The 144179-nt window shown below is 43.9% G+C and overlaps 2 long non-coding RNA genes across 4 annotated transcripts; one reads left to right on the forward strand and one right to left on the reverse strand.

Annotated features, from left to right (window-relative positions):
- Nucleotides 1-6130: 6130 nt before the first annotated feature.
- On the reverse strand, nt 6131-66045 carry LOC115086214. 2 transcript variants are annotated; one of them, XR_003855159.1, is made up of 5 exons: nt 65929-66045; nt 61559-61661; nt 9604-9649; nt 7469-7611; nt 6131-7306 (listed from the first exon to the last, which is right to left on the reverse strand). It is a non-coding gene; the product is annotated as an uncharacterized LOC115086214 (long non-coding RNA). The 2 variants fall into 2 exon arrangements; XR_003855160.1 differs by having other exon boundaries at nt 65621-65993.
- Nucleotides 57130-106882, forward strand: LOC115086215. 2 transcript variants are annotated; one of them, XR_003855162.1, is made up of 5 exons: nt 57130-57334; nt 70267-70359; nt 104579-104635; nt 104748-104912; nt 106277-106882. It is a non-coding gene; the product is annotated as an uncharacterized LOC115086215 (long non-coding RNA). The 2 variants fall into 2 exon arrangements; XR_003855161.1 differs by lacking the exon at nt 57130-57334 and adding an exon at nt 65242-65372.
- The last annotated feature ends 37297 nt before the right edge of the window (nt 106883-144179 follow it).

Raw genomic sequence — 144179 nt, forward strand, 5'->3', positions numbered from 1 at the left:
GCACTCGACAGCTAACTCAGCTAAGAAAGATCACTGCTAGACAGTCAGACACTGCTGCAAAATTTAAGAACTATAAGTAGTATAAGCTTTTGTTTCAGTTTTTCTAAATGGTACTTATAGATCTGTAGTAGGTACTTTACTTTCTTTAATGTAAACCAAGTTTAAAACAGCAATAGTAAATAGGTGAGAAAACTGTGACCAGGTTGCAAGTTTGTGTTTTAAATTTTTTATTTCCCCCTAAAGTAACTTAAAGTAAAATGAAATAAAGTACTTCGTTTTACTTTATGCTACTTTAGTGAAAAAAAAGGTTTAACACGGAAACTGGCGACCTGGTCACAGTTTTCTCACTATTTTGCATTCCACTTCCCTCCCCCATTCAAGTACAGGTACAGACATTGCAACAATTAGAAATTTCTAGTGTGCCCTAAGTCGAAATTAAGAAAACTGGGGAATTACCTGACCCGTCACCCCCTCCCCTCCCCCATATACCAGCCAGTGAATGAATGGTGTACTGTGGGGGGGGTCATGATAGATGAGACAGCCCCCTTGCATTAAGGTGTGACCTTCTTAAGAGTCGGCTGTCCTAAATCACATACTTTATTTCATCTTCTTTTTTATTTTATCATGGTAGAATGGATCCTGAACGTGAAAGAGAATCCCCACTGTCCTCTTCGAAGGTGGCAGCACAGAAGAGGACTCCTCGGTCCAGGAAGCTCCAATTCACCAAGGCAGATGTGGACCTCCTGGCCCGGCTCATCCTCCTGCATGAGAGGAATCTCTACACCCCCAGGCTGCAGGCCAAACCTGCAAAGGGAGACTGTAGCCTCAGCCTCTCTCCAGGAGGAGTTTTTCCAGTGGGCCTCTTACCCTCATGAAATCAAAGATCTCAAAAAGAAAGGTGAGAGATAATAATGTTGTCCATATTATTTATTATTGTTTATATATTTGTATTTGAAAATGTAATAGAGTAATAATTGTACTAGAATAAAGTAAGTTATATAAAGTTATAAGTATAGTAGTAATATATTAAAATATATTTTGGAAGAATAGAAGTACTAGTAGCACCACACTAAAAAAGAAGCAGTTATCTGTTATAAATTTTGCACAAATAATGCTTGCGATAGGAGAAGGGGGCGTGTTAGGGTAATTTCCAAGATAGCACAATGTGTGATATTACGCCCGCATAGGTATTTTATCGCAATGTGCGTTACAGAGAGAGAGAGTGAGTGAGAGCCTGTGTAGAAACTCTTAGAAAAACAGAACTACATTATTTTTTATACCACTTTAAGAGTAATTCGGGGTGAGGTTTGGGTTTAGGGGCCACTTTAAGTTTAAGATGCACAGTGAGACATACAAACAGCACAGCTACCTTTTGTGAAGATTGAATGTGCTTTTGAGGAATGGAAGGAGAAAGAAGAGGAGATTTGTAGTGTACCATCATATTCTGTCTACCTTGATGCCAGCTAGGTAGAGACTGAAACTCCTTTATTTTCTCCTTCCAATCCTTCAAATCACGTAATATCTATCTAGATAGATATATCCCTCCACTCTCCCCCTTCCTCTCTCTCCCCTGTTATGGACTCCTCATTTTCCTAAAACCCTCTAATTTAGTAAACTAACTGTATTGTATGATTGTGTGTTTAATTAAATATACAGACTTTGTTATTGGAATATTAACACTAATATTCCAATATTTGCTTATTTATTTGACACTAGCTGTACCCGGCCATGAGTTGCCGTGGCTCAGTCTGGTTTAATTTCATAATGCGCATTAGCTCTGCTCCGGCCGTCCCAACTCCCTCCCCCCCTTCCCCGGCGGTGGACGACTGGCTCGGCGACTCTTTTACCCTTTCCTCCTCCTGTGTGTAACTGTATGGCAGTCCCTACTCCCTCCCCTCTTGCCCAGCGGCGGAGGAACAGGCTGAGCCATTTCTCGGAGCGCGTTGCCGTGGCTCAGTCTGGTTTAATTTCATAATGCGCATTAGCTCTGCTCCAGCCATCCCAACTCCCTCCCCCCCTTCCCCGGCGGTGGACGGACTGGCTCGGCGACTCTTTTACCCTTTCCTCCTCCTGTGTGTAACTGTCCGGCAGTCCCTACTCCCTCCCCCCTTCCCTGGCGGTGGACGGACTGGCTCGGCAACTCTTTTACCCTTTCCTCCTCATGTGTGTAACTGTCTGGCAGTCCCTATGCCCTCCTCCCTTCCCCAGCGGTGGAGGAACGGGCTGAACCGTTTCTCAGAGCGGCGACTCGTCTGCCCTTTCCTCCTCCCCTCTGTGACACCCAGCACGTAGCACAAGGCTCTATGCTCCGCACACGGGCGGCCGTCCCAACTCCCTTCCCCCCTTCCCCGGCAGTGGACGGACTGGTTCGGTGACTCTGCTACCCTTTCCTCCTCCTGTGTGTAACTGTCGGGCAGTCCCTACTCCCTCCCCCCTTCCCCAGCAGCGGAGGAACGGGCTGAGCCATTTCTCGGAACGGCGACTCGCCTGCCCTTTCCTCCTCCCCTCTGTGACACCCAGCACGTAGCGCAGAGCTCAATGGTCTGCACATGCGCGGTAGAGCTGCTCTCTACTGCGCATTTGCAATTCGTCGGTCAGAGCCCATTTATATTGTAGATAGCGTGTGTTGCTTTAACGTCCAACAGATGGCACTGTTTTTCCAAAAAAACATTTTTTACCTGTCACAGGTGAGACATCTATATAATATAGGTATATAAAAACATGCGCAAAATCGAATGCAACATTGTGTCAAAATTTCAAAGCAATCGGTGAAGAACTTTCGGAGATTTAAGATTTTGAACAAATGAACATTTACATTTTTATTTATATAGATATATGTATTGTTCTTTGTCTCATGTTTACATTTTTTTTTTTCACATTTCCTTACAGGGCAGGACGAGGTGGCAGGAGGCAGCAGCACTGCCAGCACCAGCACCAGACAGCCGGCGCTGCCAGCCCAAGACACAGGCACCAGCCCTCCCGTACTTCCCACAGGATCTCCTCCATGTAGTTGAGGAGTACAGATTGTTCTACTCCAGGAGATTCTGTGGGAAGTATGGGAGTTAAGGGTGGATGTCAGGGTGTTGGAGAGGAGGGTAGCAACCGAGGAGGAAACCTCTCAGGAGCAGAGGGCATTGGTATCTAAGGAGGAGGAGATGCCAGTGCCCTCTGCTCCAGAGCTGAATCCTCCTGGGACGCAACGCTCTTCTCCAACACCCTGAAGTCTCTGTGGTACCCCAGGCCACAGCTTGTAAATTTGTATGTAATTTGTTACATTTTTTTAAAATAAATTTTATTTTGTGAAATGAAAAATTTGTTTCTTTTTGCAATTTTAGAAATATTAGGAGACTGAGAGTTCTAATGTGAAAAACTGCCCTCAGTGTGTTTATGTTCAAGGTGTCTTTCAGTACTATTTATTACTACTAGTAAAAAAAAGTTAAAATTATGAATTAATTACTAAATTAAGTAGTTTGGTACTAATAATAAATATTATTGCTAAATTACAAAGAGCAGATATCTACGTAATAATCCAACATATTTGAGTGTTTTCTAGTATGGCACTCGCTCATACACTTTCATAAAACATTCAGTCAGGTTGAATTAGCACAAGTTGTATACTTGTCAGCAGTAGCGCCAACATCAAGGCTTCAACCATGGTTACTGACCATTCACACATCTTTCAAACTGGCAGATGCAATATTAATGACTGCACTGCACTCAGGCTAGTGCAATGGGTAACACTTCAATGCCAAAAATTGCTGCGTGGCCAAGGCAGCCACTTAAAGCGGCAAATGTAATGCTTGTGATACTAAAGTAGGAGTAAGAAAGCAGAATCATGGAAAAAAAAAGCCTTCAGAAATATACAACTGCTGGGCGTGCAGTTTTTCTTTTTTTATTATTATTTTTGAAGTTCTTTTTTTGTTTTGCATGATTCTGCTTTCTTACTCCTACTTTAGTAATAGTATTGCAACAAACAATACTGGCACTGGCAGAATCACATAAAGCTCCCGGGCAAGCAAGCATTACATTTGTCGCTTTAAATGGGCTCCTTGGACACACAGAAATTTTTGAGATTGAAGTGTTACTACATACACAACACACAGTCCAGGGTGGGTATATTTTAATCTGTGTATGTATATTGTTCCGGTATTGGGATAAAATAGATGCATAGCCACCTCTCCTGGGCGCAGAATGCTAAGAATGCATATTTTATAAGCACACTTTATTGCATCAGCCTGAAATTCTTTCATACTTCATTCACACAATTATTATTTTGTTTTGGAAATGAGTCTGAGACTCATGCCTCGGAGGTGGACGCTGGGGGATAGGAGGCAGAGGAACTCAGCGGGGTCCTGCCTCGCAGCTGGATGCTGGGGAAAGGAGGCAGAGGGACCCAACGGGGTCCTGCCTCGCAGGTGGACGCTGGGGGAAAGGAGGCAGAGGAACGCAGTGGGGACCTGCCTCGGAGGTGGACGCTGGGGGAAAGGAGGCAGAGGAACCCAGCGGGGTCCTGCCTCGCAGGTGGACGCTGGGGGAAAGGAGGCAGAGGAACGCAGTGGGGACCTGCCTCGGAGGTGGACGCTGGGGGAAAGGAGGCAGAGGAACCCAGCGGGGTCCTGTCTCGCAGGTGGATGCTGGGGAAAGGAGGCAGAGGGACCCAGCGGGGACCTGCCTCGGAGGTAGACGCTGGGGAAAAGAAGGCAGAGGGACCCAGCGGGGACCTGTCTTGGAGGTGGATACTGGGGAAAGGAGGCAGAGGAACTCAGCGGGGTCCTGCCTCGGAGGTGGACGCTGGGGGAAAGGAGGCAGAGGAACTCAGCGGGGTCCTGCCTCGCAGGTGGATGCTGGGGAAAGAAGGCAGAGGGACCCAGCGGGGACCTGCCTCGGAGGTAGACGCTGGGGAAAAGAAGGCAGAGGGACCCAGTAGGGTCCTGCCTTGGAGGTGGATACTGGGGAAAGGAGCAGAGGAACCCAGCGGGGTCCTGCCTCGGAGGTGGATACTGGGGAAAGGAGGCAGAGGAACCCAGCGGGGACAAGCCTTGGAGGTGGATGCTGGGGGAAAGGAGGCAGAGGACTTGCCTGCTAGGCTACATCAACTATGCCAAAGCCAGTGGTTCACACTCTGTGACAGCTTCCACTTGACTATGTGGTTCCTCTGCATCTTTTTAACCTCTACCCTCTAGGGTAACTGGCTCAGTCCCCATCAAGTCTAAAACTTTTTATAGCATGTGCAAAGTACACATCGTAGGGTACACAGAGGGATTCCAAAATGAAATTCCAGCACTTAATTTCCTGTTTCCACCCAAAGGGGCCGATGCAATAAAAAGCGCGGAAAGCGGGCGCTGAAAAGGAGGCGCTAGGGTCGCTTGCGTGACCTTAGCGCCTCCTTGCTAACGCGACCCCGCCGCGGCTGCCGGTTATGAAGACCGACGCCGGTAAACTTGGCAACGGTTTTCGTAACCGGCCATCTGCAGAGGTTTTTTTTTGTTTGTTTTTTTTACTTAGGAAAAGAAGTACAGAAAAGCTGTTTTTTCTGTACTTTTCTGTACTTCTTTTACCTGCGCTCAGCTATCAATGCCTGCTCCAGGCAGGCATTAATATCTGAGAGCAAAATGTGCATCTGAGACGCACACTTTTTTTTTTTTGCATGCGGAGTGAATGAGTAATTCCCATGCATTTGAATGTGATTAGCGCTATCTCATTCACTCCGCATCTGATGCGGGTTAAATAGGCGCTAATCCCCCTATTGCATTAGGGGTGGATTAGCACCTATTTAACCCAAGTTGGAGTGCGGGTTATAGAGTGCACTGTATTGCATCGGCCCCAAAGCCTGCTCCCAGGCCCACTCTTTCCAGCACAGGCAACAGTGAAACAGAGTGTATATTTTTACCCGCATGGTAGGGGGGGAAGAGAGGTGAGCAATTTTCTAACCATGCAATCTAGCCATGTTTTAACGCAACTAGATCCTTTTGAATATATTTATTTGCATTTATTAAATTTAATAATAAAATTAAATGAATATGGATATTCAGACACATTTTTTCTAACAGTTCTGGGGAAGACAGAGACAGTGGGAATATGAAAGTTACCTGAAATAACAAAGTTCAAGGCCAAGGCATCTAATTTATTTGATGCTTAAAAATGAATGGTATATGCTTTTGATGCTGAAGACCAGTTTAGACTAAGAATACCAAAACCACAGCATCCGATAATCTCAAGTCAAATTTTTTTATTCTATTAAAGGGAAAAAAAAAAATCAATCACACTCCTGCAGGATTAAAATATTTCTAACATACCAAAGTGGAACAACCACAAATCATGTATAACGAAGTGCAACCCCAGCAGTTTGGAATAATTATAGCGGTTAATGGCTGTGAAAATTGCTGTGGCTGGGAATTGATTTTGTCTTAGTATTTTCCCCTTTGCTGGCATTCACATCTGGAAACCTGTTAGGGCTAGAAGTTCCTTTCAAGTGTAGAGGGAAAGTGATTTTTAATAAAATATTGTTTTACCTTTATCAAAAACTGTAGCATTAATCTTTAAAGACTGCATTTCGAAAATATTGTAAGATATATCTACAAAATATTCAGCGCTAATTACTGCAAAAAAAACCACACTTGCAAGATCAGAAAGCAGAGCCTACATTTTTTTTTATAACTGACTGCAAAAGTCAGATTAAGAGCTACAGCTTGCTTCCAGCTGCTTCCCAGAAACAGAGAGATAAATAGCTCAATTCACTCCTGCTTGGGATTTAGAAAAATTTTCAGGAAAAATGTAGTTGCATAGGGCAAATAAAAATATTTGCATCTTACATTTGGAAGAGGCTGCTGAGAGTCCCCATGTATCTTGTAGAAGTTGAATAAGCCCCTTGTATTCAGATTTTTAGATCGGTGCCTATTTTCCTGCTTGTAATACATTAACGCACACATTTTAAAAGTGTGGCAGGCCCCTGCGTGCATTTTTGAAAGGGCCCGGCCACACACGTAACCCCGATATGCGCAGAAGTGCCGGGGCAGCTAAAAGGACCGGACTGGGGGGGCGTAGTCTGGACGGGCAAGGGGCGGGCTGGGACAGCTCTGGTTCATAGTCAGATTCTCATTTGCCATCTGCTTAGTGCTTAGTCAAAACAGTTCCAGACCAAGATAACTGGTGATTGAGTAAGAATGGGCACAATGCCATCCTGAATAGAAAAGTCATAACAGTGCTGTGCCGTCAGTTCTTATAAGCACTTTTACTTCTTTTAACATCCAGTTGAATGGGTGCATCATACCCAGATGCTGTCCTCTAGCAGACTCTGCAATTCATTCTGAAATAAGCAACATGGAGATGGTGCTCATAATTTAAAAAGAAAGGAAACAATTTTATTAGATATGACTGATATTTGAGTTCCAGATGGAGCCTCTCTCAGGAGATAGCAAAACAAGAAAGAAACACACACACACACACATACTCACACACACAAACCTACCTTAGGAAAGAATGGAGCTATATAGCAGCAACAGCAGAAAGTTGAACCAGATTTGCTATTGAATAAGTAAATGTATTCATCTTGGAGGCTGCCACAAATTGAATATATGCCTGTCAGAAATTTGGCCGAATTACTCTGAAGAACTGGAATTGGGACATAAACAGGGTTTCAATGGCAATCATAAACCTGTTACACAATTAAAATATATGGAAAATTCAGAAGAATACATTTTCATGAATAGAAGATATTTCTTTCTTTTTTTTTGGTGTAAATTATTTTATTGAAATCTTTGTTAAACATTACAATAGTAATAAACTGTAATATAAAGACATTAACAGTGAAATTAACAATAGAACATTATAAAGTTCCATTAAGACTTTGTCCTGTGTTCTTTTATATATATTGTCTTGTTTCGTTTACTTTACTTTTCTTTCCCCCCCAGTGTTGTTAAATATTATTGCCTTCTCCTCTCCATTCATCCTCTCTAGAATTTGGCAGAACTGAGCTACAGAAAATATTTTTTCTCCTAAGCTCGATTATATTTTTGCTTTAATCACTCAAGTTCAGTGGTTCTCAACCTGGCCATCAGGACCCATCCTGTCAATCTAGTTTTAAGGATATCTGCAATTAATATTCACAAGGTATTTTTGCATGTGCTGCCTCCACTGATTGAAAATATCTAACTAATACTCTTTGTGGATATTATGAAAATCAGATTGGTCAGGATGGGGTTTGAGAATTGGGTTGAGAACCATTGGCCACCCCAAAGTTTGTAACCAGTTGATTACCTCATATGTTTCCTCTTTCTCTGCCTTAAAACTGCAAACTCTATAGATTTTTTTCTGTTTTGTCTTTCTCTGCATCCTATCTTTCCTCTGTAGTAAGATAGCTTGTCTGACAGTTCCTTACTTAAAGGAAACCCATGGATATCATGGTTCTTGTTGCCATGGAACTCCTGCCAGTACAGGTAGCTCAGAGTTAAAATCTATTTTTTTGTCTGGTCAAGTCAGGGATCAATTAAACAGAGAGCTTTGTAAGGCTGGAAAGTATTACTCTATTGCCTTTATTATAATCTTCTATCAGCTTTCTACTCTTCCTCTGGTAACAATGATTTTCTAGTGTAACCTACCGGTCTAATAACTATTTGTATAACATTGCATACCAGACAGGAGTGCACACGCCCCATTATCTAGCAGCTGCTTCTACTACTGTTTTGTTATTGGCAAAGGTAGGACCTCAACTGGCCAGCACCATTTTGAAAAATAACAATGCCAGGCCTGGAGCCAGAGGGGGTGCTCTGGGCCTCACTGGACCACCAGGGCTTGATCAGTAAGGACTGGGGAGGTTGGGTGTGGGCAAGCTCTTGTGGGGAGGCGGTTGACTAGAAGGTAAGGTGTTTGGAGAGGTGGCAGGGCTTGCCCTTGGCAACCCAATATTGTTAAAAATTGGTTAGGTTACTTTTGCTGCCTCATGGGGCGATGGATTCCTTGGGCTTCTAGGACCTTTAAAAAGATGGCTGCCATGACATGATCTATACTGAGGGCACCTAAGCCACAGTAGCAAATACTGCAGCTTAGTGAATCCCACTGGGAAAAATACCACAGCTTAGTAAATGATCTCCTAAAGTTGAACCTGAGGCAATGGAGGGTGACATGATTTGTCCAGGGTTACAAACATCAATGGGAAAAAGAAGGGTTTGAAAACCTGGCTTCCTTTGTTCTCAGCCCACTGCTCTAACTACTAGGCTACTCCTTCATGCCAGTTATAATTAAAGCATCAGATAAAAAGAATCAGCACTGCAAGCTAAAATAACTTTGAAAGAAATAAAAACTAAAATTCATAAGCAATGGAATAGAAACAAACTCAAGTGCGACTTTTAGGATAGGAACTAAAAAGAGAGAGAGAGAGAGAAGACATTCTAAATGACACGAGAAAAAAAAAAAAAGAAACACTTGTTTCTGTGAGCGTAGAAATAAGGACCAGCAAATAAGTTGGAAGCAATTCTTTTTTATTGGACTATCTTAATACATCTGCGACTGGCTTTCGAGAGTTACCCTCCCTTTGTCGGTCAGTGAGCCTTAATGATCTGATATGATGGAGAGGATAAGTTATTCCAATAAAAAGGTCTCACCTACCATTTATTTGTTGACACTTATTTCGCATTTACGAGTTGACCAACACCTGTTAAAAGAATGAGGTAGGATGTGAAGGTAGAAGCGGATACTTGTTAAGCAATGTGATTATTTAAAATCAAATAGAAAAAGAATGCATGCAGATTCCATACCACTGAGAAATAATGCAGTGGAATTACACACATGTATTTTACCAGTACTGTTTTACCTTTATATATTATTCAGCAGGTTTTAGAAAAAGCTAAATAGGCATTCTAAAAATGTCAGGCACGTCCCCAGGTTTGCCACATCAGATAGGGAAACTAAGTGAACCTATTAAAATGGAATTTGATACACTATGAAAAGAACCTTTTCATTCTCAGAGAGTCATCCCTAAACAGAGAACAAAGACAGTACGCTTTACTGTTAAATGAGATGCATTGAACTGCCTCATAATCAAACTCGCTGACATGCCTGCCTTATTTGCTTTCCTCCTCTGACTTTTTCAGACTGAGCAGATACTGTATGTTGAAGTCTGGCATTCTAGTAATTTAATCCAATCTTGCTGAAGTATCTTATATCACGTTATCTGACAAAAAGTCATAACATTAGAGATGAAAGACGAAAACAGTCAAATCCAAAGAAGCAAATACGCTTGGTTGCTCAAACTTATATGTTATTGTGTGCTGTGATTTATCAATTCATGCAGTTCCTTTGAATATGTATTTACAGAAACCTCAATCTTTTGTGTGTCAGGGGTGGGGGATAGGCATCAGGGTTGAAGGGTCCAAAACCCACTCTTTTTTTGTGTTAAGGTGAGGGAGGGGAGGTCAGGAGCTGGAATTCCTATGGATTTTTTGTTGGGGCGGTGGGGAGAAGAGCATTTTCAACTGGTTAGCACAGGGGATTGCAGGATGCAGATTATACCCCCATGAAAAAGCCTGTACTCCCTTTAGCATGACCTTTTTAACAAACATGCCCTGCATCTCATTAGTTTAAGAGGTTAATTTTCATAAATTGCTCACTGCTTTTCTTGGGAACCTAGGAGGCAATATTCAGCTGCTGAGTGGCTCGGCTAGTTAGCCAGATAACCATTTCTGTCTAGCTAGCAGGGTATGGTCAGCAGCATGGCGGTGCTGCTGAATACAGCCGGCTATCTTAAAGATAGCCCATTATCTTTAACCAGCTAACTTTAGGACAGCCCTATGGCCCAACAAGAGTTAGCCACATAAGTTAACTAGCTAACTCTGAATATCGGAGTTAGCTGGTTAACTTATGCGGCTAACTTTGCTCCTCCCCAGTACACCTCCTGCCCACCCCCGGATTTCCCCCAATGCCCCTGATTTAACTAGTTACCCAGCAAGAATTTAGCCAGATAAGCACTCATTATACCCAGGTAAGCCATTTAGGGGGTTATTTACTAAAGGTTTATCGCATTCGTTAGGGCCTTATCGTTCACGATAAGGCCCTAACTCACGGGATAAACCACTATTGCAAGTGAAAAGGGCCTTTTCGCATGTGATAGGATATAAATTAGCTGGAGGGGAGGTGGGGAGAGGGAGAAGTCGCTCACGGCACCACTGCCGGCGATAATGTGAGGAACATTATCGCCGACAGTAGTGCGGCGAATAACAACACCTTTTATGGTGTTGCTATTTGTGTGAAAGGCTGCAGCCAGCTGCACCATGGCCGGCGAAATCGCACCGCCATGGTGCAAATGGCTGTGGCCTTTCGCAGGCCCGCCCCCCCGTCCCCTTTTTTACGGGATTCAAAGAATGTTATTTAGACGGATAACTATTGTTATCCATCTAAATGATGTTTGAATATGGACCTCCTTAATTTCAGATGCATAGACTTTGTTACATTTTTGGCCAAATATAGGAGCCTATGGCGGTCATTTACTAAGCTGCATTAGTTTACAACACAGAAAATTCTTTAACATAGCAATAACAAACAGTAATTTAAATACAATGGGGTAGATTTTATAAAACTACGCCCGCGCGTACTTTTGTTCGCACACCAGGCGCAAACAAAAGTACACCGGATTTTATAAGATACGCGCGTAGCCACGTGTATCTTATAAAATCCAGAGTCGGCGCGCACAAGGGGGTGCACATTTGTGCACCTTGCGCGCGCCGAGCCCTGCGCGCGCTGCCCGTTCCCTCCGAGGCCGCTCCGAAATTGGAGCGACCTCAGAGGGAACTTTCCTTCGGCCTCCCCCCACCTTCCCCTCCCTTCCCCTACCTAACCCACCCCCCCAGCCCAATCTACACCCCCCCTACCTTTATCGCAAAGGTTATGCCTGCCCCAGGCAAGCGTAACTCGCGTGCGCTGGCCGGCCGCCGCAGCGCGATTCTCTGGCCCAGGAGCAATTTTGGAGGCCTGGGCCACACCGAAACGCCCCTAGTCCAGAACCACACCCGCGGCCACGCCCCCAGAACACCCCCGAATGATGCGCGCCCCCCGACGCGTCCCAAGGCTTGCGTGCGCCACCGAGCCTATGCAAAATAGGCTTGGCGCGTGCAGGGGGGTTTTGAAAGGGTTACGCGCATAACTTATGCGCGTAACCCTTTTAAAATCTATCCCAATGTGTTATATCCCTCCCCTACAATGTGAATATGGTAATGAGCTGATTATCATGAAAATTCATGCTAATTGTCTCATGACTGGGCAAAACCATGTAAATCAAATAACATGTCTTTCCTCAAAATTAACAAGCCCTGTTATTTGATCGAAAGTTAGCTACAACTCAAGAGCCTAAGCTTGGGAGTTTCAGGATGGTAAAGTAAGTCCCGATGTTCTCGAGCTTAGGCCTTAAAGGAGCCTCAGCAGGATGTAAAAATCAGTGGCGATCTATAGAGACCTCATGAGGCAGCCCAAAGTTCCATATCTCAAATGACATGGAACAAAGGGGGCACTACATTGTACTACCCTAGATCACCAGGAATACTTTTAATTTTGTCAGGGGGACTGAATGGTCCTTGGGTAGCTCAGAGAGTTGGGTGCCTGAGTTTGAGATACCAAGAGAAGAGGTTTTGTAATGGCAACAATGACTAATTTATCACCTTTTTTAGCACAATTGGAAATGTGGTCTACCTTAGGGAACATTTGGAGGGCAGGGAGGAACTATAGGCTACATCACCCCCTTTGAAAGATGGTGGCTCCAGGATGCAGGGCCACCATCATGCATTGTGGAGGAGACTCATCTAAGCCATGGTATTTTCCCCTGCAGTATTTTACCATTGAGGAAAATATCACAACTTAGTAAATGACCCCTTAAATTTTCTAATTTATCTAAATTTAGGACTGCAATTCATTTTCTTAAATTTAGTTGCCATTTTGTAGGTGCTAAAACTTAGGTTCCTAATGACAAAGAGCCATGTGAAGAGCAAAGAAGAACCTCTGGTCAGCAAGTGCCCTGTTAAAGAACAAAGCATGAGGGTCAGGAGGAAATGATCACTTCTGCCTCTTGGAGTGAGAATCCTTTTCCCATAAGGTAGAGGGAACCAAAAGGAGAGGGAACCTCATCGGGGATGCGGGGAGGGGGGGGGGGGGTCATCTTTGCACGTAGGTAAGATGTGTCGGGGGCTGCTATTATTGTCACTTAAGGAGATGCATGTGGGAGGATCTATTCTATTCATTGAAGGGGGTAGGATGAAGGAGAATGGATGCGCCTATTGTGGCTCATGGTAACCAAAAATGGATAATACTTCAACTTAACTACACCACTTGAGGTGTAGTTAAGTTTCAGCTTTAGCCAAAGGGTTACTATATCCGTTTATTACCTTTTTTGTGCTTTAGGCCTAATATTCCTTTACGCAGATATTTAATCCACAGAAACTCACGTTAGTAAATATGCCTCATGATTGGTATCACATGCTGATGTATGAATTTAAATTTTATAGACACCTCCAATGTGCGTTTCCTAGATTGCCTTCAGCACCCCCAGAAATGCATGGAATACATATGCAAAACTCTATGCAACAAAGAAAATTGCCAGCAAAATAAAATGCTAAGTTTTAACCCTAATAATTATTTCAACATGACAAGTTGAATTTTCACGGAGACTAGAACAGATTGAGCATGGTTAAAGCTGCTTTACCATTGGTTGTTGCCACCTCTGCATATGTATTATTGCATTATGCTTTGAGATATTAGAAAAACAGGCATCCAAATAAATGCTGCAAATAAATAAGTTACTTAAATAATTGATATGATATTTATTATTTATTTTATTTATTAAAGGCTTTTATATACCGACTTTCTTGATACAAATCAAATCAACTCAGTTTACATCGAACTAAGCAGTAAATATAACTAACCAATCAACAAGAGATAGTTAAAGGAACATAAAAGTTACATTATAACAAGGATGCCTTAACTGGGAATAGGAAATAAAGAGAGGGTGAACGAATATAAATACTATGTACAAAAGAGGAGGGCAAGGAGTCGACCTCTTAATAGTTACTAAGCGTGAAATGTGGATTATTTGTTTACATAAGTGAGTGATGGAACAATTCTAGATCAGACAATGGGGCTTGTAGTGGGGAAGGCTTGGCTGAACAACCATGATATGACAGTTGCATGACTTTCCTTCAAATCATATTGTATGACAGTTCTACAATTTTGTAATAATGTACACACAACATGCATACAAATAATCTGAAGTACAGTATATTTGTGACCAAATGCAGCACCATCAATTAGAATTTGTATAGATACCAATGTGTTATGGAGTTCCAAAATTAACATTCTGTCACACACAAGAGTAACCAACAGCCACATGTATTTAGCTAATCTATTACTCTGCTATAGTGCAATATTGTACATTGTAAAGAAATAATATTTGAAAAGCAAAAAGTTAAACTACGATGACATGACAGTACATCCACATGAATCATGGAAATTTAGAGGAACATGCCCTAAAGCTTACTTGGGGCATTTAATGTGCACAAATAATAGCATGATATGCATTAGAGATGTGCATTAGATATGCATTAGAGATGTGCAGAAGGAAAAAAATTTCAGTTCGTTCATTTGTTTCAAGGGCACCTCAATTAGCTTCATTAGCTTAAAAACAAAAAAAAGATTTGGTTATTCATTTCAACCACTCCAGATATTACAAAACGCAATGGCAAGGATAATCAGCAACACTCGCAAATCCGACCATATAACCCCCATCCTCAAAGACCTACACTGGTTCCCCATACCATTTAGTATCCTGTTTAAAACCCTCACCATTCTACACAAAGTCATCCACAAACAACTCATCGTGGCTCAGTGAACTTTTACAACTCGCAAAATCCTCCCGCCCCACCAGAACGAACCGCAAAAACACACTACAAGTCCCCCCTCTTATGAAAGCCCGTCTTACAACCACAAGGGACCATGCCCTTTCTATTGCTGGCCCCACACTCTGGAATACCCTTCCTCTCAATCTCCGTCTTGAGCCATCCCCCTTCAAATTCAGAAAAAAGCTTAAGACTTGGCTTTTTCAACAAGCTTTCCCAGATTAATTTCTTTGACCCCTGCCCCCTACACGTTCCTTACCCATTGTTTTCACGCTCTCTCAATCATAAATCCTATGTAGTTACCTATCATATGTAAATATGTAAAAATGTTATAGTTTTGTAATTTATTAGCCTTCTTTCTTCCTCTCTCCGTTCTAGTTGCAACCTTGCTTGGCTTGCTGCTCATGAGCCTTTTAGTTTTTATCTTACAGTTGTCCACCTCCCCCTCCCCTGTTCTTTGCATTTTCCTCCTTTTTGTTGAAATGTAAACCGATATGATGTGTATTTTAATGTCGGTATAGAAAAGCTGTTCAACAAATAAATAAATAAATAAATAAATAAATTGTTTTAGTTTTACAATGAAGTCAATGGGCGAAAATTCTACTGACTTTACTATAAAAGAAAAATGGGCTGAATTTCAGTCCTGGGTCTCAATGCCAAGACCCAGGACTGAACTTAGGCCTAGGCAGGATGCTGAGATGTGGCCAGGGTTGGGTCCCATTGCTGAGGCCTAGGCATGAATCTAATGCTGAAGCCGGGTCTTGTCACTGAGGTCCAGGACTAGGCCCAAGATTCTGTAGACGAGTCCTGGCCAAGGCCAGGTCACATCACCAAGGACCAGGCCTGGGCCTAGGTCTAGGCCTGACACTAGGTCCTGGCCCAACACAGGTCTTGCTGATCGATGCCCAAACCTAGGCCTATAGGTTTGGGTCCAATGCTATAGTCTGGCTGAGGCTGGTTCCTTCACTGAAGCCCAGGTCTGTGACTAGGCCTAGGTCCCATTCCAAGGTCTGAGTTGTGGATGTTTCCCTGTTGCTGAGCCCTAAGTCTGAAACTGATGCCCTGGCCCAGCTGAGGCTGGGTCACAGTTGCTAAGGCCCAGGTCTGGGCCTAGACTTAGGCCTGACCCTAGGGCTCGGCCCAAGGCTGGGGCCCAGTCACTGAGGCCCATTTCTAAGCCTGGCCCAATGTTGGGGCTCATCCTTGTTTGAGCCTTTGCATTAGGCCTAGGCCTTAGCCTTGGGCCTGGCCCTAGACCCAGGACTCAGTGAAAGTACCCAGTGTTGGATCTGGCTCTGGCATTGGGCCCAGGTCTCAACAACAGGACCTATCCTTGACTGGGCCTCCACTTCTGACATTGGCTAGATCTGGGCCTTGAAGACTGGAATCTGGCCTCAACATTGGACCTGGGCCTCAGCCTCAGCAATGGGACATGGCTTCTACCCAAGCCCCAGGGATTGGACCAGGCCAAGGCCTACTCCTGCTGGAAGCCCATTATTCTTTTATGCATAAATACAAAACTTTCTGAAAATTTGGGGGCATTTTCATCTGAGGCTAATTTTTTATTTGTGTTACTCATATGAACCAAAACTGGCCTCATTTGTTGAGATTTGTCCATTCATTCAAAACGAATGTGCATGCCTAATATACATGAATGCCCTAACATGTTTGCAAACTGGTCTGAAAAGACGTTAAAGGTGAATTTTAAAAGCCCAGCATGCACATCAATTGGGGGATGTTCAAATAAGTCGGGCTTGAATGTGCTGAACGTATTTTAAAAAGCACCCAGATACACTTGTAAATGTCGAGGTTCACTTTTCTAAAATATTTCTAAAAAGGGGAGGGCTGGGCATGATCTGAGTGGGGCGTATGTGTTTCGGGCCTGGCCAAGAGATGCGTGCATAAATATTTACGCGGCATGATGCACCGAGGTTCCCCACCGCGTAACTATATTTCTGCTATAGATGATGTGCAAGTCATAAAATTAAAAGGATTGAGCCATTTCAGAGAAGTTTAAAGGTTCTGGGGTGACTGGGGAGAGTGGAGGACTTAGCTATTAACTGGACAAACTGGTTGCTGAACTGGTAAACTAGGACTGGAGTGGGCACACGCCCTTTTTAAAAACCCCCGATTTACATGGTAGAAGAAGGATTTGGTAGCCCATGTGCACATTCACTTAACATTTGGTGCACAATGACCAGGTTATTTTATAACATGCGTGCATATATGCACACAATGTAGAAAATAGCCATGTCCCTGGGCACGAGCCGACGCGTACATCAACTGTGCACCCACGCACCGGTTTAAAAGTTACCATCTTAGTGTGCATGTGCTAAAATCACCATGTACAAATATGTAATTGAAGAAAAGAAAGTTATATGCAAATGTGGCTTTAGTGGATACATGTTAAATTATGTGGTATACTCTCATAAAAATATAAGAATTGCCATACTGGCACAAATCAAGGCCAATCAAACCCAGTATACTGTTTCCAACAGAGTCCAATCCAGGTTATAAGTACCTGACAAGATCCCAAAGGGTAAATAGATCCCATGCTGCTATCGTGCTGTGGCTATTCCCTAAGTCCACTTGGTTAATAACGGTTTATGGATTTCTCCATGAACTTGTCCAAACCTTTTATAAACTCAGGTATGCTAGCTACCTTACCCGCATCCTCCAAAAATGTATGCCAAAGCTTAATTGAGCATTGATTAAAAATAATTTTCCCCAATTTGTTTTGAATGTGCTACTTACTAACTTCATGGAGTGTCCCTTAGTCTATGAGGTTTTTGAAAGAGTAAATAACTGATTTACATTTACGTGTTCTATTCCACTCATCATTTATAGACCTCTATCATAGCCCACTTCTAAACTGAAAAGCTCCAACCTCTTTAGCCTTTCATCAAAGAGGAACCATTCTATCCCCTTTATCATTTTGTTCACCCTTTTCTGTGCCTTTTCCAATGCAACTATATTATTTTTGAGATTCAGCGACTAGAAATGCACACAGTACTCCAGGTATGGCTTCATCATGGAGTGACACAGAGGCATTATTACATTCTCCATTTTAATCTCCAGTCCTTTCCTAATAATTTCTAACATTGTGTTTACTTTTTTGACTGCCACAACACACTGATCAGAGGATTTTAGTATATTGTTCACTATGATGCCCAGATCCTTTTCCTGGGTGTCCAGACTTCCAGTCTTGCAAGGTCCTCCTGCAATTTTTCACAATCCGCTTGTGATTTAACAACTCAGAATAATTTTGTGCCGTCTGCATATCTGATCACCTCATTCATTGTACCTCTTTCCAGATCATTTATAAATATATTAAAAAACACTGACCCAGTACAGATCCCTGAATCACTCCACTGTTTCCCTTCTCCACTAAGAAAATTGACCTTTTAGCCCTACTCTCTGTTTCCAATCTTTTAACCAGTTTGCAATCCACAATAGGGCTGGGCATTGTGTTGTGGATGTGGATGTGGACTACTGGACCAAGGCAGAGCTGGTGCAACCTGCAGGGGGAGCCCTGGAGGTCCCCACCATTGGTTAGTGGAGTCGGATGAGGCAGAGGTCCAGCTGGAGCTTTGCCTATACCAGGCCATGTTTTCTTTAGGTTCAGCCCTTGGGTGCTGGGGCCAGCAAGTTTTAGGTGGGGCCTCTGCAGATGAGCTGAAGATTCCTAATAAGCTGGAACAAATAGACAAAGTCAAAGGCAAGCTTGGGTCAAGGCAAGCAGTGTTAAGAGATGATCAGAAGCATACTGAGGTCAGTGGCAGGCGGAGGCCAAGAATATCCAGTAGTCAGGTAGAGGTTCAGTGGCAGGCAGAGTACAAGCAGAATCTGAGAAGCAGACAAGATCAATACTGGGAAGTCCATCCAAAGGAAGCGCGGATGGATAGGCAGGGTAGGCAGGCAAGGAGCAGATAGCTAGGCAGGCAAAGAGATGGGGAACACTGACAACTGACCAGAGGGACTGAAACAATTAGAAGACAAAGACCACAGAACATAAGAACATAAGAACATAAGAAAATGCCAAACTGGGTCAGACCAAGGGTCCATCAAGCCCAGCATCCTGTTTCCAACAGTGGCCAATCCAGGCCATAAGAACCTGGCAAGTACCCAAAAACTAAGTCTATTCCATGTAACCATTGCTAATGGCAGTGGCTATTCTCTAAGTGAACTTAATAGCAGGTAATGGACTTCTCCTCCAAGAACTTATCCAATCCTTTTTTAAACACAGCTATACTAAACTGCACGAACCACATTCTCTGGCAACAAATTCCAGAGTTTAATTGTGAGTTGAGTAAAAAAGAACTTTCTTCTCCGATTAGTTTTAAAATGTGCCCCATGCTAACTTCATGGAGTGTCCCCTAGTCTTTCTACTATCCGAAAGAGTAAATAACCGATTCACATCTACCCGTTCTAGACCTCTCATGATTTTAAACACCTCTATCATATCCCCCCTCAGTCGTCTCTTCTCCAAGCTGAAAAGTCCTAACCTCTTTAGTCTTTCCTCATAGGGGAGTTGTTCCATTGCCCTTATCATTTTGGTAGCCCTTCTCTGTACCTTCTCCATCGCAATTATATCTTTTTTGAGATGCGGCGACCAGAATTGTACACAGTATTCAAGGTGCGGTCTCACCATGGAGCGATACAGAGGCATTATGACATTTTCCGTTTTAATTCATCATTCCTTTTCTAATAATTCCCAACATTCTGTTTGCTTTTTTGACTGCCGCAGCACACTGAACCGACGATTTCAATGTGTTATCCACTATGACACCTAGATCTCTTTCTTGGGTTGTAGCACCTAATATGGAACCCAACATCGTGTAATTATAGCATGGGTTATTTTTCCCTATATGCATCACCTTGCACTTATCCACATTAAATTTCATCTGCCATTTGGATGCCCAATTTTCCAGTCTCACAAGGTCTTCCTGCAATTTATCACAATCTGCTTGTGATTTAACTACTCTGAACAATTTTGTGTCATCTGCAAATTTGATTATCTCACTCGTCGTATTTCTTTCCAGATCATTTATAAATATATTGAACAGTAAGGGTCCCAATACAGATCCCTGAGGCACTCCACTGTCCACTCCCTTCCACTGAGAAAATTGCCCATTTAATCCTACTCTCTGTTTCCTGTCTTTTAGCCAGTTTGCAATCCACAAAAGGACATCGCCACCTATCCCATGACTTTTACTTTTCCTAGAAGCCTCTCATGAGGAACTTTGTCAAACGCCTTCTGAAAATCCAAGTATACTATATCTACCGGTTCACCTTTATCCACATGTTTATTAACTCCTTCAAAAAAGTGAAGCAGATTTGTGAGGCAAGACTTGCCCTGGGTAAAGCCATGCTGACTTTGTTCCATTAAACCATGTCTTTCTATATGTTCTGTGATTTTGATGTTTAGAACACTTTCCACTATTTTTTCCTGGAAGAAACCCCAAGGACTAGGGAAGACCAGAAACTGAAGATGAGCTGGAACTGAAGACGAGCTGAAACTGACCAAAGGATAATGACGCATAAGACACAGGAACCAGAGTCAGGATGCTGACAACTCACACTACTAAGAAGAAGCAGGCTGACATGTTGCCAAGGCACGTAGCTGTTTGAGGGCTGCCGTTTTATAGGGCAGCATCAATGACTTCATTTTCAGAGATTGCCAGGCTTTTCCACTGCAGTCCCTTTAAAGGTCCAGGAGAATTGCGCATGCATAGGGAGGCCACACTGTGCAGGGGCCATCAGCAATGTCTCAACACATCGGCGGTTGATGAGGAAGTTGGTGGCAGTATCCCACTGCATGTGCTGGCGGTCTCCTTCCACACCTCGGGCTGGGTCAGTAGTAAGAGCAGCGGTCCATGGGCAGGATCACCGAATGCAACACATTGTCTCCTGTCCTGTGACTTTTTAATTTTCTCAGGACTCTTTCATGGAGCACTTTGTCAAATACTTTCTGAAAATCCAAATATACTATATCCACTGACTCACCATTATCCACATGTTTACTAACCCCTTCAAAAAATGTAGCAGACTGGTGAGGCAAGATTTCTCTTGGGTAAATCCAAGCTGGCTGTGTCCCACTAAACCATGTCTTTCTATATGTTCTGTGATTATGTTCTTTAGAATTGTTTCCATGATTTTTCCCACCACTGAAATCAGACTCATCGCTTTATAGTTTCCTGGATCACTCCTGGAGCCCTTTTTAAAGATCATGGTTACATTAACCACCCTCCAATCTTCAGGCACAATGGACGATCCCAACAATAGGTTACAAATTACCATTATAGATCTGCAATTTCATTTTTTAATTCTTTCAGAACTCTTGGGTTTATACCATCTAGTCCGTCATGTACTATTCAGGGCATGTTTGCTATGGCCAAAACTTTAATACCTACTTTGGACCAAGTCTTAATTTTTTAGCATATATCTATCTCCTTCATGTACTATTCGGGGCATGCTTACTGTGGTCAAAAATGTAATACCTACCTCGGACCAGGTGTTAACTTTTTAGTATGTACACTATTTCAAACGCTCAGCTAATTGGATGCATTGGGAATTATTGATGGAGGGGATTTGTCTTAATGGAAGAGAAGTTATGAGAGGCATATAATAGAGAACAGTGGAGAGACAGAGGAGAAAAGAAAAGCAAGAGAGAGAGAGAAGAGGAAGCCAGTGAGGAGAGACACCAACACACATCTGAGGACTTCCAAAAAAAATTTCACAATTATTCAGAAAAGAAAATGAACTTTCAAACCAAAGGTTCACTGATGACAACTGATTTTCAAACATTATTGTACACTGCTCTGTGTAAGAGGTATAATTTATTTTCCCATTTATAAACTGCCTCTTCGCATGGATGTACAAGGTGATGAACAACACATAAACACTTTTAACAATCCTGACAGCAAGGTCGACAAAACATACAATAAAGTTACGTAAAAGCCTTTGAGAAAAGCCAAGTTTTATATTGCTTTCAGAATGTGGAATTATCGTCAGCTAGTCTATATTGTGACTATTTTAAATAAAGGTCCAGCAAATGCCATGATTCTGTTGAAATGTTACACTGCATATGCAAATGTTCTATATCTTGCATGATATCCAATGGTATGAAAGTTTACAAGACACCACTCTACAGATCCCCTTGACAATGTACAAAATGGCATTGAAATCCTTTAACTGCTTTTACGGGTCACTTACTTTACCTGTTCCTATTCATTAACAAAGTCAGGTTGTTGTTTGACATGGCATCTTTTAATCACTTTATTATGTTAGGAAGCTAAGACATTGTCAACAAACCCTGTCAGTAAATTGTGACTGGACCAACACTCAGTCTTTTGTTAATTCTTCCTAAAGACCAATAAGTAAAGAAACAATAGATTCCACAGGGACTGCATCAAACATTGTTATGCAATCCATGAAAAAATATAGCAGTATAATAAATAAGGCTATGTAATTATACGATAATTAAATGATTGCCAAAGGGAGGGGAAGGAAATACATTTCTTGGCACTGGTATTTGCATTTGCTGCTACTGCTGGACTGCAATGTCAGGTTTTGAATGTAAGGCACAATCCTACTGCACACTGACAAACAGCCATCTGTACTCATAAAAAAATAAAAATGACTAAACTGTGTCAGATCAGAGGTCCATGGAGCCTAGCATCCTGTATGACACTAGCAAGCAATGGGTGCATCTTTATCTTCTTCTCATATCCATCTACCAAACTCATATTTCTTTCCACTTTTCTTTTTTTTTTTTTCTAAAAATACTTATATTCCGCTTCTACCAAATGTAAAATTTGTCCAGTATTTTCTCTCTTTTTTGCATCCAGAAGAATTTTTCTTCTCAAGATTTTCTTGAATTTTGTATTTAAAAAACGTACAAAACGTGAGGACCATGGTAGCAGGCACAGTGGCATGAGTGAGCACTACAAGGCACAGACAGGCCGATACAGTACAGTGCGCTCCGGTGGAGCGCACCATTAATCCGCGATTGGATGCGCATTTTGGACGCGCTAATTTTACCCCTTATTCAGTAAGGGGTAATAGCCCCTTATTCAGTAAGGGATAATAGCGCGTCCAAAACGCGCATCCTACCCACCCGAACCTAATAGCACCCGCAACATGCAAATGCATGTTGATGGCCCTATTAGGCCCTATTAGGTATTCTCGCGCGATTCAGAAAGCAAAATGTGCAGCCAAGCCGCACATTTTGCTTTCAGAAATTAGCGCCTACCCAAAGGTAGGCGCTAATTTCTGCCGGCACCGGGAAAGTGCACAGAAAAGCAGTAAAAACTGCTTTTCTGTGCACCCTCCGACTTAATATCAAGTCGGAGGTCCCGAAAGTTAAAAAAAAGTAAAAAAAAAATAAATTTGAAATAGGCCCGCAGCTCGCGGGTTGAAAACCGGATACCCAATTTTGCTGGCGTCCGGTTTCCGAACCCGTGGCTGTCAGCGGGCTCGAGAACCGACGCCGGCAAAATTGAGCATTGGCTGTCAAACCCACTGACAGCCACCGCTCCTGTCCGAAAAGAGGCGCTAGGGACACGCTAGTTGCGCCTGCCTCTTGGCAGACAACAGATGAATCTGATATCAACTGTGTTAGATATTTAGCGAGTATAAAATTTCACAACTAAGTTGCCTAATGCATTTGCATTTCTATAAAATAGAAACTTCCACGCAGATCTCTTGGCTCCACCCCAGGACACCCCTTTTTTTGAGTAGGTAATCGTGCATGAAAAATTGAAAATATGCACAGATTATTGATATTTATATACTAACATACACATGTGTGAAAACTATGTACATGCCTATATGCTACTTTTACATGTGTAACTTCTTTGGAAATTCACTCCTAAGAAAATAATTCAAACGTAGTTTAAGATTCACACACAAGAATTAGTACATTGATACACTAATTCTTTTACACAGAGAAAGCAGGAGGCTATCTCTTAGCCACTGCAGTGCACAAATATGCCATACATTGCAAGACAGACAATATCTCTGTTTGTATCTTTCCTGCAGCCCCTGGCACAATGTCAGCTGTAGTGGTAGTCTTATCTTGATGATGTGTACTGTAAACCTTTCTCAAGGATTATAGACTTTCTCCTGCCACTAGGAGGCACCCCAAGCAGCAGTGAGACACAGTGTAAATGAGTAACTCTAACAGCACACTTTGTGCTATAAATTAAGAGGTTGATATTCAGCTGTGAGCTTTCTGGTAAGTTACCTGGATAAACTTATCTGGCTAACATACTGTAATTTCAGCGGAGCAACTGCACTGCTAAATAAATATCAGACCACAAATTTATCTGGGTAAGTTTATCTGGATAACTTTAGGACTGCCTCCCAGCATGACTAAAGTTATCCAAATAACTTACCCAGATAACTTTGAATATCTGGGTTAGCCGGCAAAGGGGGTCATTTTTCAAATCACGATGGATCGTTATCGCAAGCGTTAGAGCGTTATCGCACATGATAACAACCTTACGCATGTGATAACTACCTCATCGTGAATTGAAAATTAAAATTATGGAAAGGGGAAGAGTTTGGATATAGTTTAGGCGGAGTCAAAGACAGTTAGGGACTTGTAATGCTGCGGGCAATAATGTATCACACATTATCACCTATATTAGCAACAGAAAAAGCTACAGCTATTTCATTGATGCTATGGGAGCAATGGTGTGCAGTGTAGCTGCAACCATGGAAAACACACCACTGCAATGCAGCTGCCTGCTCACTATCACCCCAGCTCCTTTTTTCCTGTGGGCGATCATTTTGCTATTATTATTATTGTAGCAAAATGATAAATCCTCCAGGAAGTTAGCTGGATAAATTCATCTAACCCTGAAATGCCCTTGTAATCTCCCCCCCTGGCTTTATCCAGATGCATTTTTCCAGGCAATGATTTACCTGGGTAAAATGTATCTGGTTAGTGGGATAGGAATTTAAAATTTCAGGTTTATCTGAATAACTCAAAGGTTACCCAGAAAAACCCCTTTGTATACTGACCTGTCTTTTTTTCAAAACTTTAATTTCCCTCTAAGTTTCGAAGCACGGAGCTTCAGAATCTCTGCCTTCTCTCTTTGAGATCCAACAGAGGAATAACGTAACAAAATGGTGACCCTCAAATGCTCATAATTTCACTTTCACCAAAATATGATGAAATAATGACATATAGCTGCCAGCTAGGATAGATTGATTGAAAAAAATGATGATTACTAAAATCCAAAGTCATTCATGGGTATACTAAGAAATCCCAAAATGGAGCACAATGTGAAAAATTATTTTACTTCCCTTGCAAATGTCACTCTTTGAGTTATATTTTCACCCAAACACCATGCTGTGAATTGTATCTATACCCAACACAATGCCATATTTCGAGACAATCTCTGGTTCAGGGATATTCTTTTCCTGCACCTGACATTCAGCTCTAATTCCTCAACAGTGACTCTGATATCAAATTAAAAAACAGCAGGAATTTTTAAAGCATTATGGGAACCATTAAATGTCTGCAATATCATGCAGGATACTCTGATTGCCAATTCAAATCTTTCATTCTTGAAATATTTCATCAGCAAATGCATAATATAAGTCAAGTGTAAGATAATGAGAACAAAAAAATTATTTCCACTTAACCATATTTTTCTTCCATATTATTAAAACTGAGTTACATCATGTTCACTTTTGTTTACCTTTTTCTATGTTTTTTTTTTCAAACAAATGAGAGAAAAAAATTATATTTGTGCAAAAGTTTAGCACCCTGGAGTGAATTGTCTTCAGTTTCAAATGCTCAGACTGGTGCTTAGTGGAAGCTATGTTTGTTGAAAATAGATAGACCAACAATCACAGCTTGAGAGATTAGATGAATCAACCTGACTAAATGTTTCCAAGCAAGTTTAAAAATGGCAGGCAGATGTGACACTTGTTAAAAATGTGTACTCTGCCAATCACAACTCTGTACAGAATTGTGAACATTAGAGATGTGAATCGGAACCGGAATCAATTGGACGGCCAGCGCCATCTTTAAAAATGGCGCGGGCCATCCAGTGCTCCTACCATGTGACAGGGGCCAGCCAATGGCATGGATACCCTGTCACATGGTAAGGGCAAAGGGCCATCGGCGCCATTTTGATTAGTGGCAGCCGACGGCCCGAGAGCGGGAGATGGCTCCCGGGACCCCCACTGGACCACCAGGTACTTTTAAAAAGTTTGGGGGGGGTTCGGGAGGGTGGGGGAAGCTAAGGAAACAGTTTTAAAGGGTCGGGGTGGGTTTAGGGATTGTTTAGGTGTGCCGTTTTTCCCGCCCTCCCCCAAAATGATAAGGGAACCCCAGGAACAAAATTGTGGGGTTCTCTTATCGGGAGCCCCCGATTTCTGACGATTTTGAAAATATCGTCTGATATTTTCAATCGTCCGAAGCCCAAGTCACATCCCTAGCGAACATCATGGTGGGTCACCAATTACATATAGCCATATTAAAGTTGGTATGATATAGAAAAGTGCATTTAAAAGTGCCTTGGATGACTCTCCCACCTTTTCCCTCTGCTCCAAAACAAAAGGAAGTGGCAGATCCTCTCCAAATTTTGTTTTTCTGTGCACCCTCCGACTTAATATCATGGCGATATTAAGTTGGAGGTCCCAAAGAGTAAAAAAAGTTTATAAAAAAAAATTTGAATACGGCCCGCGGCTGTCGGGCCGAAAACCGGACGCTCAATTTTGCCGGCGTCTGGTTTCCGAGCCCGTGGCTGTCAGCGGACTCGAGAACCAACGCCAGCAAAATTGAGCGTCGGCTGTCAAACCCGCGGACAGCCGCCGCTCCGGGCTAAAAGGAGGCGCTATGGACGCGCTAGTGTCCCTAACGCCTCCTTTTGCCCGATTCTACCGCACCACCTTATTTGCATTCTGTATCGCGCACACCGGCAAGTGGCCGGTGCGCGTGCTGGGAGAGCAGGCGTTTGTCCGCTCTCCCGCATTTTTACTGAATCGGCCTGTATATGTGCACACTATTGTAATCCTTATTAGGATTTACCACTCAAGTGAAGAACCATGGAATATCTGTGGACAATGCATTGAAATCCTAAGCTCATTGTGCAGCATCAGTCAAGAAGGTAAGTAGAATGTTATGAATTATTTTGAAAGAAATAGAAAATAAAACTGAGAATATCACACTGCTTCTATATAGATCTATGGCATGATCACATCTTGAGTACCTTATGCAGTTTTGGTCAACCTATTTCAAAATAGATATAGCACAACTTAAAGAAAGGCACCACAAATGATAAAGAGTATGGAACATCTCTCATATGAAAAAAGGCTAAACAGGTTATGGCTCTTCAGCTTGGCGGTAATATATCAAATACAAAACCTGTGTATATAATGTATTTTATCAATTTTTATTTTAACAATATCAAAAAACAGTTCATTAAAAAACGTTTTGTTAATATAACATCATACACAATATATCATACCTACAAATCATTCACTCACCATTCATACTCTTCATAAAGACATTATAGATGACAAATTCCACATATTACAAATTACAGACAATATTAAAACACATTATCTAATTATTCCCCCAAAACTTTTGTTTCGTATTACTTCTTTTTTTTCAATGAGAAGAATTTAATTGAATAAATTAAATAGATATATCTGAAGATAGTGAATTGGAAGGATTACACCACCATGAAAAAAAAGAAGTAATACGAAACAACAGTTTTGGAGAAATAATTAGATAAATAATTAGATAAACTTTACTGCATTATGTAAATAATATACATAAAGAGACATTACCGCACAATGTAAATTAATTTATTTCTGTAAAGATTCTATTATTCATGTCTATTCTTCTCTTCTTCCTTCCCCAGTTTCAACAACCCTGTTATATTGTAACTTTTGCTTCCTCTGCACTTGTTAAAAGAACAAAGTTATTGCACCCCCGTGTTCTTTGTAAACCGGCATGATATGATTGTATCATGAATGCCGGTATAGAAAAGCTTTAAATAAATAAATAAATAAATAAATAAATAAATAAATAAATAATGTGTTTTAATATTGTCTGTAATTTGTAATACGTGGAATTTGTCATCTATAATGTCTTTATGAAGAGTATGAATGGTGAGTGAATGATTTGTAGGTATGATATACTGTGTATGATGTTATATTAACAAAACATTTTTTAATGAACTATTTTTTGATATTGTTAAAATAAAAATTGATAAAATACTATATATACACAGGTTTTGTATTTGATATATTACCTATTGCTAGTATTTCCTGTGTTTAGAAACCCTTGCTGTGTATGTATTTGATCTTCAGCTTGGAGAACAGATGACTGAGAGGAGATATGATAGAAGTTTATAAAATCATAAGGTCATTTTCTCTTTCAATTAGTACCAGAACTAGGACTAAGACTAAGAGAGCCCTTCATTAAATAAATTGGCAGCATATTTTGAATACGTTTAAGAAAGATTTTTTTTTTCAGTCTAAACATAATTAAATTATGGGATTTGTTGCCAGAGGATATGGTCAATGTTAACAGAAAAATAGGTTTAAAAAAGATTTGGACATGTTTCTGGAGGGCGGGTCCATAAACAATTATTAGCTAGCGGGCCGATACAGTAAAGTCCATGGGAGAGCGGGCGAACTCCCGGCGCGCGCACAGGCCACTCTCCTGTGCGCGCGATTCATTATGCAAATTAGGCCCGGCAGTAAAAACAGGCAAAAGGAGGCACTAGGGACATTAGCGCGTCCCTAGCGCCTCCTTTTGGACTGGAGCGGCGGTTGTCAGCGGGTTTGACAGCTGACGCTCAATTTTGTCGGCATCGGTTCTCAAGCCCGCTGATAGTCATGGGTTCGGAAAAAGGACGCCAGCAAAATTGAGCGTCCGGTTTTTGACCTGCGAGCCACAGGCCGACTTCAAATTTTTTTTTATTTTTTTTTTACTTTTGGTAACTTTCGGGACCTCTGACTTAATATCGCCATGATATTAAGTTGGAGGGTGCACAGAAAAGCACTTTTGGGTAGGCGCTAATTTCTGAAGCAAAATGTGCGGCTTGGCTGCACATTTTGTTTTCTGAATCGCGCGGGAATACCTAATAGGGCCATCAACATGCATTTGCATGTTGCGGGCACTATTAGGTTTGGGGGGTTGGCCGTGCGTTTTTGGCCCTTACTGAATAAGGGTAACGCTAGCGCGTCAAAAGCAGCATCCAATAGAGGGTTAACAGTGTGCTCCGTCGGAGTGCACTGTACTGTATCGGCCCGTAGGTTAGCATGAGAATTGCCACCTCTTTGAAGTGAGCAATAGGAAAGGAAACTCCCCATTAGGATCTGCCAAGTTACTTCCAAGTGACTTGGACTGGCCACTGTCAGACACAAGATGCTAAGCTCGATGGGCCACTGGTCTGATCCAGCATGCCACTTCTTATGTTATTCACTGTGGCTAGGTCAACTTCATACTTACCAAAAAAAAAAAAGAGGTCTGCATGGCACAGACTTCTGAAAATCTCACCTTTAACCCAATTGGAACAGTCCTGTCAGTGACCTTACAGTGTAGGTTCATTGGCATTCCCACTTCTTTACTTAACCGTGATTTTGACATTATTTGGTGGCACAATGTGCATTGAAAAATGTTGCATATTCAGATAGGAAACAGAAACAAAAAAGATGAGTGCTGCTGCTTTTCTTCTATGAATCTCTTATTCTTCTCATATGTAATCTATAATTAAATGGTTATGTTGCTTTCCTCACTCAAAAAGTATGAGGTAATTGAAGCAGGTAAAAATAACACTATGAGCTCCATGTCTATCATGCTCAATAGAATCTTTGTTCTGAAGATGGATGTAAATTAGTTAATCACTGAGACCAACTATGAAGGTCAGTCTTAAAGGGAAAAGGTGACAGACATTTGGATGGTGGTGATAACTCTTCTACTTACCTTCGCCTTTGATCACAGATATTTTCTGGCTTTCCGCTTCAGTACCCAAATAGATTAGCTTCTCAAATGAGAAATAATAAAGGTTTTGGAAGCTGATATTAAGGGATTGATGTGGAAGCCAATTCTGCCCAAGAATGAAAGGCTGTGGGCATAAATTAGCTTGACTGTGTTTTCTTTTCTTTTTCTTTTTTTTTTTTATAGCAGAGTTTCTTAAAGGAAAGACAGCCTTGTAAGTTAGTCCGCTAAAAGAAAACCCCAAGCTTGCCTAGGTTTAAAGGGTTTCAGCTTAAGAGATATACATAATGATAGGATAAGACAATTGAACTTGTTATACTGTAACTAATTGTTGTGCTTCCCGGCTGTGCTGGTGCCGCGACCGAGCCTGCTCACCTGGCTCGCCCATCTACCAGCTCCTCTCTCAACCCCAGCACTGTTCGTCCGTGGCATCCACCAGCGTCCCAGGACCATCGGGGCCTTCCACCTCGCAGCGCTCCTCGCACCGGGGATCGGCGTCCTCCTCAGCATCGCCGCCCCCCCCCCCCCAGCACGGGCGCGCGGAGCTCTCCTGACTTTTTTTTTTTAATTCACACTTTATTAAGTTTTCATTAAAGTAATCAATACATCTCACTTTAGAAAAAAAAGATATGTAACATTGAAAAACACACTGGGGCGGATTTTAAGAGCCCTGCTCGCGTAAATCCGCCCGGATTTACGCGAGCAGGGCCCTGCGCGCCGGTGCGCCTATGTTCAATAGGCCTACCGGCGCGCGCAGACCCCGGGACTCGCGTAAGTCCCGGGGTTTTCCAAGGGGGGCGTGTCGGGGCGTGTCGGGGGCCGGGCCCGATCCGTGCGGCGTTTTCGGGGCGGGACGTAGCGTTTCGGGGGTGGGCCCGGGGGCATGGTTATGGCCCGGGGCGGTCTGGGGGCGTGGCCGTGCCCTCCGGACCCGCCCCCAGGTTGCGTCCCGGCGCGCTAGTGGCCCACTGGCGCGCGGGGATTTACGTCTCCCTCCGGGAGGCGTAAATCCCCCGACAAAGGTAAGGGGGGGGTTAGACAGGGCCGGGCGGGTGGGTTAGATAGAGGAAGGGAGGGGAAGGTGAGGGGAGGGCAAAAGAAAGTTCCCTCCAAGGCCGCTCCGATTTCGGAGCGGCCTCGGAGGGAACGGAGGTAGGCTGCGCGGCTCGGCGCGCGCTGGCTATACAGAATCGGTAGCCTTGCGCGCGCCGATCCAGGATTTGCGTGGCTACACGCGTATCTACTAAAATCCAGCGTACTTTTGTTGGCGCCTGATGCGCCAACAAAAGTACGCCAAATCGCACTGTTTGAAATTCTACCCTACTTTCGTTAACATATAAACTTACAACTATGGCAACATTCAAATACATCCTTTCAGCGAGGAAAAATTAAAAGATAAAAGATAAATCTGGGGCCTTCATATATGGGAGATAATAAAGGAAATTTTTAAAGAAAAACTGGCTTAACGACAATCGGTGAACCTTTTTATGACTGTCATGGGACCTGTTTTCTAGGGATAATACCTATTTATCTACCATTCAAAAAGGATTTCAGTTGTTCTGGAGCATTAAATACGAAACTCTTCTTTCCCTCTCACTAAGCATCTACATGAATATTTCAGGATAAATACATAACCTAGATTAATTACTTGTGTTCTTAACCTCAGGAACTCCCTTCTCCTTATTTGGGTAATTCTTGCGAAATCAGGGAATATTTTAACTGTTTTACCGAAAAACACTGTAGGAAAATTCTGAAAATATCTTCTCATTGTTTCATTGAGATGTCTTTTTTAGACACAAATGATACCAACAATACACCATAATGCAATATCTCCGCTTCTGAATTTTCCAAAAATTGTGTCAAGTTTTCCAAAGGATTAATTTGGTTAACTCCATTATTCCTACCCCCTTTGGATAGGAAATAAGCTTTGTTAACCAGAGGAATTTTTGTCTCTTCAAACTTTAAATTTTCCGTGAAATATTTTCTCAAAGTAGTAGCTATCTCCTCTCCAAGGATCTGAGGAAAATTCAAGAATCTTAGATTGAAGGGTCTTGCATAATTTTCTAGTGCTTCCAGCCATTTGGATTGACTTCCTTGATCCTTTATTAACTTTAAATTCACGGCTGGACCTGTTGTAAATTTTGTTCTGTAGAGACCACTCTAGTACTAAGGTCTTTAGTCTGGTTACCTAAATTAAGATTTTGGGTGCTCACTTCAAATTCAAGATTCTGATATTTATGTTCACATTCCTTAACCATCCCCGCAAGGCTGGCAACCAGGTCCCAAAATTTATCCAGTGTTACCACTGCTGGCTTCGGAAGTAGTTGAAACTCACCACCTCCACGGGCTTTTAGTGGATCCAGAGACACCAGCATCTGCAATGCAGAGATCCTCCTCTCCTCGTCCAAAAAAATCCACCAGCGATAACGATGTTACTTCTCCACTAGGAGTTCTTCCTGTGACTGTTTCCAGCACACTGGAGGATAGTTGAGGCTGTAACGCCGTTCCTCCCTCTCCAGTTCCCCCCCCCCCCCGAGAGGAGATGATGTCATCAGAAGGCGCCTGCTCTAACGGGATCTCTCGTAATGCCGGTGGAGCTGGAGATCGACAGTCAGGGGGACTCAGTGTAATCTCCCCATATAGTGTCGGAACTCCCCCTCCAGGCGCCAAAACAGGGTTTGTTCCACCCGTTTCCACTGAAACGGAAGTGAAGGAGGTTATCCGTTGCTGTCCCACAGGCAAGGGGGGCTCCGGGGGATAGGCCCTCACCTTGCCTTTTCTTTTCGGAGGCATAATACTCAAATATTTAACAAAGTTTCACGGAGTGTCCTCTCACATGATCGCTCCCGCCACCATCTTGGCCTCTGCTCTCCTGACTTTAAAGGGCCAAGTGCGGGAAACTCACGGGCAGCGTCCGATTCTGATGTCACCTGAGCCCTGTATAAGTAGCAGGGCTCAGCCACTGGTTCATTGCCTTGGCAATCGGGTCGTACACTCCAGTGTCTCTAGTTTACCTGTTCCAATGTCTCCTGTTCTAGCATCACCTGTTCCAGTGTCTCCTGTTTCAGTGTCTCCAGTTCCAACGTCCTTTGTTCCTTCGTCTCTCCATTCCTGGTAGGACCCTTCAGAATGATCTCACGGTACTGACCTTTGCTTGCTCCTGACCTCATCTGACTGCTGTCTGGAACCGACCTCTGCCTGTCCACTGACCACGTCTGACCGCTGCATGGAACCAACTTCTGCCTGTCTACTGACCATGTCTGATTGCTGCCTGGAACTTGACCTTTGCCTGAATCCCGGACTGACTACAGGTACTGACCCCTGCTTCGGCTGACCATTCTGGACTGATACTCTGGCCTTGATCCTCGCTATCCACTCGGATACTCTATTCTAGCCTTCTGCGACCTCTGGGCATTCTTGCTTGGACATCGACCACGCACCCTTGTTCGTGGTGGGCACTCCCCTGTGCTTCCTCTCTAGGAGACCCTGCGAGGCCCACCTAAGACCAGGAGGTTCGGGTACCCAAGGGCTCAACTTGCGGAAACCCCGGGTTGCTATTGACGAAGCTCCAGCTAGCCTCTGTTTCCTCCTGTGCTCCACCTCCTGGTGGCAGGTGCTCTCTGGGTCCGACCAGAGGGCCGTATCAATCCTGCACCAGGCCAAGGGTCCACCTCCAGCACAACAGGTTGCCAAGGCCATGGACTCGGCGGAGTATCCTGCCTTGCAGGCCATCCCTGGCCTAGCTGCTCATGTCTGAGAACAACAGCAAATCATGGAAGCTTTAGCTTCATCTGTGGGGAGATTACGGTCTCAACTAGAGGATTCTGTTATGGCGAATTCAGGGGGTTTAGCTCAAACCCTGCCCCCACGGGCATCATTGGCTCTCCCTACTCATCCCCATTTTATTGGGGATCCGCACCTCTGCCGAGGCTTCATCAACAAATGTTTTATGCAATTCACACTACAGCCCTTGCTGTTCCCAAGTAAGACCACCAAGATCACCTTCATCTTCTCACGTCTTGAAAGGAAAGCCCTGGCATGGGCTTCCCCACTTTGGGAGCATTCTAATGATTTACTCCACCATCTCTCCCACTTGATTTCCATTTTCAAGCGGACCTTCAAGGAGCCCGGCCGACAGGCGGTTGCGGGTCTCCATTTTCTTCACCTCCGTCAAAGCCCGCATTTGCTCACTGAATTCACGGTAGAATTCAGAACATTAGCCACAGAATTGGGGTAGCAAGAAGACTGCCTACAGGCAATCTATCTAGAGGGCCTGTCTCCTGCCCTCAAGGATGAACTGGCTGCTCCTGAGATTCCCACATCTCTTGAAAACCTGATTTCTCTGGTTGGCAAGATTGACCATCGCCTATGACAGCAACACCAGGAGGTAAAGGTCCTCCGGCCTCCTGCCTTACACCCAGCTGAAGGCCTTACCGGCACCTCCTCCATCACCAGAGGAACCGATGCAGATTAATCATGAGCACTTGTCCCCTGAAGAGTGCCTCCGATGTAAGAAACAAGGCCTTTGCTTATATTGTGGTGGTTCCGGACATCTCCTGCAATCCTGCCTCGTATGTCCGGGAAACTGCAAAGCCTGAGCCCGGCAGGGGTCCCGAGCTTGGGCCCTACTGTTACTGGCCCCTAATTATTACTCCCTGTGTCCCTCTTTAGGGAATCACGCTCCTTTGCCACTACCACAGTCGTGGACACTGGGGCGAGTGGCAATTTTATTCTGGACGATATTGTCACACTACTCCAGATCCCACTTCAACCTCTGGAAGTACCTCTCCGCATCGCATCAAACCTCCCCGGATGCATTACTCATTGCACCGTGGCCTTCCGCCTCACTGTGGGAACCCTCCATGAAGAGGAAATTTCTCTGTTCATCTTGAAGCATTCCACGCATCCGGTAATCCTAGGACTTCCTTGGCTCCAGGTACACGTACCCCACTTCGACTGGTAATCCCTGCAGTTAACTCAGTGAGGCCCCCAGTGCCAGAAGCGCTGTCTGCAACAGGTGTCTCCAGCGGTCACCGTTCTGAACTCTGCAACCCTTTCCGGGTTACCTGCCCCCTATGCTTGTTATGCTGGTAGGCGAGGAGTCGACCCAGCTTACCCCTTCCAGCCATGGTCCGATGCGCTACAATACCCCATGAGCTGCCATGACGTCGAAAAGGCCTACCTCTGCAGACGGGACGCCGTCACAGTGGAAGCCCCGCCCCTGACGTCCTCTAGATGCGCGCAGTGAAGCCAGCCTTATTTTTTAAAAGGATCAGAACGGGAAGGCCGGCCTACTACCATTGATCTCCGCCCCTTCCTGGAGGTATTTAGCCTGCCCTTGTTTGCTAGCTCATTGTGTTAGCAAGGATCGTATTGGATGGAAAGCCTCCGGTCTGAGCTACTCTGCCGCTTCCTTGCTGCCACTGGAAGCTCTTTCTGCCCTTCGGGGTATTTCTCTAACCTGGGTACCTGCTCCTCGGGGACCCTTTACTTTCTTTCAGGTGCATATCTGGGATCAGGTACTCGCTCCTCAAGGGCCTGCTCTCCTGGCTCGGTGCCTGAATTCAACTACTTCTTCCTGCTGGGATCTCCACCTATACAGCTACCAACGTACAGGCGATACAGTACAGTGTAGGGATGTGAATCGTTTTAGGACGATTAAAATTATCGTCCGATAATTTTAATATCGTCTTAAACCGTTATGGAACACAATACAATACAGATTCTAACGATTTATCGTTATAAATCGTTAGAATCGTGAGCCGGCACACTAAAACCCCCTAAAACCCACCCCCGACCCTTTAAATTAAATCCCCCACCCTCCCGAACCCCCCCCAAATAACTTAAATAACCTGCGGGTCCAGCGGCGGTCCGGAACGGCAGCGGTCCGGAACGGGCTCCTGCTCCTGCATCTTGTCGTCTTCGGCCGGCGCCATTTTCCAAAATGGTGCCGAAAAATGGCAGCGGCCATAGACGAAAAAGATTGGACGGCAGGAGGTCCTTCCGGACCCCCGCTGGACTTTTGGCAAGTCTCGTGGGGGTCAGGAGGCCCCCCACAAGCTGGCCAAAAGTTCCTGGAGGTCCAGCGGGGGTCAGGGAGCGATTTCCCGCCGCGAATCGTTTTCGTACGGAAAATGGCGCCGGCAGGAGATCGACTGCAGGAGGTCGTTCAGCGAGGGTTCCGGCGCCTCGCTGAACGACCTCCTGCAGTCGATCTCCTGCCGGCGCCATTTTCCGTACGAAAACGATTCGCGGCGGGAAATCGCTCCCTGACCCCCGCTGGACCTCCAGGAACTTTTGGCCAGCTTGTGGGGGGCCTCCTGACCCCCACGAGACTTGCCAAAAGTCCAGCGGGGGTCCGGAAGGACCTCCTGCCGTCCAATCTTTTTCGTCTATGGCCGCCGCCATTTTTCGGCGCCATTTTGGAAAATGGCGCCGGCCGAAGATGACAAGATGCAGGAGCAGGAGCCCGTTCCGGACCGCTGCCGTTCCGGACCGCCGCTGGACCTGCAGGTTATTTAAGTTATTTGGGGGTGGGGGATTTAATTTAAAGGGTCGGGGGTGGGTTTTAGGGGGTTTTAATGTGCCGGTTTTTCGATTTTTCAATTTTTCGATTTTTTAACGATTTTTCACGATATTTTACCCCCCCAAACGGCAACAATACGATTCCCTCCCCCTCCCAGCCGAAATCGATCGTTAAGACGATCGAGGACACGATTCACATCCCTAGTACAGTGCGCTCTGATGGAGCCCAGTTAACCTGCTCTTGGACGCGTGTTTTCCCTTACCCCTTATTCAGTAAGGGGCGGAAAATGTGCATCCAACCCGCGGCACCTAATAGCGCCCTCAACATGCAAATGCATGTTGATGACCCTATTAGGTATGCCCGCGCGATTCAGTAAGTAAAATGTGCAGCCAAACCGCACATTTTACTTTCAGAAATTAGCGCCTACCCAAAGATAGGCGCTAGTTTCTGCCGGCACCAGGAAAGTGCACAGAAAAGCAGTAAAAACTGCTTTTCTGTGCACCCTCCGACTTAATATCATGGCGATATTAAGTCGGAGGTCCCACAGTATCCTGGGTGCGTGGGCCTAAGGCTTCACGCCACGCTGGTATCTGTCATTTCAAATGTCATTTGAAATGACAGATACCAGGGAGGAGTGGAGAAGAGATGACAGCGGCGAAGCAAAAAAAAAGCGAAAAAACCAAAAGCAAAAAGTAAGTCGCTTCGCCGCTTCACTCTTCCCTCCTCCCGGAGCAGGGCGCGATAAGCAGCCTTGCTCCGGGAGGAGGGAAGCGGCGAAGCGACTTACTTCTTGCTTTTGGTTTGTTTTTTTTGCTTCGCCGCTGTCAGTGTCTCCCCTCCTCCCAGAGCAGGGCGCGAAAAGCAGCCTTGCTCCGGGAGGAGGAGAGACACTGCGGCGAAGCAAAAAAAAAAACCAAAAGCAATTTTGGGGGTTTTTTTCCAAAAGCGACAATTTTGGTTTTTTTCCAAAAGCGACTTACTTTTGGGATCTGTCAAGATCCCAAAAGTAAGTCGCTTTTGGACGCCTGCACAACTTACTTTTTTTTGAAGCCATCAGCAGAAACACGATCGTAGCTCCTCCCGACGAAGACGAAGATGGCCGCCTGCACGGCGGAAAGCGTACAATTGGCCGCTCAAGACGTGGCGTCACATCCCGTGATGCCAAACGTCGTGACGTCACATCTTCAGTGGCCAGGTCTCTGGAAGAGAGCCACTTGGTGACCCGCATGGTTATCTCCTTGTTACAGGAGCTCATTTGGGTGGTGAACCTGGCCAAGAGCAGTCTTCAGCCATCTGTCATTGGAGTATCTGGGTGTTTGGTTTGACACGATGCAAAGCAAAGTTTATCTTTTTGTGGATTGCAAGTTGGTTAAAAGACACGAAACAGAGAGTAGGATAAAATGGTCAGTTTTCACAGTGGATTGTCTCAGGGATCTGTACTTGGACCAGTGCTTTTTAACCTATTTATAAATGATCTGGAAAGGGATAGGACGGGTGAGGTAATCAAATTTGCGGATGACACAATATTATGTAGAGTAGTTAAATCTCAAGTGGATTGTGATGAATTGCGGGAGGACCTTGTGAGACTGGAAGATTGGGCTTCCAAATGGCAGATGAAATTTAACGTGGACAAGTGCAAAATGATGCGTATAGGGAAAAATAACCCAAGCTGTAGTTACACAATGTTAGGTTCCCTCTTAGGAGTTACCACCCAGGAAAGAGATCTAGGTGTCAGAGTGGATAATACATTGAAATCGTCGGCCCAGTGTGCTGTGGCGATCAAAAAAGCAAGCAGTTTTAGCAATTATTAGGAAGGGAATGGAAAATAAAATGGAGGATATCATAATGCCTCTGTATTGTGCCATTGTGAGACTGCACCTTGAAGGTCACCGCATCTCAAAAAGGACATAGTTGAGCTGTAGAATGTGCAGAGAAGGACGACCAAAATGATATGTGGCAAGGAACGGCTAAACTGTTGTGAACCTGCCCACGACGAGCACGGGCAGGCCCGCTACCTTTCATGGCCAGTCGGGCCACTGATGTCCTCGCTAGCGCGGCAGTCTGCCGCCGTCCTCCACGGCACGGAGGTAGCGTTCTTCTCTTGCCCTGCGCGGCAGGGCCGAGCCGCTGGGAGCCTTCCCACGTGGCTGGGACTGCCGCTACCGCTTCTGTTCTCTCCCTCACGACTTGGATCGCTGCTACCACTCCTGGGGTCCTCGGACGGTAGGAAGCCGTCCTTGCTGCTGCCCGGGGTCCTTACCAGGCAGGGAAGCCGTCCCTGCCTGTGCCTGCAGCCTTCCTGCTCTTCCTGCTTCCTCTTCGCAGCATGGAGCCGCTCCTGCAGCCCATACTCGGGCATGCCTCGCCTGCCTCGGCACCTCTTCAGAGTTCCTCTGGGGTCGAGCCGCAGTCCAAGAACTCACAATCCCCTGGAAAGTGGAACCGCTCTCCTAGCACTTCCTAACATAAAGAAGTTAGGGTTGTTAAGTTTGGAGAAGAGACGACTCAGGGGGTATATGATAGATGTCTACAAAATCATGAAAGGACTTGACCAAGTTAATGTAAATCGGTTATTTACTCTCTGACAATCGAAGGACCAGAGAAGACTCCATGAAGTTAGCAAGTAGCTCATTTAAAAGAAATCAAAGAAAATTCTTTTTCACTCAGTGCATAGTTAAGCTCTGGAATTCATTGCCAGGGGATGTGGTTTCAGCAGTTAGTATTACTGAGTTTAAAAAAGGTTAGGATAAGTTCCTAGAGGTTAAATCCATAAACTATTACGGTAATTAATAAGCATTCTGTCTAATGTTTGGGAACTTGCCAGGTACATGTGACCTGGATTGGCCACTGTTGGAAACAGGATACTGGGCTTGATGGACCCTTGGTCTGACCCAGTATGGCATTTCTTATGTTCTTATGTTCTTAATTGCACGCTTTCCCCCGTGCAGGCGGCCATCTTCGTCTTCGTCGGGAGGAGCTACGATCGTGTTTCTGCTGATGGCTTCAAAAAAAAGTAAGTTGTGCAGGCGTCCAAAAGCGACTTACTTTTGGGATCTTGACAGATCCCAAAAGTAAGTCGCTTTTGGAAAAAAAAACAAAATTGTCGCTTTTGGAAAAAAAAAAAAAATTGCTTTTGGTTTTTTTTTTTGCTTCGCCGCAGTGTCTCTCCTCCTCCCGGTGTCTCTCCTCCTCCCGGAGTAAGGCTGCTTTTCGCACCCTGCTCCGGGAGGAGGGGAGACACTGACAGCGGCGAAGCAAAAAAAAAAAACCAAAAGCAAGAAGTAAGTCGCTTCGCCGCTTCCCTCCTCCCGGAGCAAGGCTGCTTTTCGCGCCCTGCTCTGGGAGAAGGGAAGAGTGAAGCGGCGAAGCGACTTACTTTTTGCTTTTGGGTTTTTTTTTGCTTCGCCGTTGCTTCGCCGTTGCAGTCTCCGTGGCAGCCCCAGTCCGGACATCGGAGGGGGGCTGCAACGTTTTTTTCGCTTTTTTTTTTTTTTTTTTGGCTTTGGGAGCAGGAGAGAGGACTGGGGCTGCCACGGAGACCGGCACCCATGATCGCGGCCGGGGCAGGTGAGCGGGGGCTGGGGGAAAGCTTGCCACCTACCCTTACCCCTGCCTCTACCGCAGGGGTCAGGGTAGGCGGTAAGTTTGCAGGTTAAACGTGCGACAAAACGGCAGGGAAAACTAGCGATAGTCGGGGCGCGGGTTACGGGATGCTAGGGAATAGCTAATTCGCTCGTTTGCATGCAATATGCATGCCGTGTGCAGAAGGGGTTGCCCGGGGAATTTAGGACGCGGTAGGAGTAGGTTAAAGGGGATTCGGGATCGCAGGAAGGGCTAACGCGGCCGGAAAGTGAGTAAAAAGCGGCTTAGGAGCAGGGTAAACATGGCCGCACTTTACAGGATAGACCTGCCAGTTTGTTAGCAAACGAAGGGCAAGGCTAAATACCAGGATGTGATGACGTCACTCAGAGGGGACGCCCCCGAGGTTCCCGCCATGACGTGGATAAAGACGTGAGTGGCGTGCGCACCCTAGGAGGCCCTCAGGAAATCATGGCGAACACCGTCGCCGTTGCCGTTGTGGGGACGCCGGAGAGAGCAGCATGAAGATGTGATAGCAGCCATCTTCCCAAGGCTTGAGGAGAGAGAAGAAAGAAAGGTGGGGCACAAAGGTCGAAGCTGTCTGAGACCGATAGATGAAACACATCCATGACTTATCCAGCTAAATTCTAGCTAGCAGGATAAGCATTTTAAATATGTGGATAAGCCATCTAGATGGATAACATTCCTGTTATCTGTCTAAATGGCTTTTGAATATGTATCTTAAAATGTCTCCAGTTCATTTTATTTGTTTGACACAAGTGATTTAAGAGTCAACAAACATGTTGCATTTTCATTGGATTAACAATTTATCTCTGAAAAGCTTTCAAGAGTTATCCTCTTGTCTTCATGTCAGTGATGAAATAATGCAGTTACACAAAAAAAATGTGTTTGGTTCATTTATTGATTTTGTTTCTTTTTGGTGCTTTTTTTGTTTAATTTAATTTGTTTTCTTAGTTTATGTATATAAATGCCATCTTATATGCATAAAATAGAATTATAATCTGAGCCTCCGATATGATGGAAACATGGCGTTTCTTCACGCTATCAAGCTAAGTAAAACCTGCACTATCAAGCTAAGTAAAACCTCTGGAATTTTTGAACAATAGAAGAGAAGCTTTGCATGATGTATATGATACAATTGAACTTCACTATTTGTCTTAATGGTTGCACTGAAGCAAAGACAAATTTTCATTTATGACCTATGATTATACTGTTTGGCGCATTAACTCCTATGCTACTTAGCATTTCAAGATACCCATGTATGAGGTCTATTAAATGAGCATAAAAATGTTTCACCCATGGTATTCACATTCTAGTTGGATTCAGTGTGGTTTATCAGCTCTTACTTCTGTGATCTACTAAACTACTTAAACTACTTAAACTACATAAACTACTAAAATCAATAAATACAAAAGCACATCCCCTATGAACACAGCACTGTACAAATGCACAGATATAACAACATACTTCTAACAGTTGGACCTCAACCTATCAATGTTCTAAGAGTTTTGTTTAGAATTTCTCAATACTCCCTTTCTTTCCACAGCATGCATGTATAAGGGGTGCTGGTCTTCTCTATTGCTGACTTACAAACAGCTTATAGAAGTCTTAAGGCATATGAGCTGGTTAGGCTTAAATATAACTGTGCCTAAAATATTTCATCTTTCTGTGCTGTTATTTATTTTTGATGAATTATAGACACCAATTTCAACAGATCTGTGGGCACACTTGAAAGTAACCCCTGCTGGCAAAAAAAAAAAGCAAATCCCTACTTTATTTTTATGTGCAATGTAACCACTGCAAAGGCCCTGAAGCCATATGTTTTCCTTGATGTTGTGGTTGCAGAATGCTGCTATCCACATTAAAATGGAATGCATTTTACTGACAGAGAATCTGGGGAGACTTTGCTTATAGCTCAAACCACAACCAGAATTTACTTGCACACAACTGGATTTATAATGGACCTCCCTGCTAATGCAGTGAGACAGTATGTGACTATGTGAGGGAGTTTATAGAAAACTCCCTCACACTACCTTAAAGGACCGGGCACAGCAGTTTCGCTCGGTCCTCCTTAACCTTGAGACCCATAGGGAATCCTGGATGAATGGAGGAGCCCATCACCAGAGTATAAGCCCCGAGGGCCTAGAAGAGTTAGAGAGGCCCTCGGGAGCTGATGGAGTCCCTGAATATGCAAAGACTGCTAAGTCTAAGGTTGGTAAAGAGCTCTCTGTTGAAAGACTTTTCTGTTTAAAGACGGTGTGTTACCTGAGGTAATGGTGAACTGTCTAAAGTGTTTATTTTTCCATTTGCACTGCCTGTTTGAAGTACCTGAAGTGAAGGTCTGCTGCCATTTTGTTTTTCCACTGTAAATAAAAGTGCACTTAAGGCACAGCCAGAATCTACTTGTTATTTTCTCTGGCTGTTACCAAGCCACACACTGCTCGAGCTACCACATTATGATAGTAGCAGTGGGATTTCTTGTCTAAGCGGGAATCAGAGGCAAGAACCCACAGCTGCAGCAAGAAAAAAAAAAAACATGCAGAGTTTTCTTCTTTCCTGGGGTCTCTCAGTTACTCCCCCATCTAATGCAACAGACCAAGGGGCTATCCCCACCTGTACATTCACCTTGTTGAATGTAACTTTGTTCTTCCTGTTTTACCTACGGTTTTTTGTTACAGCTCCCTTTTCGATGTAAACCGATCTGATATGGTCCCAACCATGAAGGTCGGTATAGAAAAGTGTTAAATAAATAAATAAATAAATAAATAAATAAAATATTCAGGGGTCAAGGAGTAAGTAAGGGCTGGATAGGCTTCCAGGGTTTTCTTTTTTTTTTTTCCCCCGCTCTCCTATCCCCAAAGAGATACATAATTTGATGGCAGCACAGTAAGGAAGTAACATGGAGCAGGTGATCCAAATCCTTGCTACTGGCCAGCAGCAGTTACAGGGCACCCTGCAAACACAAATTAGCCAGCAGCAGGCGTTGCAAGAGCAGGTGACACAGTAGCATACAGTCCTAATGCAAATAGCCCAAGTGGTGCAAACAGTCATAACCTGTCTGCCTCCAGTAGCACCGACACTCCTGAAGATGCATCCTGGAGAAGACCCAGATAGTTTCTTGAAGAACTTTGAACACACCACAAGACTAGCAGGATGGCCAGAGAATAGGTGGACTACATATCTGGGGAATATACTTACTGGACCGAGTGAAGGCACCTATCAAACAGCTATTCCAGATGGGATGCCCACATACCCTGAAGTTAAGGCCGCTATCCTAGGGAGAGCAAGGCTCACCCCAGAAGCACACTGACAGCGATTTTCACGTGGAACTCTACAAGCTGGAGAGAACCCTAGGAACGTATTCTACTGGCTTAAAGATGCCATCTGGAAGTGGCTGCACCCAGAAGGGAAACTGGAGTGAATATAGCCAATGCGGTGCTGCTGGAACAATTCCAGGGCAGCCTTAATCCACCCATGAGGCAGTGGTTTTGCCAGCACCCGCCTGGCTGCGGGTTTGGCTTGCCGAAAAAAAATCATTACTTTGAAACACCGACTGCGGCACAGACTTTTTTGAACAAAATGGACAAATGAAGCTGAGCTCTTGTGTAGAGCATTCGAGTAGTGCCTTTAATCATGTGGTGCATATACCCCTTTTTTATCTTTTTTTTTTTTTTTTTTCTCGCAGCACCGTCTGTGCCCCAAAGGCAGGGTCTTGGACTGGGGAGAAAGAGAGGGGGGCCTAGCTTAACGGGCGCAGTTTCCAACCAACGGCATCCTCCTTTACAGCAAACCCTCCCCTCATAAAGGACAGACCAGCTGGCTTTGAGCGGCGAGGAAGAGAGAAAAGAAGAAGGAAATAAGAAATACTGACCTTTACGCCACAACATAACCCGTATAACCTAGGAGAGGCTCGTTTCCTTTTCAGGGAAAACTGGGCGGAATCCCTTTATTTATCTCCTCGGACCTCAGTATTTTACCTAGGCAAAAGGCGTGTGATCTTGGCAGGTGAGATATACGATTGGTCGTATCTCTCCTCTTGAGGTTTAGTACCCCTATATATGCCCATGGACTCAGAAAGGGAGCTCTCGCCGCTTTGCTTGATTGGGGGTCTCATCACGTATCTCTAGTGCAGCGGTTCAATTGAGCTCAGCGCACAGAGGAATCCACTTTGAACTGCCAGGGCTGAGGCCCTGTAACTTTCTGGTCTCGCTCTTCGTTTATTGCAGCATGAGACCTTCTGGATCTCTCGGACATTCTCATTAGCTTTCGGTGAAGTGGGGACCCTGGTCACATTAATCGGATCTCCTTACCTCCTTGTTTCCATGGAGGTTTTGAGTTTTCTTCAGGTTCTGGTTTTGGGAAAGGGACAGGAAGGGTTGGGAGGGAGGGGGGTATGGAGGAATGGGAAGAGGGGGGTTCTGGAGGGGGAAGGGAGTACACTATATTTCTTTGTCTCAAAAATCTCAATGTCGGTCAATTCTCTGGTGCTAGTATGCTTGCAATGTTCTTTTTCACTGTGCTTCCATGTGTAACTTCTCACAACTGTATAGTGGCAGTTGGGGAGCGGGATGAGGGGAGGCTAGGCTGGGGGCCTTCCTTCTTCAAATTTTTCGTACTAGCTACATAGACCTCCCTCACATTACTAACAGATAATGCTTAAACTTATATCTTGGAGTGTAAACGGCCTGGGAACCCCAGTGAAAAGAAAAAAAGTCTTGTCCCATCTTAAACGCTTACATGCAGATGTGGCATGCATTCAGGAGACACATCTTACAGCACTCGAGAGCAAAAAGCTCCACAGGGAATGGGTAAGCACATGTCTATATGCCGAGGCGCTGCATCGAAAAGGAGGGGTAGCAATTTTAATCAAATCCACCAATTTACAAGTCTCCAAAACCATTCCAGACCCCGAGGGTCGTTATCTCATTTTACTAGGTGTCTGGAACAACAAGCCAATAACCATATGCACTGTATATGCCCCAAACAAATACACTCACGAGTTCTTTGTGACTTTATGCAATCTACTTCATATACACGCCCAAGGTACATTTTATGTCTTAGGGGACCTTAACTGTGTCCATGATATCTCTCTCGATAAAAGCCCCCCTCAATTGAAACCTTCTGGAAAGCGCAAAAAAGGGGTAGCCTATCTCTGTCAACATTTAGCTCTCCTGGATGTATGGCGAACACTTCACCCTAACGAACGAGATTACACTCACATCTCAAGATTCCATAGCACGCTATATTGATTATATTCTAACCTCCCAACACAATTTTTTGAAGTGGCTTCCGTGTCTATTGAAACTCTAGCTATATCTGATCATACCCCGATCTCTATTCAAATAAAGTCTCAGTCATCCACCCACAAAGCTTGACTGTGGCGTTTTCCCTCTTTTCTCAAAGATGATGTTCATTTTCAAGCTTTTCTAAAGGTCAGATGGAAAGACTATGAAACAAACAACCAACAACACATAGATATGCCTCATCTCTTCTGGGATGCCGCGAAAGTGGTACTCGGGGGGAAATCATTTCCTATGTTCATACTCACAACAAACAGCTAAACAAGTCCATTCTACACTTAGAATCATTGCTCCAGCGAGCGAAGGGAGCACTGCTTCAACAAAATTCAGATAGTAATAGAGCCGAGTTCTATAGCGTGCTAGGCTGTCTGAACACTCTCCTGGATGCCAGAGCTCAATCTTATCTCTGGAAAGGCCAACAATCTTTCTTTAAAATTGGTAACAAACCAAGCCGTTTGCTGGCCAACTTAATGAATGTACAACGGCCGAAGTCCTTTGTAGCCAATCTGAAATCTCCCTCGGGTGGGGTCATCTCCAACGAAACCGAGATAAGCGAAGTCTTCAGACAATTTTATAGTACTCTGTATACATCTGACACACTAGGGGGGGAGGGGGGGAGGAGGAAGTTTTCTTCTGGGATATTGCTATTCCCAAGCTCTCGGCTTCACAACTCGCCGTTTTGAATCGGCCACTCCAGACCTATGAAATCTCGCAGATTTTAACAGCCTCCCACTCGGGCAAATCCCCTGGCCCGGATGGGCTTTCTTATGACTTTCACAAAATTCTCTTACAATACATTGGCACGCCATTGACAAATTACTTTAAGTAAGGGCTTACACAAAAATGTTTCCCTGCTTCTTTTATTGAGGTCCACATCATCGTCCTCCCCAAACCCGGGAAGGATTTATCGTGCCCCTCATCATACCGGCCTATTTCGTTGCTTAATTGCGACCTTAAAATATTAGCTAAGGTCCTTGCTGAGTGGCTGAATGTCCTTCTCCCCCACTTGATCTCACCACATCAAGCAGGTTTTGTCAGAGGATGTAAGCCGAACTCGAACATTATCAAATTGCTCACAGCCATGAATATTTGCCAACATCAAGATATTCTGGCCCTAGTTATTGGATTTGACTCGGAGAAGGCCTTCGACTGTGCAGCATGGCATTATCTCTTCTCAAAGGTTTGGCATTCGGGGCGATTTCCTGCACTACATTTCCCTATTATATAATGTCCCAATATCACGCTTTTTAGCTAACAGTTGCTTATCAGGAGAGGTAAAAATCCAGAGAGGAGTCCGACAGGGGTGCCCTCTGTCCCCCTTATTATACATATTGTCCCTTGACCCTCTTTTATGGAAAATTGATGAGTGAAGAATGGTGAAAGGCTTTGGAGGACCAAAACACATTTTCAAAATAGCCGCCTTTGCGGATTTACTAGTTTTTCTCACTCAATCCCAACCATCGCTTCAGGCAGTACTCGACCTCCAGCACCAATTTGGTCATTTCACAGGCCTTAGGATCAATTGTGATAAATCTGAAGCCCTTGATGACACTGGAACCTTATGCACAAACTGGCAGGGAGTTTCCCCCTCAGGTGGGCGACAGATACCCTAAAATATTTAGGCCTGCTTATTCCAATACGGGTGGGTAGCCTTTACACAGCGAACATAGAGCCCTTATTAGTTTCTATGATGGCCACCCTATGGCGGTGGAAGCCCCCCCCTCCCCCGTCGTTAGTAGGCCACATACAGCTCTTTAAGATGGTTTTGCTGCCAAAGTGGCTATATCTTCTCCAATTGGCGACCCTCTGGATCTCTAAAAGAGACCACCACCAAATCCAACAGGCCTTACGCTCGTTTTTGTGGTGGGGAAAACGGGCCCATTTACTCATGCATGTTCTTATGAGTCCAAAGGAAAGAGGGGGGGGCTTGGGTGCCCGAATATGGTGCTATACAACATAGCATGTAGTATCAGACATGTAAGGGATTGGCTCTTCGCCACATCATTGCTTATCCCGTATAAATACCTTTTGGAATGGTATGGAGTGCCGTCCCTTAATCCCTTGTTACAACTCTCTACCCAGATGATCCCCCACCATATAAAAACACAGGAACTACTGCGTATGTTCAGGAAAGCCTGGCAAATGTTTTATAAGATGGGACATATGCCAAACCCCCTAACCTCGCTCATCACAATCACTGGACATGACTTATTTCTCCCGGGGAGAGGGGGTGGAGTTTTTCATCGATGGAATCAATTAGGTCTTACCTATATATATAATATACATGATAAGGTGACTGGGGCTATACTCCCTTTTCACACACTCCAGCAAAGGTACACACTACCAGCAGCGGACTTTTATACATACCTCCAAGTTACTCATTTTATAAGGTCCACGAAACCTTTCCTAGCAGAGACTCTAGAAGTCCAAAAACTAAGGGACATAGTACAAGTGGGGAAATGAGATAAATCCATCGTTTCTCACTATTACAAAGAGGTGATGGGGTTGTCAGACTTACAGCTCTTAAGCCCACTATATGCTAGATGGACGGTATGGGCTCTCTTCTCATTAACGTTTGCAGATTTTCTGAAATGTTTTAGAGACTTGCCTGTTGTATCAGAAAATGTCCTTTTGCAAGAAACACATTACAAATTTCTATGGCAAAGCTATATTACCCCCAGGGGCAGATTGACCTATCGGGGGATCGGCCTTCCTCCAGTGGGCCGGTCACTCCTGTCACGTGATTTTTTTTTTTTTTTGTATTATAAAGTTTCCAACCAAAGTATTAGGGGGCGCCGCGAGCAGTGGTATCCCAAGGGGAGCCAATGCCCCCGGGCGCAAGGAGGCTCATGCGGCTGCTGAACAGTGACACGTATATAGCAGGCAGATCGGCAGGGCCATCGTGAGGCTCACGTCACCATGGCCCAAAGAAAAAGATCGCGTTTAAACGCACTGATGCTCCTCCTCCTTCCTGCCTGTGCGGCCCGGAAGTAAACGTTGCCGGCGCCGCGGGGGCAGGAAGGAGGAGGAGCATCAGAGCATGCAGAAGAGGAGCAGCGCTTACGGGCTGAGAAGAGGAAGAGGCCCGGTAGCAGGGCCACCGCGGCCTCCCCAATAGCCATGTGGCAGCAGTGACAGTGGCAGCAGAGGAATGAGAGAGGTTCCGAGGTTGCTGGCAAAAGAAAGAGAGGGGGGTCTGCCTTTAATGTGTGCATGTGTATGAATGGGAGTCTGCCTGGGGGTGTATGTGTGTGAATACATAGGTGCCTGCCTGGGGGTCTGTGTGTGTGAGAATGAATGTGTGCATGCCTGGGGGATGGGGAGGGAGTGGTGTGAAAATTAATGGGAGCCTGCCTGGGGGTCAGTGTGTGAGAGTGAGAGCATGAGTGTGTTTGAGAAAATCCAAGGGAGTAAGAGTTTGTGTGTGGAGGGGGAGAGAGTGTCTTAGAGCCTGAGAGTGTGTCAGTGTCAGTGAGAGCGAGAGGTTATGGTGGGTATAAGAGCATGAATGTGTATGTATGTGACAGTGTATGTGTGAGAGAGAATGGACATGTGAGGATGTGTGAGAGAGAGAGGATAACCTCCTAATCCTCAACAATATCAGGGTGACTGGAAATCAAGAGCTCCCACAGAAGGGGACAGCAGGGGCTTTTTAAAATCCTTATTAGTTTTAATTATTGAATGTTATTTGATATATGTGCTGTTTTGAAATATTTTATTAGTGTTTGGGACATTGTAAAAATGTATATGATTTTAATTAATAGAAATTCTGTTTATCAGTAATTTTAAAATATTCTTTTATTATGGTTTTACTATTATAACTGATGCTTTATGTTTCTTGATTTTATTTGTTTTATGAGGAATGGTGGTTCTATTTTTCTATTGTTAATACACGGAGTCGGGCTTCTTGGAGTTTCCATTTCAGTTTTTGTCATTTGTGCTCCTTCATTTTGTATTCTGTATTTGGTGAGAGTTTGTGTTCTGCATGCAAAGACTGAGATGAAGCATTCTTTTAGCATGTGGTTTCTCTGTAGGGATCTGTAGTAGCTTGGCCTGTTCTGTTTTCCTCATAGGAGGTGTATTGATATTTTAGATTCTGGTGTAATATTTGTGGTATTCTTTTTCATAGGTGGGGTTGTTATTCTTTGAGTGTTGGCAAATAGTACTGTGTTGATATGGGAGGACCATACCGAAATATAGGGGTGTGTACATATATATGTAAATTAAATTATATTGTATATGTAATTGGGTACCCATGGGCCAGTATGGAGAAAAATCCCCCGGGCCACTATTTTCCCACAATCCGCCCCTAATTACCCCCATTCGAGCTCACCAAATGAAACTTACGCAGTCTCCCCAATGCCCCAAATGTGCAAGCACTGACAGCAATTATTTTCACTGTTTCTGGGGCTGTGTGCTCATCTCCCAATTTTGGAGACAAGTGTGCCATGCCTGCTCCACCTTTTTGAAGAAGGCCCTGCCACTTAATCCCAATCTCTGGCTTTTTGGCATGGATGATTCAATCCATATGCAGTTGACTACCCCGGAAAGATTATTTGTCTTAAAGGCCGGTTTGGTGGGAAAGCAGATCATTCTGGCCAACTGGCTAAACCCCTGTAGCCCCAGCTATGAACACTGGTTTAAAAAAATGGTGCGTCTTTGCTCCACGGAGCACGCTATTCTTACACCGGCTATGCCAAAGAAATCTGTACACACCTCACTAATCTGGGCTGCCTTCACAGTTTATCTCACTCCTCGCATTGGACACTACAGGGACCCTTGGAGCCAGGACACGACCTCCCATCCCAGAGAGGGAACATCTACTGATCCCATTGGCTGCCTGGCAGGACCCGCAACGGAAGCTACACCATAATAACTCACTAGCACCTACTCTTGGACTTTATTTTTCTATATTCTACAGACCGTAGGGAAGGGTGAAATGGGGGGGAGGGAGGGATGATGGGGGGGGGGGTAATAGACTCAGTTTGTTGTTATTATCGGTTGATATGTTCTGTGCACCCAAAATCTTAATAAATACAGTTTCAAAAAAAGTAAATAAAGACAGTGTGTTACCTGAGGTAAAGTTGAACTGCCTGAAATGTTTGTTCTGTTTGCACTGCCTGTTTGAAATACCTGAAGTGAAGGTCTGCTGCCATTTTGTTTTCCACAGTAAATAAAAGTACACTTAAGCCACAGCCAGAATCTACTTGTTGTTTTCTCTGGCTGTTACCAAGTCACGCACCGCTCGAGCTTCCAGAGATTGTAATATTTTTCTCTTACTCCCCTGCTTTCCCCAAATTATAAAAAAGATAGAGGTTTTTTTTTTGGGGGGGGGGGGTTTGCTAGCTGGCAGGACCTAGAGAGAACAACCATTTTGTCTGACATCACCAACTGGTTTTCCAACTGCCACTATAAGCTTAACATAATATGGATAGAACCCATCTTTCCTCTCGCCCACGTCATCCTTTTTCTATCTCTGTGAATAACACTTTTATCCTCTCAGTTCCCTCAACCCATAACCTTGGGGGTCATCTTTAAATCCACTATCTCCTTTTCCGCATATATCCATAACATTGCTAATATGTAATATTTGTCATTTCTCTCTCTATGTTAAAACAAAAGCAATCGTTTACAAATTTCAAGCAATGTAAATATATTATGGTGGATGATTGTAAATAAATAAATAAAGACCATCAGAATTATGTCACAGACAGCATACATAACTACCTACGCTGTTATGTTTGATTCATAGCAAATTTTAACCACTTGGACTTGATGAATGTGCACTGTCTTGGTATATATATATATGTTTTTGAGAATTTTTCACAATTGCATGTAAAATCTTAGTGGAATCCTTGAAGAAACATAATAGTTGGACTTGAGAAATATATTTAATTACTTAACTTTTATCAAAACTGGTCATCCCCAACACTGGTCCATTGTTTCAAAATAACCTTTTCTTCATCAGGGGTAACAATGATTGTCTAAGTTGTGTAATGGTTACCATATGTGTTTAGAATAACGTCCAGAATAATGTCTCCTAAAGGGACAAAATGTCTCCTGGTTTATATATCTTAAATGCTCTCCAGAGTTCTACTGAGATATCTTGTGAACCACCAGAATTGAGAGCAAAAAAATGTTTTATTTGAAGTGTATGTAAGTAAATAACTATACAACTTTATAGATTTTTTCAATCATCCACTATAATATATTTACATTGCTTGAAATTTGCAAGTGATTACTTTTGTCTTAATGTGTTACTCACTGGATATTTGCCTCTTTCACAACCATTTCTCTCTATATATCATTGCCTATCGGAACATATTACCAAAACCCATATCCACTCTCTTATTGCCCCCTGCTTAGACTACTGAATCTTATCCTCACAAGTCTCCCAATAAACCATCTATTTCTGTGGTATAACACAATGCATTTCTTCAACAACTGAAAGATTTTATTGAAGAACACCACTTGTTAGATAACTATCAGTTTGGTCTAAGCATGGGACTCTGACTTTGCTGCACCACTGAATATGCACAATTATCTTAAAGTTAGCCCTACAGTGCGACCAGAGTTAGCCGCATTGTTTAAGCAGCATAACTTATGTGGCTAACGCTGGCCAAACCTGAAATGCCTCTCGCCTTCCCCCAGACCGCCCCCACTTATGTGGCTAGAATTTATCTGCATACGGCTTTAAATATAGCTGGCTAGACATTTCGGTTATCCATCTAAATGGCTTTTTAATATCAATCCCCCTGTTTTTGAGCCACCTGCTTCCCTTACTTTTGATGTTATTGAGATCCCCATTTTAGTGCAAGCTAAAAATTTGGGGATTATTATTGATTTTGCTATGTTTCTGAAGCCCCAAATTAAGAGGATAACTTTCAAACCAGTACACAAATGCACATGTGTGCATGTTCATCCGCCTGCGCCCAGGGATGCGACTATTTTATAACTTGCACGCATGTATGCACACACGTTATAAAATAGTCTTGCTGTGTGCACATGTGCACCAAATTTTATATGTGGGCATGAGCAAGAGTGTGCAAATGCTGCATCTACAGCGTTAATCAGGGGATTTAAAAAAGGGCACATATCAATGCCATTTCCAGTTGCACTAGGTCATCTCCAATTCACCCAATTAAGAGAGAGGTCTTTCATACCCTCCTAGTTTAGTAGCCTTGACTCCCCCCAGTTAGCCCCAACACTTAAAGCCCCACCGATCTGCCGATTTATCTGTATTTTATAACTTACATGGCATCCATAGCAGAAGTAAAGTATGTGGCAGGGGGCTTTGGCGCGCACCAGATCCCGTAAGTGTTTCCGCGGACATCTCAGCTTCATGCCCCCGAAACGCTCATGCCCCACCCAGACCATGCCCATCCCCCACCACTTTTTGAAAGCATTCAAGATGTGGGTGCTGTGGCATTTATGTGCATATTTGGGCAGCTTTGAAAATTTTCTCGGGGTGCGCAAGCCTGACATACTTACGCATCCCCTAATTAATGCGCTCGTTGGGCTTTTAAAATTCACCTTTAAGAGTGTAATAACGACATGCTTCTTCAAGTTTCGTCTTATTAGACATGTAAAACTGTTTCTCAATAAGGCAGATTTAAAAACTGTTGTGCATGCTCTTCTAATGTCTACAATTGATTACTGTAATTCTTTATATCTTGGCCTTCCTCAGTCTACACTGAGAGCGTTTCAATTAATTTAAAATTCTTCTGCTAGGTTTATTATTGGCTCCAAGTTTCATGAGCATATCACACCTGTATTGATGACGTTTCATTGGTTACTTGTTACTTGCTGCCAGTAGCTGGAAGTTATGAGAGGGAGGAGGCAATGGGAGATGGCGTGAGAGGGAGCGGATGACAGAGAATCCACTGGGAGATGTGAAAAGGATTGGAGGAGGTGAGAGAGAAGGGGTGGGGAGTGAGAGATACAGAGATTGAGTGAGGGGAGGAGGTTAAGAGAGGGCACTAGTTGGAGTACAGGAAGGGTAAGAAGGAGTGATTGACGGAGGGGAACTGCATCACTGCTAATTTGTTTTGGTCATCCTCTGGGCATACTTAGGAACTCTCTGGATTTGGCCTGGAGACTCCGGAATTCTGAACAAATTGCCGGGTCTCCAGGCCAACACCCAATAACTCCGGGTGTCCTGCTGCAGAAGGCCGGAAGAAAAAGGGTCTGGAGCAGCACAGGCTCAATGAAGGAGGAGTGTTAGCACCTGTGCCTCAGGAAAATGATGTGAAAAGCGAGATGAGCAGGAGCGTTGCCCTCCCCTGCAGGAAACAAGAACCTACAGATGCAGGAGGAGGAGCAACAACATTGGGCCGTGAGCTGAAAATAAAACATGGGCAGAGCAGGAGGAGGAGGAAGTGGAGCACATGTCCTGCGGGCCTGGGGAAAGAGGAGACTCTTGTGGCTAATAAGAATTGAGGTGAGAAGAGAGAAGGAGAGTGCATGTGTGTGTGTAAGAGGGAGAAAAGTAAATGAGTGTGTGTCTGTGTCTGTGTGTATTCATTTATGGGCATATGTGGAAAAGGGAGAGCAGTGAGTATGCATGAGGAAGAAAAGTGAGTTTGTGTGTGTGTGTGTGTGTGTAAAACAGGAGTGAATGCATGTATGTGTGTGGAAGGAGAGAAGTGAGTGAGTGTGTATGTATGTGTTTGGAAGCGAGTGAGTGTCTGTGTAAAAGGGAGAGGAGTGAGGGCATGTGTATCTGAGTGCATGTAGGGTTGTGAACCAAGGAGAGATGGGAGAGAAATGAATGAGTATGTGAGAATAAGCATGTATGTGAGTGAGTGAACATGTGAGTGTGCTAATGTGTGAGAAAGTTTGTGAACATGCTGCTATTACCTCCCCCCCCCCCCCCCCTCCCCGACCCTCGACAATCTCAGGGTGACAGAAAATCAAAAGTTCCCAGGTATGCCTCTGGGGTCATTTGAATTTTCAAACTCCAAAATGGGGTCACTTTGGATAAAAGTTTGGGAAGCCCTGGTGTAAGGGGACGCTTATACTGCAGTGACCTACTGAAGAGAAACTGGTAAACTGCCACTTCTGACTCTCCTTGAATAATACACAGCAACACAGGTTGATTATGCCCAAAACTATTCTCATTGCTTCAAACGATGATTAGAAGAAGAGTGTTTTATAGAAGAAAATATACTTTACAGTCTATCCAATGATCTACTGACAGGATGAACTTCTTATCTCCACTTTGTTATGGGCACTGCAAACAGTAGTAGGCTTTCAGCACTTTATCTAGGCTGATGATGTTCAGATACTGATACCTGTAACTGACACAATACACAAAGCCATGCAAACCTGGCATACGGCCCTCTCCTCCATCAGCACCTTGCTATCCAACAATTTTCTCGCTCTCAACACGGCTAAAACAGAACTCATCCTCCTCTCTCCCCCCAACGTCAACCATCCCCTACCAATGAACTCCACTCCCCCCACCAATATCTCCTTCCCCCCTCACATCCGCAGCCTTGGCGTTACACTTGACAATCAGTTCAACTACAAAAAATTCATCAACACCACAATCAAAGACTGCTATTTCAAATTACACACACTCAAAAAACTCAAACCCCTCCTACATCTCAATGACTTTCGCACTATACTCCAAGCCCTTATACTATCTAAAATTGATTACTGCAATGCCTTGCTTCTGGGCCTACCTAAAAACACTTTGCAACCACTGCAACTCCTACAAAATGCTGCTGCCCGCATCCTCACCAACACACACAGAAATGACCATATAACTCCGGTACTCAAACATCTGCATTGGCTGCCCGTGTCAGCTCGTATCACATACAAATCCCTCACCCTAATACACAAATCCCTTCACAATCAAAACATGCATTGGTTCAAAGAAGACTTCACCTTTCATAACAGCAACAGACCCACTAGAAAACAGTATCTTGCCACTCTTCACACCCCGTCTCCCAAACTTACTAAACTGCGCTCTACCAAGGAAAGAGCCTCCTCCCTTGCAGGTCCCTCCCTTTGGAACAAGCTACCCACCTCACTCCGCCAAGAAACCTGCCCCAAAATATTCAAACAGAACCTGAAGACCTGGCTCTTCACCCACTCCTACACCTAACCGCCTGCCTCCCCTCTCCTCCCCTCTCTACCCCTCCTAGCTCAGCTTAATCCCAGGAACCTACAGCATTTCAATCTTGACTTACCCGTTATTTAACCTGTATATAATATGCTTTTCTGCCTCCTTGCAACTTGGCGATGTAATCTCCACTGCCTCCTTGTAAATATGTAATATTATCTATATTATTTTTTAGTTCGCCTCTTCCCTACACCCCTACCCTCCCTAGTTCATTCGTTCACTGTCTCCCCTTTACCCTGCATTCCTTGTTCTTATTGTTACTTGTTCCATGTAAAGCCTGTTGCTAGTTTTGTTCTTTGTAAACCGACGAGATGTTCCCAACGTACGTCGGTATAGAAAAGCCACTAAAATAAATAAATAAATAAATAAATAAATAGTAATAGGAGAAAGGTCAAATCTGATTTACTACAGTGCCTCTTTATGGGTTACCCTCTTTGGAAAGGTGTCATACAATTATTCTGCTATTTATGAAAAAAAAGATTTAGTACAAAAAAATGGACTAGAAAAACAGTGAAAAAGAAATGTTATAAATGATTAACTTTGTTAATGTAGCCCCACCCATACGACCTGTGTAGTGATGGATAGATTTCTAAAGGGAACTGTCCTTGTGACCCAACAAACACATTGAAATAAAACAACACTGCTTTATTATTGAAGGAACCAGGACTATATTAGAAGCTATGCATAAAAGGGTTAAACACCTATACAAGTGCAAACATCCATAATCAGTACAAACAATTGTTGAGTAACATAACATTCTGCACTTAGAATAATCAACCATGGATAGTGTATATCTTTGAATTTACTAGTACCAAGGCCTAGTATACCCTAAGGGCCTGATTTTAAAAAGCATTTACTCGAGTAAAAACCAGGTTTACTGGAGTAAATTCACTTTACTTGAGTAAATGGCTTTTGAAAATTGCTACAATAGTAGCTACATTTACGCATGTAACTCCTTTTGAAAATTACCCCCTTAATTATCAGTGAGCTCACTTTATCTCTCAAGGGTATATCACTATACTAATCACTGGGCCCAGAATTGCTCATGCACAAATACAATTGTCCTCCCCTGCTCCCCTTGGTCCTCCACAGATGTGCACTGCAATGCTTAATATTCTTTAACCCACAAAAGTTAGCTGCCACGTGAAGTGCCTTTGACTTTCTGAAGGTGACAGACAATATTGGAGCACAATGCTGGTTCAGCTGGGATAAGCAAAAGAAGATGCCCGTTCCACCCCTACCATACGGTGATGGGGCCAGGAATTCAAAGGTTAATGTTTAAACAAAGCAGAACTAGATTCACTTGTAATCCATAGGTTTACAGGTGATACAAATGAATAACTATCTTTTAAGTAATGGACGGTGAATGCCACAACAGTGAAATAGCAGCTCAGAAATAAGCATAGAGCCCAGTGCCCAAAGTCTATCCATCTCTGTGTGTGTCAGAAGAATACTCACGCTCCCAAGGACTGCTGGATAGCTTTCTGATCCACACTCCAGGAGCCTTTGTCTCAGCTCTTCTGCTCAGAAATGTAGAAAGCAAGCAACAGTTTCCAGCAGACCACTGGAGGGACTCAGCAATTCCTACTGTAGCTCATCTTATGCTGTCTGCTTGTTTATCTTAGCTGCAGGAGACTCACTACCAGGATCCCTACAGAGCACAGGAATAATAAGGGAGGGCGAGGGGTGCAGTCTGGCCCGGGTGACAACAGAGGAGGGGTGCCATTGCCACCAGCAGGAAAATCCTGTGCAGCACGGAGAAGTGACATGCTGGCGGGGTTTCCACTTCCCACTAGCAAAAGCAAGGTCCTGTGGAAGAGGCCAGTGGAAGAAGAGGCCCAGCAGTGCCACCGGCATTTTCTGGAGCCGGCAGCAGAAGAAGAGGCCTTGGTGTGCAGTCAGCAGCCAAAAAAGCGAGAGACTAGCCCTGTCAAAGTAAGTGACAGTGTGTGAGGGTGTGTGTGTGTGTGTGTATATATATAAGGATGTGTATGTATGAGGGTGTATGAAGGGGTGTGTATGAGGGTGTGTGTGTGTGTGTATGTATGAGACAGTGAGTGTATACAAGAATGAGTGTGTGTGCCTGTGTGTATATGTGTATATATATATATATATATAAAGAGGGTACCTGTGGATAAGTAAGTGTGAGAGGGTGCCTGTGTGCGGGGGTGGGGATGGGGTGAGAGAGAGCAAGCATGAGTGTGTGTGTGTGTGTGTGAGACAGGAATTGTGTATGAGAGATACAGAGGAAGCATGTGTGTGTGTGTCTGTGTATGTGTGAGAGAGACAGAGGAAACGTGTGTGTCTGTCTCTTTCACACACACACTCAAGCTCCCTCTGCCTCTCACCAAGCGTGTATGTGTGTGAGAGATAAAGGGATAATATTTTGTTTGTGTCTCTGTGTGTGTGTGTGTAACCCCAGCTCACGATAATTTCAGGGTGACAGGTATGGAGAGTGGGGATTTTTAAAGTCCTTATTAGTTTTAATTACAAGGTGTTATTTGATGTCTGCTGTTTTGAAATATTTTATCTATGTTTAGGAAATTTTTAAAAATGTGTACAGAAGCCTCTAATTATTTAATATTATTCTATTCATCAGCTGTTTTGAAATGTATATTTTTTAGTTTGGTTTTACTAATCTGATTGATTTATATTTCCTGATTGTATTGTTTTGAGGAATACTGATTTTCTGCTTTTCCATTGTTGTACTGCATACAGAATCTGGCTTGCAGTTTCCAGTTTATGTTTGCATGTGTGCATGTGTGAGAGAGAAAGAGACATAGGAAACATGTGTATGTGTGTGTGTGTGTGTGTTAGTATGTGAGAGAGAGATGGAGGAAACATGTTTGTGTGTGAGAGACACAGAGAAAGTGTGTGTGTCTCTCTCTCACATACACACATGCTCCCTCTGTTTCTCACCAAGCATGCATGTGTGTGTATGAGAGAGAGGGAATATATTTGTGTGTGTGTGTGTGTGTGTACTCCCGTTCTACAATAATCTTAGGATGACATATGGAGAGCGGGGGATTTTTAAAATCTGTATTAGTTTTAATTATTGGATGTTAATTGATGTGTCTGTTTTGAAATATTTTATCGATGTTTAGGAAATTTTAAAATTATATATTGAGGGGTGCCAAAGAAGTATCTGCCCCAGGTGCCAAATACTTTAGGTATGCCTCTGCTGCAGAGATTATCGGATCTCTTTAAACTGAGACAGAGCCAGCCTGCTGCCCTTCTCTGTCTTTTTATCAAAAAGTCTGGGCTCCTTGGAAAAAAATCATGCTCCTCCTCCCATTGGCTCTTAGAGTCATGTGTTCTGAAGTATAGTGCAGTCACATGGTGCAGTGACACAGGTGAAGCAGCCATTGTAGGGTTGCCTCCAGGAATCTCAGCATCATTAATCATTGGCAGCCAGGTTTTGGTTGGAGTCACAGCATCAATAATCATTAGTGTCCCAGCTATTGCTCTTTGACAGGTTCAAAGAGCAAAGTAGGAAAGCACTACACTAATAAAACCCCTGGTTAGTAAGTGGTTCATCCCAATAGACCCATGTGAAGAGAACAATGGTTGGGTCTAGGGTTTAACTAGGCAGAGAGAGAGTTTTCTGTTGCGGATGTGGACCTTTGGACCGAGGTGGAGTTAGTGCAACCTGCAGGGGGGACCCTGCAGGTCCCCACCATTAGCACATTGGCAGGCAGAGCTGGCTGGAGCAGAGGCCCTTCAGGATCTTCACCAATACCAGCCCATATTCCCCCTAGGTTGAGCCCTCGGGTGCCAGGGCCTGTTGGTCTTAGGTGTGGACCTCTGTGAAGATGATGATCCATCGTGATGAAAACATTGCAGGCCAGCGCAGAAAGAAGCGCAGTCAGAGCAAGCAGCAAACAGGGCCGGCAGTGGTCAGACATGGTCAAGTTCAGGCTGTGGTCGGAGGCAGGCAGAGTTTGGAGAGTGTCATGATTCAGGCAGTAGTCAGTGGCAGGTGGTGGCCAAGCAGCATTGAGGTCCAGTCCAAGGGTCAAGCCAGAAATCCAATCGAAGACAGAGTCAGAGCCAGAAGCCCAATCCAAGGGGTTTCACTGCCCTGAGTTCAAACAGGAAAAGACACCCAATAGTATTTTTTTTTTTTAACTTTGATGCTCTATAAAGATTATACTTTACAAAGTTTTCATAATGAAGATTGTTTCCTATATAAAAATATTCTACCTTGAGGAATGATCTACTTATAATATTATCAAGGGGCTTATTTACTAAGGGCCGGATTTTAAGACCAACGCGTGGGTACGCACAAATCTGCGCCCAATTTTATAACATGCGCACGCAGCCATGCACATGTTATAAAATACGGGGTCAGCGGGCGCAAGGGGGTGCACACTTGTGAACCTTGTGCACGCCGAGCCCTAGGGGAGCCCCGACGGTTTTCCCTGTTCCCTCCGAGGCTGCTCCGATTTCAGAGTGGCCTCAGAACGAACTTTCCTTCCACCACCCCCTAACCTTTATTATTTAAGTTGTGCCTGCCTCCGGGCAGGCGTAGGTTGCGCGCTCCGGTCGAGTGGGCCTTTGAGTGGCCACGCCCCCACCCTGCCCTAGATCGCCCAAGCCCCGCCCCTTTTTTCAAGCCCCGGGACATATGCGCATCCCGGGGCTTGCGCATGTCGCCGAGCCTATGCAAAATAGGCTCAGCATGCGTAACTCCCCTGAGCACGTAAATCCAGCCAGATTTATGCGCGCAGGGCTTTTAAAATCTGCCCCTAAAGGTTTTATCCCATTTTCTGTCTATGGGGAAAAGGCTTCGTAAATATGACTCTAAAGATGCCATTTTCTGCATTAAAATTAATTCTGAGTTTGAAGCTCAAACAGGAAAAAGATGATGCAGGTCACAAAAATAAATTAAAATAATGAATGTCTTATGTTCTTGTGTATATTTGCAGTCATGGCCGACTTTGGACATTACAACCGTGTCTATGAACACCATGCAACATGGTGATGGTAATTCTGAAACAGCCGGTATACTGGTAGAGTCTGCATGCACCATATACAGGCAGAGTTTAATGAGTAATTTCAAAGTGAACTCACACATAGACATGCGTGCAAATTTGCATTGAAAATGCTTGGGAAAGTGGCCGAGTACACATACCCATTCACTGACGTGAAGATATACCTCCTCTTCAGAGAGCATGACATGCATATACACAGGCTAATAAACACACATATTTTTCAATATAAAACTGCAACTCCACCCACCCCTCCGAAATGCTTCTCCTCAGTATACATAAAATTATTTGCAAAATCAGGTTATGCGCATACGTTTACGTGCAGTGAGCCCAGGTCAGTTGTAAAGCAGCCCTTTACATGTATAAAACTGGGTTTTATTGTGCAAATATGGCTTTGAAAATGACTCCCCTTTTATGATTATCTGTTAGATGCATGGAGTACCAGGGAGTACTTGAGTTTTATCTGTCTCATTAAGAGACAATGGTGCAGGACCAATTTTTCAAGATCACTGACAGGTTTATAGGTGCTCCAACACATGTGGCATTGTTCTGCTGGGGCAGATTTAGCATCATGCGATTCTTTCCCCATCTTTCAAGTAGAAATTGTTGCCCCCTGTTGCTTAACTAGCAGCACTTCATGAACTTAATATTGTAAAACAATCTTGGGACAGTATAAAGAGGACAATGAAACCTTATAACACACTTCAATCTGCTGCCATTTTAAATAAAGGCAGAGTCCAATTTGACCTCTTTTAAATGGGAAACTCACTTCAGGTTAATACAGTCCTATAGTACCGTAGAAGCTGCTGTTTTCTACTCTGCCTCTTTTCCGGTGTTCCATTCCTTTTCTCTTTTTGTTCTTCGGTTGATCCTGTCCTGTTCTCTTTCCCAATTTCCACCCTTTCCCTAATCCTCCTTCTATGCCTGCTTGTAATGTAATCCCATCACGTTGTCAAAAGAATAATTCATACGTTGAACATGGAGAGCTTTACGGTTGCTTATAATGGTATTAAAGGAACCATAAATACCATAAAATAATTATTTATTAAAAGATTTATCACTGGCCCAAGCTAGGAGAGGAACAATCAAAACATACACATCTATAAAAAAAAAACCCCAATGATGTCATTTCACTTAGCACTTCTGTGCAACCCTAGAAGTCACCTACCTGCTGTTCTGCTGCCAGCGAGTCTTCCCCAGGCTTCCTGTCAGTGATTGGCAGGAAGTTTTATTTCCTTCGGGCTAATTCACTGCAGACCTTTAGTAGTGGGCTTCAAAGAAGAGGAAGAGAGCAGGGGTAAAAAGTAGCAAAGCTGAAGAGGTATTCACATTGCCCTGTGTTTCTGCCATGTGATCGTGGCCAGCAAGTTTAACCCTCTACATGCATGCAAAATACAAATCATTAATTAACCAGTAATAACCAAAAGTCCGTTCTACCATGTACTCTTTCTTGGTTTTATTTTTTCCTACCTGTTGACTTATTTGCTATTTGCCTTTTTAACAAACAGAAGATTGCGTCAGAGTGCTAATGATGCAGACTAACTTAAAGACATTTATTTGGACCTCGTAAAACAGTAAGAAGTCCATGTTTTGAGGACTTGCTTGTGAAATGTAGGTTTCTTTTGTTTTAGGCTGGTGTGCTCTTAGATAAGGGCACTTCGGCCCTTATCTAAGAGCCCTTATCTAAGAGTAACCTGCGATTAGACGCGCATTTTCGACATGCTAGCTTTACCCCTTATTCAGTAAGGGGTAATAGCGCGTCAAAAACGCACATCCAACCCCGCCGAACCTAATAGCGCCTGCAACATGCAAATGCATGTTGATGGTCCTATTAGGTATTCCCGCGAGATTCAGAAAGCAAAATGTGCAGCCAAGCCGCACATTTTACTTTCAGAAATTAGCGCTTACCCAAAGGTAGGCGTTAATTTCTCCGGGCACGGGAAAGTGCACAGAAAAGCAGTAAAAACAGCTTATCTGTGCACCCTCCGACTTAATATCATGTGGATATTAAGTCGGAGGTCCCGAAAGTAAAAAAAAGTAAAAAAAAAAAAAAAATTGAAATCGGCCCACAGCTCGCGGATTGAAAACAGGACGCTCAGTTTTGCCGGCGTCCAGTTTCTGAACCCATGGCTGTCAGCGGGTTTGAGAGCCGACGCCGGAAAAATTGAGCGTTGGCTGTCAAACCCGCTGACAGCTGCCGCTTCTGTCCAAAAAGAGGCGCTAGGGACGCGCTAGTGACCCTAGCGCCTCTTTTTGCTGCGGGCCCTCATTTGAATACAGAATCGCGCGCACAGGAGAGTGGCCTATGCATGCGCCAGGAGAGCGGGCATTCACCCGCTCTCCCGTGACTTTTACTGTATCGGCCCGAAAGAAAGGTAGGAGCTTGGGAATAAAAATACTTTGATGGTCAAGTTGAAGCCTAGCCACTAATGGATGGACTTAGCACCTTGTACAAATGGGACACATTGCCTGCTTTTTTTTAGCAATGGGCTGCATACATTTGTTTTTTCCCTGTTCACCTTTTTCCACTTGTTTCTTCCAACTTCCAACTGCTAAATCTCCAGGCTAATTTAAAAATGAGCCCAAGGGCGCCCATGCACGCATGAGCAAGCAGGGATACACTGGAGTTTTACATCATGCGCACATTTGTACACCTAAAATTTAAAATAACCCTACCGCATGCAAACATGCGCCTAATTTTAAGGGCTTACTTGAGCTAATCTACCTTGCGTATCTTCCATACGACTTTGCAGGCTTTAACGCGCGTATGTATGTTGATTTTAAAACATGCTCGTGGAGGGACCTTCCCAGTTTTTCCAATTAGTCCACCAGTTTGCCCAGTCAATCTCGAGGTCGTCCAGACCCCTCTGGTTCTTCATCCTGCACAACTCCCAGTTGACCCAGACCCCCCCCCCTCACCCTGTCCTGAAAGCCCTAAAATGCGAGATCCACAGACGTGCTCCTCATCTGGAGCAGCAGTAAAGTTACGCAGATAACAAACCGCTGCTCGCTGCGGCCTCAGGTTTTAAAATACGGAGTTTCGCACATAGCAGTTGGCTCTGCCCTGAAATGCCCACGCCGCACCCCTTATTTTTGGTGCATGCACACACCCACGTACGCACATAAATTGTGGCTTTTAAAATCAGCATTGCTCGCATGCGGCCTACATCCGCACCTAAGGTGGGCATTCTTGCACGAGCTACACTTTTAAAATTGACATCTTAGGTTTCACTAGCCTTTTCCTTTTTAGTCCATGTGATTTCACGTACTGGCACACTCCAAGCTTTACAGATACTCCAGCCTGTCTCACACGTGCCAACATTTCCTATGCCATTGTTTGAAGTCTCTCGCTTTTTCAGTGCTGCCTGGTTTCTGGACTGTCACATTCCATTGATTCCAGCGGCAGGCCTACATTTTGACTGTTATGTAAAGTGTAGTGTGACACAACTAATTAGAAAGTAAATAGCCCTAATGTAAAGTTAGATAGACATTTAGTCCATAAAATGGAGAGGTTATACCCTATGCATTTTTCTTAACAGGATACTTTTCATTACAATGTGAGTTGCAAAGCCAGCGCCCAACAAAAGACATCCTGGAGCTACCTGAGAGGAATTATGCCAACTTCTAGTCAACCGTAGGGTTGCCAATTGGCTACATTTTTTCAGAATAGGTTATCCAATCCTGATTTTACCCAATTGCACGCACATGGACTTGGAGTAGTGATTTCTTTAAGAGAAGCAGGACCACAAGTCCATATCTGTATTGGTGGAAAACCAGGAATGGATTAATTTTTTTTTTTTTTTTTTTTTTTTTTTTTAAATAATGGAGTCAGGTGGCAACCCTGGTTAACCTGTTTTATGCAGGGTTAGGGAAGAAGGGCCACAAGATGAAGGAAAATATAATCTGTTGAAAAGGAAATCAAGTCCAAGGAGCTTGGTCTGTCTCTTAACTTTTCAGCTTATGCTGCAGTCCCCACATTATCATTTTGCTGATGAGGGGGATTCATGTCTGTCATCTCACCTGGCAGCACAGCTGTTGTCAACAGCTCCTGCCTATCTCTTCAAATATCCATCAAAAAATATTTGGGATTGGCAGTAACACTTTTCATAGCTGCCTCCTCCTTTTACTGGTTCTCCCAATGATCTAGTCTTGTTTATGCCAGTTTTTTCTATCTCCTAGACTCTGTTCCTCCATTGCTTTCTCATGACCTTTCTACTCAGATTTTCCACTGTTAAAATACTGCACACCTTGCCAGGTCCCAAATGCATTCACATGCATTAGTATTTCACCCCCAAAACACACAAAATACTTATTTTTGCCTGCCTTGCCCTTTACCTCATGTCCAAAAATAAACTGACACAGGATAATTTTTTCTACAGTGAGATGAGCAGTATCTGAAAACAGTACATATCTCATAACCCAAATAGGCCCAGCCCTTCTCTTTCCGGACCTGTCTTTTCATCTCTAATTTCTCATAGTGCAAAATAAACATTTATAAATAAACTGGCTGAAACTGTTTTAGAAGCTTTTCTCATATCACAATGGTTTTACACAGTGCCTTTTCCAAAAGACAGAGAACTTTGGCCGAAAGTAAGCAGGCAAGTAGGAAACTAGTAAAATAGTAAGCTAATAATAAATAAGTTAATATGATAAAAAAAATAATCCCTTTCAGTATATGTTCACCTAAACTGGAATGATGTAGCAAGCTCTCCCATGCTTCCCTGGAAAGAGAAGAGAAAGGCCTTGACGTCAGACTTTTTTCTAAAGGAGTTTATAAACAAACATCCTAAGAACAAAATATTATGGGAGGTAATCCACTGCTTCTTTGGCCTCCTTCAGGACAGGGGAAAGAAAGCTTGTGTTGCACTCCCCTCCCCTGGTCTCAAAGCCACATTTGGAGAGAGTGTGGGCAGACAGCATGGCTGCTGGTTAGAGCCTGACTGTGCGTCTGCATCTTACCTGCAAACTGTTTGCTGAGGAAGGTAAGAGCTAATGGAATCTATTCCCGTCTCTGGAGATGTTACACATATTACATAGATAAAGCAACAACAAAACCCCCCAAAGAAAACAGGCTGCCATTTAACTTGGCCCTCCCTGGGCCACAGTGGGCTGGTTAGCCTAGCCACTTCTGATTTCTTTGTTTTGGTTTGTTTGGGTTTTTTTTAACTATATTTTGAAAAATAGACAAAAAAAAAACCCCCGAAAAAGACCACCGACATATTTCTTCTACCTTCAGCGTTAAATTGTTTCAAAGGGAGCAGAGGGGGTTTTTGTTTTTTCATTTTCGTGGTTTCATTCCATCTAGACCTTGAATCAACTTCCATGAGTTACCACAAACAAATTCTCTGTGGGAGGAGATTGGAGCCGATACTTCCAACCCATGCATCATTGTAACACTTCTTAGTTTTCTACCAACTCGCCAGAATTGCTAATGAAAACTTTTTTTATTCTCTTTTTTTTTGGGCCGTTTTTCAATTATAAGAAGATTTGTGCGGGGGCCCTGGAGATGTTGGGCTGCGTCTTCGCTCTGTCTCCTACCTCCCGCACTTGTCCTTTTATTTTCTCTTTCATCTCCCACATCTCCTCATGCCACACTGCACCGGTTAAATAACCCCTCCCCTCCCAAATCTATCTTTTGTGTCCCTCTAATCCTTTTGTTTCCTAAATCTTTCCTAATCCAAGGGGGCTTCCTTTCATCTCTTTAACCGTGGGCTGGGTCACCACTGTTTCCTATCAACAGCTCCCTGCAAATCCTGCCTGACGTTAAAAAGCTTTCAAGTGTTTCTACGATTCTCATTAGATTCCATTCTAATTACATAGCACCTGCTAAAAGCCATATTGCTAGTTTCCCCAGATGGCTCCCACTTCATTGCGGTGTTAATCAGGTTACAAAGGTTGCCAGACACCGTCTATTTTCACAGGATAATCTCGCCCTGAAACTCATACTTCTGTGGACAGTGCCGTTTCTGCATTAAGGGGCTTCCTTCATTTTGCATCCACGGAGAAGCTGCATAGTAACATTTCATCGATAATATGTTGATCATCCAAAAGGGGAAAAACAATTATATACATAAAGTTTACCTGTTAGTGATTTTCAAGTTTCCTAAACTGCACAGAATTCAAATAATATCACATTTCGATAACGTAACTATTGCAAAATGTTTGGACAAAAATCCCCAATTCAAACCAAATCAAAACCAAACCAAGTGGCTGATTCAAACTTTTTGGCACAATCATTATTAAGTAGTCAGGTTTCTTAGCATCCATTTGACAAAAGTCAATAAAAGGCAAACGGTCCCAACAGGGAATTTTAGAAGCTATGGAAATGACAGACCAATCAACTTTTCAGAGTCTAAAATAGTTAGAAGTAAGGTTTCACTTGTTTGTGTTTTACAACTCTAACTGTGCATCCTTCATGTGATATATGCAAGACAGAAGTCCCCAGATCTCTCTGCAGAAACCATTAAAAAATCTATTACAAATTTCATAGCACATTTGTGATTTGGGAAGACAATTTAATAGAAGAAAAAAGGAAAAGAACAGTAGACTTTTGTTTTCCATTACAGCTTTGGCAAATTAATGTTGGATCTCAGCATAAAAAAAAAAAGATGAGTTATGTTTTTTATAGGTTCTGTTTGCAATAAAATAGCATCATCTTTGGTGAAACTACCAAGCTATAGTACTTTGCAACCAGTACCCACTTCTTGAATAATTGCTATTAGTCCTTTGAAATATTTCCTAAATCAGTGGTTCCCATACCTCTCATATTGATCCCACAGCCAATCAGTTTTTGAGGAAATCCACAATGAATATGCATGAGATAAATTTGCATCTACTGGATTTCCAATGTATGCAAATATTATCTCATGCATATTCATTGTGGGTATCCTGAAAACTTGACTGGCTGTGTGAGATCAATAAAACATGTTTCGGAACCACTTTTCCTGACTATGACAGTGTTTATATGACAGTTAGTTAGTGCAGTTAGTATAGCTGTATTTAAAAAAGGATTGGATAAGTTCTTGGAGGAGAAGACCATTACCTACTATTAATTAAGTTGACTTAGAAAATAGCCACTGCTATTACTAGCATCAGTAGCATGGGATAGACTTAGTTTTTGGGTACTTGCCAGGTTCTTATGGCCTGGATTGGACACTATTGGAAACAGGATGCTGGGCTTGATGGACCCTTGGTCTGACCCAGTATGGCATGTTCTTATGTTCTTATGTTCTTGTCAATTCGGTACAGTACTTAAATATGATCCCATTTTTGTATGATGTTATTCATCTGCTTTTTCTTACTGGACAGAAGGAGAACATTATGCAGATGGTTAATGCTTATCTGATGGAAATGGTTGCTTGGCTGATATTTTATAAACTCAAATTGAACACTAGAAAAAAATGAGGTTTTTGTGGGTCAAGAAACCATCTTTCACTGTATGACCAAGACCTTATCCTTGGTGTGATTGTCAATTCTAGTTTGAAAATGGATAAGCAGATGGAGTTGGTAGTAAAGTCTTGCTTCTTCTACTTACATCTTTAAAATCATCACTGACCATATTTATCGACTGAGGACCTGTATAGTAGTGAACTTGAGAATCACCTTCAGGATCAATTGTTGCAATGTTTCATACATTGGTTTTCAGTCGAGATCCCTAATGAAACTCCAATTAATTCAAAATAACATGGCCCATTTAACTTCAGGCTTAAAAGCTTGGGATCATGTCCAGCAACACAGAAAGCCTTGCATTGACTTCCAATGGTGGAGAGTATTACATTTAAAGCTCTATCGATGATACACAAATCTCTACATGTTCTGAGCCCAGTATATTTAAAAAAAAACCTCACTATTTACAGTCCGACTAGTTCCTAAACTCAAAACCCCACTGGTTAAATTTATCCGGCTAACTTAGTCAGCCATACCATTGAATATACCTATATAACGTTTGAGTTAGCTGGATAAGTTATCCAGCTAATTTTTGACCTGCTCATTAGTAAGCCTAACTTATCCGGCTAACTTAGCCAGATAAGTCTAAAAATGGCTACTTATTCAACTAAGGGGGTCATTTTCCTACCGTATTGCACGTGAAAATTCCCTTTTCACGTGCGATAGCTAAAAAGGGGCAGAATCGGGGTGGCGTTGGCACCGGAAGATGAGGAGTCAGGGCGTTGTCGGGGCGGACGCTGCAAAGATTTCGCCGGCGGCGATAAGGTAAGCCACGTTATCGCCACCAGTAGCGCGCCCAATAGCACCACCTTTCATGGTGGTGTTATTGGGTGCGAAAGCAGGCAGCGATAAAACCACAGTGGTGTGATTGCTGCCGGCTTTCGCAGGCCCACCTGTCCCCCGCTTCGCCCCCCCGCCCCCCGTTACCACCAAATTCAGGGAGCTCCACGAAGTTAGAAAATCCAGCCCTAAGTTAGCTAGAAATGTATCTTCTTCCAGGTCCCACCCACCACTTAGACAACTAAATACTTAGATAAGAAGTTATCCAGCTAAGTGGCAACCACTTAATGCAGCCAGATATTCAAATGCCTCTACTTAGCTGGATAAGTCAGAACTTATCTAGTTAAGTGATGCTGAATATCGACTTCTATATTTAATTGCATCTCACAATTTATCCTTCAGTGCCTCCATTTACAGTGTACAAGAACTAGTATCTCAGTAGAGGCAATTCAGCTGGCCATATAAGGCTAGTCTCGTGTCAGTAGTACTAGTTCCCAGTCAAAAGCAGGATAAAATTCAAAACTCTCTGCTTTATCTTCAAATGCAAATCTAGTCAACTAGAATCTGAGTAACATCCCCCACCTTCTATTTTCTTACACTCCAACAAAGGAATTATGATCTTCTCAAATGGCCCTCCCATCCACCCCTCCTCTGGTTTCAACCAGACTAAATTACAGAACATTTTGGACATCCAGCTGCTGTGCCCAAAAATGTGAAACAAGATATCGCTACCCCATGCCTTGAGACTTGTTACCTCATCTTCTGGAAGAAAATCAAGGCTTGGCTGTTTGGCCAGGCATTGCCCTAGATTCCAGCAACAAAGACTTTTCCCTCTACTATCTGATCACCAGAACTTCTTGATCATGAACCCACAACTACAGCCATGATTGGGCTAATCCTTAATAGAGTCTTATCACCTCTATATTCTTGCTGTCCAACTCACCAAGTACAACCTAGCTAAGTACGTACAATCTACCTCATGTCTTTAACCTTATCTGTTTATATTCTTTTATCCTTGTATTTAATGTTCTTTGTTTTGATTGAAATTTGAGAAATTGTAAATTTCATCATAATATTGATTGTAATTCACCTTGAGACTAAATTAGGAAAGGTAAAATATCAAATGTTTATAAATAAATAAATAATGAAGTTTGCTCATGAAGTGTGCCTCTGGCTCCCTTCATCTAAAAAGATTATGCTACAAATTACCTGAAATAGGGCCTTTTCTTGCATAGGTTCAGTTCTCTGGAACTCTTTGCTAGAAGATTATGTTATTGGATACCTATGAAAGAAATCTCTAAAGACCTGTGTATTTCAGTTCATACTGGGCTAGTTTGATCCATCTAATAAGTAGTTGGATATATAGTTTTATTCTAGCCTATTTATGGTTCTTAAATTTAATTTTTAAATGTTATATATGTTGCATTGTTTATTTTGTAGTCCTACTATTGTATTTGATTGTTACTTAATGTTTACCTTGTTAACCTGCTTTGACCATATTATTTGGGACAGCAGATTACAAGTTGAAATAAATATTTTTCCACTAATTTTTCTTTTCTTTTTTTGTTTAAAGAGTAAGCTATTAACATTTCTGAACAGTTGGTATATTCATAATAAGCATTGATTTTATTCATTCCTGTATATTTACAGGTAAGACCAAACTCACTTGTCCTTGGAACCACGCCAAGACTGGAAACATCCACCAACCAGATGTTCTTCTATTTTCTGAAACAGCTGATGGAAGTCAGTTTCTATCTCCCACTACCAATAGTAAATGTTTTCTAATTTCCAAGTCATAGTTAAGAATCAATCATACTTTTCAATTCTGTCTAGAAACATGTCAGTTCACATACAAATTTCTGCTTCTCTTGCCAGCAAAATTTTCTCTTTGAACTTTAATGGGTACTGGCATTGGAATGTCAAATGGTACTTATTGAAGTGCCCTGTGCTAGCAGCCAAAACCGTGATGTTTAGCCTAGGCTTTGTTCTTCAGCAGTTTGCATACTTGTGCAGCAGTTACTTTCCTGACATTTTACTATGTGAAACAGCAGCAAAACACAACAGCACATAAGCTGCTGATGAATGCAATGTTTTGGCTGCCTGCAGGACAGCCCCGTGACCTGCCACATTCAACCTAGACATCGTGGCTAGTGACTCTGCTGACATCGCCAGGACGCCACCATGCCACTCCTCCCCTGGGCCTCCCTAAGCTTGAGTGTGGCACATTGCCTCTTAAAGGCCCCACAGTGGGAACCTCAATTGACAACACCTAGTGATGATTTATTTTATTCCCAGCCACACTGTTACGACTGGGCTCCGGTCAGGAGTCGTGAACACCACCCAGAAGGGTGGCTCCAGATTGAGAGAGACAAGAATGGCTGATACAGGGTCTGGGTCCAGGCTGGGTCAGGGCAGGCGGCAGATAGCAGTGTCTGGGTCCAGGCTGGGTCAGGGCAGGCGGCAGAAAGCAGTGTCTAGGTTCAGGCTGGGTCAGGGCAGGCGGCAGATAGCAGTGTCTAGGTTCAGGCTGGGTCAGGGCAGGCGGCAGAAAGCAGTGTCTAGGTTCAGGCTGGGTCAGGGCACAGTAAGCAGGGCAAGGCAGGTCAGAAGGCCCGTAGGCCACACGCACACACAGAAGGCCCGTAGGTCACACACACACACAGAAGGCCCGTAGGCCACACACACACCGTAAGCAGAGCAAGGCAGGTCAGAAGGCCCGTAGGCCACACATACACAGAAGGCCCGTAGGCCACACACCGTAAGCAGAGCAAGGCAGGTCAGAAGGCCCGTAGGCCACACATACACAGAAGGCCCATAGGCCACACACCGTAAGCAGAGCAAGGCAGGTCAGAAGGCCCGTAGGCCACACAAGGCAAGGCAAGGAAAAGGCCCGAAGGCCGCGCAGGGCAAGGCAAGGAAAGGCCCGAAGGCCGCGCAGGGCAAGGCAAGGAAAGGCCCGAAGGCCGCGCAGGGCAAGGCAAGGAAAGGCCCGAAGGCCGCGCAGGGCTAGGCAAGGAAAGGCCCGAAGGCCGCGCAGGGCTAGAGCAGGGAGCCCAGGTGAGCTCGATGCCGAAGCACCGAGGCAACTGTCAGGCAGGGTTATAAGGACACACCCAGAGCATAGAGTGGACAGAGGAGATGGACGGGGCCTGTCCGGAAAGCCAGCACTAGAGGGACCCCTTGTGGTGAGGCGGTTGCACTGCAGCCAAAACTGTAACACAGCCAAAACTGTAACAGTACCCCCTCCTCAAGGCCTCCCCCTCCTCCTGGGTCCCATCTTAGCAGGGGGTACTCAAAGATGAAATCTGGCCCCTCCGAGGGCAACATCAGCTGGAGCAATTCAACAGGCTCAGATGGCTGAGTCAGAAAGTCTGTAAGTGGTACTGGTTTGAGCCCCTCCGGGGGTGGCAGCAGAACCGGTTGAGCAGGCTCTTCTCGGGGTAGTGCAGCAGGCTCGGACCCCTCTCGGGGCGATGAAGCAGGTTCGGACCCCTCTCGGGGCGATGAGGCAGGCTCGGACCCCTCTCGGGGCGATGAGGCAGGCTCGGACCCCTCTCGGGGTGATGAGGCAGGCTCGGACCCCTCTCGGGGCATTGTAGCAGGTTCGGACCCCTCTCGGGGTGATGAGGCAGGCTCGGACCCCTCTCGGGGCGATGAGGCAGGCTCGGACCCCTCTCGGGGCATTGTAGCAGGTTCGGACCCCTCTCGGGGTGATGAGGCAGGCTCGGACCCCTCTCGGGGTGATGAGGCAGGCTCGGACCCCTCTCGGGGCGATGAGGCAGGCTCGGACCCCTCTCGGGGCAATGAAGCAGGCTCGAACACCTCTCCGGGCGTTGTAGCAGGTTTGGACCCCTCTCGGGGCGTTGTAGCAGGTTCGGACCCCTCTCGGGGCGATGAAGCAGGCTCGGACCCCTCTCGGGGCGATGAGGCAGGCTCGGACCCCTCTCGGGGCGTTGTAGCAGGTTCGGACCCCCCTCGGGGCGTTGTAGCAGGTTCGGACCCCTCTCGGGGCGTTGTAGCAGGTTCGGACCCCTCTCGGGGCGATGAAGCAGGCTCGAACACCACTCCGGGCGTTGTAGCAGGTTCGGACCCCTCTCGGGGCGTTGTAGCAGGCTCGGACCCCTCTCGGGGCGATGAGGCAGGCTCGGACCCCTCTCGGGGCGATGAGGCAGGCTCGGACCCCTCTCGGGGTGATGAGGCAGGCTCGGACCCCTCTCGGGGCGATGAAACAGGCTCGGACCCCTCTCGGGGCGATGAAACAGGCTCGAACACCTCTCCGGGCGTTGTAGCAGGTTCGGACCCCTCTCGGGGCGATGAAGCAGGCTCGGACCCCTCTCGGGGCGATGTAGCATGTTCGGACCCCTCTCGGGGCGATGAAGCAGGCTCGGACCCCTCTCGGGGCGATGAAGCAGGCTCGGACCCCTCTCCGAGCGTTGTAGCAGGTTCGGACCCCTCTTGGGGCATGGTAGCAGGTTCGGACCCCTCTCGGGGCGATGAAGCAGGCTCGAACACCTCTCCGGGCGTTGTAGCAGGTTCGGACCCCTCTCGGGGTGATGAGGCAGGCTTGGACCCCTCTCGGGGCGATGAAGCAGGCTCGAACACCTCTCCGGGCGTTGTAGCAGGTTCGGACCCCTCTCGGGGTGATGAGGCAGGCTTGGACCCCTCTCGGGGCGATGAAGCAGGCTCGAACACCTCTCCGGGCGTTGTAGCAGGTTCGGACCCCTCTCGGGGCGATGAAGCAGGCTCGGACCCCTCTCGGGGCGATGTAGCAGGTTCGGACCCCTCTCGGGGCGATGAAGCAGGCTCGGACCCCTCTCGGGGCGATGAAACAGGCTCGGACCCCTCTCCGAGCGTTGTAGCAGGTTCGGACCCCTCTTGGGGCATGGTAGCAGGCTCGGACCCCTCTCGGGGCGATGAAACAGGCTCGGACCCCTCTCCGAGCGTTGTAGCAGGTTCGGACCCCTCTTGGGGCATGGTAGCAGGTTCGGACCCCTCTCGGGGCGATGAAGCAGACTCGGACCTTTCTCCGAGGGTTGTAGCAGGTTCGGACCCCTCTTGGGGCATGGTAGCAGGTTCGGACCCCTCTCGGGGCGATGAAACAGGCTCGGACCCCTCTCCGAGCGTTGTAGCAGGTTCGGACCCCTCTTGGGGCATGGTAGCAGGTTCGGACCCCTCTCGGGGCGATGAAGCAGACTCGGACCTTTCTCCGAGGGTTGTAGCAGGTTCGGACCCCTCTCGGGGCGATGAAACAGGCTCGGACACCTCTCCGGGCGTTGTAGCAGGTTCAGACCCCTCTCGGGGCGATGAAGCAGGCTCGGACCCCTCTCGGGGCGATGAAGCATGTTCGGACCCCTCTCGGGGCGATGAAGCAGGCTCGGCCCCCTCTCGGGGCGATGAAGCAGGCTCGGCCCCCTCTTGGGGCGATGCAGCAGGCTTGGATCCTCCTCGGGGCGATGCAGCAGGCGTGGCCCCCTCTTGGGGTGATGAAGCAGGCTCAGATGGCAGAGCAGCAAGGTTAGAAGTAGTGTACATGGAAGACACAGATTGTACTGCCAAGGGCTTGATACCTCGAGCCAAAGTCTGAAGCTCCTGATTTTGTTTCTGGGGGAGCATTTTAGAGAAGGCACAGGCAGTTCTAGGACGTCTAGGGAAGGTGCTCGTTACAGGCTGTTCAGCAGCTGTGGGAAGCAGAGCCCTGCTCGGGTTAATGAGTTCCATCTGTTTTTGTGCTTGCTCTCCTAGAACGGAAGTCCTAGAAGTTCTCTTGGCCAGGTAAGTTTTTGGTTTTCTTGGAGTATAAGCTGCTTTTTGGTAAAAAGTTTTGTGACAAGTTATGCTACAATCTTCTGTTAGCAAACTGTCCAGGGTGAAAACATTCCTAGCTGAGCCAGAAGCAGGGCAGAGTGTGATAGCTCTGGCTGAATCTTTCGGAGGAGAAGGTGGCCCGTTAGCTGTGCAGCGGGGGCAGGGTTTGCCTGGAGGCAAAAGACAAGGAAGACAGAGACACTTCCACCAGCCTGGTTTGGGAGAATTGCAGTTAAGGCATTCTTGGTATACAGACACATTCCTTTTGTGACAGTTGCTGCAAATCCAGTGCTCCTGGTCCGAGAGCTGACAAGCTAAACAGTTCAGGTACGTAGGATAATTCAGAGTTTGACAAATGGTACAGATAATAAAGCGTGGAGACTCACCGTCTGAATACTGAGTCCTTACTGTCTCTCCCAATGTAAATGGCTTCGGCATACTGTTACGACTGGGCTCCGGTCAGGAGTCGTGAACACCACCCAGAAGGGTGGCTCCAGATTGAGAGAGACAAGAATGGCTGATACAGGGTCTGGGTCCAGGCTGGGTCAGGGCAGGCGGCAGATAGCAGTGTCTGGGTCCAGGCTGGGTCAGGGCAGGCGGCAGAAAGCAGTGTCTAGGTTCAGGCTGGGTCAGGGCAGGCGGCAGATAGCAGTGTCTAGGTTCAGGCTGGGTCAGGGCAGGCGGCAGAAAGCAGTGTCTAGGTTCAGGCTGGGTCAGGGCACAGTAAGCAGGGCAAGGCAGGTCAGAAGGCCCGTAGGTCACACGCACACACAGAAGGCCCGTAGGTCACACACACACACAGAAGGCCCGTAGGTCACACACACACACAGAAGGCCCGTAGGTCACACACACACACAGAAGGCCCGTAGGCCACACACACACCGTAAGCAGAGCAAGGCAGGTCAGAAGGCCCGTAGGCCACACATACACAGAAGGCCCGTAGGCCACACACCGTAAGCAGAGCAAGGCAGGTCAGAAGGCCCGTAGGCCACACATACACAGAAGGCCCATAGGCCACACACCGTAAGCAGAGCAAGGCAGGTCAGAAGGCCCGTAGGCCACACAAGGCAAGGCAAGGAAAAGGCCCGAAGGCCGCGCAGGGCAAGGCAAGGAAAGGCCCGAAGGCCGCGCAGGGCAAGGCAAGGAAAGGCCCGAAGGCCGCGCAGGGCTAGGCAAGGAAAGGCCCGAAGGCCGCGCAGGGCTAGAGCAGGGAGCCCAGGTGAGCTCGATGCCGAAGCACCGAGGCAACTGTCAGGCAGGGTTATAAGGACACACCCAGAGCATAGAGTGGACAGAGGAGATGGACGGGGCCTGTCCGGAAAGCCAGCACTAGAGGGACCCCTTGTGGTGAGGCGGTTGCACTGCAGCCAAAACTGTAACACAGCCAAAACTGTAACACACACTACAGCAGATGCATTAGCAGCATGTCCTCCTGCAGCCTTGTAGTGCGTGTTGCTCATTTCTTTGCCTTATCTCTACCTTGCTCTGCCTTGACTTTTCCCTATCCTTGCCTTGCCTTATCATGCCTTGCTTGCGTGTTCCTGCTGTGTCTTAGACCCTTTGGGGCGGATTTTAAAAGGAGCGCGAATAGCCTACTTTTGTTTGCGCTCCAGGCGCAAACAAAAGTACGCTGGATTTTAGTAGATACGCGCGGAGCCGCGCGTATCTGCTAAAAACCTGGATCGGCGCGCGCAAGGCTATGGATTTTGTATAGCCGGCGCGCGCCGAGCCGCGCAGCCTACCCCCGTTCCCTCCAAGGCCGCTCCGAAATCGGAGCAGCCTCGGAGGGAACTTTCCTTTGCCCTCCCCTCACCTTCCCCTCCCTTCCCCTACCTAACCCACCCACCCGGCCCTGTCTAAACCCCCCTTACCTTTGTTGGGGGATTTACGCCTCCCAGAGGGAGGCGTAAATCCCCGCGCGTCAGCGGGCCTCCTGCGCACCGGGACGCGACCTGGGGGCGGGTCCGGAGGGCGCAGCCACGCCCCCGGGCCCGCCCCCGGAACGCTCCCGACACGCCCCGAAAACGCCGCGCGGTTCGGGCCCGCCCCCGACACGCCCCCCGACACGCCCCCCTCCGAAAACCCCGGGACTTACGCGAGTCCCGGGGCTCTGCGCGCGCCGGTAGGCCTATGTAAAATAGGCTTACCGGCGCGCAGGGCCCTGCTCGCGTAAATCCGCCCGGTTTTGGGCGGATTTACGCGAGCAGGGCTCTGAAAATCCGCCCCTTTGTGTCCTGCCCTGGTCTTGTCTGTCCATCTCTGCTTGACTTCTGGTTTGACCTTGGCCTTGGAGTTCATCTACACTTTTGATCCCCGCCTGCCCCGACCTCTGCCTGAACTGTGTTACTGCTTGATCTCTACCTGCCCCAACTTCTTCCAGGATCTTGGCATTGCTTGTTCTTCGCCAGCCCTGACCTTGGCCTGCTACCCAACTTCATCTGACCACTCCTTGCAGGACCCTTGCCTAAAACCTGCAGACCCATGGAACACAAGGGCTCAACCTGCGGGAAACAGAGCTGATATAGGTGAAGCCCTAGACCTAGTCCTAGTAATAGTATATCCACCTGCTGTCAATATGGGCCTAGTAGGTTCATTTGCTAGGCTCTATCAACCATGCCACAACCAAGGTGCACACTCCAAAAAGGCAGGAAACTCCCAAGCCTATGGTTGATTGGAGAGGAAACCCTAGCCAGCCCTCATTCTCTCCTCAACTACTTGTCTCTGTCAGTCTCAACTCCAATGGCACAGAATTTCACTTACAGGCTTTCCTGGATTCCAGTGCCAGGGGTAACTTCATAGAAGAAGCATTGGTACACCAGTACAATCTTCCCATATTGATCCTGGAGAACCCAGTCCCAATCTCCTTGGCCTACAGAGAACCTCTCCTCAGTCAGCTGTCTTCTGTTACCTTGTTGCTTACTCTTCAGATTTGGCTCTTGCACAGGAAATGTATCACTCTCTGTGTCTTAGCAAAGGCAGTCAACATGATCATCCTTGGCTTACCTGGCTAATCCAACACAATACTATCATAGATTTGCAAACTCTGCAACTTGCCTGCTAGGGAACCTTCAGTTGGCAACAATGCCTTGCTCAGATCTCTCTCCCAGTACCAGTGGCCCGGACTCCAACACCAGCCACAATATGCAGTGTTCTGCAAAAGGCATGCTGAGACACTGCCACCCTACAGTCCTATGACTCTCCTCAACCAACTTCCAGGGAAGATGCCCCTGAAGTGAGGGTTTACTTCCTGTCCACTCCAGAAATGGCAGCCATGATAAGCTACATCAAGGAAAATCTGGAGTGAAGATTTATCCACTCTTCTTCTTCCCCTGCATTGACTACAGAGGCCTCAATACCATAATCCACAAAATCAGGTATCTGCTGCCCCTGATAACTGAGTTTTTTGTTTGTCTGAAAGGGGCACAAATATTTACTAAGTTGGACCTCATAGGAGCCTATAACCTTATCTGTATAGGTGAAGGGGATGAATGGAAGATGGCATTCAACAACCTCAATGGGCATTATGAATTCTTAGTACTGCCGTTAAGCCTCTGCAATTCTCCAGTGTTCCAAGATATGTTTAATGAAATTTTCTACGATCTCCTCTACTCCTATATCTTAGTATACCTAATTAACATTCTCATTTTATCACATTCCTTGATCCAGCACCGCGAACATGTCAGACAAGTACTCCAGAGACTCCATGAAGCAACATTCACAGCCCCTAGAGGAAAGGAGTTCAAGCCATTGTGCAATGGGGACACCTCAAGGTCAGAATTAGAGCCCATGTTTAAAAGGTTTAATAGGATGTCCTAGTTCTTGGGCCCCTTTTCAAGGATTGCCACTATAATGACTGAGCTAAAACAGAAGTTGGGCAGGAGATTCCAGATAGAGCGAAAAAGCCTGAGTAGTTATGAATGAAGGTTCATCGTTGGTTCCAACTGAGCTGGAAAACCAAAGAAGCAGGAGGAAACTGCCAGATCAAAATTAAGTTCTAAAAACAGTAAAAATACTCCAGTATTGGATGATTTAAAATAATCATTTAGATGTTCACTCATCCTTTTCATTTATTTATTTTTTCAGATAGCCAAATAAGGAATGCACAGATGTTCAAGAAAACCAAAGAGGGAAATATTAGTTGTGTTTCTGAGTCTCAGAAAATCCAACCAAAAATAAAAGTCCCTTGGAAAAGAGCCAGCAATAATACCCTATCTCAACTTTCCAATATCTTGGCTGACCCAATGGCTCACTGGCAGTGCCATGTGCTGCCATGCAAGAAACAAGGGTTTGAGTCCCAGCTCTAGCTTTTGCTCTTCAGCCTGACTGTGATTGGGGATGCTGCAGAGACAACACCTCCTTCTCCCAGGCATTGCAAAGCAGCAACACCTATTGGTCAAAATCATGGCTGATCATGTACCAGGTTACAAAGGACGCAACAGTCTACCGTCCCTGATGAAAGACCAGTTGCTATAATGGTTGGGCTGGGCTGGAGTGATGAAAATTGTAAGATAGTAGGTAACAGAAGCAGAAGACCAAGTGATCCATTGATACTGTGCTGTTATTCCTGCTGACAATGCAAATATATATCCCAGTTGCCAGACGTAGCAACTTGACCACTTGTAAGATATCACTTCTTATCCAACTAAGTTTTTGTTTTACTCATTGGCTGTCTACTATCTTGGGTAGATAAGCAAACAAGATCCCATCTTAATGCAACATCCTGCTTACCTCATGTTCCTGTCCCCCCACCCCCCTCTCCTGCTCACCCCCTACCCCCAGCCACACACACACACACACACACACAATACCTTACACACAAACTCTGCAACAATCAAAAACAGCTACCAAAACTAGCGAGACTGTTATCTGAACATCCAGTCTCCTAGGTTGCTTACAGGTAAATCTTAAAAGGAGCCTATACTTAATTTCTATCGTACGTTCAAGTACATGTGTATTTAAAATATCTTTGCTGCACGTATGTATGCAGCCTTTACGCGCATATTTTAACAACATGTTAGCATAAGTGACCATATTGGGGGGGGGGGGGAGGAAGGGAGAGAGACAGAGAGGCTGTTTTTGCGTCGCTTTTAAAATCTAACTGGCTTAGGGCTTATGGGCCGAGAGACAAAAGATTTATGTGGTTGAAATCAACTTTTATTCATGTAAATCTAAATGATTAAAAATTCATTTCCCACCACCATCCCACTCTCTAGCTACATTTGTGTGTACTTAAATCTGTGTGCACTCAGATTTAGGAGGACAAAAAAGGGACTGGATCGGGGTGTACCTTTGGCATAGCTTTAAATGTAGCTGATTAGCATGATATTTAGCGCTAACTGGCTATATTTGGCCAGAGAAATTGAGGAACTGCAACCGCAGTCCTGTATCTGCCCAGCTACTGCCTAGCTTCTTTCCAACCTGATGCCCAATGTGCAAAAAAGGTGCCCTTAACTGCAATCCCCTTCCTTTCCCCAGCTCAAATATCTTGACCCCATTCCCCATCTTCCAGACCTCCACCCACACCCCTAGAACCCACAAACTCACCCCAAGTCTCCTCGAGGCCTCCTGGCAGGAGGACTCATTATTCTCTTCTGCTGGTTCAGCATCCATAGCAATGCTGGATTCCAAGCCAGCAGGAAGGAAGAGCGAGTTCTCCTGCCAGCTCGATTTGGGGTGAGTTTGGGGGATTCTAAGGTGTGTTGGTGGTGGTTGGGATGGGGGAATGGAGAAGACAAGATTATGGAGATGGGGAGGGAAAGGGGCTCTAGGGGCATTTTGTTGTAAATTCTTGGGTGATGGAAGGGTGTGAGGGAGGATCGTGTATTGTGTATTGTTTAGTTTTTCTCTGTTATTAAAAGGACTTAGCCAGGTAGCACTGATTTTCATCGCTAACTGCTTAAGTTCCACCAGGAGCCCAGCTGCACTAAATTTAACCAGTTCAAATTTGACCAGTTAGATTTAGATGAATTTTCTGCTGAAAGTTTACCTAAAGATAACTAGTTAAAATTTTCACTCAGAGGCTTTTTGAAAATTGACCCCTTACTGGGCAGTACCCATACCCAGCCACCAGCAGCCTGCAAGCACTGGTCAGGTTAGTTTCGGGATATTTTAGTCAGCTGGTACTTACCCAGCAAACCCTTGAACTTCAGTAATGCTAGATCAAGCTTTCTTTCACTATCGATCAGACCCTATCTGAAGCTGGGGTCTATGGCATGGCACTGATCTCTGGCTTTGCCCTCAACTCCCTGCCACTGAGAATGTTTGGTACGTATCCCATGCTTTTTAAGAGCACTGTTAACCCAACGGAGCGCACTGTTAACCCGCCATTGGACGTGCGTTTTCGACGCGCTAGCATTACCACTTATTCAGTAAGGGGCCGAAAATGCGCATCCAACCCCCCCCCCCCGAAACTAATATGCAAATACATGTTGATGGCCCTATTAGGTATTCCCGCGTGATTCAGAAAACAAAATGTGCAGCCAAGCCGCACATTTTGCTTTCAGAAATTAGCGCCTACCCAAAGGTAGGCGCTAATTTCTTCGGGCACCAGGAAAGTGCACAGAAAAGCAGTAAAAACTGCTTTTCTGTGCAACCTCCAACTTAATATCATGGCGATATTAAGTTGGAGGTCCCGAAAGTTTCGAAAAGTAAAAAAAAAAAAGAGAAAAGAACTTTTGAATATGTGCTAATTTTATCAGATATAGTCCTCAGTTTTGCAATATTCTGCAGAAAAGCTATTCAGGCCAGCTCAGGAGTATTCAGCGTTATTCTATAGAAATGAATTCCTGTACATAATTATTAGCATGGCAATAGAGGCCAGGATTGATGTTTTTGTTTTACTAATATAAATATGATATTTATTGCTTACTATTTTTCTTCTTTCCTATTCTTTAACATTATACAAATTCACAGAATCCTTGAACTCCCCTTGGGTAACATTGATATTTTTCTCACTGGTGTGCCGAGGAGCAAAAAACCCCTGCTTCTCTAATAAAGGGGTTTTTTCTGGTGGTACGTAATTATCTTCTCTCCCCCATGGATGTAGTTAAATTATACCACCCCCAATAAATTAGTAGTTTGTTGTTTCTGCTGGTGTATGCATGCAATCTGCATTATTTTTAACCAGTGTTGAACCCAGAAACAGTTATGTACATTTTTCATTAATGATGGAAGTCACTTACCGTATACAAAAGACAGATACAAATGTAGGGACCCCTTGGGATCTTACCAATTATTACAGTCCTAGCTAAGTGATAATAATGGTTCACTTCATGTAAAATAAACCCCTGCCAGAGTTTGCGTTAATGGAATGAACTAACGAGAGCAGAGAAGCATTTTGAGGTAGAGAACTAATCTGACTAGACAAGGCTGAAAGTTAAGTACCAGCAAGTTACAGTAAAGTAATCAGAGGAGTCTTACCTACAGCTCTGCAGGCGAAGAGCAGTGGGAGTGAGAATCGCCAGCCAGTAAAATCTGTGGAAGAGTATTTAGTGGGAGAGTATAGCGAGTAAAGATAAAACTCATATAGAGACTTCTAGAGTTATACAGAGTGCTTACAATGTCTCCACAGGGATAACAATAAATAATATTCTCAATTATTTTGGACTGGCAGTATGAACAAAGAAGAGAAGAGCAATACATAGGGGCGGATTTTCAGAGCCCTGCTCGCGTAAATCCGCCCAAAACCGGGCGGATTTACGCGAGCAGGGCCCTGCGCGCCGGGAAGCCTATTTTACATAGGCCTCCCGGCGCGCGCAGAGCCCCGGGACTCGCGTAAGTCCCGGGGTTCTCGGAGGGGGGGCGTGTCGGGGGGGGCGGGCCCGGTTGTCGCGGCGTTTCGGGGGCGTGTCGGCAGCGTTTTGGGGGCGGGTTCGGGGGCGTGGCTACGGCCCGGGGCGGTCCGGGGGCGTGGCCGCGCCCTCCGTACCCGCCCCCAGGTCGCGGCCCGGCGCGCAGGAGGCCCGCTGGCGCGCGGGGATTTACGCCTCCCAGAGGGAGGCGTAAATCCCCCGACAAAGGTAAGGGGGGGGTTTAGACAGGGCCGGGCGGGTGGATTAGGTAGGGGAAGGGAGGGGAAGGTGAGGGGAGGGCAAAGGAAAGTTCCCTCCGAGGCCGCTCCGATTTCGGAGCGGCCTGGGAGGGAACGGGGGTAGGCTGCGCGGCTCGGCGCGCGCCGGCTATACAAAATCCATAGCCTTGCGCGTGCCGATCCAGGTTTTTAGCAGATACGCGCGGCTCCGCGCGTATCTACTAAAATCCAGCGTACTTTTGTTTGCGCCTGGAGCGCAAACAAAAGTAGGCGATTTGCGCGCCTTTTAAAATCCGCCCCAGTAGTTGTGACATTCTCCATTTAAATGTGGAATTGCATTGTTTTAGAAGAAAATGTTTCTGGACATAAAGGGGTAGATTTTCAGAGCCCTGCTCGCCTAAATCCGCCCAAAACCGGGCGGATTTAGGCGAGCAGGGCCCTGCGCGCCGGTAAGCCTATTTTACATAGGCCTACCGGCGCGCACAGACCCCGGGACTCGCGTACGTCCCGGGGTTTTCGGAGGGGGGCGAGTCGGGGGCGTGTCGGGGGGCGGGCTCTGTCGTCGCGGCGTTTCGGGGGCGTGTCGGCAGCGTTTTGGGGGCGGGTACGGGGCGTGGCTACGGCCCGGGGGCGTGGCCGCGCCCTCCGTACCCGCCCCCAGGTCGCGGCCCGGCGCGCAGCAGGCCCGCTGGCGCGCGGGGATTTACGTCTCCCTCCGGGAGGCGTAAATCCCCCGACAAAGGTAAGGGGGGGGTGTAGACAGGGCCGGGTGGGTGGGTTAGGTAGGGGAAGGGAGGGTAAGGTGAGGGGAGGGCAAAGGAAAGTTCCCTCCGAGGCCGCTCCGATTTCGGAGCGGCCTTGGAGGGAACGGGGGGAGGCAGCGCGGCTCGGCGCGCGCAGGCTATACAAAATCGATAGCCTTGCGCGCGCCGATCCAGGATTTTAGTGGATACGCGCGGCTCCGCGCGTATCTACTAAAATCCAGCGTACTTTTGCTTGAGTCTGATGCGCAAGCAAAAGTAGGCTGATCGCGCTTCTTTTAAAATCTACCCCAAAGGGAAATTGCTGGAAGCATGAATGCCAAATGTGTAAAATGTGTCAGATTGTCCCTATAACGTTTCACTTTATGTTCAAGATAAAAAGAATTCCTTGTAAAACAATCTGTACTGCCTATTGATTTCAGTGTTGACCACCATAAACTTATGCCTGTGCTAGTAAGGCTTTGGAGCAGCAGTTTACCCTTTGTAAAATTATACCCGTCCTGAATACCCATATAGAGGACAATTCTCAAAGCAATGTATGCAAAAAGCTTTTTATCCATGTGAATCAGCTGTCCAAAAACCTGCCCTCTCTCATTATTAGCTAAAATGTCAGCATGTTCCGCAATGCTGTACTTTTAGCCGCATCAAGAGTAGGCGTTCCTGGGTGCATGTTTAGGTAAGGGGAGGTAAAGTACACATGTAGATGGAATTTTCCAGTCTACACGTGCATGTTTCAAGCAAAATTCTGTCCACACCTAAAGCAGATGCACGTGACATTCTGTACTTTATAAGCATGGTAACTTTCAGAAACATAGTACACGTGTTCTCTCCCTTTGAGTGGTGATGCAAAGCCTGCAAGTAAAAACTACATTTGATTTTTGTCCCAATGTGGACAATCTGAAAATTGTCCCATAATCAATAATTTTGCCAACTTATCTTATCAGTTGCCTGAGAAAGACCCATATCTTCTGTTAATTTCATTCAGTTCCTTTGCCCTATCTTCTTTCCAGTATATGGCTTATGTATCAACAGTGCAGCCACTATAATTTTACAATGAGATGTTGACGTTAGCGGATTGTCCCAGAGGGACCAGAATATATCTTTGTAGGCTCTCCTTTGTGCCTAGAAATTTGGCATTGGGCTATAGTATGTTTCATGGTTTGTTCTCATTGTCACAATCATACTCTGGTGAAGATCTTAATTTTCCTTGTGTGCATGGCCTGTTTTGATATAGATTTTCCTATAACAGAACTTCAGAAAAGAAAACAAAAGTGATATATGCAGAATCAGGAGAATAATAATATTATATTCCCGCAGAAAAAAGCTATCCAAAGTGGTTTACAACACATAGTTGCAAATTGTGGCAGATTCTCCCAGTCTGGCCACTAGATCCCGGTCCTTATAATACACTTAAACAGGAAGCCATCCATACTCTTCAGTCCCTCCCACCTGGAAGTTCTGATTGGATGATTCAGTGCTATTTATCCCAACTATTTTAAGTCACCATGGGATTCCGTTAGAGAGAAGTTAGAGTGCAAGATGTATTTTTTCCACACTCTGCTGAGGCCTCCTAGTCCCATTCAAAGGAGTTTCTTTTAGAAGTGACTCTCCCAGTGCATTCCCTTCCTGAGGATCCTTCTCCTACTTTTCAGAGAGATAGATTTTAAGCCTGATACCCCTTTGGGGCGAAGGGGCTCTTTTCAGAGGACCAAAGTCCTGTGAGCCTACTCTACTTACTAGATAGGCAAGCGCCAATGATGGATCCTGCTGCGAGAGACAGTGAGGGCAGAGAAGATATCTCTAACAAAGGCCACCTACCTACTCAAAATACATTCCTGTACCATCAGCCAACTGTAATCTCGCACTTCTGAATTATGGACTTTATTTTGCCTTAAACTAATTAGTAAATTATTATTTATCATCCAGTTCCTGGTCCCGCCTTTTCTTTTGCAGCATCTCCCTCTCAGGCATGCCACAGCTACAAAACACACAAGGGACACCCTAAAGTTCTTTCTCACTGTCTGGGCCATAGATGAGAGTCTCCCCCCATAGAAAGAATCCCACCCAGGGATCAAGAGTCAAGCTGGGAAGGAGTCAGCTAGCTGGAGCAGCCCTTGAGGTTCCAAATGTGATTGTGTGCCCTTGGGACTAAACACCCCAGGTAAGGGCTACATATAATATAAAGCATGCAATATAAAAAATTAAAATACAAACACGCCACCAAAAATAAACAAAGAGGGGTCCATATTCAAAGGGATTTACCTAGATACACTCATGAGTTATCCAGCTGAATGCCTTCTTTTGAATATCTTCAGAGGCGGACTGAAACATGTTGACCTCACAGGAAGGCTTGTAATTTGGTGCCCCCCCCCCCCCACCCCCAGTAAATGTTTCATCTCCTAACCTCACCAGCTTTTCCCTCCCATGTTGAAACTCATCAGCCTCCATCTGCCTTCTCCCTTGCACACGGTGGAAGATCATCAGTGTAGCAGCAATGTGCAGGGGAAGGAGCCGGTCGGAGGCTGGTGAGATTTCAGCATCCTATTGGTTGGTGCCCTGGGTGATTGCCCAATTATCCCGCCCTTTAATCCGGTCCTGAATATCTAAGGTACTTATCGAGCTAAATTTTATCCAGACAAGTAGATTATCCAGCTAAAATTTAGCTAGATAATGTAGGACTATTCCAGGGCAGAGCTAAGTTATCTGGCTAACTTAGGTGATGTTCAGCTGCATCTAGTTAAGTTAGCTAGATAGCTATAGATTTGCAGATTTGCCTCAGAGCATTCCTAAAGTTATCTGGCTACATGTGGCTCATTAATTTAAGGCTTAACTGGTATATTAAAAAAAATATAGCTAGTTAAGTGGCAACAATCGTTTTTTAAAAATTAGGTGCTCGATGTTTATAAAATGTGCCCTGCCAAGCCAAGAACCCTCCCACCTCCCAAATTCCTCCAAGTCCAGTTAAAAAAGAAAACAGCAATAGGATACCACTGGTCTTTCCCCTCTCCCCAGTTAGGCACCAGATTTAACTCAATTTCCCCCTCTCCCTCCCTGCTACCTCCCACCCCAAACCTAACTCTCCCACCCACTTGGTAACCTCACTAACCCCTTTCTGTGCCAGGATCATGGTCTGCTGCGATTCTGGTGGCTTCCAATTTTGCTATGACAGCATATTTTAATAAATCCAGGAAACTTACATATAATCTTATCACCAGCAAACTAAATTAAATCCAAACCTCAGCATCTCAGCAGGTTGACCACAAGCAACATCAGCAGCCTGCAATGCAGTCCAGCAACATGCAAATCAACCCTGACCTGCAGCAAAAAGACAAGTTTTAAGCTTCTTTCTGGAAGTCAGAAAGTTGAGATCTGATCTAATGTCAAAAGCTAAAATACTCTTCAAAAGTAGTTTGACAGCTGATCACGTCCTTGACTTAAAACAGGCCTTATACGTAGTCTTCATAAAAGGAACATTTGAAAGATCACCTTGGCTAGACCTCAATAGTTGGCTCACAACTCGCCATTAAATAGATAGAAGATTCCCATGCTCCTTAGAGCCTGGAACACCAAGGTCATTAATTTAAACTTGGTTAACAATAGCAAGCCAGTGGAGAGTGAGACTACGAAGCAAGGGAACTGCTCTTAGCCCACTGGGACACCCCAGTACCACTCTTGCCACCATATTCTGGACATCTGTAATCTACATGTGAGTCTCATAGGGAGACCCACATATACTTGTTCACTACTACATTGGGTGAGTTGAGAGGTGATCAGAGCTTGCATAACAGTCTTGCAGGAATTCATGTCTAAGTATGGAGACACTTTTCTTAACATTTTCAGTTTCAAAAAGGCATTAAGGGCGGTGAGGTGCACCTGGAATGCCTGGTTTTATAATATCAATAGTAAATTTCTGTCTAGACTGTATATATAATATAAGGATTCTACTATTTCTCATATGCTCCTAGTGACTTACACATAGATTAACACAAAACATTTATTATTACCAGTGCTCCCACCCCAGCATTAAATACAAACATAAAATATCACAGCAGATAATGACTGCAAGGCCCATCTAGTCTGTCCAGTGAAGGCCATACACCCCAGATGATCTCTGGTTTTTACTACACTTCTTCGCAAACAGGGATCTTCTGTGCTTATCCTATTCATTACTATTTTTGTCTCCATCACCTTCCCTGTAAGAGCCTTTGAAGCATCATCCATCACCTTTTCCATGTAGACATTTTCATATATTACTTCTGAGGCTGGTCTCTTGGAGCCTCATGTCATAATCTTGTTTTTCTCTAGAATTTCTTTTCCTCTGAAAAATATTTCCTTCTTGTGCATTATTTTATTTATACCTTTAAGTTTATAAAATGTCTCATTATCACATCCCATGTCTCTCCTCTATTGCATACATATTTAGATCCTCGGGACTCATGACACAGAGATTTTAGTGCAAAGCCTGCAGTTTCAATAGCCCTTTTCTAGATTGCCCCTACTTTGTCTATATCCTTTCAGAAGTTCTGTCATGTGAGATCTCACCAAAGATTTATACAGTGGCATTATCACCTCCTATTCTCTAATAGTTATGCCTCTCCCTGTCTACCCTAGCTATCAGGTTCCCATTTCTTAGGTACTTATGGGGCTCAGGTAGGGCTGAGCTGCAGGCATTGGCATTCAGGCTGGGCCAGGCGCAGAATGGAAAACACCCAGGCGGAAAGAAGGATAGACGACTACCGGCATGGTTAAAAGGTGACGTGAGAGAGGTTATAATAGTTAAAAGAACAACTTTCAAGAATGGAAAAGGGATCCAAATGAAGAAAATAGGAAACAGCATAAGCACTGGCAAGTTAGATGCAAAGCACTGATAAGGAAGGCAAAGAGAGAATTTGAAAAGAAGCTTGTCCTGGAAGCAAAAACTCATAATAAAAGCTTTTTCAGATAAATTTGAGGTAAAAAGACTACAAGGGAGTCAGTTGGACCATTAGATGATCAAGGGGTAAAAGGAGCACTTACAGATGACAAGGCCATAGCAGAAAGACTAAATTAATTCTTTGCTTTGGTCTTCACTGAGGAAGATGCAAGAGAGATACCCATGCCAGAAATGATATTCAAAGGCGATGATTCAGAGGAACTGAAACAAATCTCAGTGTACCTGTAAGATGTAATAGGGAAAATTGACAAGCTAAAGACTAGCAAATCATCTGGACCAGACAGTATACATCCCAGAGTGCTGAAAGAATTAAAAAATGAAATTGCAGATCCGCTATTGGTAATTTGTAAAGAATCATTAAAATCATCTATAGTACCTGAAGACTGGAGGGTTGCCAATGTAATGACAATTTTTAAAAAGGGATTCATGGTGATCCAGAAAACTACAGACCAGTGAGTCTGACAACTGTGCCAGGCAAAATAGTAGAAACTATCATAAAAAACATAATTATTGAATATATAGATAGGCATAGTTTAATAGGAAAAAGCCAACATGGATTTAGCCAAGGGAAGTCTTGCCTCAACAATCTGCTACATGTTTTTTGAGGGCGTATATAAAAATATGGATAAAGGTAAGTCAACTGATATAATATATCTGTATTTCCAGAAAGCATTTGACAAAATCTCTAATGAGAGACTTCTTAGGAAATTGAAAAATCATGGGACCGGGGCAGTGACCTATTGTGGATTAGGAACTGGTTAAAAGAAAACAGAGGGAACAAGATCTTGAAATGAAAGTGGGCCTGAAATCTTGGGATAAATTTTGGGGTAAGTCCATCTGTATTTCTTTGTCTGCCTCAGTCACCCAATCTTTGCTTTCTATTGCCCATCATACGATTTGGACTCCAATCAAAGTTGCGAAAGTATCACATACTAACAAGGTTCAATGTCGGTCATATAAGAGGAAAGTGGGAATTTATCGCATATGCTGTTCTTTTCTGCTAACTTATCCATATTTTGGCAGCGAGTGTGGAACCATATTTGTGAAGTACTTCACTTTGAAGAACATTTTAACTTTTCAAATTATTATTTGGAAATCCTTGGTATTACAATCCCTATTGATTAACAAAGAAAGAAAACTTGTTGATGTTTTAATTTCAACTGCTTTAAAATTGATCCTCCTTCATTGGAAGAACAACACAGTGTTGCATGTCAATATGTGGTGGAATATAGTCTGTACATTTTCCAAATTTGAGTTGGCTGCTGGTGATAGGACTAGCACCACACTTGCCTAAGACAGAGATGGGATCCACTGATAGACATAAAATCATACCACACAAATACCAGTTTTGACTTTCACTGTTAGAACTGATATTTCTCATGCTTATGTCTTGTCTCAAATTGATTTTTTTGTTATTTTCTTTCTTGCTGTTTGTTAATTATGCTATGCGGTATGATTTTATGTTTTCTTCTGTATTTCAAACAATTGTGAACACACACACACATAAAGATTGCAAACAGATAGTAGAGCTAAATGTTGAAGTTTAAAAAATGTTATAAATGCCTCAGCAAGGTTTCAGCTTGTGTTGGACAGTAAAAAGAGTAGAGGTGGTCGAGATGGTGCTCCTGCTCAGCAAGTTCAAACTTGTGCTAAGTCAGTTTCCAGATCAGTGCAGGACAGTAAAACTGGAGTCATTTCGACTGGAGAGATTTTTTAAAGCACACGTAACAGCAGAATCAAGGCCAGTATCAGCAAAATCAGCATCGCTATTAATACCATCAACTTAAACCTCAGTTTTAATGGTGAAGACCAAAAGAGAGCTGAAGAAAACATTGAATAAGGACAAAGGATACTTGGATATTGAGAATTTGAGAGTACAGTCTGAGATCAGATGAGCTCTGTGATATCGCATCAAGAATTAGCAGACTAAAGGGTAGATTTTAAAAGAAGTGCGCATGGCCTACATGTGCGCACACTACCCGGCGTGCGCACATGTACACCCATTTTATAACATGCACACGCACGGGGGTTGGCGCACGCAAGGGGGTGCACAATTGTGTACCTTGTGCGCGCTGAGCCGTGCTGCCTTCCCCCGTTCTCTCCCCCTAACCTGACCTTCCCACCCCTTCCCCTAACCTTTCCCCCCCAGCCCTACTCTAACCCTCCCCAAAATGTTTATTTTACCTTTTGCGCTTGCCTCCGGGCAGGCGCAAGTTGCGCGCGCCAGCACGCTGCCGGCAAGCGATCCTGCAACACAGCGGCAATGGCCGCACTGTCGGAGGCCTCTGGCCCTGCCCCTGCCCCTGCCCTGCCCCTGGAATGCCCCTTTTGTAAAGCCCTGGGACGTACACACGTCCTGGAGCTTTACGCGCGTCGCCGGGCCTTTTTAAAATAGGCCCGGCGCGTGTAAGACAGGTTATGTGCGTAAATCCTTTTTAAAATCCGGCCCAAACTGTTTTGGGTTTGGGCTGCAGCAAAAGGTGTGGTGAACACCACCTCCAGAAGTGGTGCAGGAAGGTAAGGCTGGAACTAAGTGTGGGTGGTCTGGTGAGGCTGGAACAGGAGCAAGCGCAGATTGTGCTGGAGCTCAGGGATGGAGTGAAACTGGAATGGTGCTCTGGAGCGAAGTGCAGGCTGGACTGGAGCTCAAAAACTGGAACTGCATGCAGGTAAGGGTGGAACTGGAACACAGATACAGAATATGGGTAAACGTGGAACTGGATGCGGGTAGGAGTGAACTGGAACAACTGGAACAGACTGGACTGGATGCTGGTAAGGGTGGAACTGGAACGCAGGAACAGAGTGAAGGTAAGCGTAGAGCTGGATGCAGGTAAGGGTGGAACTGGAACGCAGGAACAGAGTGAAGGTAAGCGTGGAGCTGGATGCAGGTAAGAATGGAACTGGAACGCAGGAACAGAGTGAAGGTAAGCGTAGAGCTGGATGCAGGTAAGAATGGAACTGGAACAATAGAGCTAAGTGCTGATTAGGATGGAACTGGAACGCAGGAACAGAGTGAAGGTAAGCGTGGAGCTGGATGCAGGTAAGAATGGAACTGGAACTCTGAAATTGAGTGCCAGGGCAAGAGAGGCTAGGACAAGACAGGACTAACCAGGACAAGGACTACACAAAACATGGAACATAGAATGCCTAAAGGCAGTGTAGGCAAGGCAGAGAGAGGCCTAGAAACAGGGAGAGACCTAGGAGTCTCAGGCTAGGCCAGAGGCTAGGAAACAGGGAGGCCTGGAAACAGAAGATACGTTTGATACCAGATAGAAAGAGATTTAAATGTGAGCTTAAAACATGGCTATTCAAAAATGCATATAAACTAACTTAAAAACATTAGAATGTAGAGAACCAAAATAACAAGAAGGACGAGAGATATTATTAATTGAAGCATGAGGAATAAAAATTTAACGAGAGAATGTAAGAATCTAAATTACAAAATACTGAATATTATGTGATATGTCTTATTTTAATTTCCTGTACTACTACTGTCTTAGATCTTTAGTAAGCGGTCTATTATGTATTGGAAGATTTCACTTGATATATGTTAATTCCTATTCATGAATACTACCTCTGTAAACTGTCATTATTTGCTGATTTATAGTTATGAATGTTACTCCTGTAAACCGTTGTGATCTGTATATGGAAAGACTGTATATAAAATGTCTAAGTAAATAAATAAATTAAAAATAAGAGACCTGGAAGTCTAAGGTAGGCCTGACAGGACAGGCAAGGGAACCAGGAACAAGGATCAAGGAAACAAGAGTCAGAAGGCCCGGAGTCCATGAGGAAATACAGAGAATGGCCTGGAAAGGCTGCAAGGCACAGGTGGCTAGAACAAGGGAACTCGATGCGGAAGCACTGAGGGGAAGGACAAACTGAATTAAGTAGGGCAGGAGCCTGGGTGAGCTATAGGCAGGCAATGGGATTGGGAGCTCCTGAAAGTCCCCTGCTGGCACAGAGGCTGAAGCACAGGCTAAGGACAGGAGCCAGAGAATGCGGGAGAATAGTTTGGTGTCGAGCTCACTGGGGTCCTCTGGAGAAGGCCGCACAGCGGCTGGAATCACAACACTAACATGGGTCTTGCAATCCTTATCTACCATTATTTTCTTTTTGTGTCTTGTTAGGATCCTGAATCCTCATCTATCCATAATTTGGCATATAATACATTTTATTACCAGATAATAGAAATTACAAAGAACCCCTGTGCTGAAAATCTTAAATTATTATAAGTTATTCTAAAACATGATCAATGATGTTCAAGAATAAGACGATCAATGTATCCAAGCGAGTGCAGAGTGGTGCCTTCTGTAACAGAAGATAACATACCACCTGGGACCCTCACCGGTTTCACAAGTAAATGAAAAGAGAGAATGAGTGATGAGAGAAGTTGCCCTGAAGAGCAAGAAGGAATAAACTTGAGCTGAGAGAGAGACTGCCCTGAAGTGCAGCAATACAGGAGATAGTGATAGAGCCAAAGGATACAGTGGAAAAGAGGAAGGTGGTGAACAGGGAGTTTGGTGATCTATTCAAGATGATCACTAAATCTATTCAGAGTTTGAGCCATGCTTTGAACTTAAAAATTCTTCTGTTTATCTATTTGGATTACAATAAACATTTATTTTATTGGAGCACGTCAGGTGTGGACATTGGATTTTTGGACAGCGTTAGAAGCATTATAAGTTATCCTATCCCCAGCCCATGCCCAGAGACTGATTCTACCCCACCCTGGAGCTGCCAGACTGGGGCTGGGAAGGTAGCCACTTGGCACAGGGGTTACAGTTGTTTAGAAGATTATATATTTAGAAGGCTTTGACAAATAGCATACATATTATTCCAAGTTGGAAAGGAGAGTATTCAGGAGGCCAAATAGCGGTAGCAAGATCAACAATGAGTATATAATGAGGCTTTTGGGACTAGTTGCTCCCTGAGGAGCAGAATGCATTATCAGACTCATTAAAATATGCATCTCTTTTTGTACATGCAAAATTGCAGCTCTGACATTGATTTCCTATACAAAGAGGTAGAGGGAGCAAGCTTAAGGAGTGAAGTCCATGCAACCTTAGGGCAAAAATACAAAATTTCTTACCACAATTCAATTCCAGACCTGCCTCATTAGCATACTTTCAAAAGCATTAATTTGGCTTGTTTCCATAGAAATCAGTGGTAGGTAAAGCTCCAGCCACAAACAAACACAGAAATATGATTCATCTCAATTCCAAAAAAACATAAAACGCCTGCCAATAAGTTACAAGCATGAATAACTGTTCATATGCAAATTCAGCATGGGTTAAAATGTAAAGAGATCTTTCTTCAAAGAGTTTAGACTCCTAATTATTGGAATTAGGCTCCTAAATTTACTAGGGCTGACTTCCTAAATTTAGGCTCCTACTTTCATCAGGGTTCTAGATTTAGGGACCTAAAAGGTGGGTGGCTATGGGGGTGGAATTAGGGTGGAGAAACGAAGTTAGGAGCTTAGCACTGATTTTCAGAACTAGGCACCTAATGTAGGAGCTAAAATCTAGGCAAATTTTATAGCAGGCCTAAATTTAGGCCTCTAAATTTATGTGAATTTTCAGCTGAATACTTCGGTATCTAAGTTCAATTGAAAATAGGTGCCTAACTTATGAACCTAATTTAGAAGCCTCAATTTAGGAGCTCAGCTTTTTCTTTAATATCAGCAGTGGTGCACTGAAGGGGGGCAAGGGGGCCAATGCCCCTGGGCACAAGGCAACAGGAGGGCACTGATGGCCGATATAGGGAGGCACATATGGCCACCGGTGGACCTCATCCCTCTGTCTGCTGAGCAGGGAAATGTGTTTTCTTTTTTATCCTTATTAGTTTTAATTATTGGGTGTTATTTGATATGTGTGCTGTTCTGAAATATTTTATTGGTGCTTGGGAAATATTTAAAAAATGTATATGATTTTAATTAATAGAAGTTATTCTATTTGTCAATAGTTTTCAAATTTGCTTTTATTAGTATGGTTTTACTATTATAATTGATGCTTTATGCTTTATGCTTCTTGATTTTATTTGTTTTATGAAAAACGGTGGTTCTGTTTTTCCATTGTTACACACAGAGTTATGAGGAGAGGTTGAAGGACCTAAATATGTATACCCTGGAGAAGAAGAGGAGCAGAGGAGATATGATACAGACCTTCAGATACCTGAAAGGTTTTAATGATGCACAATCAACAAACCTTCTACGTCCGAAAGAAATCAGTAGAACTAAGGGTCATGAAATGAAACTCCAGGGAGGATAACTCAGAACCAACGTCAGGAAATATTTTTTCATGGAGAGGGTGGTGGATGCCTGGAATGCCCTTCTGGAGGAGGTGGTGAAGACCAAAATGGTGAAAGATTTCAAAGGGGCATGGGCTCAACACTGTGTATCCTTAAAGGCTAGAGGATGGAAATGAAGAAAAGAGATGTGAATCGTGTGCCCAATCGTCTTAACGATCAGGTTCGGATGGTGGGAGGGAAAAATCGGATTGTTAGAGATTGTGAATTGGAATCGTTCCGATTCCAATTCACATTGTTAATTTTTTAGTGAGGCCTGAGCAGATAAACAAAACCCCACCGAACCCCGCCCCTCAAAAAAAATGTTAAATTACCTGGTGGTCCAGTGGGGGGGGGGGGGTCCCCGGCACGATCTCCCGCTCTCGGGCCATCGGCGCCATTTTGGCTACCACTGATAAAAAGGCGCCATGGCCCGAAAAAAAAAAACCCACCCGACCCTTTTCAAATTACCCCTTTGCTTCTCCCACCCTCCCGACCCTCCCAAAAACCTTTTACATGTACCTGGTGGTCTAGCGGGGGGTCCGGAAACCATCCCTTCGATCGTGCCGGTGCCGGTGCTCGAGGTTTCAAAATGGCACCGATTGCCTTTTCCCTTACCTTGTCACAGGCCTTTTCTGATTCGGATCTCCTCCACATCTATCATGGTAATTGCTCCCTTTCTGATTACACTATAGAATTCCATATCTTAGTTATGGAGCTCCATTGGAGTGAGAATTGCCTCAGCTCCATCTTCCTGGACAGACTATCATCCCGTATTAAAGATGAACTAGCAGCCTGTGAACCTCCTGGCTCCTTGGACTGCTTTATTGACTTGGCCAGAAGGATTGATCATCGGCTCCAGGAACAGAATAAGAGTTACAACTCTCCCGGAGATACATGTCCGTCACACACCAACCTCGGCATCCTTCTCTTCCTCTTCAAGTCTCCTCTTCTCCTGGAACCCTGATGGAGAAACCAATGCAACTGGGGTGTAGCCGGCTAACCCTGGAAGAGTGCCTTTGGTGCTGCCAGGCCAGATTCTGTCTCTACTGTGGCAAGGCAGGCCATGTAATAGCACGCTGCTCAGTAAGACCAGTAAACTCTCGGGCCTAGGATACAGTGGGGGACTGATCCTAGGCCTCACCTCTCCAGCTCCCCCATTAACGATTCCTGTAACATTCCCTTTAAATTCTGCCAGGACTTCATCATGCAAACCATAATAGATTCTGAGGCAGGTGGAAACCTCCTCCTGAAGGCTCTTGTGGAACACCTCCAGATTTCTACGTTTCTCTGCCCAGGTCCATTGGTCCTCTCATCAATCCACGGGGATCCTCTCCCGGGAAGAGTTACCCGCATTTTGGCTCCCTTAAAGCTTTGCACTGGATCCCTTCATGTGGAACAACTGGCATTCCATATCCTCGATAAAGCCATATATCCCATAGTCCTGGGCTTACCCGGGCTTCAGCAACATTCTCCCCAGTTTGATTGGGTCTCATTTCAGATATCTCGATGGGGTTCTGACTGCCATATGACCTGCTTAGAAAAGGTAGCTATCCAGCCATGTCTCTCAGCTCCTGTTGTTCCAACTGGTCTTCCTCTGCAGTATGTGCAATTTGCTGATGTCTTCACCAAACAAAGAGCAGACACCCTGCCTCCTCACAGAAAGTTTGATTGCATCATAGACCTTTTACCAGGTGCCAAGCCTCCTCGGGGTAAGATCTACCCCTTGTCTCTACCTGAAACTAAGGCCATGTCAGAATATATGCGAGAAAATCTGGACAAGGGGGTTCATCTGTCGGTCTACCTCCTCAGCAGGTGCAGGTTTCTTCTTTGTGGCAAAGAAAGCCGGAACTCTCCATCCATGCATATACTACCATGGCCTGAACGCAATTACCCGGAAGGACCACTACCCCTTGCCGCTAATTTCGGAGTTATTTGATCACGTGTAAGGAGCAAAGATTTTTTCTAAGTTGGACCTCCGGAGGGCATATAACCTAATCCAGATCCGAGAAGGCGACAAGTGGAAAATGGTTTTTAACACCAGAGATGATCATTATGAATACTTGGTCATGCTGTTTGGATTGTGAAATGCACCAGCCATGTTCCAAAACATGATGAACAAGATCTTTGTTAAGGTTTTGATGTGTTGGTATGGATTCTTGGGTACTGCGGTGATGGCCACTTCCACGGGAAGGAGCCCCATGAGGAACCGCAATACTAGGCTAGACTCTATACACGCAGACACAGAGACTTAATATTTATTATACAGCTTGGTGGTACTGCCCAGGGGTGGCAGCAGTGAGGTAACCCAGCAGAGTTAGTCCAGGGGTCCTCAGGAGAGGAGACCAGTCCCACGTTCATGTAGATGATAGGCAGCACAGGGTAGAAGGAAGAGTCCCAGATGCAGACTCCCAGTGCTGAAGCTGAGGATGAGACAAGCTGACAATGTTAGTTACTCTCTGAAGTAGGTAGCTGTATTGATGAGGATCCTGGCAGGCAGAAGTACTTGAACTGTAGGCACCAAGGTAGGGAGAGCAGGCCCTCGAGGAGCAAGTACCCGGTATCCCAAATAGGTACCTGAAAGAAAGCACAAGGGCCACCAAGGAGCGGGTACCCAGATTAGAGATGACTCCGAAGGGTAGAGAGAGCTTCCAGGGGCTGCTGGGAAGTGGCAGAGCAGCTTAGACTGGAGCAATTCCAATCCTTGCTAACTCAGTTTGTTAGCAAACAAAGGGATGACTAAATACCCGGATAGCGTGACGTCACTCGGAGGGGACAACCCCAAGGTTCCCTCCATGATGTGGATAAAGACATGGGTGGCGTACGTGCACACACCCTAGGAGGCCTTCAGGAAATCCATGGCGAACACCGTCGCCGTTGCCATTCCGGGGATGCCGGGGAGAGAGCAACATGAAGACGTGGCAGCAGCCATCTTCCCAAGGCTTGAGGAGAGAGAAGGAAGAAAGGCGAAGCACAGAGGTCGAAGCCATCTGAGACCGGACGCAACAATCTTCAGGGACCTCCTCTATGAGTGCTTAGTTGTATATTTGGATGACATCTTCGTTTTCTCTAAGGATCTGGTTACCCATCACCAAGACATTGCCCGGGTACTCCAATATCTCTAAGACAATTGGCTTTATGCCAAACTCGAGAAGTGTCTGTTCAAAAAAAGAGAGCCTCCCATTTCTGGGTTACATAGTCTCCAGACTGGGTTTCCACGTGGACCCCGACAAATTCAAATGCATACAAAATTGGCCTTAGCCTAATGGTCTGCGAGCTCTACAGAGATTCTTGGGCTTTGGCAATTATTATCGCAATTTTATTGGGTCTGGGTGACGGAGACAGGGTTCCAAAAGGAAAGCTGCCTTTAAGTCTTGGAAGGCTGTCACAGCCAAGTTGGCTGCTCCACTCATGGCCCTGACCTGAAAGGGGGCCAATACCAAGCTCTGGCCGCCTGAGGCTGTGACAGCCTTCCAAGACTTAAAGGCAGCTTTCCTTTTGGAACCCTGTCTCCGTCACCCAGACCCACATCGTCCCTTTATTGTTGAGGTGGACGCCTCTTCTGAAGGAGTAGGGGATGTATTGAGCCAGTACTCTTCCTCAGGAACCTTGCACCCTTGCTTCTTTTTCTCCAGGAAGTTTCCCCCAGCCAAGCATAATTATAGTATCAGCAATAAGTATTACTGGCCATCAAGCTCGCGCTGAAGGAATGGTGTCAGTGATTGGAGGGGGCACAGCGTGGCTTTGCTCGGCTTAGCTCGGTTAGAGAGGTTAGAGGGAAGACTCTGCCGGAGAAGTCATCGTCACAGAGGCAAGTAAATTCAACATTTCAGCGGGAACGATCAACTTGTTGTCAATTGTAAACTGTTTCTGTATTCATAAGATGCCACCCAAGCGAAAGGGAAGAATAAGGGTGTTTCCCTCTCTACCCCCGCCTTCGCCAATACAACAAGAAATTGTTCGCTTTTTGTCCGCACCTGCATTCAATCCAGGGGCTAAGGACACTGCTGATTCAACACTGTTGGGAGACAGGGCTGAATCTTTAGAGGAGGCATCTCTGAGTCCTCATCTTGATGTTCCACCTACAATCAGGGCAGCTGAAGACCCTTTGTGTGGTTCCCCTGAAGAACTCAATTCCATTGAGTCCTGCCCCGCGAGTAGATCCATCGGAGGAAGAGAAGGGACAATACTCGAGGCAAGAGATCAGGCCTCAGGAGGTAACCACACAGAGACTTTAAAGCGCCCTGCGGTGGTTACACTGGAACTGATATGGGATTTGATAGCTAAAATGTCCGCAGATATTAAAGGACTAGAGAAAAAGGTGGACGTTGGGACAAGGAATAGTCAACAGGAATTAATGGAAATCTGAGAGAGTTTCAAAAACTCTGAAGCTAGAATAAAAATACTAGAAGAAAAGGATAAAAAGAATTTAGAATTCCAGTCAATAGTAGCTAAAGATAGGGATTCTTTATCTAGACGTATTGAATTATTTGAAAATAATAGTAAGCGTTTGAATCTACGCCTGCTCAACTTTCCTAGGATAGCTGGCCAGGTTCCGATGGAAACGCTGAAAAAGTTCTTTGTGGAAGTTTTACATTTTCCAGAAATTGAATTACCTTTAATAAGCTATTGCTACTTTTTTCCTAAGAAAAATCCAAATTTAAATTTAGAGGAGATGCCTTTTCAAGGTGATCTCACAAATTTCTTGGAGAGTACTAATAATCAGGTAATTGATAGGGGATTACTGGTCGCTTCCTTTATACATTTATTTGATTTGAATAAAGTTATGAAGCAATATTTCAGTAATTATCCTATTACATTCCATGAAAATTTGGTAAAATTTTTTCCAGATTTACCTATAGCTACCCAGTTAAGAAAAAGAGATTTTCTGACTCATAGACAGGAAGTATTGACATTGGGATATACATTTACCTTGCGATATCCTTGTAAATGTGTCATAAAAAACAACAGGATACATATATATTCTTTAGCCCAGTTGACTTAAAAACTTTTGTTGATCAAAAAAGATTAGTTACAATACCAAATCAGACCAGTGAAGTATAAGAATTTATGCAGGGTAACAATGTTGTAATCTAGTTGTAGAGTCTTTTACTATGTTTTCTCCCTTAAATTTCTTTAGCCTCTGGAAATTAGATGATGGATATTAAAATTTCATTTGGTTATGTCATAATTAGATTGATTATATGTTATTCTTATATACTGTAACTTTAACTGTAGAATCAACAGTTATGGTGTAATAACAATGTTTACCTGTCTAATATTGAAAAATCAATAAAATATATAAATTAAAAAAAAATAGCCTCAGTGGCTTATTTTGTGAAGCCTGTAATGTTCTGGGCTTGTCTAATCATGGGTTGCCAAAACACTTGTTCTGCACCATGCAGTGCTAGAAAATTATAGCGCAGACACTGTATTAAATTTGATATCTAGTGTGTGCATTTATCTTAATCCATGTCGAAAGAGATGGCAAAACAGTCCTGAAGTGCTTCCTCCGACACCATAGTGTTTCGGAGTCTATTACTCCTTCTTCAGGGACCTTCAGGTGAAAACAAGCCGTCTACATGAATTCAATGTTATTCGGTCAGTCCTTAGTTTAAAAACAGCGTCTGCTTGTGCGGTGCACTGTCAAAAAATGCAGCCTGCCAGCGTGCCGATAAACAACTGACCTATACTGAGGCTATTTATGACGGTTGCTTTATACACACTTCTAAGAGTTTCTCTCACAGCTGAATTCTTATATCGTGACTTGTTTCTTATTTTCAGCTGCATCTTTGGGTTATAATTATTTTGACACCTTCTGGTCAGCATCAGTATGCACATGTACTGTGTTTCAAAGTGATCTGCAATCTGTGGCCCACAGCACTGTGGTTCCAATAATTGGATTATAGGGAGAGGGAGTATAAAAAGGTAGGACAACAACCTTGGATAAAAAGCGGTAATTGAAGTGTACTCCCTTGTTTGAGATTTTCCCTTAGAAACCTTCAGGGACTGTGGGAGTCCTGTTAAACTTGATGATGTGTCAGGAGTTGTTCCAGATTTGGGGGAGGGGGGGGGGGCAGAGGCACTGGCTCCTAGGTCCAAAGGGACTTTTGGTTTAGTCACTCAAATAAAAGTCCTCAGACCAAAAAGTGTTCCAATAAAAGAACAGTTTACAATTGTAAAAGTGGTAATGAATGACAGAAATTTCCTTTTCCAGAATCACAACACAATATCCTCCTCTGGATGTAATTGCAGATTTCTCAGCAAACACCTTTATACCAATTATCTCCTTGGCCACAAGCAAGTGGACCCTTGTGCTGCTCTCTAACCTATAGATAGGAAAGGCAATCTCCCCTTCTTTTACCTTTCTCCTCAGGGAGCAGGCCCACAGAACACTGTCTCTTTCTCTCACCAACAGATCGATACAGAAAAACGCGCGGGAGAGCTGGCGAGCGCCCACTCTCCCAGCGAGCGCACACGCCACTCTCCTGGGCGCGCGATTCAGGAGGCTGTCCTATGCAAATTAGGGACCGTGGTAAAAGAAGGCGCTAGGGTCACTAGCGCGTCCCTAATGCCTCCTTTTTGATAGAAGCAGCGGCTGACAGTGGGTTTGACAGCCGACACTCAATTTTTCCAGCGTCGGTTCTCAAACCCACTGACAGCCACGGGTTCGGAAAATGGACACCGGCATAATTGAGCATCCGTCTTCTGACCCGTGGGCCGCGGGCCGATTTTTAATGGGGGGTTTTTTTAATTTTTACTTTTTTTTACTTTTGGGGACTCCAACTTAATATTGCTATGATATTAAGTCGGAGGGTGTACAGAAAAGCAGTTTTTTCTGCTTTTCTGTACAGTTCCCCGGTGCCGGCCGAAATTAATGCCAGCCTTTGGGCAGGCGTTAATTTCTCAAAGTAAAATGTGCGGCTCAGCTGCACATTTTACTTTCTGTATCGTGCGGGAATAACTAACAGGGTCATCAACATGCATTTGCATGTTGTGGGCCTATTAGTTTTGAAGGGGGTTGGACACGCGTTTTCGACGCGCTATTACCCCTTACTGTATAAGAGGTAAAGCTAGCGTGTCGAAAACGCATTGGCTGTCAAATCCGGTGACAAACGAGGGCCGATTTTAATTTTTTTTTTTTAATTTTTTGATTATTTTAAACTTTTGGGACCTCCGACTTAATATCACCATGATATTAAGTCGGAGGGTATACAGAAAAGCAGTTTTTACTGCTTTTCTGTACACTTTCCCGGTGCCGAGAGAAATTAACGCCTACCTTTGGGTAGGCGCTAATTTCTGAAAGTAAAATGTGCGGCTTGGCTGCACATTTTACTTTCTGTATCGCGCGGGAATAACTAATAGGGCCATCAACATGCATTTGCATGTTGTGGGCGCTATTCGTTTCGGGGGGGTTGGATGTGCGTTTTCGATGTGCTATTACCCTTTACTGAATAAGGGGTAAAGCTAGTGTGTCGAAAACGCGCATCCAAACGCGGGTTAACAGTGCTCTCCATCGGAACGCACTGTACTGTATCGGCCTGTAACTCAACACAAATAACACTCTTTAGTGACTTTGTTTGAGCCTGAGTATAGAATTATGAATAAGCCTCCCAACAGGGATAGACCAAATAAATAATTCTACTTAACAACACATTTCCAAAACATACCAGCTGTTGGTAAGTATAGGTTTCACCAAAGGAAATATGGCAATTCTGTCTCCAAATATAAAAGACTTAGTTTCAGCTGACACAAAGCTCAGTATACCTATTCATTCCAATTTTTATTACCATATCCATTATACGCAGTTATTATGTTATTAAAAAGCTTCAGATTTCTATAGAAATCTTGGACATTTGATAAGCATCTTTGGGCAATTTGTGAAATCAGTGGAGTTGCCTGTGGGCATCCAGTCATATACAGATTGTCTGTAGGAATGTGCAGCTTTCAAAAAGTCTTCCCTGAGCAGAACAACAAAATAAATATTTAAACAACAACAAATGGAGAAAGACCCCCAGCACAATGAAAATGCTATGACAGGCATGTTATTATCAGGAAGAGAAAGAACATCGACAGCGTTTTACCATGTTGTCTGCTAAACCAATCGAGAAATCTGAATCAAATCATAGGTTTCCTTTAAGTCACGGCAATCCACAGGCAGCTCCACTGAAACTAATGGAGCAGCCATGGATGTATGCAGCCAGATGCTGCAAATCTATGAATCCACCATTGATATTAACTCTGCTTCAGCAGCCGGTACTGCATGCCTGATTTGTAAATGCCTTGCATTATCTCATTAATACACTAGATCCATCAGCTGTATGTCATCTCCTGAACAGCAGAGCTAAACAAATATGGCGCTATAATAAGACTTCACAAAAAAATGTAGGCTGCTTCCAGTGTATCATCAGTTTCTCATGTTCTGCAATTAAGAGCAAGGCATTTCCAATGCAAAAGGAATCTTTGCTGTCTATGATTTTTTCATATGCATTGAGTTTCTCTCTCTAATATGCTTAAAGACAGAACAATAGGAGAAGCACAGGAAGTTGTTCGTCATTCACATTTCTGATATATGTCAGGTGCTATGACACAGACCTGTCATTTGGTGCCTAATTGCTCTCAAAACTGCTGTGACGTGCTGCTGATTAGAATTCCTCTTCTTTAAAGCAGATTACACCTGGTGTCCTCTTGCACAAACAATGCATCGCTTGTCATGTCCCCTTATATATCTGAGAAGAAACGAGTCTGCATTCGAATACACGCCGAGTACAGAAATTGAATACTTCAGTCAGAGCACATCAGTCACTTAGCGGAATACATTTATGGGTTTATTATAGTAAAACACAGCAAAGTGAAAGAAAGCGTACGCTGACTGTTATATACCGAAGTTGGTTTCATTCATTATTGCCTTACCATCAGTGTATACAGGAGCCAGTTCAGAATCCATGAATTATCTGAATTACAGCTAGCTTGGTGGATGATTTGATGATGTTCAGTCTGAATTCAAGGCTCTGGGTTTACTTTTAACTCAGAAAATTGTTAGCCAATTTGATTCTCATAACATCCCAAGGTAGAATAATTCTCTACAGAAATACATTTGTGTGTGACACAAACACTGCCTGCTTTTAAAGAATGCAATATGCATGGACAGAACATGTAGCAAACTTGTTACTAAGTTGTAGATCTTGCCTTGCAGTTTAGACCTTCTCTTTAAATATAATCACTGAAAAAAAAAAATAAAGAAATAAATTGTTGAAGAGGAAAGCCTAATTCAGTACATACAGTTCCCACTATCATAATAAGCTAGTATCACAGTAATATAGTAACATAAAGAATGATGGCAGATAAAGACCAAAACTTTGCCCATCAATTTTGTTTTATTAATCTTTCTATCTTTTTAGTTTAGTTTTAGGGTACTAACAACTTCCGCTCTGGGCGGGCTACCCCCAAGCCCAAATATAGACTATAGGTGTAGCAGAAAAGTGGCCCCATTTCTTCATTTCCATTCTCAAGCCAGCAGGGATCCTCTGCGTTTGTCCCACGCCCTTTTGAATTCCATCACTGTTCTTGTCTTCGCCATCTTTTCCGGGAGGGCGTTCCATGCGTTCACCACCCTCGCCATGAAGAAATATTTCCTGATGTCAATCCTGAGTCTTCCCACTTGGAGTTTCATATTGTGACCTCTAGTTTTATAGTTTCCATTCCATCAGAAAAGATTTGATTTTTGTGCATCATGAATACTTTTCAGGTATTTGAAGATCTGTATCATATCTCCCCTGTCTCTCCTTTAATCCAGGGTAGTAGATGTCAGTAGATAAGGGCCACAAAATAGTAATGACTTCCTTGCCTGCACTTATCTAAGTGTAACTCTCCAGCAGGGTGGGAATGGGAGAGGTACGTTTCCCCTCTATACGGTGTCGAATTTAAGTAAGTTACCTTCACCATTCCTTCTGCAGGGAATACAAAAGAGAATACCACTTTTCTGTATGGTGATGATTAACTAGTCAGTGAGTTTCTCTGGAGGTAGGAGAGAAAGGCTGATATCTTTTAGATTGTTTCCTATGATAATAATCACACATAAAGGAATTTGATGAATTTTATGGAATTAATAAAATAATTTAACATTATAATTGCTCTTTTGATCTACAGAAAGAAACTTCCATTTACACAGAACCTCATGGCAGTGCTCTGAAAGGAAATCAATAAGTAAGTATATTTCCTTTTCCAAATACCTTTCTTTAACTTCTGTTTTCTTCATTTTTTCCAGGTTTCTAACCTCATTATACCTTACATTAACTATTTCTTCTTCTTTTTGTAGGCTTTTCAAAACATCTCAGTACAGCTCTATCAGAGAAGTATGAATTTAGAAATCAGAAGACAATAAACACCTCACGTCCTAAACAAAGAACTTGGTTCTTTTCTTAGGTTTTTCTTCCTATTGTGTTTTTCGGGAATCCAGTTTTTCTGAAAGTTCTCTTTCCAGGTATGTATTTTTGATGTTTTATAAGAGTGCATACTACTGTATAAGTTTTGTAAGTGGTAAGACACTATAGTTCATTGATACAACCCAAAATGAGAAAATATTTCCGGCTACAAATGTGTGTAAATGCTGTGAGTTTACAGCTCACAGTTCTGCAGCAGAGAATCATTGGCGCTCTCCCTTCAAATCTACTCTGTTGGGTCTTCAGTTCCTCTGCAGTTCTATCTGGCAGCTGAGCAGTGATAAGATCCTAATACTCTATTTTGACTTGATCAAAAAGAGAAGACTGTCGACCCTCTCGCATCCTAATCTCTTCTGCCCGCTAAATATCAGGAGGCACACTCTCTTCCTCCACACACATTCTTCCCCCAACCCCATCCAGGCTCTCCTATCCGTCAGTCTCCATCATTCTGTCTTCATCCCCAGCCCCTGCATGCCAGCTCATCCCCTCAAGTCATACAGCGATCAATGGAATTGTTGAAGCCCCCACTGGGTGCCACTTTATGTAGCCACCCCCTGTCCCAGCATGAGTCCCATTTAAGAAGTCATGAAGGTGTTGACTTGCACCCATGATAGCAAGGAACCCAGAGTCACTGGAAAAATTATACACAATGGATTGGGGCTCCCAATAGCTAGTATTTATTAGAGATAGGTTTAGTAGATATTAACAGAAGAATGAAAAATACAGCTGTCTTGGATGGGCTGGGGATAGGGATGGGGGTGGGATCAAAATAATGGAGGTTGACTGAAGGGAGGTATAGAAAAGGAAGGGCCAAAGGGATTTTTTTTTAATGTTTGACAGTGCAAAGGACCCCAGAATTGGCTACTAATAATGAACTCTCTAAATTTTTCCAGGATATGTGCAGGTATTCTCTCTGTTGAGCACATTATTTTTGCAAATGAGTGGCAGTAATGGGGGGGGGTTCCCCTATTCCCCCCTTCCAGTATCCTCTACCTTGTCTCTTACCTTCCCCCAGTTTTAAAGCTAGTCTCTTGGTGGGAGGAGGAAGGTGACCCTGGACACCCTGTTCTACAACTGGTCTTTTGCAGATAGCTCAGTTGCCATAACTGCTGTGTTTAGGGAGATAGGAAGGGAGCAAGGAGCTGTCTCTCTGGTGCTTCCAGCCTACCTGCCAATGCTGCGTTCTTCCTTTCCACATACATGCACCCAGGCACAGACTGCATCACACAAATACAGAGACAGATATCCCACATACAGATAGACACAGTCACAGAGAGAGACACACAACAACCAGAAACATAGAGATACTTACCTCACAACATCAGACACCAGAGACACAGACTGCACCACAGACAGATGGTGTCTTTTCAGCTGCCTCACTCTCTTTCATTTTTTCTTTCTCCAGATAGTTTGGCTGAGATTGCCCAGCTGGACTGGCCCAATTGACCTGGCTGGGAATCTCTCTCTCTCTGTCTCTGGGCTAACTAGCTGGCCTGATTGGTTTCTCTTGCACCCACCAATCCAACCAGTCTCCCACCAGTTTCTCCATTCCCTCCCATCCCATCCCCCAGCCCTCATTCATGATGAGATCAGCCTACAAGAAGTGTCTCCTGCAACTTTGAACATGCTCACAAGGCCAGCACAGCCTGAGAGCACTAGCAAAGCCAGCGGCACAGGCTCCTGCTGCTCCAGTCACAAAGTCCTGGTCTGTGTTGTGTGCAGTTGAAGATGCGGCATGCGCGGCCACTGGAAAACCCTACATGGCCATACATGTACATACCTTAAAGGGCAAAGTGGCTGCAAGCACCTTTTTGTTAAAGAAAAAATGAAAACAACATATTGTTCACTTTTTGTTTTGTTTTCAAAACAAAAGGAAATGAAATTGAAAATGTCATAGTTTTGTATTTGTCTCTGTATATTTTAATTTTAATTTTGTATACAATTCTTAATGATGTATTTTTAATTTTGTACACCATCTTATTCATTTCTATTGTTTGGAAATGCAATTTATAAATAATTAAAATTAAATTAAGACCACCAGAACAAATGAGTTTTCAACTGGTTTAAGGAATGTCATGTCTGAAGTGATAGTAGCATATAGTAACTTAGTAAATGACAGCAGAAAAAGATCCAAGAGGTCCATCCAGCCTGCCCAGCAAGCTGTATTTATTTATTCTTTTAATTTATTTATTTTTATTCTGTTAATGTAGTAACTGTCGCTCCATGCAGGTTGCCTCAATGCAGGTTGCGCCTTATCTTCATATCTATCCGTTAGCCACTAGGTATCCTCTGTGATAATCCCAAGCTCTTTTGAATTCCATTGCAGTTCTTATCTTAATAATCTTTACCAGGAGGACATTCCATGCATCCATCACCCTTTCTGTGAAAATATTTTCCTGATGTTGTTCCTTAGTCTACCCCCTTGGAGCTTCATATTGTGACCCCTAGTTCTACAGCTTTCCTTCCGTTGTAAAAGGCTCGATTCACGTGCATCATTTATACCATTCAAGTATTTAAATGTCTATATCATATCCCCCCTGTCTCTTCTCTCTTCCAGGGTATACATATTTAGATCCTTCAGTCTCATCTCATATGGCTTTTGATGCAGATCGCACACCATTTTGGTTGACTTTCTTTGGACTGTTTCAATCCTGTCTCTCGTTTAAAGACACAGTCCCCAGAACTGAACACCATACTCCAGATGTGGCCTCACCAATGACCTGTACAGGGGCAATATCGCCTCTCTTTTCCTGCTAGTTATGCCTTTTTTTATGCAGCCCAGTATTCTTCTGCCCTTAGCCACCACCTTGTCACATTGCTTTGCTGCTTTCAGATCGTCCAGCACTATCACCCAGATGTCTCTTTCCCGGTCCGTGTACATCAGTCTCTCGCCCTTCTTGGCATTGAATCCCAACTGTCAAACTTTCACCACTCTTCAAACTTTCTTGTATCACTTTTCATTCTGTCCACTCATTCAGGCATGTCCACTCTGTTGTAGATCTTAGTGTAATCCACAAAAAGACAAACTTTTTCTTCTAACCCTTCCACTATGTAGCTCACAAAGATATTAAAAAAAAACAGCCCCAGAACCGATTGTTGAGGCATTCCACCTATTCTTCTCTCCTCAGTCAACCAGTTTGTAATCTATTCTACCACCTTGTAACCTACTCCCAAACTTCTCACTTTATTCATGAGTCTTCTGTGTGGGACAGTATCGAAAGCTTTGATGAAATCCAGATAAATCACACCACGTGCTCTTCCTTGATCCAATTCTCTGGTCACTCAATCAAAAAAAATCAATCAAATTTGATTGACACAAATGGTAAAAATCATGTTGCCTCGGATCCTGTCACCCATTGAATTGTAGATAACTAACCATCCTTTCTTTCATCAATGTTTCCATTAATTTTCCCAGGTAAGACTTACTGGCCTATAGTTTTCAACCTCCTCTCTGCTCCCACTTTTGTGTAGCAGGACCACCTCCACCTTTCTCTAATCTTGCAGCACAACTCCCATTGTGATGCTTCAGGTTAGGGGATAATGTGCTATTTTGACAACCTGTTTGGATTATAATATTTTGAGCATTTGCATGGCTGAGTATGCACATATGCTTGTACATCCAATTTCACATTATTTATATCAGAACTAAGGCCTGGATTTTCTAAGTTCGCAGAACTTAGAAAATTTCAGCGGTAACGGGATGGGGGGGCGAAGCTGGGGGCGGGCCTGCGAAAGCCGGCAGTGATCACACCACCGCGGTGCTATCACTGCCGGCTTTCGCAAACCAATAACGCCACTGTGAAAGGTGGTGCTATTGGCCATGTTACTGATGGCGATAAGGTTCCTTACCTTTTCGCCGTCTGCGATGTCTTTACGGCGTCCGCCCCAGTGCCGAACTGACTCCTCCCCTTCCGGTACGGATGCCGCCCAGAACCCGCCCTGATTTAGATATCTCACGTGAAAAGGGACTTTTTGCGAGTGAAAATTCCCTTTTCGTATACGATATCGTAGGAAAATGACCCCCTAAGTCTGCAAAAATGAGCTATTTAATTAGTCACGTGACTAAGTTAGGGCCTCATTTTCCACCCGGATCGCATGCGATACCAAAATGGGGGCAGTGTCGGCTCCAGAAGAGGAGGAGTCGGGGCGTCACCGGGGCTGACTCCACGAAGACACCGTGGACGATGAAAAGATAAGGCTCTTTTCGCGTCCGAGTTCGCGCCCAATAGCTGCACCTTCTATGGTGGTGCTATTGGGTGCAAAACTGGCAGTGATCGCACCACGACGGTGCGATCGCTGCCGGCTAGCGCAGGCCCACCCCCCGTTTCGGCCCCCCCCCCCGCCCCTCATTCCCTAAAGTATCGCAGGCCTGCGATACTTTAGAAAATGAGGCCCTTAATGAGATACAAAGTGTATACACGATAAAAGACCCATGCTAAAGGAAGCATGGGCCTTTTACCAAGTGCATGCCCTGAATCTCAAAATTCTTAAGCTAACCAATCCAAAGTTTAATAGCCAGTTAATATGGGAGATCCCTCCCGCCCATCCCTGTCATCACCCCATAAAAGCCTGGGCCTTAATCCAGCTCACACTCCCCCTCAACATCAACAGAGGGCTCCATGCCCAGATCCATCCTCTAATTCCATCCTCTCTGACATCACCAAGATGGAATTCTGGGTCCCAGTCCACATCCGCACCCCAGAGATATCCAAGGCCATCATCATCAGCAGCATCATTACTAAGTTGGTGATTGCATACAACTTCCGTTACTCGATATCCTTCACTAAGTCAACTCTTCTGATTTCATAATGAACAAGATTAGCACAGTATCCCACAAATTTTCAAAATGATCACGGTGCTGACTTTCTAGGTAAGAGCAGGGTGCTTGCATGCCATCATGTTTCTCAGATACCAAGAGTTGCCAATCTCTGGTATAGAAACTGATAGCAGCAATAGTAATAACAATTTGTTCTTAAAAGAATTGTATTAGTGAATTATCTATTGTATGCTGGTTCCTCTTTTTTAATGGCAGAAGCTTACATTTTCAAACTATGAATATACTTTTCGGGGTGACCAAATATCTCCTTTTATAATGGTTAATTTTCATCAAAACCTCCACATATCTGTCCCTATTTGATTTCTGAAGGCCAAAATTAATGTGGGTAAAACTGAGCCCACAATGTTTACACTTGCTTCGTTTTGCTGTTTGCATGAGCAGAAAGTCTGGCAGAACAAAGCAAGGACAGCATTACTGAGCAGACCTGAGCCGCCTTCACTGACCTCATCAAAGAAGCCTGACAGAGGTCTGTAGAATGTTCCTGGGAGCACTACCATTTCACAGCTAGCTGTGCATAGCTCAGTCAGAACTTTGATCTGCGTTCTAGCTGCATGCATCTGGATAAAGCTCCAAACAGAAGCGCTTAGAAAACAAGTTGGCTGATCGCCCTGTTCGAGTTTAAAGGATTTAAAAGGAAAAAGAAAAAGAATAATCTCTGTATTATTCTCATTGCCCAGAAGGCTGTGCTCTGAAATCAAGCCCAAATAGTTATAGGAACCATCAAGATAAGTACAAGGAAATAAAATAAATGACAAAAGTCATATATCTGACTGCATCAAGCAAAGGCAGGTTAAAGGAATCCCACAAAGGTTGGTATAAAAGAAAAAGAAGCTCAAGCACAAGGGGGATCATGAAATAAAGTTGGATGGAAGCAGGTTGGAGGGTGGTGAATTTCTCAATTAGCCTACCAGTGCAGAAATTGAAAGGCCTTCAGAGCTGATGATGAGGGCAGGTTGACATAAAGAATATTACAGTAATCTATTGAAAGCAGAATCAAAGCCTACAATACTGTGTCAAAGTTTCCATATTGTGTTCTGAAGGATGTTTTCCACTTAATAACATATCTTGACCCAATTAAATTGTAGCCTCCTAGGTCTATCTTGGCTCAAAGGCATTCAAACAGTTTATCAATAAGTAAGGATGTGCATTCATTTTAAAATGAAGGATAATCAGAACCTAATAGGGAATTTTTGTTTTTATTCATTTTATTATAAAACAAATTCACAATTATCCCAAAATTCCCAAATATGTTCAGGTTCATTTGTTTCGGAAAATAACCCATACTCTTTGCAAATAGTGAGTGCTATTTTCCAAAACAAAACAAACAACAAAAAGAATCCCAAAAAATTAAAAAACTAATAAAATGATATAAAAAAGAATAAAAGAAAACAAAAGGAAAAAAATTTCCCTGCACATCCCTTTTGATAAGCTATGTTATATTACATTTTTATACCGCCTCCTTAGACACAGTCCAACTGAAAGCAGTATATAAATCACAAAAAATGATACAATATGTGATATAATATATCATAAAGAAAGCATCAAGAACACAATATATAGTAATATATCATAAAAATAACACATCAAGGAAATAAATATCAAAATACAAAATATGCATTAATAACTAATGGCATAGATTTAACCTACCTCACTCTTACTAAAGCAAGACAGAGCTACTACACCAACCATTCAAACAGCAATAAAAAAAACTCAACCTTTTTAATTATCCACAAACCATCTTCAATCACCAAATAAAGGTAAATTTTAAGACCCGCGCACAGGCTCATATTTGCACGCGTTTGCCGGTGCATGCACATGGACGCGGCAATTTAATAACATACACGCGTATATGTGCACACGATTTTACATTGACATGCGTATGTGTGCACAAATGCTGACTCAAGTGCGTAAGTGGGGGGAATTTTAGTAGAGATGCACGCTGATGCAATTACCTGTTTCTCCAGTTCATTCCCAGTTCGCCCCAGTAAAGCAGAGAACTTCCTAAACCCCCTAGCTAACTTGCCTTCCTTTTACTCTATTAGCCCCGACTCTTAAAACCCTGCTAACTAGCCCAGTTTTCACTTTATTACTTACACGCCTTCCATAGCAGAAGTTAGGTTACATGGTAGGGGACTCCGGCGCACACTTGTGTGCATAAATACTTAGATGCAGACTTCATGGTACAGACTCAGCCCGCCCATGCCACACCCATTTTTGAACTTTTTATTTTGTGTGCGCATCAGGAGATACGCGCATACTTATGTGGTTTTTAAAATCCACGCGGTGCACGCCAGGCCGAGTCACATGCATATCTCCTGGCTTTGGCACACGTAGCACTTTTAAAATCTGCCAGTAATTAGCAAAAACCCTGGTCCCCGGGTTCAACCCATCTCTGTAGTAGCTCGCAACTTTTATATTGGGCCATGATGATATCAGCAGAAGAGATGGAGTATTCAGTGGCAGCTAAGCATTCTGGTCAGGATGTCAGTACTCAGCAGTTATTAGAGCACATTTATTTTTATTTATTTAGACAGTTTATATATCGTTGTTCCAAATGAAGATCTCAACGGTTTACAAAAGTAACATTCATACAATAGGTCAACACAACAGGAATTAGTATAGATCTACATCTACTGTGATTTTCTGGTACATATTACCTAAAGGTCAAGGACAATAGCTTGTGATCCCTATGTTCTATTTCAATCATTTTTCACATATTAGTCATTGGGTTGTCTTAGGATACTTTACATCGCTCATGACTTGTAAATCATTCTTCTAATATATTTGGCCTTGATATTGTAGTTCTCTGCATTTTGATATTTTAAGTTAGATCATATGATTTTCGAAGAGCCAGGTTTTCAGCTCACGTTTGAAATTCTTTCTTTCTGATATCAAACGTAACGACTCAGGTAGAGAATTCCACAACTTTGGGCCTGCCATGAAAAACCTTCGGTCTCTTATTTGCATCAGATGTGTACTTCGCATTCTAGGCACAGTCAATAGTCCTTTTTTTTTCAATCTTAAGAGTTTTTGCTTTCAGTGTAATGTCTTTTGTTCCTCTCCTTTTTGGATATAAAGAAAGATTGGGATTCCATCAGGTGAGGTGGATGGTATGATTAATCTTTCTCTTGGTTTTTTTTTTTCTCAGTTATTCCTAGATTATCTTCTATTTCATTTCTAACAGAAACTAAATACTGTTGAATATAGCCTTTGCCCCAGACTGATGATGAAGTTATCGCTGAGCACGATTGATTTGCTATAAGTGGGTCATAAGAATGTTAAATAAATAACTAAAAATTGGGAATGCACACAGTTCATGCAACATAAGCGTGTTGGCAGTTCCCTTGTTGAAAATATCTTGGAATTCAGTGTAATTACTAGTGTACTTACTACTTACTTCTGCAAAGCATTCTTCCTCTTGGGTGGGAGCTCACTTCCTCTTGGGTGGGAGCTCACTTCTCTTCAAGCCCAAGGAATCTCCTCTGCAACACAGACTGCTCTAGCTCTCCCTCAGCAGAAGCAGTAGACATCCTCCCAGAGGTCCTCCTCCTCTCCTCCTTGGCAGAGTGTGTTGTTGAGTGCTGCAAGATTCAAAGTTATCTACAAGAAAAGGTGTCCTCAATTTTTCCTGCTACCCCCCCCCCCCCCCCCCAACAAAGAGCTTGTCAGTGGCCCAATTGCTCTGGAAGCCCTCATTGACACTGTTTGCTGCCTCGGGAGAGGGGGGCAAAGGGGCTTCTGATGCTGGGGGACTGTTGTTGCTGGCAGTGGCCTCCTGGGTACAGGCAAGCAGAGTGACTGAAGAGGAGCAGGGTTCTGGAGGAAGCTGCACACCTGAATAAGGATGGCAGCTGGGAAGAAGACCAGGAGGCTGGATATGAGACAGTCCTAGCACAAGAGCCTGCAATCTGCTACTGTTGCCATTCCTGTAGGCAGAGAAGAGCCTGTGTTGCTGCCATTTATTACCAGAGCTGGTGAAGAGGAGCCTTTGTGCGACCTGGCCAGAAGTGTGAGCTGGAAGAGGTACCGCACCGCTACAAACCACTGTTTCTGTCTTTTCCCCTGCTGCAGGGAAAATGAATTGTGGAGTGATTCCCATGTGCAATCTGTTGTCCCAGTGCTGGAGGGGTCCTATGCTGACTAGGGTTATAGTGGAGAACAGTTGGAGTGCTGGCTGGGCCTGGAGTAAACAGTCATGGCTGTCAGAAGGCCCAGGGGTTCCTCCACCCGGAATGTCACCTGCTCCACCCCTTAGTAACTGACCATGGGTTTTTTTCCTTTTCCTACTTATCTCCTCCTCCCCCCAGGAAATGCATAGCAGCCATCGTGGCCCATTATAGTTAATGGGACCAATAATTAAAAAATTCCACTGACTCTTAGATAGTGAAAAGCTGCAAGTTTTCACCAAAATGCTCAAAAACAGGTCTGGAACACATCAAGTCCCTCTCAGCAACTTCTCTGGGTGCCACTTTGTAACCTCCCTCAGGGTGGGGGTGGGAGCTAAGTTCCCAGTTCTGGAGAGCTCTGGACCACTCACAAAGGGTGGGGGAATGTCAGGTTCAGTGGGATGGGAGCAGGATCACTGCAGAGCCACCAGAGTTTGCTCCATCCAAAATAAAAAGACTAATTTTCCTGTTACTAGACTTCTATCTGCCACTGAGTTATTAAAAAAATACCTATTAGAAGTTTTGTCAATCTCAACTATAGATGAGAAAAGTGTGTCAAAAATATATTATATTATGAATTCTAGATTAAGGAACCAGGTGGAAGGGAAAGGGATGGACCTGGTCCAGCAGCAGTCCTCTAACTTAACTTCTTTTCTGGAATCCTCAGTGGATGATATTCCACAAAGAGCCACACTTTTGGTTACCCTGTGTAGGGATAATGATAAAAGTTTAATAATGCAAAAGTATTTTAAGAATAAGGATTTTCCTATTTTGCGGACAAATGGTCCAAATATTCCCTGACGTGTCATGGAGCACGCAAATAAGAAGAAAACAATTTCTGATATTGAAGCCCAGAGTTTTATCTCTGGGAGCTACGTTCTTTTTAAAATTCCCCTGTAAATGTGTTGTTGTTCTTCATAAGAACAAATTTATTTTCCAAGACCCTATCCACCTGGAATCCTTCCTGGAAGATAAAGAAAGTGAGAGAGATTGAGATATAGGGCCTCATTTTCTAAAGTATCGCAGGCCTGGAAAAACCCTGTATCTCATCTGCATAGAGTTTAAATGATTGATCCCGATGAGCTAATTTTATAAAGGACACTATCAATATAGCTGTCCCGATGCACCTGAAATCTCAAGTTGTACTGTAAAGTTGTACTTAACTTGCAACTTTCAATTCAATGTCCGGCATCAGAATCGCAGTGCTGATGGTATGAGTGGTAAAAGTGGTGAAGTCCGACTTTGTTCCGACACGTCGTGTTTCGGAGGAAACCTCCTTCCTCAGGGGGTCGGGTGCCGCTGTTACCTTCTTCTATTGCTGCCTGAAGATGCTTGACATTACTGCGAATAAAGAAAGTACAAGAGACTGGTGCGCACTAAGTCCCACCACAGAAGCGAGATGACAGTGTGAATTGAAAGAACACTTACTGTATGCAACATACTGACTTGAATAGCTGCGCTGAAAAGCGTTTCTGTGTGATCCTGTAAGTGAAACAGTGCATAATAAGACACCAAAGTTGAAAAGTATTTTTAAGGAAGGGGGGGTCTTATGCCCATATATATTATTACCTTCTTGAAGCATAGTCTATCGCTGGCTGTGAGTAAACTATCGGCAGCAAGAGACTCTGGAGACGCTGAGCTTTAAGAGAGCAAAAAAGGCGCCAAACTTGTGAGTGTATCCAAATAAGGGCATATACGTCATATCCACAGCCATGTTTGAACGGAGGCTGTCCATAAAAGGGAAATGACGTTGTCGACGGCCATTTTGAAAAACATCGGCCCGGGATATCCCTTGATTGTCCTGCCAGGTACGCCATTTTAAAACCATAAAAGGGAAATGACGTAGTGAGGAGCCATTTTAAGAATGTTGAAACAAAAATGTATTCCAATCTATCCATAAAAGGGTAATGACGTCACTGTCTGCCATCTTAGAGAGGAATGAGATCGGGGGAGTAATCCTATAGAGGAGAATCTAGATGAGAGTATACCATTCAATTTTTTCATTGAGTCCCCGTGGTTCCACAGATTGTAGGCGGTAAATCCATTGATGTTCTTTTAAATTTAATATAGAAAGTCTGTCCCCCCCTCTCCAGGATTGTATAACTTGTTCTATAATTAACCACTGGAAGTCTTCAAATTTGTGTTGATGAGCAACACAATGTTGTACTATAGGTGCCTTGACATCGAGATTCTTGATCCGGCTTCTATGCTCAATGAGGCGGACCTTAATTTTACGTTTAGTTCTGCCCACGTATATTTTTTGACATGGGCAGATGAGACCGTACACCACATACTCTGAGTTGCAGTGTACAGAATGTCGTTGTGTGATTCGGACCTTGGTATTAGGGTCTTGCCATTCAATGCCAGTGATGGCCTGGGTACAGAAGCTGCAATTACCACATTGTGTCTGACCCGGAGGGCCGGGAGCATGATCCAAGTATTGAGTAGCTCGTACTACTTGTTGCTTAATGTTGGTACCTCGGCTATATGAGAACATGGGTAAAGAACGAAAAATCTGATGCGGGCTAAGGACATGCCAATTTCGCTGTATGGACTGCCTAATCTGTTGAGTGAAATTCGTGTGTTCCAGCACACATACTATCTGTGACATCTGTTTCTTGCTCTTATATTGTAAGAGAGATTCCCGGGGAGAAAATTTGGCTCTTTTGTAGGCTCTTTTTATCGTTGCAGTAGGATAACCCCTTTCCTTAAACCTGTCACTCATGATGATACTTTGGTGTAAAAAATCTTGTTGGTCTGAACAAATCCTGCGAATACGAAAGAATTGTCCCACAGGTAGACCTTCCTTGAATCTTCGTGGATGATGACTTTCGAATTTTAAGAAATTATTATGGTCGGTAGGTTTTCTAAAAAGAGTTGTTTGAATTTTACCTACACTTTTAGTGATGAGAATATCTAAAAAAGATAGTTGTTCTCTATGGAATGTCATGGTAAATTTGAGGTGAAGATTTGTTGAATTCAGCCACTTAAGAAATTCAGATAATTGCTGTTCAGAATCGTTCCAGATAAAAAAGATGTCATCTATGTATCTTGACCATTGGGTGATAAATTTGAAAAAAGGCGATGGATATAGCACTGTTTCTTCAAATTGGGAGACATATAGATTAGCAATGTCAGGGGCTACCGGCGACCCCATTGCTACCCCATGAATTTGCAGGAAAAATTCTTGCTGATATGCGAAGTAATTATTATATAGGACCAATTCCAATATAGACACCAAAAATTCTGTGGGTATGCGTTGTGGACGTGTGCGTTTACTTAAAATATCTGTACCTATCCTCAATGCTTCCTCTTGGGGCACGTTAGTGTAGAGTGATTCTACATCTAAACTAACTAGTAAAGCTTCCTCTGTTACTTGTGATATGTTCTGAAGTAATCTGAGCATATGGGATGTGTCTTGTATGTATGATCTAGACTGACTAACAGCCGGTTGAAGGAAATGATCCAAAAATTTCGCTAATGGTTCCAGTAAGGAGCCATTAGCAGATACGATAGGACGACATGGGGGGTTAATCAAAGATTTATGTACTTTGGGTACCCCATATATCACTGGAACCCTGGGAAATTCAACTTTCAAGAATTTGTATTCTTTAGTGGTAAGGAAGCCTATTTGTGAGGCTATTTGGAGTAAATCCTGAATTCGATGGAATAGGTCCGCTGTGGGATCCATAGACAATTTGCGATAGTATTTACAATCCTCCAATTGTCTATGAATCTCTTGTTGATATGCGAGGTGATCCATAATAACTACGGCACCTCCCTTATCAGCAGGTTTGATAATAATGTCTGTATTTTGAGCCAGTTGTCTTAAAGCATGATTTTCACCTTTTGATAAGTTGTAGAAAGTACGTTGCTGTTGTGTTTCAATGTTGGCTACATCCTGTAAAACCAAGGTTTGAAAGGTTTTAATATGTGGGTCGACAGGACCCAGTGGAAGCCAGCGTGATTTAGGACGTACTATGGACATATCTTGAACAGTGTCAACTGCAGAAAAATGCTGCTTAATAATAAGAGTACGAAAAAATCTATGTAATGCAATCCTGCTCGTGAACGGATTATGCTTGTTAGTAGGGACAAATGATAGTCCTCTATTGAGAACAGATTCCTCATCCTGCGTTAAAGAATGGTGAGACAAGTTAATTACTGACGATTGGATTGGGATCGGGTGAATGGCTTGTGCCACTGTACATCTTCGTCTCGGGATTGCTGTTGTTGTGTTGTTTTCTTGCCGCGGGATCGTCCAGGTTTGGGTGGAAACTTGCGTCTGTCTAAAAAAGGTTTTTTGTGAGTTTCAGTTTGTACAGTCCCATTTGAGGACTCATCAGAGTCCGCAAAAGCGACTGTTTTAGGTGGAGATGTGCCTTCCTTATATTTATTAAGCCAGATGTAAACATTATCTTCATTGTAATCATTCTGATCTCGGTTGAATTTAGTAATTTTTCTCCGCTTGATGTCCGTCCTGAATTTATCAGTGGAACGTTGAAGCTCCTCCATGGATGCCTGTGCAATCTCCTCGGATGTGTTATGCTTATATTCATCTTCTATGACGATGGTCTCAGCTTTAATCTCATCCATCACGATTTTAGTATATTCTATTATTAACAACATCAAGTCCAGGGAGCACTTGTTCAGGATGGCGACCCATTTAGTAAGAAATTCTGGCCGTTCCGTGAACATGAGGGGTTCCTTGTTCATTCTTAAACCCCTAGGGATATATTGCTGTTTAACATATTCAATTAAAGTGATGCCGTGCATCTCTGCACGGACATTCCTTTTATAAAGGTTGGTGAGGTCTGCTAAAGCATCTGTGGTTGATGGAGGAGGCGGCGCCGAATCAGAAAACAGAGATTGTTCTTGGGCTATATTTGCCACATGATCTGCTGAGTAACTGAAGATGTTCTTCCAATCTGAAGCTGCCATCGAAAAATAGGATATTTATCGTATCAATACACAAACAAATGAATCCTCAATGATCAGGAAAAAATTGAAATCAACTATTAATAAATCATTCCCGAAATAGATGAGAGGTGGGTAGTTCATCGGGGCCTCATATATTAAATGCCCAGTAGCTAGGCTAATGAAAGCTTATTGTAGCGCAAGCTTTACTTTATTTATAATCATTGGTCTTCAACCGGCTGTTAGTCAGTCTAGATCATACATACAAGACACATCCCATATGCTCAGATTACTTCAGAACATATCACAAGTAACAGAGGAAGCTTTACTAGTTAGTTTAGATGTAGAATCACTCTACACTAACGTGCCCCAAGAGGAAGCATTGAGGATAGGTACAGATATTTTAAGTAAACGCACACGTCCACAACGCATACCCACAGAATTTTTGGTGTCTATATTGGAATTGGTCCTATATAATAATTACTTCGCATATCAGCAAGAATTTTTCCTGCAAATTCATGGGGTAGCAATGGGGTCGCCGGTAGCCCCTGACATTGCTAATCTATATGTCTCCCAATTTGAAGAAACAGTGCTATATCCATCGCCTTTTTTCAAATTTATCACCCAATGGTCAAGATACATAGATGACATCTTTTTTATCTGGAACGATTCTGAACAGCAATTATCTGAATTTCTTAAGTGGCTGAATTCAACAAATCTTCACCTCAAATTTACCATGACATTCCATAGAGAACAACTATCTTTTTTAGATATTCTCATCACTAAAAGTGTAGGTAAAATTCAAACAACTCTTTTTAGGAAACCTACCGACCGTAATAATTTCTTAAAATTCGAAAGTCATCATCCACGAAGATTCAAGGAAGGTCTACCTGTGGGACAATTCTTTCGTATTCGCAGGATTTGTTCAGACCAACAAGATTTTTTACACCAAAGTATCATCATGAGTGACAGGTTTAAGGAAAGGGGTTATCCTACTGCAACGATAAAAAGAGCCTACAAAAGAGCCAAATTTTCTCCCCGGGAATCTCTCTTACAATATAAGAGCAAGAAACAGATGTCACAGATAGTATGTGTGCTGGAACACACGAATTTCACTCAACAGATTAGGCAGTCCATACAGCGAAATTGGCATGTCCTTAGCCCGCATCAGATTTTTCGTTCTTTACCCATGTTCTCATATAGCCGAGGTACCAACATTAAGCAACAAGTAGTACGAGCTACTCAATACTTGGATCATGCTCCCGGCCCTCCGGGTCAGACACAATGTGGTAATTGCAGCTTCTGTACCCAGGCCATCACTGGCATTGAATGGCAAGACCCTAATACCAAGGTCCGAATCACACGACGACATTCTGTACACTGCAACTCAGAGTATGTGGTGTACGGTCTCATCTGCCCATGTCAAAAAATATACGTGGGCAGAACTAAACGTAAAATTAAGGTCCGCCTCATTGAGCACAGAAGCCGGATCAAGAATCTCGATGTCAAGGCACCTATAGTACAACATTGTGTTGCTCATCAACACAAATTTGAAGACTTCCAGTGGTTAATTATAGAACAAGTTATACAATCCTGGAGAGGGGGGGACAGACTTTCTATATTAAATTTAAAAGAACATCAATGGATTTACCGCCTACAATCTGTGGAACCACGGGGACTCAATGAAAAAATTGAATGGTATACTCTCATCTAGATTCTCCTGTATAGGATTACTCCCCCGATCTCATTCCTCTCTAAGATGGCAGACAGTGACGTCATTACCCTTTTATGGATAGATTGGAATACATTTTTGTTTCAACATTCTTAAAATGGCTCCTCACTATGTCATTTCCCTTTTATGGTTTTAAAATGGCGTACCTGGCAGGACAATCAAGGGATATCCCGGGCCGATGTTTTTCAAAATGGCCGTCGACAACGTCATTTCCCTTTTATGGACAGCCTCCGTTCAAACATGGCTGTGGATATGACGTATATGCCCTTATTTGGATACACTCACAAGTTTGGCGCCTTTTTTGCTCTCTTAAAGGTCAGCGTCTCCAGAGTCTCTTGCTGCCGATAGTTTACTCACGGCCAGCGATAGACTATGCTTCAAGAAGGTAATAATATATATGGGCATAAGACCCCCCCTTCCTTAAAAATACTTTTCAACTTTGGTGTCTTTTATTATGCACTGTTTCACTTACAGGATCACACAGAGACGCTTTTCAGCGCAGCTATTCAAGTCAGTATGTTGCATACAGTAAGTGTTCTTTCAATTCACACTGTCATCTCGCTTCTGTGGTGGGACTTAGTGCGCACCGGTCTCTTGTACTTTCTTTATTCGCAGTAATGTCAAGCATCTTCAGGCAGCAATAGAAGAAGGTAACAGCGGCACCCGACCCCCTGAGGAAGGAGGTTTCCTCCGAAACACGACGTGTCGGAACAAAGTCGGACTTCACCACTTTTACCACTCATACCATCAGCACTGCGATTCTGATGCCGGACATTGAATTGAAAGTTGCAAGTTAAGTACAACTTTACAGTACAACTTGAGATTTCAGGTGCATCGGGACAGCTATATTGATAGTGTCCTTTATAAAATTAGCTCATCGGGACCAATGATTATAAATAAAGTAAAGCTTGCGCTACAATAAGCTTTCATTAGCCTAGCTACTGGGCATTTAATATATGAGGCCCCGATGAACTACCCACCTCTCATCTATTTCGGGAATGATTTATTAATAGTTGATTTCAATTTTTTCCTGATCATTGAGGATTCATTTGTTTGTGTAGAGTTTAAATGAGACATCCAGCACAAAGTGGAGCAAGGTAGTTGATAAAAAGAGTTGGAGAGAAGGATAAGCCCGGAGGGAGAAGAAGCATCCCCAGTTACCACTTGATATTGCCTCTGAGAGAGAAAAGAGAAGAACCAAAGGAGCACCCTTAGACCAAATACCTAATGCTTCCAGATGGCTAAGCAATAGCTAATGACTGAAAGTGTCGAAAGTTGACAATATATCTAACAAAACTAGAAAGTATTTTTTACCTGAGTCAAAGCCACGGCGAATCTCATCAGAGCTAGACAGCAGTAATGACTCTGTGCTATGGCATGGTAATTCGAATTGTGAACAGTTGAGAAGGCTGTTCTCCAAAAATTCTTGAAGCTGAGTATGAACAACCTTTTAAATAATTTATTTAAGCAGTGGCAATGTAGAGATCGTATGATAGTTAGAAAACTCTGATGGGTCACATTTATATACTATGTACCATCATTTAAGAAGGGTCCTGCAAATTTAAATGAAGATGTCTCAGCGCTTTTGGAAACTTCTCAAAAAGATTTGGTTAAACCTGCCATATTGTTCGTCTCTTTTCTGATGGAATCAGATAAGGACTGGGTCCTCAGAATGTTCTTCTGCCATAGGTTGGATCTTTTTCTAACTATGAAGAGCCATGTGTTTCCAGATTTTTCAAAGCAGACTCAAAAAAGAAGAAAGCAGTTTTTGCTACTTAAATGGAAAGTTTTGGCGTTGGGAGCTTTTTTTATATTAAAGTTCCCATGCAAATGTTTGATAAAATATCAAAATGCCTCTTATATCTTCTTTCAACCTTTTCAATTGTCTGCTTTTTTTGTCTAGTAAGACAACATCTACTCTTCCTAACTAATCGTGTTTGACAGAATGTAGTTTCGCTCAATGTATAGGTTCTCAATATAGTCAGCTTTTCCTATACTTAGTTATAAGTTTAATTTCCTTGAAATGGGGACCTTGATATCCCCTATTTAGTGGACTTGGATTGTGGTGATCTATTTATGTATCGTATTATCTCTTGACGGTTTTCTTTGTATGAGTATTGTAAAAAATTTGCCACTTATTTTCGATTCAAGTGTATTGCCTTGAGGTGTATTTGAAATTGCATAAATAAAAATAAGTAAAAAAAAAAAAAAAGAAAACTCTGATGGGTCTAAGTTAGCCCTCTTCAGTAATGAATGGACAACAACAACCTTGAGAGAGTTTGGCAAAACACCCTCATATAGGGAGGCATTGACAATCTTAGTAAGAAATGAGCCTATCTCAGGGTGCAAAACTTTAATCACTACTATAGACATGAATTAAATGCACAAAAATTGTCCTTCATATACACCAAAATTGCAGTGACTTCAGCACATGATGCAGGAGAAAAAGAATGCCATAAGGCCTTGGAAGAACTGCATTTGGCGTGCGGCAGAATGAAAGAATTTGAAAAAAATTCATAATTTGAGCAATCTTCCCCGAGAAAAATGAAGCAAATATTTTACATGAAGGAAGTGATGCCCCCAGAGAATCATTAGATGGAGGTGTCACAAGACCATGAACTAACTTAAATAGTTGATGGGGTTAAGAAACAGCAGTCGAGATTCAGATAGACAGCCATGAACATTTGGTAAGGTCTATAGGTTGTAAGGTCTATAGGTTGTAAGTTTAGCTCAATAAATGGCAAGATGAACATCTGACTTGCTTTTCGCCCATTGGCGTTCAGCGGCCCAGAGTTTGCATGTAGAACTCCTCAGCAAAGATGAATACTAAGGGGCGAAATTTTGTCTCTGAACAGAGAATGCTCTCATAGATGCCAACACTTTCAAGGAAGAATGAAAAGTTGCCTGCCAGTAATTGGTCAAACTTTCAACTTCTGATAAAAAATGTTGAGAAAGAACAGGCAACCAATGAGATCGCAACTGGTTTATATCAATTGGATGTTGTTGCAAATTTTTATGAGGAGCCACAACAGTGTGAAAGGAACAAGAAGCGTATTCAATGAAACATAGAAACATAGAAAATGATGGCAGAAAAGGACCAAACGGTCCATCCAGTCTACCCAGCAAGCTTATGGTAGCATCTGCTGTGCCATACAAGTCACCCCCTTACTTAGTTTCCCAAACCATCAAAGTCAGGGCACTTGTTGGTTGCTGTCTGAGTCCAATTCCCTGTTACTTCTTGCCGTTGAAGCAGAGAGCAATGTTGGAGTTGCATCCAAAGTATCAGGCATGTTGGTTAAGGGTAGTAACCGCCACACCAGCAAGTTACTCCCATGCTTATTTGTTTTCCTCCCATGCTTATTTGTTTTCCCAGACCGTAAAATCCAATGTCCTTGTTGGTTGCTGTCTGAATCTTAATTCCCCTTTTCCTCTTTTCCCCCTGCCATAAAAGCAGAGCACAATAATGGAGTTGCATCAACAGTATGAAGGCTTATTGGTTAAGGGTAGTAACCGCCACACCAGCAAGTAACCCCCAGCACTTTTTTCTTCATTTCCATCCTCTAGGCTTTAGGGATCCATAGTGTTTATCTCATGCCCCTTTGAAATATTTCACCATTTTTGTCTTCACCACCTCCTCCAGAAGGGCATTCCAGGCATCCACCACCCTCTCCATGAAGAAATATTTCCTGACGTTGGTTCTGAGTCATCCTCCCTGGAGTTTCATTATATGACCCCTAGTTCTACTGATTTCTTTCTAACAGAAAAGGTTTGTCGATTGTGCAGGTATCTGAAGGTCTGTATCATATCTCCCCTGCACCTCCTCTTCTCCAGGGTATACATATTTAGGTCCTTCAACCTCTCCTCATAAGTCATTTGATGGAGACCTCCCACCATTTTTGTTGCCCTTCTCTAGACTGCCTCCATCCTGTCTCTGTCCGTTTTGAGATACGGTCTCCAGAACTGAATACAATATTCCAGGTGAGGCCTCACCATGGACCTGTACAAGACATGCTACATGATACTAAGAAATGGTCTGACTAAGACCTCCGAATAAAACATATTGCAGATGCCTGCAGCAACATCTCAATGTGAGCAAATACTAAGTCAAGGGTATGCCCTAATTTATGAGTTGGCTAATAAATCACCTGTATCCACCCCAAGAACTGCATAATAGAGAGAATATCTCTACATCGATTGGAAGGCGGAGATATATCTTCCTGCAAATTAAAATTGCCCAGCACAATAGCATTCTTAATATCTGCCTTACAAGATATCAGGCTATCAACTAAAACTGAAAGGTTAGAGTTCATACAACCAGGGGGAACATAAACCAAATATAGACCCCCACTTTGACACAGAAATGTTACAACTGTCCCTTCCCAACGGCTTCACTCCCCCTACCTTTCTTTCCTTGCACCTCCTCTTGCTGTTGATGGATGCCTGGCTGCCGCGGCATCTGCCTGCCGTCCTCTCTGGTGCCCCCTGACCAGCTTGGGTGCTGCCTCCCACCATGCTCCACCTGTACCTTAGGGCGTGCGCGCTGCGCGGCCCTCACTCTTATTTCCTACTTGGTGCGAACCTCAGGGGCCTCCCTCTGTGATAATGTCATGCTGCCCGGATATTTAAAGCCTACTTTGTTTGATAGCCTTTGAGTTAGAAAGGGGATTCTTTATGGATGGGATTCGCTCTCCGTACCCAGCTATTCTGCCTCCAATACCATTGGACTCTTAACGCTAATGGGGTACCCACTCCTCTGGGGCCTCACTTGCTTTTCAAGTCGTTATCAGGAAACCGGTACTCACTCCTCGAGGGCCCATGTTCCCTGACTCGCTGCCTGCTCCTATCTTCTCTTCTGCCTGGAAGGATTCGCTATCTTCAACACCAGTGAGTACTACCATCTTCACCTCAGAGCTGTTTCCTGGAACCAGGTACTCGCTCCTCGAGGGCCTGCCTCCGTTCCAGCCTTGGTGCCATCTCCTATATGGAACCTCTGTGTGAGTACATCACCTTCAAGCCTCTCAGCTCTCAGGGATCAGGAACTCGCTCCTCGAGGGCCTGCTCTCCCTATCCTGGGGTTCTCCATACTGGGGCTTTGCGCATATTCCACTGTACTCATTATTCTCAGTTCTTTCCACTACAGCACTGCTACCAGAAGAGTCGCTGTTCCAGCGCCTGAGAGATACTAGCCCAGCCGGGCTACTTCAACTACTCACCACTGCCATCTCTGGTGGCTTCACCACATTGTTTAATAAAAGATCAATCTCTGTGTTTGTGTGTCCTAAGCTGAGCCTGACCTGTGGCCCCTCACGGGACTTCCCCCCATGGGCGTGGTCAGCTGCCACAGTGTCCAAGAGTCCACCCAAACCTCACTAATTATAACAAGAAGTCAGATAGAGCAATTCTATAGGGGAAATATCCTCTATATGAACCACAGATAGCTTGAGGGAAACTTTAGCCACAACCAGAAGCCCTCCTCCCCTCCCCTCCTCTTCTCTCTTGGCTTTACAAAAATCATGTAATTAGTAACACTAGGTTGATTTAGCAACACTGAGTCAGACACCAATAACCATGATTCAGTCACACACAAAGCATCTGAAGAGTTTTCCTTTAACAAGTCTACCAGCACTTGCATTTTTTTCCAGACTGCTTGCCCATTCACAAGTAATAGAGAGAGGCTAGAGGGACCTTGACAAATGTTAGATGTAAAAGACTGGATAGCAATGGGAATATTAAAAGAAATTCTAGGAACAGCTTTGTGCTGGGTCACCCAACAAGGTGTTAAATCCACATAGTGTCCTCTACCTGTGATAACTGGAATGGGATATTCTGTTATGCTGGAATCAACATTATTTCCTGTGTCAATACATAATTAAAAATCAACATCCAAAAAGTAGTAACACAAACATCGGGAGACAAGAGGATATCAAGCGACCTGCGATAATCCTGGGAGGAGCACCTCTGACCTTTTTGAAAAGCTGTTCAAGTGAGGAACATTAGTTATTTTATATAGGGAATGAAGGCTTCTTTAAAAAGAAAAGTCTTTATATCTTTCTTGAACGTTTTTTCACAAGAAGGCATCCAAACAACTGTGGGAAGTGAGTTCCAATAAATGGGACCTGCACCAGAGAAGGCTCTTTCTCTGGTGATGTTTAATTGTGATGCTTTGATTTTCCTGACTCGTGTCACTCACATTTGAACCCAAACTTATTTTCGACAAGGGTTTTTTTTTTTTGTCATATGAAATTGTTATCTAATTTCTGAGCTAATAGGAGCTCTTCTTGGTCTTAAAAATGTAGTGTTTACTGTAGATTAGTAAAATAGTAACAATAAGAAAAGTTTAGCTACTGAATATTCACTGAACCATTTTCAGAGGTAACATTTTCATGCTACCTTTCAGCTGTCCATATGAAAATGACCTTTCACGCACACACTAACAGAGCTTGCGGCTATGATAGCGCTATATGTGGCATTTTCTAGCAAATAGTGTGCAAAAGTGAAAGAGAAGCAAGAAATAAGCATAGCCACAACAGACAGAACTTATCCAAGCGACTGAAAGGTTTACCAGAGATGTAGTGAGAGATATTTTCTTTGCTGGCTGTTCCAAACCCAAATCTACACAAGAAGGCCTAAATTAGATGTGGTGTACCTCGCAGGTCAGAATCTTACACCCCAGATCTCCTGGCTTTAATATGCAATTTCAAGGGGCGGAAAAAAAGGTCCTTTCAGATTTACCTCCATTTGAAGAGCGCATTAACCTTCACTGGTTGCTTAGATACTTTTGTCTGATTTGACATCTATTGTCCCAGAATTCATGTCATTTTTATTCTTCCTGAAGCAGACCTTTTGTTTACTCTTAAAATTCCAATAACCTTTCTCATTCCTGACCTACATTTTAATCAATTAGGTTCTTGGAATCAGACCATCTTCTCGTATCTGGAACTCATCAGATGTTTTCCTGATGACCTCCCCTCAGCCCCCCCCCCCCCCCCCTCCAAAAAATAAATGTGAGATGAGTCCAAAATTTGAGCATGGATTTTTATGAATTACAGTGAAGGACAAACACAACCCCAAGATAGGTAAAGCATATTTCAGATTAGAAGAAAAACAAAGAGCTTAAATTTAGAATGAGTGACTTGCCAAGAGAGCAATAAAATGGTTTCACTATATTTCTTTCATACATAAATAGGAGGCTTTGGAGCAAATGTGCATTCCTTTTAGAAATATACCAGATCTGAACTCTGAGCCCTGGTTTTAATTCATACTGTACATGGTCTCAACATGCTTGGAAGATTGAAAAAAAAGATAGGAAGAAGCAGCATTACAAGTTCCTCCTGTGGTCCAGTATGTCCAAGAAAATGCATATGATTAATACAGACATACTAAATCGATTCACGCTGTGGAGGCCGAACCAGGCAAGGAAATATGCTTTGAAATATGTTTCTGGAGGGTGGCTTCAAGACGGCTGCTACCCACTCAGCATCTGGGCTCAAATTATTTTCAAGATATTTCATTTCTCTGTTATGGGAAAAAGTCAGTGGAAATTAAAAAAAACTCTTTTTTTTCTGAAGAATTTTCTTACCCTGGCGTGATTCTGTGATTATATCACATGGCATCCTTGGCTGGGGTCAACTTCCTGTGGGAATATAAAATGATTGGATATCTCTGGGCCGCAGGTGGATCAGAAACCCAGCCACAAAGTATTACAGCTGGCGAAGATGTCGTAACTTGGTAGTTCTGATTTTTTTTGGATGCTGCAGCTCTGTGCTTCCTGGGGCCGGACATCTCCGTTGGAGCAGAGACAGTTCCAACATTGACATGTGGAAGGTGCTTGCAGGAAGTGGAAGTTTGCCAGCTGCCAAGCTGCTCCATATGCAGCAGATTCAAGTTTATCAGTTGTTTGGCCTTACCAGAGTGGGTGGGAGTTTGTTATTGGAGAGCTTGTCGGGCCTAGAAGACAGGGCTTCTGCTGTTTCCCATGTACCAGAGTTGAACATTATTTCTCTGTTTGACTATGCAGATGCTGTAGGAGAGGCCTGGTCAAGTGGGGCTTCCTCTCTGGGGGATTTTTTTATTTTGGACTCTCTTACAGGGTCATTCATCAAATCACGTTCAGGCCCTAACGCACGATAAAAAGGGGTATAACGCGCAATAAATGTGTGATCTTTATCGCGTCGCGCACTAGCATATCGAATATGATAATGAGTATGCAGAACCAGGAAAATTAGGCAAATGAGGGACTCCTACTGCCTTTTGCTGTAAAGTAACACACAGAGCTTAGAAGAGGGCATTATAAGTAGGCAGCAGGACAGCACGCTGGGGTTGGTCTGCTGTCTGCTGTAGCCAGGTTGGGCCAGCAGGCTTCTTCCATCTAGTCAGCACAGAAACTCTGTAGTCAGAACAGGCTAAACAGGCTTCTTCCATCTAGTCAGCACAGGAACTCTGTAGTCAGGACGGGCCCAGCCGTCTTCTTCCATCTAGTCAGCACAGAAACTCTGTAGTCAGGACAGGCTAAACAGGCTTCTTCCATCTAGTCAGCACAGGAACTCTGTAGTCAGGACGGGCCCAGCCGTCTTCTTCCATCTAGTCAGCACAGAAACTCTGTAGTCAGGACAGGCTAAACAGGCTTCTTCCATCTAGTCAGCACAGGAACTCTTTAGTCAGGACGGGCCCAGCCGTCTTCTTCCATCTAGCCGGCACAGGAACTCTATACAGAGGACCAGCCATGCTTGTTTGCACAAATCTTTTTAGCTGGTTTTTTTTGGGCACTACTGCGGCTTCATGGCCCTTTTCATCAGTGTGGCTTTTCGGTTGGGGGTGGCATCTGTTTGGGGAGCCTAACCTGGCTTGTCCTTCAAGTCGGGCACCGCTGCACAGCGTGCAGTCCTGGTAAACTGGGGAGGGCACGGGTGGAGGCTCTGGCATTCTTTGAAGGATTTGGGCAATACATTGGTCAGATTATTGATAGAGGTTGCTACAGAGGTTAGGGCTTGCGTCTGGGCTGCTGTCTGATCCCTCAGGGCCTGGGTGTGGCTGATCCGAGCCCTCCTTAAGCGCACTAGCTCTGCCCGTATGTGGTGGAGGTGGAGCCCATGCCTCCTTTCCATGCTGGCCAGCTGCTCATGCATAGACTGCTCCAGTGCTGCCAGTACTGTGTTCAGTGGGGTTTGAGCTGCTGTCTGGGCCTCCAAATCCGGCATGACCAAGCTGGTAGGCTGATCCTACTCGGTGACTGCTGCCTCCTGCTGGCGACATGACGAGCTGGAGGTAGGTGGGTTTGGCTCAGCTTACTCCTATTTCAGGTTTGCATCATCCATGAAACTAGAGATGTTAAGGCTCACATTGAGAGGTACTGGCGAGCCTAGGGGTGCCAGCATCTGCAGCTGTTCTAGCGATGGCTACTGCAGCTGTTCCTCCTCTTCTTTTCTCCACTGTGTTTCAGCATCCATTAGTAAGGGTGCAGTGAAAACTGAGGCTGAGCTGCTGGTCCCTGGGGCTTCACGGCCGGGACCGGCGGATTCCTGGGCGAGAACTGGGGAAAGAAAGAAGAAGACATAAATACGAAGGCCAAGAAGTACACATGTTCTGTTTAGCATAAGATGTGCACTTTGCATCAATCAATGTGAGCATCTTATGCCAAAATATGTGGACATCTGTAGCAGCCTTGACATTTACAGATGAGGTCAACTTATTGGCTCTGGCTGCATGGTGTCCAGCCGCTCGTCCGTTCCCTCAAAGACATCTGGTCTCAGCCATTCGATCAGGTAATCCTCCATGGAGGTAATCACAATGGGGCAAGGGGCTCCTCCTCCGGTCTGGTGCAGACATTTATTCTGGCTCGCCATTTTGGTCTTAAGCTAGACCTTTTTGTCGATGCACTCCAGTGCTTTTTACTCCACTGTGTCAGGATATGGCCCGGACGATGTTGTACCATATCTGGCACTTGGCTGCCCTGGACATCTTGGCTGCACAGTTCCTGAACAGCATGCTGTAGTTTCCAAGGACCCCGGGGATTATCTTGTCATTGTCCTCTACACTAAACTTTAAGGCCCAAAGACAAGTCCATTCTGCTGCCTGGCTGCCAGATGAACGGGGTGCCACTTCCACTTCTGGAGAGGTGTCACTATCCTCACTCTCGTTTCCACTCCCCACCTCTCTGTCTATCCCTACCCTGCCGTCCTCCTCCTCTTGCCACATTCACCTGCCTATTCCCTTTCCCCTCCATCTCCTCCTAACCCTTCCCTCCTCCCTATCTCTACTCCTGTCCTTATCCCTAGTCCTCCTCCTCCTGCCCTTCTTTTCCTCTACTCTCCACTCTCCACCCTCCTCCCTCAATCCATCCTCTCCTCATGCCTCTTCAATCCTCTTTCCCTATGCCTCTCATGCTCCATCCTCCCCAGGTCCTTACCACCACTCCTCACCACCATCATCAATTTTGCCCTTTTTCACAGTCTATATTATTGCTGATAAAAATGTTTTCTGTTTAAATTTTTAGTGGTTGAAAGTATACACTGTATTAGTCCCTCCCGATGCAGCTTCATGTGAAACACGGGTCCGTGTCGGGGGACCTTATTGAGAACTGTATTATTTTACAATGAGCTTTGGTTGAGCCGTATTGAATTGATGAATAATTAAAAGAAGTTACTTTTCATTTTCCACAAAAGTTTGTGGGCTGTGTATATATCATTTGTACCTCCCTTTCGTTTGTGTGGATAATTTTTGGAGTGTTGCTAGTGCCTCCTGTGTGTTTGTTGGATTCTATCCATAATTATAGTTTTCGACATAAAACATTTTCCAGCTGTATGATGCACACAGTAATCACACTTTTTTGAAACCAAAAAAAGATCCAGGTACCTATACACGCTTTTCATTGTTACACATGTGCTGTATGTAAAACTGTTTGGAAAATATTTAGCTACTGTATTGGCTTGACGATGAGACTGGGTTTCTTAAGATATTTTGCCTGTCCAACAACCTACCTCATTTTATAATCATAGCTAACAACAGAAGGACCATAGCATACTGGGAACATACATATGCATTCCTCCTGATCATCACCTGCACTGGGGTCCCCAGCTCCACAAACCCATCTAAGATCCCCCCAGCATGGGAGAGAGGGAAGCAGGGAAACAGGGAGAGGCCTTCAGAACCAGATACCCTAAGGCACCGGAAGGAGGGAAGTGGTGCAGAGGTGCTTTGGGGACAAAGATGAAAGACCAGGCACTGGAGGAATCAGTGGTACCCTGCTAGCCCATTCAAGGAGCTAGCAGCAACATCATGATGGTTCAAACTTTTATTATCTCTATTGGCCTAACCATAAGAGGGTCATCTTATATTCAAGATCATCTTCTAATTGAGCCAATATAGTAATAGTTTAAGCATGGTGCTCTCCTGGTTAGTCCACAAAGTTCATACCAGTTATAAGCCTAAAGTGAACAATTTTTAAACTTTATGCTCATGGGCCTGCAAGCACATTTTCAAAGAAAACAAATCCCCATGGAGTTTCCCTTTGAAAATTCAGGAACAGCAGACACAACAGGTGCTTCAGCTTTGCAGCAGATGCAAAGTCCACCCTGTAAACTATGAACAGGGATTTCAAAATAAATCCCTGCAAGCTGTTGGCCTCCTCTGCCTTTCCCCAGTCCCCGGATCTATGCCTTTGCAGTATGGGTAAAAGTTCTTATATTGTAAAAGATCGCCACAGGACGTCCAAAACATCCTCCATGCTTAGCATGGTAAATAAGAAAAGCTATTGCCAATTGGATAGAAGGCAATGTCCTATTGTGTTTTGATAACTGGTCAAAAGATTGGTCAATTTTCCTAATAGGAGCAATAAGTGAGGTGATCAGATATGCAAATGACACAAAATTATTCAAAGTAGTTACAACACAAGCAGAGAGAAATTGCAGGAGGACTCTGCAAGATTGGGGAATTTGGCATGCGGTACAACAAAGGTATTTTTTTTTAATATAATTTTTTATTAAGAGCTACAAGACATAGACATATATATATAGAAACATGATCCATGACTGCTTATCCAATTACTTAAACAACTGGTATAGGAAGAGAAACCCAAAAGTATTCAAACATCATTTGGGCAGTCTTCAGTTTCACAGTTCAATTTGAAGTATACTATTTCCAAAACTTTCCCCAGGTGGCATTATAAGTCTCTAATTTGGAGTTTAAAGCAAAGGTGATACATTCTAAGATGGCCAATTCCATGACCTTATTGCGCCAAACCAACACCTGTGGTGAAAATCTTTCGAAAGTGTGCAATAGTCAGACGTCCAGCTTTTAAAGCCTCCCAATGAAGAACCAGGTTATATTCCTCAGGCGAATGTATAATGTTAAACTCTTCAATAATTTGTTTAATCATTTCCTCAATTTGGAACTTTTAAAATGAAAGAGATTTAATTGCCAGATGTTACCGAATCAGAAAGAGCCAAAGATAAATTAATCGGGTGATGGTCAGAAAGAGAACTGGTTAAAAATTTAGTCTCTGATCTTTACCATAGCCATCCTTCTGCAGAGAAAATAATCTATTCCACTATAAGCTTTATGATGAAGGGAATATTATATGTAATTTCTACTAGTAGATACCATACATCCCGCAATTGCAAGGCTTGTACCCCACTGCTCAACTCACCTGAGATACTACCCTGAGACACTGGCCTTAACCTATCCAAGATATTGTTCATGCACATATTCCAATCCTGCCCTATAATCAAGGATTGTATGTTACACTTAACTAACTGAGGGAAAAAATATTTAAAAATTCATTATGGTAATTATTGGGCCCATATATATTAACTGGGGTTATTGTCTTTACAAATAAAATGCCCTCCAGTAATATAAACCGTCCATCAGGATCCATTAAATGGTAATGTTTTATGAATAAGGATACAAACTCCCCTGTTCCTAGTATTGTAAGAAGCAGAATAGTTTTTCCCCACCCACCCCCTACTCAACTTAGCATGTTCACTTCAAGACAGGTGTGTCTCCTGCAATAGAACGATATGTGCATGTTGAGTTTTACAGTACTACAATATTCATATGTTTAACAGGATTAGATACCTCTGTACATTCATAGAAATGATCTTCCTTAGGGAATTAGCCATTTCGTTTCACCTTTTTATACTTAAGGAGTTCAGATCAATGTTGTCGTATCACATTTATAATTGTCCATCTTTCCACAACCACTGGTTTCCTTCTAATTGTCCCAAAAAACAATGCAGTTTCATGTTCGTGCCATGTCTCAATCCCAGTTTTTTGCAATATACATCTTTTAACCCCTTCACAAATTCCCCCCTCCTACAACAATACCAACCATATAACAACCCTTGTCTCCCGTCAAACCCTACCCCACCTCTTCCCCCGCCACCCTCTTTTCCCCTTCCTTTTATTTACTCAAAACAGACTTTTCCCCTCACACCCTTCTTATTTCCCTACAAACTTGGAGACCAAGAGAAACAACTGCATCGGGGTAACACTCTCTCACTCACAGCTATTAAGCTCTCTGATGACAGCTGTTTCCAACTGACCCTGTCACACCTTCACCTCAGGCAGGAACCCACACCCACCATATTCAAGCAGGAAAAAAGACAACCAAAATTAAGTTGATAGGATGTGAGATTATTACCATAAAAACACGATGCCACGCAATGCAGGCGCCTCTGAGCAAAATCAAAAGTTGAACCCAAAAAGGTCATTCCAGCAACAATCAACACCGAAAGATGTATTGGTTCAGAATCCCATCAGCTCCATTTAGTGTCACAGTGAAAATCCATCGATCTATGCGATAAATCACCAGTACACTGTATTGCTTCATCAAAATAAGGAGATTAAAAAACAAATGTATGATCTCCTGTAAAGAAAAAGAATGGAGGAAGAACCCCAACCCCCACTCTCTAAACATATACAAAGCCGCGCTCCACCACTACAGAACAACAACGCTGTGAAAAAAAAGAGATTTCTATGCCCACCGTATCCACGATATGATATTCGACGCGAAGGCTCTTTTCTCGTACGTATCGGAACTCACCAAAACTGCTCCCTCTACTATTCCAGACGATACAGCCCAATCGAAAGCCAATGATCTGGCCTTATTCTTTCAGAACAAAATCTCAAACACCCTAGCTAAATTACCTACCAGCCCAAACTCACTGTCTCTGGATACCCTCTACCGACCAAACACAGACATAAGATTGGAATCCTTTGACCCTACCCACACTATTGAAGTAGAAAATCTGATAAAAAGAATGAAACCTTCGACCCACCCTCTGGACCAATTCCATCTAAATTTCTGATTCTCATACCAGAATACATCTCCAAATATCTAGCTGATATTATCAACTGTTCCCTCTCACAAGGAATATTCCCTGACGCTCTCAAATCGGCCACCCTTAAACCCATACTCAAAAAAATGAACTTGGATCCGGATGACCTCCAATAATACCGCCCCATTTCAAATCTCCCGTTTGTAGCCAAAATCATGGAGAAAATTGTAAATAAGCAGCTCTCAGATTACTTGGAAGACCATAATATTCTACACCCGTCACAATACAGTTTCCAAAAAGAACACAATACCGAAACCCTCCTCATCTCACTCCTCAATCAAATTTACATCGGTTTTGACAAAGGACAATCATTCCTCCTTGTCCTTCTTGACATCTCTGCAGCTTTCGATACTGTAAATCACAATACCCTACTAAACCGGCTATCAGATATAGGTATTGCAGGATCAGCTCTTAGATGGTTCGACTCCTTCCTTAGTAGGGATGTGAATCGTTTTTTGACGATTTAAAATATCGTCCGATATATTTTAAATCGTCAAAAATCGTTAGAAGCACGATACAATAGGAATTCCCCCGATTTATCGTCAAAAATCGTAAATCGGGGAAGGGGAGGGGAAGGGGGAGGGCGGAAAAACCGGCACACTAAAACAACCCTAAAAACCCACCCCGACCCTTTAAAATAAATCCCCCACCCTCCCAAACCCCCCCAAAATGCCTTAAATTACCTGGGGTCCAGAGCGGGGGTCCCAGTGTGATCTTTTACTCTTGGGCCTGCGGTGCGTTGTAGAAATGGCGCCGGCGCTACCTTTGACCTGTCATATGTCCAGCGGGGGTCTGGGAGTGACCTCCTGCACTCGAATCATTTTGCCGTATGGCCGGCGCCATTTTGCGAAAAATGGCGCCGGCCGTACGGCAACACGATTCAACTGCAGGAGGTCGTTCTGGACACCCGCTGGACTTTTGGCAAGTCTTGTGGGGGTCAGGAGGCCCCCCCAAGCTGGCCAAAAGTCCCTGGGGGTCCAGTGGGGGTCCGGGAACGACCTCCTGCAGTCGAATCGTGTTGCTGTACGGCCGGCGCCATTTTGCGCAAAATGGCGCCGGCCGTACGGCAAAATGATTCGAGTGCAGGAGGTCACTCCCGGACCCCCGCTGGACTTTTGGCAAGTCTTGTGGGGGTCAGAAGGCCCCCCCCCAAGCTGGCCAAAAGTCCCTGGGCGTCTAGCGGAGGTCCGGGAGCGATCTCCTACGCTCCTGACGTCAGGGGACAAAAAAACAAAATGGCGCCGGCGCTACCTTTGACCTGTCATATGACAGGGCAAAGGTAGCGCCGGCGCCATTTCTACAACGCACCGCAGGCCCGAGAGTAAAAGATCACAGCGGGACCCCCGCTCTGGACCCAAGGTAATTTAAGGCATTTTGGGGGAGTTCGGGAGGGTGGGGGATTTATTTTAAAGGGTCAGGGTGGGTTTTAGGGATGTTTTAGTGTGCCGGTTTTCCCGCCCTCCCCCGATTTATGATTTACACGATATTTACAAAAACAAAACCGCGACGATCCGATTCCCTCCCCCCCCACCCTAGCCGAAATCGATCGTTAAGATGATCAATCACACGATTCACATCTCTATTCCTTAGCAACAGAGGCTATAAGGTTAAAATCAATAACAAGGAATCCTCACACACTAACGCCCCATTCGGAGTTCCCCAGGGCTCCTCCTTATCGCCCACCTTGTTTAACATCTACATACTCCCTCTCTGCCATGTACTATCAAATCTAAAGCTTAATTTCTATATAGATGCAGACAATGTACAAATTTTAATCCCCATATCCAAGTCACTGGACTCAACACTCAAATTATGGAATTCTCATTTACAATCGATCAACCATCATCTGATCTTTCTAGCATTAACCTGGTGCTCAACACTTCCAAGACTGAACTATTGCTAATCACCCCAGAAGGCAGTCCCTTTCATAACAAACTGCATTCTAATGTACAAATATCCCACGCCCGAGATCTTGGAGTCATAATAGATAGTTACTTGAATTTAAAGCAATTTATAAAACATACCACACGGGAGTGCTTCTACAAGCTTCAAGTTCTCAAAAAACTCAAACCGCTCCTATTCCATTATGATTTCAGATCTGTCCTCCAAGCCATTCTTTTCTCCAAGATAGACTACTGCAATTCCATCTTGCAAGGTCTACCAGCTTCTACTATAAAACCTCTCCAGTTGCTCCAAAATGCAGCCGTGAGAATTTTAACAAATACTAATCGGAGAACGCACATCTCCCCCATTCTAAAAGATCTTCACTGGCTCCCAGTAAACTTCAGGATCTTTCATAAATCACTGACAATTATCCACAAAAATATTCACCATCAGACCCCATTAGATCTTTCACACCCTCTCAAACTGCACTCGACAACAAGACCCTTAAGAGATGCCTACAAGGGATCCTTACATGTTCCCCCAATCAGAATTGCACACCATTCAAATATCAGAGACAGGACTTTCTCTATCACAGGACCTTCCATCTGGAATGCTATGCCCCCAGACCTCAGGCAGGAAACCTGTCTACTAACTTTCAAAAAGAAACTAAAGACATGGCTATTCTGCCGAGCCTTCTCCGCTACTAGCCCAACAGCCTGATTTAGAACTTTCATATTGCTTATGTAAATAAACAAACACTAATCATGCTCACATGTCATCATGAGGCTGGCTCCCTGCCTCCCTCCCATATTCCATTGTATATAGTAATTTATCTTCGTTCTCCCCCTCTTTTTTTTCCTTCTCCCAGTTAAGGCATCCTTGTTATAATGTAACTTTATGCTCCTTTAAATTGTCACTTGTTGATTGGTTGGTTATAGTTTCTGCTTAGTTCAATGAAAACCGAGTTGATTTGATTTGTATCAAGAAAGTCGGTATATAAAAGCCTTAAATAAATAAATAAATAAATAAAATAATATCAATGAGCAGGGGATGGCAGGATGTTTTGGACAATAGCCTCTCTAGTTTTGGTGGCTGTTTGGATTTTTACAAAGCTTGGTGGCAAGACATAAAGGGGAGTAAAGTAGGAGGGGAGATGCTGTGTCTTAAATTTAGGAACTTGAGTGCTCATATACCTAGGATTATAGATAAGAGGAAGGCAGCGAAAACTGACTGGGCTTAGAAAAGGGTCAAGATCCTATGAGCACAGCAGTTTAAACCAGAATAACTGAGCAGACTGAATGGGCCAATTGGTCTTTATCTGCTGTCATCTACTATGTTGCTGGGTTACCATGTTATGTCATGTTTTTGGAAATCAAAACAATAACAAACCTCCAAATTAAAAAAAAAATATATAGAACTTGTTTTGAAACTCAAATATATCTACTTTCTTTACATATCATTTGGAAGAACAGATACTTCCAAATTAAGGCTAGGAAAAGCTCTGCCTTTGAAATGGAACAGATCTGGTGGAACTGTTGGTGGAAAATCTGATTTTTTTTTACTAAATCTTGTCCCAAACTAGGATAAAGGTACCTGGTAGAGCTATTTGCTGCCAATAAAGAACTAAATGGTTTTCCACACACCTGTAAATGAGTCTTTGTACTTCTAAATAATTCCAAAGTGAATGATTTATTCAAAATCACACAAGGCAGTATTGACATTTGCAACCCTCCCATTTAGCTAACAAGGGATGAAACACAGAAAAGTACTGAAGAAGGTGACGTGGACAGAGGGCAATGTGTTCTTTCAGTTTAGTAGCCCCATCATGCTAACCATTGCTGCATCTATGATAAGGCACTATTCGCTTTCTTGTACACTAAAACAGTTCCCTTTTTTAGAATTTTTAGTGAAGGCCTGGGAATTACAGCCGCGTTCTGTTGCGCAAACCCTTAAGGAAATAGAGTTTACTGTAAATGAAAACTAGAAATAAACAAATAGGCAATCATCACCAAATTCATGTTTTTGTTTGTCATTTTCAGTTGTTCAGAAGAGCAAAAACCACATCCCACAAACATTTGCTGGCAACAGATTAAGCAAAATGATGCAAAAAAAAAAGGAGTTTGTTCAAGTTTCTATTTATGCACTACAGTAAATCCGCAGCATCATTACCAATCTGAACTTCACTTAGTACAAGGATGAACTGGACCCTTGCAACGCATATCCTTGGGGAGATAACTACATTAATTTGTCATGCTATTTATTCTCTTTTATTGTTCTGTTCTAACCCTCTTCTTAAGAAGTTTGTTTTTTAATAATTTCTTTCAGAGTGTGCATAAATTCATAATGAGTTTTCAAGCACGAAATGTCTTACATTGATCCATGTGGAGCAGTCATTTATGGCTTTGCTTACCAAAAATCTGGAATTTATTTCGAGCAGTTTTCATGTTGCTGAACTGCAGATGTTTCACTTAAAAGTGCTGGAGGAAAAAATAGTTTTTGCAGCTTGTTATTAAAGTTGAATTTGAGCTTCAATGATTTGTTGCCTTTAAATACATTTTTCCACAAATGTTACTTAAACCTAATGTGATGCGAGAGCAGTGTCCAGGAAGTTAATATAAATATTGGATCTTGACCACTAAGAGACAACATAGAACATCTACAGTGTAATGAATCCAAGACGGAGCGATGTCCTGACGATACGAAGAGCAACCAATGCAAAATATAGGTGGGGCTGTGTAAAAAAATATGAGGACTATATTCAGAAGCAGTTAGCCAAATAACTCAGAAGTTATCCAGATAGAATTGAGCCAGATAAGTTGGGAGCATACTGGTGGTGTAATGGGGAAGAGTCGATTTTGCCGGATATTAAGTTATCTGGCTAATTCCAAAATTAACTTATCAGGCAAACACTTCTCGGCCCTTTGACCTGTCCTAAAGTTAGCCAGTTTTTTTTTGGTTTTTTTTGTTTTGTTTCATTGGTCAGGGAGGGGGAGTGCTATTTCATTTCATTTTGCTTGATTTTCCTTTCATTGGTTTTGTTTTAATTTGAATAACTATTAAACAGCCAGTCACCTCCCCCCCCCCCCCGCCCCCCACACACACACACCCCCATGGATTAATCCATGCTACAAAATTTTAAAAGCAAGTCCCCCCATGTTTTCCTTCTTCTCACTCACCCCCTAATTAAGCCTATTGATCTCAGGATCTTAAGGGGCAGGATTGATCCCCAATCACTTTTGCCCCAGTGGTGCTTTACTTCAAAATGAAAATAGTTGACCCGAGCCTGCATCATTTTGGAGTATGGCACCAGGAGGGCAGGAATGACTGGGAATCGCTCCTGCTCCCTTAGTTCCTGAAGATCAGTAAAGCTTAAAAGGGGAACCAGAGGGAGTGGGAAGGAGAAAGGGGAAGCCTGCTGTGCGTCGGTGCAGAAGAGCACCGACGCACAGCACATAGGAATGTGCAGTAGAGTAGACTATGAACTCTACATCAATATAAACATAATTGTAACACTGTGTATAATGAATTTTACCTGTGAACAGTCCTCTCCTGGTACACTCGGTCATGACCTACTTCACTAAACACTTGATTGTCTTTAATGATTTATGGTAACTGGACCTCTGGCGGCACCTGTTAGAATGTACTATAGTACGCTTTTACCTACATTATTATGTGCCTACATGTAAACCGTTGCGATGGTATATAACTTAGCGACGGTATAGAAAAGATTTTATATAAAATAAATAAAATAAATTTGGCAGGTCAGGTTAATCTGTGGAGGAGGTGGGGGAAGTTTGCTGGCTGCTTAATGGTTTTTAAAAACAAAACCATTGAAAGGAAAGGAAAGGATATGGCTTTGGAGGTGAGTTGTAGGGTTTTAGGGGAGTCGAGTGGAATTGGGTGATATCTGATAATATTTATTTTGGTTGGATAGGGAGTGTTAGTTTTAATTATGTTATACAGTCTTTTTTCTTGCCCTAATGAGCACGGGGGCTGGATAGGTTTGTATCAGGGATTTTATTTACTGTAATTGCATTATAATGTTTTTTGTATTTAATAATTTACTGTATCTATAATATGCATTTATTGTTTTTACTCCTCATTATGCTTAAATGAATTTCATGATTTTTGTAACACACGTTGGGGCCAATGCAATACAGTGCGCTTAGCCCAGCGCACATTATAACCCACAGTTGAACGCTGGTTGTATAGACGCTAACTAATCCCCTTATGCAATAAGGGAATTAGGGCCTCATTTTCCAATATCGCATTGGTAACGCATTAGGGGGCGTTATCAATGCAAATGAGGCTTCTTTCGTGCAGGTATTTTAATCCCTATGGGAGGGCCTCCTACTAACTCGGGGTGGGGATTAGGTATGAGCGTCGGGGGTTGGGGGCCACTTTCGCATTCCACATGAGACCTACGGAAAGAACAGTGGTCTCTAGTGAAGATTTGCTGGCCGTCGGAGTGAGGAAACTCACTCCAAGAAGAGATTTGGGCTACGTTCTCTCCACCTAGCTTGTTGTTGCCCAGGTAGAGTGTCCAGCAAGCTAGGTGGAGAGAACGTTGCCCAAATCTCCTCTTGGAGTGAGTTTCCTCACTCCGACGGCCAGCCTCTACAACGCACGTCCAACGCGGACTGAAAATAATAGTGCTCATCACATGCAAATGCACATTTTAGTGATCAGAAATTAACGCCTGCTCCAGGCTTTCCTGAGCGCTATTAAAACTAGTACAGAAAAGCAGAAAAAACTGATTTTCTGTACTGCCTCCATTGGGATATTAAGTAGGAGGAACAATTCTTTAAAAAAAATAATTAAAAAAAAAAGTTTTAAAAAAGCGCTGGCAGGGGTTAGGAAAATGGACGCTGATAAATTCAGCGTCCATTCTCCTAAACTGACTACCGGCACCAGAAGGAGTGTATAAATCAATATTAAAGTGTTGGGCACTTAATATTAATTTATTCACTCCTTCACTTATTGCCCATTAGTCTTTTTCACTGACATATGTCAGTGAAAGGACCATATGTCAGTGAAAGGACCGATTATCTTTCAGGACAGCCTTCTGGAAGGTGATTGCTCCTTTCACTGTCACATGTCAGTTAAAGGACCAATCACGTTTCAGGACAGCATTCTGAAAGGTGATTGGTCCTTTCACTGACTTGTGACAGTAAAGGGACCAATCAGTAATAAGTGAAGGAGTGAATAAATTAATATTAAGTACCCGACACTTTAATATTGATTTATACCCTCCTTTTGGTGCCAGTAGTCAGGTTGGGAAAATGAACGCTGAATTTATCAGCGTCCATTTTCCTAACCCCTGCATGTGCGCTGGTTAGGAAAATGGGAAGCTGATAAATTCAGCGTCCGTTTTCTTAACCGGTGGCCAGCCACTGACAGTGAACCTTTCTCCGGCTCGCTCTGTCAAGGAGGCGCTAGGGGCCACAATCGCCCCTAGCTCCTCCTCGACAGCATGAGCCCAAATCTAAATATTGCATCGCACCCCCAGGAGAGTTGCCTGGGGGCGCGTTATGAAAGCAGGTGCTGATTTTGCTGAACACACAGCGCCCACTTTCAGCGCAACATTTATACATCGGCTCCAGTGAGTGCAGGTTTTTCCTGCACAAAGACGTGATCTAACCGAAATTCAAATTGAAAAAACACAATTTCATTCATTTTCCAAAATGAAATGAAACAAAATATTTCTTTCCAGATCATTTATAAATATATTAAAAAGTAAGGGTCCCAATACATATCCCTGAGGCACTCCACTGCCCACTCCCTTCCACTGAGAAAATTGTCCATTTAATTCTACTCTCTGTTTCCTGTCCTTTAACCAGTTTGTAATGTACGAAAGGACATCGCCACCTATCCCATGACTTTTTACATTTCCTAGAAGCCTCTCATGAGGAACTTTGTCAAATGCCTTCTGAAAATCCAAGTACACTACATCTACCGGTTCAACATTATCCACATGTATATTAACTCTTTCAAAAAAGTGAAGCAGATTTGTGAGGCAAGACTTGCCTTGGGTAAAGCCATGCTGACTTCTTAATGCATGGAAGATATCTGGACTGCGCTTCTAAGATGGTATTATTTAACAATGGTATTGATTACACATATAGAGCTATCATAATGGGGTAGATTTTAAAAGGTGCAGAAATGGTGAGAATCCAAAATGGCCGCTTAGAGAGAGGTTGTGTGCGGAGGAGCTCCCGTCTTTGGTGGAATACCTGGTTTTGATATGCCTCACACAAAGCGAAATGGTAAGCTCCGGGTGGATATCCCGACCACCCCGATGCAGGCCCTTTCGCAATCGAATATAGAGAATTTCTTCGCACCCCCGGCAATTTCAACCCCGGAGGGGAGATCCGTGGTGGAGTTAGGTGGGGAGCTAGGCCTAATGCCTTTGGATGTGATGACATCGTTGAGCCCCGGGGCTCCCAAAACGCCTTCACCCCCACGTGCAGACCCGACGCAGGATCCGGGAACGAAAGCTCGACCGGAGTTGCCGAGTGATTTTTTGTCCCTCGGGAGGGAACCTGCAGAGGCAGACCGGCTCGCTATCGCTGCAGGGGGAAAAGGTTCATTGCAGCACATAGACCAGCTGCGGCTGGAAATGAGCGCAGGAGGAGATCTTGAACGGAACCCTGCAGCGTCGATACATCAGGGGGAAGAAGGACTGTCGGCTGGCCCAGAAAAGGGGAAGGAAAGCCGACAAGAAGGATTGGTAAGAGCTATTTCTTCTTCTATAACTGAGATAAATCTTCAAAATGTGACTTTAGAATTAGTATGGAAGATTCTCACCTCCCTGGAATCTGCTATAGGGAATTTATCAAGGATAATGACGGACACACAACAGCGAGTTTGTCAAATTGAACCTTTAATAACACATCAGTCAAGTAAGATACAAGTACTGGAAAAACAAGTAGCACAGATGCAAACCACACAAAACACCTTAATACAAGGAGAATTGACAAATTCCAGAAGAATTGAAAATTTAGAAAATGAACTGAGAGCTAAAAACTTAAGAGTTTTAAACTTTCCTCATATTGCTCTAATTTCTCCACTAGAGCAATTCAAGAAATATCTTCTGGAAACTTTGCAACTTTCAAAAGATCTAATATCATCTATAACAAAAATATATTTTATAAAAACAGAGAGAAAGGCTGCGATCAGCCTCCAAATTTAGGAATTGGAAACTTAACAGAATTTCTTGAACAACCTTCAGAAGAACAGATTGACTATTGTGGGACATTGTTAATAAGTTTTTCATTGGTATCAGAAAGAGATATGATCTTGAAACTCTTTCTAAGAAATAGAGAAAAAAAGTATTTGGGATTTAAGTTATGGATGTTTCCAGACTTGACTAGAACGACCCAGCAGAGAAGGAAAATTTTCTTGGCAATGTGTCAGGAGGCCAGGGGTATAGGTGCGCA

The sequence above is a fragment of the Rhinatrema bivittatum genome, chromosome 2, assembly GCF_901001135.1.
Source record: "Rhinatrema bivittatum chromosome 2, aRhiBiv1.1, whole genome shotgun sequence".
NCBI lineage: Eukaryota > Metazoa > Chordata > Amphibia > Gymnophiona > Rhinatrematidae > Rhinatrema > Rhinatrema bivittatum.